The following is a 111,701-nucleotide window of genomic DNA, read 5'->3' as shown; positions in this document are numbered from 1 at the left end:
AGCCCTTGCAGGTTCCTTCATGGCTGCAACTATTCTGTCTGCTCTTGCTTCTAAAAATCCAAGAACCCAGACAAGTTTCCTGAAGACAAGAAAGGACAATGATCATCACAATGCTTCAACTAATGGTGAACAAGTTCACACACACACACACACACACACATGCACGCCCCCCAAGCATAATTGCTCTGTGGTTTTCTGTCTGCACCCTTTCCATGGTTATTACTTTACCTACCCCACTGATTATCGGCTATTTTAAGTTATTGAAGAAAAGGATGATGCCAAAGTACTGCAGAAATTATAAAAATGAGAGCAACGAGCATTCGAACCTTTTAAATCAGATAAATCATTCAAAGGGAGAAAACAGAGTCTCCTTCCAAAAGAGATAAATACACATGATAGATAACAGTCCTGAAGTTTTGGTTGAATTGTTAAATGGATGGTTTTACCAGCATTCAGATGATAAATTAATAAAACATGATCCTAAACCAATTTTTGTATACTAATAAAATATTTTCAACAGGAGGATCAGTAGCAGATAGGAACTTACCTAACTTTTAGCTTTAAAAAAAAAAATTGTGGTAATGGGGGATTGAACCCGACATGAATCAAGGATCAGTCGGAGATAAGAACCCTTGAATATCAGATGCAAATACTACGAAGAACGACATTATGACTCTGTATATACCCTATTCATCTGTCTCAGTTACTCAACTGATGTGCTAAGGAGCTCCTAATTTAATGAAACCAAAGGAGAAAGGAAAATGTTTCCCTTTCCCCCTTCTTGTATCCTTATTTTGGCACCAGACTCGAGTACATAGCCATGTTTATAGCTCCACCTTAACAGAATATTGAAGAAAAGTCAACCCATAAAGTTTTCACTTAACTTTCCTGGTTGGTGGTTCCAAAGCATGATATCGTTGCAACAACATCAAAGCTCGAGCAGTTCCCCCAACATCAAGTACCTCTTTTTAAATACCATGATGTGCTTCTCCCACTTCTGAACTTACAAGATGCTTTAGGAAGAGAATGAAGCACCAGAATTTAGAAAAATCAGACTATTTTTACAATGATATAAACCTGAGTGGTTAACTTGCTCAAGTAATGTGAGCATCATCACCGAACAGATCGAGCAGTACAAGAGATAGGCAAGCAACAGATAGATCACATGCATATCAGTTGGGTAAGGTGGCAGATCAATGATATTAAATTCACCTAAAGTGTTAAAGAAAATGCTCGAGGAATGGGTTGTTGAAGATGGAAAGTGGAAACAATATAATTTGTTTAATATAAGAGTGATGAGCACCACGAGGTTGACAAACATGTTATATGCGTTAAACGAAAACTTTGGCTTTTTAAACGAAAATACAATTATTTAAATAAGTAATTTGGATGTTAATCCTGCTACCGAGGAAAATCACCTTTTTTTTTTCTTCAGTAAAATGCAAATCGGACTCTAGATATAGAAACTAAATGCAACAAAGGAGCAATGGACCATATACTTCATAGTACCATCAGCAAGACTCTCCTAGTGTTTGCATCACGATAGAGAAATAACAAAACTCATGTTGCAAATGCAAATTTACAATTAAGCCAATAACAAGTAATATTTAAACTTTAGAATTAAGAGCTTCTAAGTGTCAGTTTCATATTTTTAGAGTATATGGAACAGCCTTCTCATATAGTATTCTAATAGCCCTTGCCATAACACTTCCGACTCTTCTATGCTAATTTCTATTTTTAACCGAGTTCAAAGATTCATTTCATCAGGACCATCATTCACTCAGATACAAAGCATTTACCTTGTTATCTGATTCTTCCTCTTGGTTCGTAGGAAATTAAAATCACTCATGATATACACAACTCAAGACATGTTTTCACATGTAAATGGGGAAAGAAATTTGACTCAAGAAAGCTACAGTAACTCTAATAAAACCGACCACCCCATGTCCGCAAACAATAAATTTAGATTAAATACTTACGCTAATAATCCCGTCCACACCTGCCTCCTCCCAAGCTTCGCGGCGTGCTGCTTGTTCTACACTCTCATCATTCTCCCATCCACCCTGATGACCAAAAAATCAATTCTTGAACCTTGTCAGAGAAAATTAATATACTTCCAAAATCAAACTCTTGAAGCAAATGGAACAGAAAGTTGCACCTTTGGGAAGATAAAATCATCTCGATTCGGTGAAGAAACCATGAGAACTTCCAGCCTATCTATCAAATTGCCACTGTGAGACTCTGTGTCTGTTTTTTGTCTATAAGGAATGCATCTGTTTCCACCACATGAAAGAAAAGTTCAGAAAAAGAAAAAGAAAATTAAATTTTGGACAATTATACCAGAGAAGACAATAGAAATCATATGTTCTTTAAAGCTTAGATTGACAATTCATACGGTATAGATCAACACCTTATAACATAGTCTGCCTGATGCACAACCAAAAAACAGCATCTCGCATGCTTGCCATAGTCAATGGATCAAGAATATCTATTAAATAATTGCAGCTACTTGGCACCGCTAGTTTAGATCAAAGACACCATTGAACTCCTACTCAGTCATCACGCGAACTTTTCCTACACCGATACGTAAGCTGCTTCTAGTTAGATATGATCATGGCTACAATTTCTGTCCAATAGAACCCAAGTATGAATCCATCCCACACATTTACTACGTCATGAGAAGATGTCATGTAACACTCAACCAGGATCGCAGCAAAGACCCCAGTATATAAAAAGAAAACAAGAGGTAATTGGCTATCGAATTATTGCTTCCTGTACTGTGGCTTATGCAATCTGATGTGCCACCTTTGCATGCCAACATGTCCGGTGATCGAATAGTTTAGCTTATTAAAATGGTCTTATTCCTAGCATCACCATTTACATCATATCCATCTGGTTATTTTAGGAATGCTGCTATACAAACATCAATATGGAGAGAAAAATATTTAATCTCTCCTGTTTTTCGGACATCAGCACAGTTTGGTCATAGGCATCAAATCCAAGCCAAGATATTCTGATAAAAATAAAATAAAAATCAAGTTTTTAGAGGAATCAGCCAAGGAAAAAGGCATAATACCCTGCGACAAGCCGATACCCATTTTCGTAACGCTGCTGATGGCGCCCCTTCCGAGCTACCAGAACCAACGACATACTTCGGCGACAAAAAAAGCTGTGAACTTTAGAGAAGACAAAGCAGCAAGCACATAGAAACAGATGAGAAGAGGCTAACAGATCAAAAATCCTAGTATAAATACGCGAGAGAAGCTCTGTTTCACCTGAGATATCAGCAACTCTCCAAACCCAGAAACAGAGCAACAGCCTCAGAACCTCCACCTCACAATCCGGAGCTCCATTCCCTCTTGGAAACCAACCAGACACACTCTTTACTCAAAAGGACCACACCTTTCTCCTTCCAAACAGCATTCCAAATAAAGAAGAGAACTGCGAGAGCAAGAGAGCAAAAGAGAGATGGATCGCCGAATCCGAAAATCTCAAGCAAACGCTAGAGAGATAGAAGACGAGCAGAAGAGGGCTTCTCCAAAGCCGACCACCATATGTCACTTCTGCCGCTTCCCGCCGAATTTAATGCTTCCCGGGTCAACGAAACCGCCCAAAGCTCCTCTTTTTTTCCGAATAAAAAACCGATCTTTGTATTATATTCCGACGCCCAAACCCTAAACCTAACAAAGCGAGCAACCCCCGAGGACTGGAGAAGATGGAAATGGAATCGAAGCCGAGAAGAGAAGACTTAGATTATATCACAACAACCCACAATTATGCAGTTGGGATCTTTCACAGAAGCCGTGGCTCCGTCGCCATTAAGAGAGAGAGAGAGAGAGAGAGATTTCGCGCGGGACCAATTCAACTCCCTCGGATCGAGGTTGGGGATCAACTATCACTCGCGAATTTTCTTTGTCCTTTCTTTTTTTATTTGTTCGGTTCAATCATGATAAGGCGGAGGGAGTTTCTAGACCATTATTTTATTCCTTGATCTCTGATTTTTCGGCTTATTTTATATGTTTATAAATATTTTGCACGTAGAACCCTAACTCACATTGTATTCATATATTAACTTCCAATGATCATTTTTACATATCAATCCCTGGAAACTATGTAAGGGATGCCCCATACGGCGACCCAGTTAATTTCCTAGAGTACTAGAGGAGTAGCTTGAGCAAGCTGCACTTCAGATCTATTGCAGTTACAACTGTATATGTTGCCTATGACATCGGGTTGGCCAGAAAAATTTAGATTTTTAGGAGGAGCGGTCAGAGCTCAGGTGCAAACTACTGAGATCATCCATTCAGATCATTTTAGAGAACTTGTGATAGCTCGAAAAAATTGAATCTCCACCTCAGCTCTTGTAGCATCTTTGAAGCCCTCACTTCCAAGTTTTTTTAGGGTGAACTTCGATGGATATATGATAGATAGTGGTAAGAGGGGCGGAGTGGGCTTTGTAACTCGTTGCTACTGGCAGTAACCTGATCTTCGACACCTCAGTTCTATGAGCTGAACTGAGGGCCAACTCGACTAGCTTTAGCTATAGTTGGCATGCCATGAGAGCTGACGTTATCCTGGTTGAGAGTGACTCTGCTACAGTAATTAGTTAGATACAAAGGCAGGCTAGAGAGGTAGGACCTCATGCTTTAGGATATGTGAAGTTTGGTGAGAGGATGCATTTTCTTTGCAGTGAGACATATCTATCGGGAGGTGAGCAGATCTGCGAATTAGGTGGCCTTTTCATGGCTGACCACTCCAATAGGGTGCTCTGGATCAATGTGATGTCTACTTTTAATGTTCTTCAGGACTTACTGCTTTCTGACTCTCTTAAATGTATTCATACCAGAATAGTGTAAAAAGAAAAAAAGAAAAAAAATAATATGTAAGGGATGCAATCCTTATACACTCATATACAAAGTTTTACATAATCACGAAAGAAGGCAAAAAAAATTATGTTCATGGTTGGGCAAAATGAAATGATCTATCTATCCTTTGTATTAGCCTTATTTTGAGATGATTTTTGATGATCAATGATTATTATTTTGCTTAGTAGTATATTTTCTTCTAATTTACTAATTTTTTTCAAGTATTTTTTCCTCTTCCCGTGCTATCTCATGTTACAAAAACCTATCATCTTTGATATCTTAAAAGTTATTAGTATTAAGACTTACATTCATGAGAATTTTAATAAATTTGTTTAATTTGTTTTACGTGGTGCATTAATTTTGGTTTAGATTCCTCTCTTGAGGATTTTATAAAAATGGCTTACCTTATTCTTATTTTCGCAAATTCAAGTCACTTCTATTTTTTTTCTAGTATAAGAGACCACTTCAAATATTGCTATTTGGAATGATTGTTTATTAATAAAGATCCAAAGATATGTAAGCTCTAAGCATATTTTTCTTAGATCTATGTAAATTTAGCTTAAGAACAAGCCCATTCAATTAAAAACAAGTCAAACTCAATGTGTTTTTTAAGATTTTGATTTTCTAAAGACTCTAGCTTAAACAAGTTAGATGAATTAAATTAATTAAAAATTCTTTTTGAGGAAGGAAAATAATTAGAAATCTAATCGTTAACTAAATTCAAGATAATTCTTCAAGGATAGAAGCTAATACCAGAATATTAATGTCTAAGCCAAACTCAAACTTGGCTCAAGCTTTAATATATCCCTTCAGCATAACAAGCCAAGTCAAATCTTCTTAAAGCTTATGTACCCAAAAAAAAAACAAAAAAAAAGCTTCTGGAAGCTTTGCACAGCCAAGTTTAACTCATTTGCAGCACCAAGTTTGGAAAGTTAGGAGATGATGCAAATATATAAAAAATGAAAGGCCGACATGCAAATGCAGCAGATTGGAGGGTTTCAGGTGCAAAAATCCCAATGGCAAGTTGAGTAATAATTTATTTATTTTTATATGGATGATAAATTTCTTCACGTCGGCCGTCCGCAGCGCTTGTCCACGTCGAAGTAGTTGCTGATATTCTCCTTCAGGGGGTAATTTTGCGATTCAGTAGGGGTATTTTAGGAATTCAATTGTTAACGGGTGGGCTCTACTGGGCCCCAGCCTTGTCAGTGGCACGTCCATTCGAATGAGCCGGGCTTCTGTACCACGCAACGTGGCTAGTGGCTACGTCTTGGGCCTGGGTGATGACCGGGGTGTCGAATGCCGTTGGATCGTTCTTGATCGTTCTGATCCAACGGATGAGATCCTTGTATGATGGATTTGTTTGTTTCGGCGACAGGAATGACAGTGATGAGATCATACCCAGATTTATATAGAAGCCATCAATAAGTTTAATGAGGAGACTATGCCCAAGTGTAACAATTCTAAGTCGTTTATAAATCTCTATATATGTATGTACAGAAAACAAATGATACTGTTACATTTATTGGTACTAGGAAATTGGCACATTTAATATATGTTTGTGAAAATTAATAAACGATTACAATTAAAATATATTTTATTGTTGCCTTTTATTTCAAGTTCTTAAATTTTAGTAGACTTATATATGATGACAAATGATTCATGATTTATCATAAACATTTTTTATTAAGTAAGGTACTAAGCTAAAGTTGCTTTCTTAAGTTGTTGAATTCTAGCTCAGGGTGAAATTGGACTATATTTGCGAGCCAGCAACAAAAAAAAAGTAAAAAAAAAAATTCTAGTTCAGATATGGGCTTAATAAAGCATTTTTAAGATGCAAACTAAATGCTTTTCAATGAATTTTTAGGGTTCATATGCATGCATGCGATAGAATACCTGATTGTTTTATCAAAATTTAATAGAGAAACCATGTTGCTAAATGATTTTGTTATAAGCCACTGCTCTAAATAATTATACAACTAGGACTATGAAAAACGCCGAACAAGTCTACATTAAAGTAGATTTGGTTGGTGAATTATTGTTACAAAGCCATGCAATAGTCTAGCTTTCTGCTCTATCAACTATTACATTGTATTTTTCACATTATTTACAAGTGAAGACTACCATCTTTGACAAACTACTCTATTACAATACTTGCTAGGCACCAAAAATCATTGCAGTGAACTAAAATGCAAGGATTCAAACATCAAAGGAGAGCTCCTTCTCACTTTAATGGCATAAACATCACTCTAACTAGCCTCAATTGATCAGCCAAAATAATACAATGTGCAACAAAAATTTGGAAAATTAAGCTAGCTAGTTCAAATGCTTAAATATCTGTAAAATCTAGTCAAGCTTAAGCTATTTGCATAGTTCAACTCTAAATACATGGCTAATCTAATGCATGTGCTCAACTTTTAAATTTTGAAAAAAAAAGGCTAGAGTTGACGTTGATGTTGTAAATATCATCATACTAATTAAGTAAGCTCAATTAAATAGAACAGTAATTTTTCCAATTAATCTAGCTTGGCTTGTAAACCTTGTTTGCCGGCACGGTAAGCTCTAACTCATGGATAAGCCATGTCGTGGAAGGGAGAAGTATATGAAAAAAGTTATCGCTTTTAATTATGCAAAGAGCCTAATAATATGTGAATTAAACCAAATCACTTGTCACCTTTGATATCCAAGCTCTAACACCATTCGACCAACCAAATCACCATTGTGGATGGCTTAGGTTTTATAAATTAGTTTTCTTGTTTTTTTGCATTATATTTTTCAAAATTATCAACACACAATACTGTTTTCGTAGATCTTTGGATGGCAGAAAAACGATATTATTACCTTTTTGTATCAACATCCTCAACATAATTGCTAAACATTTTTTTAGAGCTATTAAGTAAAAGGTCAATAGTATTAAATTATACTTAAAAGGTTATTTATGTATTAAAACTGTTAGCCCAAAATCTAAGGAGAAGGTGTCCATGCAAAAAGAGAATGTTTGAAGGGGATATATACAAATAGCGGTTTACAAAAGGCGACTACTTAACAAAAAAAATATTTGTAAGGATGTATATGCAAAAGATTTAAACTAAAAATTTATAAAATTTCATGACAACAATGCCCATATCTTATCCAAGAATACTATTAGTTGGCTTATCTCATCAACCGTGGAGGAAACGTGGACAGCCGCAAAACAGGGCCGCTTTTGTTGACATGGAAACGAGAATATTATATGCGTACATACACATCTTGCGACGAAGTCGTTCCATCCACATGCACCCATTAAATGGCATTTTTTCCTTTGGCTCCTTCACTTATTTAATTATTTTGAATCCGTCAACCGAGTCGCACGCCTTCTAACTTTACGTTGTTAATCGGTCCGTTCACGTAAACGGCCACAGATTCTCTGAAATCTCTGGTTTTGAGGAAAATTGCAAATCCCCCAGCAAGACTTTTAGTTCCAATAGTTATTAATTAGATCAGATCACGTCCACCGCTAAGCTGGTAGATCAATTCAATCATAAATCAACCCATAAATAATAAAAAAAAAATTATATAAGCATATTTGTGTATATTGGTTTATGGTTGGCGTGGACGATTATTAATTGAACCAGGTCATTCGCTCAACCGGTAGATCAATTCTATCATAGGTCAATACTCATGATAATGGATGGAAAAAAAAAAAGCACGATACATGCATATTTGTGTATATTGATTTATGGTTGACGTGGTCTACCAATGGAGTGATGGATTTGTTCTTTCACCAATCTTTTATTCAATAAAAATAATTTGACTAATTAATTAGTGATGATTACATGCATTTACTTATGGTAGACTAATTACCAAAGGCTTGATGATGGTGACAATTGAAACAATTTGAAGCTCACAAGAGGACCACTACTCTATATTGGTTTGGAGCTAAGTGATTGGAATTTTTTGATGGTCCCATGTGCGTGCCGGCGTGCTTGAAGATAATGTCACGGTGGTCTGTTAGAATCGTGGTAATTTTTGTCGTTTACGTACAACTTACCCTCATCAAAAAGATAAGTTAATCTTTTTTTTTTTAGTTAATTGGTCATGAGCTCACATGTTTTGAGGGATTATAGAGATGCTTTTTGTGAAAGGCAATGATACTATTTTACCAATCTTATTTTCCACTAATTCGATGACGATCGACCATTTCTCATGTATTGAACTCGTCACTGATTGTTAAAATTTCCAATTTTATGCGCTCATCGATGAGGATCCGCTGGAAAATGAGATGCATAAATGGAAAGTTTAGTGCTTGCCTAGGGATATCATATCCGCGATATATTTATTATAGTTAATTGCAGAAGGAGATAACTAGAAAAGGGTTAAGCAGAGAGAGGAAGTTTGCAATTTGGAACTTCTAGGGCAGTAGAATCCATCTAAATAGCAGTTTGTAGCATCCTATAAAGGTCATGCATCCATACGCTTGTAGCGTAACAAGACGAAGCTATACGACTAAATAGACAACTTACTAATATCATAATCAAAAGTGTAGCTCAATAATATAAAGCTGTATAATTACTTGTAACTTGGTGAATTAATAAAGGAAAAAGTTTCATTACACCAATCCACAACCGATATGTGGTGATTAGCAGATCAACACGGGAGGCTCGTTAAATGCGCCTTAGGTTTCCACCGACCAAAACTGTATTAAACATACACATGGATGTAAACTATCTAAAACTTTTTTTTTTTTTTTTTTTGAAAAATAATATCACTATGAATAGGCACACTCTATGCTTAGCTAATCAAGGGAGTAATACACCTAAACCTCTCTTTTTCCATAATCATACTTCCAATGTTGGATTATATTAGAAGACAGAAACATCATCATTAATCTATATAAAAGCCTGATCTTATCCACTAACTTCTTGTATTGCACTATTACCTTTGGATTGCGGCATAAGACCGTTTGCATGCAATCATATACAAGTCAAAGACTAATCAAATGAATCCAGACTTGTGAATTTTTCTTTGCACACGCTTGTAAAGTCTTTCAGGTAGTTTGCAGGGAGGTACAACCGGTGCTACTTTCTTTCTTTCTGATAAAGAATTCTATATGCATACTTTTAAAACCCCAAAAGCATACAAATGAGATTGGAAGCAACTACACCTGAAACGTCCAAAGCCTGCTCAAATAAATATATGGAAACGTCCTATCATAAATCCATTTTATCCTTTTAGGTCACATATTCTATAGCATCCGGATACTGTATAAATGATTTGAAACTTAAAGTTTGATCATTTGATGACACTATTGAAAAAGAACTATCTTTTCTCAATCGATCTCCTGAGATGGTATTATCCTTTGATCCTTAGTTTGTTGGTGCATAGCTTTATTGCGAACTTCGATCATTTGATGATATTGTTGAGATAAAAAAATGGATTCTCCACATGAAATCACCTTCTTCATTGCTCCCACCTCGAATTGTTTTTGCGATAAATACACAGAGAAAGAGTCAACATTTCATGATTCAATTTTCCTAGCATCCCATATCTTAATGTTTAGATTAACTTAGGCATCATCTATAGTCTCTTTCGGTGCTGACAATGCATCAAATGTAACATACATGCCTCCTCTGCTTCCTACAAGCTTCCTAAATGGGTAAGGAAGCATGCATTTCTTTTCCTCGCAACTTTAATTGCATATACACCAACTACCACAAGCCAATGCTCTCAAGGATAGGGACATGCAACAAGATAATAGCATCACTCAGTCACCATGCTGCTTCAAAGACATTGAGACGGCCCGATCTAGGAGGCCAATCCCATGCCAAGTTTCAATTGCAAAAAAATAGAATGAAGCTAAAACAACATTTAACTCTAGTAATATCGTCACAACTCAGGACTCCACCCAAAATAGCTAATCATAAGATATTATTTGGGTTCTTTAGTCCTATATAAATATTCACGATCTTTCACGCCTGCATGGGTTCTCACATACTACCTCTACTTAAGACCTCACGTTCTTATCAGACTAGGAGTTCGAACCCATATTATAATGTCTCCTAGTCCATATAAATTATGGGCTGAATTTGCTCAGATACCATTTGTCACAACTCAAAACCTAATCTAAAATGAATAATCGAAAAGTATTATTTAGATTCTTTAAGTTCAGGCGAATAATCGATATGGAACTAACACACATCCGTACGGATCGTTATAAATATCAATCTACCTAAACCCATCTATCCCTAAAACACCCCCTAATATACCCAAGAAAACCCTAGCCATATTATTCAACCAGGCGAGATTACCAATGCAACATGTGGTTACAAAAAGGCTAGCGTGATATTGGGATTTGGGGAGGTCCTCACAAGTCTACCTCGCACAGAAGGGGATCATGATGGGATTTCTTAGCGACTTGATGTTTGGCTGGTCCTGTGTCCTTATCCTTGCTGTTTACTTGGGTCAAGGCCCTTTGCCTTTATATATTACAGAGAAAGACAGAGCAGGCTCTTTCTTTTTAACTGCCCATGGACTCTTTTATCCTCTCCCATCTCATCTTGCGTCCCCCTGACGTGGAGGGGCACAAAAGTCCACAACAGTGCCTCTTCTTTCGATAGGCTCGTTATTAGGTGGATCAAATCCGCCGTGGATCTAGATGAAATTATTATTATTTTTTCCCTCTTTAAACAGCACGACCCAAGGAGTAAGGATGAGAAGGATACTTGGGTGAGAAGGTGCCACGTGGCACTCAGCCCGCTGGTTTGAGTTGGTGGTCCCGCTGCTGACGTCGATGACATGTACGTATCCGCGGAAGCAAATCCGACTAATCCCACACACAAAATCTACGCGAGGAAGCTATGGACAGCCTGCGGTATTTAGCCCAATCCAATTCCTCTCAGCCCATCAATAAAGTGGTGGGCCGGGACTAATCATTCTGCAAGACTAGATGGGCATCCGGCCCTACCTTATCTTTTCTATTTTGTTTGTTCCCCTGTTTCAAGAGCTTTTATGCGACTTATTAAACCATTGGTCAAGTTGTATTTTTCGTCATCACAATATGATAATGGTATGATATTATTAACTGTTTTTTTCCGGAATTGGAAGAAAAGGAGGATAAGAGATAACCGACCGTATGCATCCACAAAGTGCACGCACAGTTCCTAAGGGAACCATTTTTGTCCCAATGTTATTTTTGATGTGGAAAAGGCCACAAGAATACAAGGACTAGTTGAGCGATGAGCCTCATTGATGAATTTGAATCAAAAGAGAATTTCTTCAGTCTATCAGTAATCGAGCCAGATTCTTGTGCAGTCTTGATTCCCCGACTAACAAAGAGATCGAGCACAATTTTGCTTATTTATTTGCTTCAGTTTACTCCTAACACAACAAGATGAACTTGACGAGAATATATAACAGGATAAGCTACTCTTATATAGAAGTAAGATCCAACAGGATAAGCTACTCTTATCATGTTACAATGGTTAAACACCACCAACATTCCTTTACCAATGATATATGCATGCATAAAGGAATTGGAAGCCCCCAAAACTAGAAGTACCCACTGCTAATACCATTGAGAGCAAAGCTTTGTCACAAATCTCAAGTCAGAGATAATTCATAAAGGAATTGGAAGCCCCCAAAACTAGAAGAACCTCCTGCTAATACCACTGAGAGCAAAGCTGTGTCACAAATCTCAATTCAGAGAATTCATAAAGGAATTGGAAGCCTCCAAAACTTGAAGTACCTACTGCTAATACCATTGAGAGCAAAGCTTTGTCACAAATCTCAAGTCAGAGATAATTCCTTAAAAATGCATAAGCAAAGTTCTGGTGCCATTGAAATCCCTGCTTCAAAACAAACACCTCAGCATGGACATCCTCACTGCTCAACCATTAAGCAGACATGGACCCATGCAAAAGGCACCTGGTCAGTATATCTCCTTTAATTGAGCTCTATTTGCTTGTCAGGCTACAAGGCATCAATCTTTTGGCACAGAGAAAATAAGAATGCTATATATTCTACTGTCAATTTGTCAGCATTGGTACAGCACATTCTGCCAGAAACACAACGCTGTTTAACGATCAACAGCCCTTCAGTTCAAATGAGGTCCAGCATCAGCATACTAAAATATAAAACATATTCATCCATCAAGTATGCCTATAAAAGGAGGCAAATCAATATATGAATTATCCACTGCCCTATTCAATAAACAAAGGGTAGGCAGGTAGGCAGGCAACATGTAATGGTACAGGGGGGCAAGTTTTGAAGGGCCAAGTGTGACGAGGTAGGTTTGCGCAGATACCACATTGATAAAGCATCCATAGGTATTCATCAGAATGAATAAGTACATCACCAAATGTTTTATTAGATGAAGACTCACTTAAAATAGTGCATACTCAAATAGGACAACTTACATAACTCTCTGGAAACTTAAAGAGCTGACTCGTGAAAACATGACCGACCCATCTTTAAAACCCTAGTTAACAAATCATCCACAGAGTCCTAACAAGACTCAAATTAACTCTCTCTCTCTCTCTCTCTCTCTCTCAATGTTGTCGCCACTGACAGACGATAGCTACCCCCCCCCCTCTCTCTCTCTCTCTCTCTCTCTCTCTCTCATTCTACTCTTAGAAGCTTCCTTCCCCCCTTACCCCTCTCTCAATGCTCCGTCCATCGTCAATGATTCTGAGACGACGACCTTGCGACGATGATGCCAATTAGGTTGGCGTTCCACTCCCCCCCCCCCTCTTTTCAAGGTATAGAACCGGTCGCTGGCCAATACATTCGGTATCAGTTGTCTTTGATCCCTCTTCAACCACATACACCTACTCATTTGAACAAGTTCGTGATTGATAAATGCTTGGGCAAAAATAGTTTTTTCCAATCTAAAGCATGCTATACTAATCCAATCATCCTTGGCTTCTATAAATGATAAAAGACCAACATTTCCATCCACCTTTTACCTAAGATAAATTCAGGCAATTTCATTTGCCACAACATCTACATAAGTCATTAATAAGACTATCTTTACTACAGTATCAACAGTCTACTTAGTCTCATCAACATGGATCTCTAATAACTTTCAATATAAATCAATATAGGTAGAAATCAAAACTGAGTACTTTTGGTAGAAACAGCCGTGCTTAAACCATATACAGTCATTCTAACTAATATAATATTATGAAAGTCGCATAAAACTCAATAAGAAACAGGGCAATAAAACTGGAATGCAACCAACCAAAACTCTATTCTTTTCAATTCAGTAGTACCAATTAACGATATAATGTACTTTCCAGAACAGCAAAATCAAAAAAGTACATCATTAATACTGACTCAACATTCTTAAATCAAGAGAAAAAAGACACTCTGACACCTAAAAACTCATACAACCTCATTTTCCAAGTCGAACTTCCTTACAGTAAAACGCAAGTAAGAGGAAGCATATACCGCCCTCAGTCGCCCTTCCGCCGGAAGGAGCATCCTTCAGTGAGCCTTGCACGACCCCCAGTTGGCTGGCAAAGCACAGTTTGACAGTTCCCACAGACCACAACAGTCTGCGAGTGGCTAAACACAGTCGTACTGCAACACCCAAGACAATGATACAATTAAAATTGGTAAATAGATTAAAGAACCTTCAACAGGTAATGCCTTCAACACGAATTAATCCGAAAACCAACAAATATCCAAGGAAAAAGAAAAAGCTTACATGTTGAAGCATCCTTGGCACTTCACATCCTACAACAGGTGACAGATACCACAACATAAAAAGTAATGATCAGAATATTTGATGATTAATCAATCAATGTAGGAAACAAAAAAAGGAAAATCTGAAGAAAAAAAATACCATGAAGAAGGAGTTGGGGGACTGCACAAGACGCTTGAGCTTGTGCCTCCTCTTCTCGAGCTCCGCCGGGGGATTAAGCAGATCAATATCGTTCGGAAGAACCTGATTACCAGCAACAAAATCCAAAATCACATACAGAAACAAATAAAAGAGCACCAAATCAAAGTATTTAAACAAATAAATTCGATCCCTCTTCAAAAGATTAAAAAAGATAAAACTTTACAAACAAATAAATTCAGCAAATTAACCGACACCCAAACAGGAGTTCAGTTCCGTTCAAGACTTAAAACCAAGTTACAGATATCAAAAGGAAAAACTCAATGGATCACAAGACCCAAAAGTACAATCTTTACATTAAAAAAAAAAAATCAAATGTGGCGCAAAAATCAATCAAATCTCATCGGCATCGACCCCTAGAAGCCGTTATCATACCAAAATCACCAAACCTCGTGAGCGAATAGATCGAGAACAAGGGAAAAAGAAGGGTTGGAGAACTCACCATCGCGTCGAAACCCTAGCAACGCTTGGGAAACCTAAAAATGGCTTCGCGCGTCTCTCGCCTGGATCCCGGGCTCACCAGCGACGGCAGAGGGTGGCTCGTAAGATGGCCTTTTATAGTAGTGCTGGAGGAATATCAACCGTCTGATTGAAATTTGGAGGATTTCGCCGTTCGGGAGAAAAGGAAGGGTCCGGATAGGGCTGTTAATGAGCCGAGCTGCTCGGGCTCGGCTCGGTAAAAGCTCAGCTCGAGCTCGGCTTGGTAGTCAAACGAGCCCGAGCCCAATATAAGGCTTGTTTACACTCGAGCCCGAGCCCGAGCTCGAGCAGCTCACGAGCCCAAACAAGCTCTAGTCTTCCACTGAAAAAAATCTTATTTCAGCACCATAATTCATAAAAATCTAATCACATAGAGAAAAATAGCTTGTTATCGAGTCCGAGCCTGAGCTCGAGCCCGAGCCTGAGCTCGAGCCCGAGCTCGAGCTCGTTCTAGAGCTCGTAATTGAAACGAGCTTTACGAGCTCAAGTCCGAATCTTTGCTTTGCCAAGCAAGCCTGAGCTCAAGCCCAAAATAGTGCTCGTTATCGAGCCCGAGCCCGAGCCTAAACTTCTGTGAAACGAGCCGGGCTTGGCTCGTTGACAACCCTAGGTCCGGGCGGCTCACCGCTGGACATGTACGGCAGGACTAGTGTCCATCATCACATTGATCTAGAGGGCTTGGAGCTTGTGTGGTGATATACGGGTGATCAAGCCGAATTGTTGAATCAATCAGAACCGTTGGATTCATGTAGGGAAACTGATGGTTGAATTCATGTAGTTATTATTTAAGCTTAGTGATAAGTTAACTAGATGATAAAAATAAATAAAAAAAATCTTTTGATGCATGAATTTTTTGGTGATAGCCTCATCATCACAATTTAAAGGGTTATATGTGACCCATTACATTTGATCCTATCTTTACAAACAATTTGCTAAGACCCTTGGCTTGAAACAAAGATGTTATACAACTAGAAGCACTTAATATACATACATACGTACATACATACATACATACATACATCCATACATGCATACATAGATACATCCCTACATGCATACATATACATACATACATACATAGATATACATATACATATACACATATACATACATACACATATACATCTACACACACACACACACACACACATATATATATATATATATATATAGAGAGAGAGAGAGAGAGAGAGAGAGAGAGAGAGAGAGAGAGAGAGAGAGAGAGAGAGAGCGCGCGCACTACAATTACTCTATCCAAAATAGAGAAAATACACTGCACACGTCTAAGTTTAACCTTTTAACGTACATGGGGAAAAAAATGTACAAGGTATTGTGCCTTACGTTTAAATTCCACAAGAAGGCCATAAGCTGAGAAATACGACGAATAACCATAGATACGATAAAAAAGGGGCAAGATGCCTGAAGGAGATTCTCTTCTTTAGTCGGTTGAATATTTGTTTGTGATATCAAAAAATGATTTGAAGTTTAGCACAAAGAAGTGAAACCTATTTTTTTTTAAAGCAAACAAAGTGAAATGCACAATCATATCTATAATTAAATACAACATATTTTATCATATATAATTGTTGAAAAATTATGGCCAAACATGACACAAGAAGAATAAGTTCTATTCTTTTTGAGAAAAAGAATAGCATAATCACTTTCCACTTGTAAAATATAATTTGAAAGCCCAGGAATGTAACACTAGAGTAAACTAAGCTTTATTGTTTTATTTATTTTGTAAAAACCTTAAAGTTTTTGGTAACAAAGACTTATTGCTTTCAAAAGTGTGAAAATAAAAGCATGGGGCAGTAAAATTTTTGTGCAAATGCTATTTCAACATCAATTTCAATGTCATTTTTCACTAAGATGAAAAGATAAAATTACAAAACAAACAACAATACAAAATATGCTCCAAGTTATACATGAATTATTGTACTTACATTCAGTACCATCTAGAGTTGTGCAAGAAGCATGGCCATCAAACCTGCATCTACTGCACAGTAATAACATACCATTGCCATCTAATGTTTGAAAATTAGGCCATATTATGACCATAAAAACAAAGGATTAAGAGAAAATTCATCAAGCATGGCCAATTCATCTGGTGATGTAGGCACAAATCTTCACAATCTATTCTTTGGTTTGGGACCTTGGTTTCACCTAGATAATATTCCGGTTTTTCCTGATAATTTTGCTGGACTATCAACCCACTGGAAGTGATTGGAGGCTCCTTGGTCCTGCAAAAGAGGGGAAACAACAAAGAAAGATTGAATTGGAGGAAGAAGAAAAATCTTAAGCATGATAAGTTCATAAAGATCAAAGAAGACAGAGTGTAGCAAAAATTAATAGTTGAGTATACATGCATCACCTCAGGAACGAGCTTCTTCACATAGAGTAATCTAACAAGGCCACCTGAGAAATCTTTCAACATGCAAAGGAAACTAAACTACAGGAATTTTTAACTGGATTCATTAAAAAGAGACGTTAGGTTCTGCTCAATCCTTTTGTGAGGCTATCCAAGAGTTCTGCTCCTCAGCCACTTATCAAGGGTTGGTTGACTGTGCATTGTGAAACATGCACAAAACTTTGTTGACATGGCTAGACCATTAAACGACCATTGAGTCCAGAACCTAAGTGAGAACAAGGAGTGAAGGTATAAGCTATTTACAAATAATTTCACGTTCTGAGATCATGAAGCACCAATTTTTTTTTGACAAGCAAAAACTTTCATAAGCGAACATTGATATTTCCCTTACGAAGAGAAAGGAGTGAGAGAGCAAGCAAAAACACTATTTCTAGACATGAATCATTTGTTCTGACGAGAGATTAAACATGGATTAAGAAGTTAAACAGATAGCTTATCAAGTCTGCTTAAAAGATTTCTTGGGATTTGCAATGAGAAAATAATCGAACTTTCATACTTTTAATACTATTAATGATAAATTTGTGATTACAACTGCCAACCTGTAAAATAGACACAAAAGCAGATTTTATTACCTAAACTATCAACACACCAACTTACAACCCTATAGATCATTTCAACCTTGGAACCATTGGAAAAACGTTACTATGAAGCAAACATCCAAACTGATAGATTACCATGCTTTAAACCAATTTGAAGCAGCAATTTACCCTCCTGAAAGCAGCTATAGACTACAAACTGGGTGTGACTATCCACTCAGAAAAGTTTGACTTCCAAGAGGGGTTGTCTCGAGTTCGCCATGCGTTTCATGGTCCATGGTGGGCACAAGGATTTTTCACCTGTCTCTTCATGCGGCAATGTTGACGCACCACCCTTGGGGCCTTTGTGCCTCTAACCAAAAGTAACAAGTGAAGAGAATCTCTGCATTTGTTAGGTTAGGTTCAGACAAATACCAAGTCGCCGATTCAACCCTCTCACGGTCCTAAAAGCCACCTATATCGAATGATGGTATGCCTTTGGAGTTGTGATTAGGCAGAGGTTACCTTATCAACCCCTATCTCCAAGGCGATCTTGTCTTCTTTATTAGGGAGTACTTAACATATAATTTGAGCTCAAGGTGCAGCCTATGGTAGCCAGGTTGCATGTTCCTATATTCAGAAAGAGGACTTCATATTGATTGCATAAAATATTGGTGTTTTTCAACTTTTTAGAAGAGATGGATGAGTGAAGAATGGATGTAGGGGTTCAATCACAATTAGAACAAAAGGCTGGCCACATTATTTTTCCTGCCTTTTTTTTAAATGACCGCATCATTCTTCTAAGTCACTTGAAATGGATATAAGCTTCTTATCTTTGGATCATACCTGAATAAACATGAAAATACTGGTTAGAGCCAGTATTCCTGTCATCTTCACTGCACATGCATATCTATGTGACTATGTGCATAACAGAATAGAAACTGAGTGCCGGGAGGGAAAGAAGGGAAGGAAAGAGAGATGAGAGGGAGGCTGGAATGTTTTTGAGCATAGCTAGCAAATACTCTTGGCAAGGAGTAAGTTGGTTGCCCATTAATCTCCTCACATTATTCCACATGGGATGGCATCCCTCAATCTCGCAGAACATCTCTACACTAAAACCTCAGCACCAGCCTCTCGTACCCTTGAATGCTTCATTAGACAACATGGGCTAAAATCTGTGACAAGTGAAATATCATGAACCAGATAAGTCTGAAACTAGCTGAGGAAAAGAAGTTTCTAGATTCACTTGACAATCAACTATGACTTGATGAAAGCTCCATGACTAACTATTTTAAAGTCAATCAAAATGAGACCTTCTCTCTTCTTTCTTTTTCTTTTTTCTCTCCTTTATTTTGTTGGGTGAAGGCAGGAACTGAGGCCAGGTCTCTCGTACCAAAATGCTTTTACAAACCCTAACATTGGCACTTTGATCAAAATGAAACTGATTGTTAAAAATTCCCTCAAGGAAATCAATTTTATATACATAACCAACTAGGTTAGTGAACTTTCCAGCTTTTTTTTTCTTTTGAAGAGAAATTCTTTCCAGTCTTTAAATTGTCAAAGACCTGTAATCAGATAATAGATAAACTTCAAAAAATTCCTTGGTTTCTTTTCTTTCCTAGGTCTATCATAAAAGAAAATATATATTTTCTTTTCCTCATTGGGAGTTAGTATCATTAGAAAATGACTAAGATGACATGATCACTCCTCCATCTAATAACAAATGGTGCAAATAATATTATGCACAGAAAATCATATCAACTTAATGTCAACTTTGTATGAGAAGCATGAGGGAAAAAAAGGAAGTTTGGCCTCCGAAGAACTTCTGTTTGATAATCTGTAGGAGTAAGGGATAACGACCAAGGAGAAGTCTATGTACTTGTAGATTGTAACATATTAGTTAAGTGTACAAAATGAGGAAAAGAGCTTTGTTACTTTGCTATCTCAATCTAGATTAAGAAAAAAATGTGACAGGAAACAGTGATATATTCCTACGGTTGAGGACAAAAAGAAACGTATATCACGATACGATGTAACAGAAGGGCAGAAACAATAGGAAGAAAGTATTGAGGGCAAAAATAAGCTTGGCTGGAGCATAAACATCTACAAGGACAGCTTTCATGAGCTTAACTTTTGCAACCACTATACTAAGCAAAGAAGCATAAACATCCTTTTCCTCTCTTGAAAGGCATAAACACAATGACACAAGAAAATTAGTAATGTTAAAGCACTGATTGTAAGGGACTGCCGCCTCCAAATCAAATTAGAAAGGCCAAACAATTGGAGTAAGCACTCACCCAAAAGCCTAACTGCTTATATATATGCAATCTGACCAACCAGCATCAAGTAGAAGCTTACCTGTAAGGTAGTTGACCATAACTAGCAGCTCAGACACTCATTATTAATCAAGGTTTTAGGAAGCAGCTGCCGTATTCAAGAGATTGGAGTATCTTATAACACGTGCCATGTACGTGCACACATGCTTAATATTTTAGAAATATTAAAAAATAAACAAGTCTGGGAATAACAAATAAAAATACATGAAAGTTAAAAATATGTAGATATTCAGAAGATCTGAGAAAGTCAAGTAAGTTTATTACTTATTTAAGAGTCTAATTTTTTAGCATGAAATGTTAATCTGAAAAAAATAACAATGCCCCTTTATTAACAATGCTTGAATTTCAAGTATGATAATGCAACAAAGAAATCCACCAATTATCAAAAAGAACAATAAGAGAGAAGAAGAAGATTATGCAATCACATGCTGTCGAATCACCTAGCCCTAGGTAGTCTCAGGTGTTAACTGGGCTCAGGCAGCAAGCTGGACCCGTAACTAAAGTATTTATCAAGATTAATAAAATTGTTGGATTTTATATACAGCCATATATAGTTAATAACAACAAATCAAAGAACATCTTCTATTCTATAGTATAATGCCAACTCCTAATATGTCAGTGCATGAGGCATGTTTGACGGTCCATGTTTCCCTCCCCACTTTTCCCATCCCACATGTTTCCTCATTCTGCCTCTCCCTATCCCACATTCTGTTCGCATGCTTCCCCTTTTTTCATGTGGCTGTCAACTACAAGGCCAAAGATTCAAGTCCTTCATCTAGCATTTATTATTTATTAAATAATTTTTTTTATTAGAAAAATAAAGTAATATATGCATCGCACGAATCACATTTTAGTATTTATAAAGAATAAACTTCTCAACTAATTAATAGCTAAATGCCTGCTATGCACCAATCTAGGCACTCAAGTAGCTGCCAGCCTAAAGACTTGGAAAGCACGAGGCATCTAAGCAGCCGGGTTGTAACCCGACCACCTAAGCGGCTACTTGTGTCAACCTTGTGCCATCATCGGCATTTGGTCTAGGCAGCACGCACAAGCTTCTTGGATATATTAGGGCGCTTAGCAACATATTGTGCAGCCTGGCTGCATATAGGGACTGCAATAGCCCAACAGAGCGAGGTCACCAAACAGCACACACATATATGGATGCATATGCAGCAGCACATATTGCCTTTTTTTTGAAGTGATTGATTCAACCGATGCACTTTGTTGAATGCTCAAAACAACCTCAATGGCTCAATGTATTTAATTAATCATTGATTCAATAGATTGGAAGAATTTATGCTAGCCAAGCACTACCTTCTTTATCCGACAGGCGAAATATTTACAACCAGCATTGTCCCCATCCATCATTGTGAAAACTCTGCATCTTCCAGCACCGCAAGGGCATATCGGATATGAAGACTCGTCTGCACCATGCTGGTGATCTGGTTTCGCAGGGTTGTTGCAACCATGCTGCTGTTTGGGACTTGCCTTGTCGCACCAAAGGAAAAAGTCACACTTCCAGTGATTTAAAACAAGAATTTTGGTTAAAGCATAAGCCTGCTCATTCAAAAATATATATATATAAACAATAGTAGAAAGAAAAGACCACCAAAAATGCAGATTATAGTTGTAGTAGATAACCAAAATGAAACAAAGATACAACTACATATAACATGTAATGCTGAGAGTTCTTGAATGAATGCTCAACCAAAAAATAAATCCATCAGCAGATGGAACATTTTCTTCTTACCAACCTGTGCCGTAAAATACAAAATCTACATAAACTTAAAGGATCATCAAAATATAAGCAGTTGAACAATTCTAATGGACATATTACTGACAAATTACTGATTTTATCTAAAAAATGCACAAAGGTATAAAACAAAGAAGGTCAGGTCCTAGTTTCCCGGAGCTGAACTAAAAAATCTTTCATTTTAAAAAGTAAATTTCAAGTAAAATTCAAGTAAATAAGGCAAGAAATCCCAAAAGTGAATAAAAAATCCAATTTTTTACGCCTCTAATTCAACTCTAAACATATCAAAATACAGTATTTATCAAACGAGAAGCTAGATAAAAGAATCAAAAGAGTATAAAGAACGAGGGAATAGATCACCGATATCCCGGGGCAGCTGTAGAAATCCCTGTCGGGATTGGTCTCCATCCTAGGCGTCAGCACGATGCAAGGCCCCCGCCCACAGGGGCACTGCCTCTCCGGGTACCTCCGGCCGCCGGCCGGCCCTCCAGGGCAGGGCTTGGCTTCGCCCTCAGGGGCCAGTGCCCCTCTTGCTTGCAGCCAAAGCAGACATTTTTCTGGCAGAGGCCTGGGTCGGGGGTATTTTGGGGAGTTCCAAATACTTCCCTGAATGCCCCCGCCGCCGGCTGGGGAGCTGGATCCCACGAACCCACGCTCTCCTCCAAAACCATTTCTCTCGTTACATCAACGGCAATTTTGGTACCTCAAAAACACTGCAAATAAAAGAAAGACAGGAAAGAAGAGTTTTTTCAAGACTACTTGATGATTTCAATTGCTATTAACTTCTTTACAAAAAAAAGAAAATGGAGAAAGAGCAGAGAGAAAAGTTTCGCTCCTGGTGCCGGAAGTGGCCGAGAGCAAGTTGGAGGAAAAAAGGACATTTTTTTATGTTCAACAGTGTCGGATGTGGATATCTTCGCGCAATCCGTTTTGAAAAGGACCCGGTGACGGCACTGCCAATGCCGGGACTACTTCAAATGCTATAACTATTCAATATTTTTTTTCAGAAAAGTGCCAAATGAATGCAAATATTACTTATTAGTCTGCAATATTAAGTTAGAGGTAAGCCCGGGCATGCGGTGCGTCGGGCCAGAATAAACCGGGGAATTCTGGAAATCAATCCCTTGTTCTCTCTCTCTGTCCCTCTCTGGGAGTGCTGTAATGGCCGCGAAGACCTTCGCAGGCGTCCCTTGCTTGAGATTTTGCCCGGGAGATCGCCGACTTTCTAGATCCCAAATCGATGGTGGCTGGTGGAATCACAGGAAGAACATTTGCCCCCTGATATCTGCATCTTCTTCCTCGTCGGAGCCATCCATTCGAATAGCGGCGGAAAAGTTTCGTTCCGACTCCAAGGTGGCTTTTGGGTTTTTAGGGTTTTATGCTTTACCTGGCAAAAAAAAGAGAGAGCTTTTGCTTCTTTTTCGGTGTTTAGGTGTTTCTATCTCTTGGTTTCACTTTTCTCACGTTGCCTTTTTATTTTCTTTTTAACGTTGTCGGTGTTATCTCCAGTTATCAAGTTGGATGCTTTGGGTTTCTTTTAGCTTGGATTTGTAAATAATAATATGTTGTTCGTTTCTGTATCCGAAAAAATGAAGCAGTTCGTGGATTTCGACGGGAAATTCTGGAATTATTTGCTAGTTTTTCTTCTCAAGAATAAAGATTACCTTAAAATAGTTCTATTTGCACACCAAGTTATAGAGGAAGAGAGTAAAGGTCATGACGATAGAGAAAACCCAATTTTGCGAATATGAATGTTACTGTAGATGAACCAAAACATGAATTTCAAGGAGGAGATCATCAGTTTTTTAAACTTCAGGAGGATTATGGCTTTTTAATCAATGCTGTGACTGGAAAATTCTTTCAGGTTGAGACTTTATTGGACAGTGTGAAATGGGATGACAAAGGGCTGGCAGTGGCCATCGCCCAGAACGTGGACACTGGAGCCATTTTGATGCAAGGTTTTGCCAACAGGGAAGCCCTTGCAACAACCATTTCATCTCAGAAGGCCACTTTCTATAGCCGGTCGCGATCATCTTTGTGGACCAAGGGGGAGACTTCCATGAATTTCATCAATGTGCATGACATTTTTCTTGACTGTGATCGTGATTCCGTAAGATTCTTCCTGGATGAATTTGAGAGTCATTCTCTTGCCTTGTTTGAATTTTAACGGAACCGAGCTTGGGCTTCAATTAATCTCAGATAATATATCTCGGGAAGCCTGAAGGGCCAACTTGCCATACAGGGGCTGAAACGTGCTACTATTCATCTGTTTATGATCTTTTGGAAGGTCCAAAGGTTTGCAATCTTGACCTTGCATTTCACTTGGTTTCTTTTCTACTTTTCATGATTATTGTCAATTAGGAGTATTTCGAGAGCAGTGTGGTAGATTGCTCTATGATGGCGATGATGATGGCAGCAGTTGGTTTGTCTGATGCTTTTATGACAGCCCAATCATGATCGGCTGGCATCCACAAGTTTATACTCGCTCGAGGCTACAATTTCACAACGTAAGGATGACATAGAAGCAGAGCAAAATGGGAAGCCATCATGGACAAAGAAGCTACTGCTTGACAAAGAGTTACTTTGCTCCAAAATTCGGTATGGATTTCTGTCTGAACACTAGTCCTGCATCTTTTTCTAAATTTAAATGTTATATTCATTGAAATGCCATAAACTAGACTATGCATCTGGGTTGACAAATAGTTATGTGATAGACCCTGAGTTTGGGCTTGTTAGTTAGGCTGGTTGGCTGTACATGGCAAACCTATTGCATCGACAACCATCAGAGGGACCTCATTTCCACATCTGCTATCACAGGTTGCTTTGAGGAGTGAAAGCATCTCAAATTAACCATGATTTAGCTAGTTTAAATGTGCAATCAGCTTGTTTGTTGATAGGACAAAGTTGCTGTAGCATTTTTTTTTTGTAAAAGAAAACCTGTTGATAAAATGTGAATCATTTCCAATCAACGTGCATTTGATTTCTAGGTATAAAATTGACAATAGTGACCATATTAACTAGTAATTTCTTGTTAAACTTAGAAGCAAATAGCAATTCCTTGTGTGCTTAGGAAAATAGTTATTATACATCAAAGTATTTTGCATAGTACATGAACCACATGGGTGTGGAAGCAGCGAATCAGTGCTTTCAGGATTTCAGAAAGCAAGAGGGTTCTAGATGTAGCTGCATAAATATTAAGCATTTAGCTGCCTAATTGTTATTGGAGTTTAAAATACATAATATGCAGAAGTAAGATAATCTGATGATGAATGATAACATTTTTATGGGACTAGGTTATGTAGAGGACCAGGCAGTGCTTGGGAGGGGGTGGTCCTTTGGGGTGGTGGGGGGTGGGGTGTGCATTGGATTGGTTTTGGTGGCTGCAACTCTTGAGGCTGGAGAGTTAATTTTCTCTCTCAATATAGTTAGGGAGGAAAAAAATGGTAATCAACCAATGCGAAGTGGGAGCACTTGACAACATCTATATAATCCCATGGCTAGAAATCTAAGCCGAGGCTGCATCGAGCTGCTGAGTGCTAGTTCACATAACTTTGTTTACACATTTATTTGGCTTTTTACCTTTACAAATGTGAATCTGCATTTACATGTCTGCTTTTGAGAAACATGCCCTTCTCATAGTGCTAAAAGTTGGACACTCATTATGCTAGGTGGCTTATCTGTTAATATTAATCTCATCTGATTGGGCATTTGAACATGAGGACCAAACAGACCAAACTAGAGTTTCATTATAAATAAAAATACCATTCTACTCATACAAGTCATAATTTTCCTGAACTGTTTTTCCTAGAGGTAAGGAAGATATATGGCCCTACAGGATCAGATACAAAAAGGAAAAAACTGTTTCTCAACAGAAATAGTTGCTATCATATGCTGTATAATGCAAAAGGATAGTCCAAGCAAGCATCACTTTGGATACCTTTCTTTGGCTGGTGCTGTGTCTATCACTAGAAATTTCTACTCTTTTAAGAGAAACTTGCTGGAAGAATCACAAGTATTTTTGCTTTCCTCCTGTTGTTAAAATATTGTGACGTTACCAGTATCTCTCTGCTTCCTTGTGCATCTGTCATTACAGCAATATATACCCAAAATATTTGATAACGAATGATTATGATTGTCTCACGAGAGGACAAGCTATTGGAGATAGGTGCATTCTGATACTATTATTGGTAAATTGCAAGAGTATAGGCAGGACAAAAGGAGGTTAAGATAGTGTAGAAGAGGATGTGGAAAGATGTAAAAAGTAATCCAAGTTATACTTCATAGATGCAAAAGCTAGGATCAGAATTTGGGTGTTGCTAGAGAGATGCCTAAACATTGCTGCAGATTTCTAAAGGGTCAATGTTCTTTAGATATTTGATGAAAGCAGCATGCATACTGAAGAAATTTTGTGAAGTAATCTTGAGATTCAAGAGGATAAAAAAGATCTCCTGATTCACAAAGCTATTACGAGCAAAAAAGCATCGGGATTTGAAAAGTTTAAGAACCCTATGTGTAATAAAATAGAGAATGCTTGTCAAGCAATGGCTTGCGGTGATTAATCATGAATACCAAAGGTTTGTTTCAAGGGAGAAAGAAGGGTATTTATTAGTGAACTATGTTGAGAGAACTGAACTCCATAGGTGCGGATCACATTAGGCTGAAAGAGGGGTCATGTTTAGTTGGTAAAGTGGAAAATCTCTGGAAAGTTGATGACTTCAATCAAGATTCCACTGGAGAAGATTAATACTAGTTTAGCCTTCAAGGATGATGCAAGTGTGCACCAATTAATTTAGATAATAATTGAGCATATGCTATTGGCATGAAAGTATGCCACCTCAAAGTAGCTGAGGGCAAATTTTGAGTGAAAATAGGATTTGTGACTCAAAAATTGGCATTATAGTTATGGCCTATGTTACTGGAGTTTTGCGTCTGTGTCAAAGAATCCATGTTAAATATGTTGGAAATAGATAAACTTAATTGTGCATTGATCCAAGAGATGTTATTTAAGACATTTGTGTTTCCAAAAAAGACCTTTTATCTTACCTATGAAATTTACTTAGAATTTCTCTTCATGAGTAAAACCGAAGTGTCATTCTTAAATATGACTCTTAGTATTTTGTATAGAGGTTACTTGAAGGGTTGTAAAATCCTCTTTATAAAGGGGTTGTTACTTGAGTCATTTTGTATTGAAGAGAGTTGCAGAAATTTAATATAGAGTAAAGTCCTCTTCATTCCTTAGTAAAAATACTACAATATTCTTCTCCTCCATCCACCTCTTCAAAGTGGTATCAGAGCAAGATCATGGCTACCGGAGTGCTTTCCATTCCTCGTCTTACCAATACCAACTATGAAAATTGGAGTATCCAAATGAAGGCGTTGCTTGGATCTCAAGATATTTGGGACATAGTCGAAAGAGGCTATGTAGAAGCCGAAGATAGAGATATTCTTACGGCGCAACAACGAGAGACTTTGAAGAAAGACAAGAAGGCTCTCTACTTCATCTACCAAGGCCTAGATGAGGCCGCTTTTGAGAAGGTTGCTAGTGCTACCAATTCCAAGCAAGCATGGGAGATTTTACAAAATTCTTACAAAGGTGTAGAAAAGGTGAAGAAGGTTCGCCTCCAAAGCTTGAGAGGCGAGTTTGAAGCTTTGCAAATGAGGGAGTCCGAAGTTGTGTCGGACTATTTCACAAGGGTGTTGACCGTTGTGAACCAATTGAGGAACGGCGAGACACTTGATGATAATCGGGTTGTGGAAAAAATCCTACGATCCTTGGACCACAAATTTGATTATGTTGTGGCGGCCATTGAAGAGTCCAAAGACTTGGACACTATGACGGTGGATGAGCTTATGGGTTCACTTCAAGCCTATGAGCAAAGAATACTAAAGAGAAGACAAGAGCCATTGGAGCAAGTTCTACAAAGCAAGCTCTCCATCAATAACAAAAAGGAGTCAAGAGACGAAAGTAGCCAAAGAGGTCGTGGTCGTGGCCGAGGATGTGGTCATGGTAGAGGTCGAGGTGGATCTTATGGTCGTGGTAGAGGCCGTGGTGACCACAACAATATTGAGGAAGGCAACCAAAATCGTGGAGGAAAAGGACAAAGAGGTAGAGGCCGAAGGTATGACAAGGGTCAAGTTCAATGTTACAATTGCAACAAGTTTGGGCATTATTCTTTTGAGTGCTATTCTAATTAATCTAGTCAAGTTCATGAGAAAGCCAAATAGCCAATTATGTCAAAAAGGAAGATGATGGAGATGACGTGCTTCTACTAGCACGAAAAGGAGGAGATGCTATTAATCAAAATATGTGGTACTTGGACTCCGGTGCAAGTAACCACATGTTGGGGCACAAAGAAATTTTCATGGAGCTTGATGAATCGGTAAATGGCCATGTCTCATTTGGAGATGCTTCCAAGGTAAAGGTGAAGGGCATTGGTAAGATACTTATTCAACTCAAAGATGGAAGCCAACAGTTTATTTCCAATGTCTATTATGTGCCTGATATGAAAACCAATATTCTTAGTATTGGGCAACTCTTGGAGAGAGGATTTGATATGCAACTAAAGGAAGGAAGCTTCTATCTAAAGAAACAAAATAAATTGATTGCTCATGTTCCTATGTTAAATAAGCGCATGTTTGTATTAAACATAAATCATATTGTTGCTAAATGTCTAAGTGCATGTATGAAGGATGTATCTTGGCTTTGGCATTTGCGGTTCGGACATGTAAACTTCGGTGCTCTAAAGCTTCTTTCAAGTAAAAGAATGGTGAAAGGGCTGCCTTATATTGATGTCCCTAATAATATATGTGAGGGGTGTGTTCTTGGCAAACACTCCAGGAGGAGCTTTCCAAAGAAGTCTTACAACAAAGCAAAAACACCACTTCAACTTATCCACACCGACATTTGCGGACCAATCACTCCAAGCTCATTTGGAGGTCGTCGCTATTTTCTAACTTTTATTGATGATTTCAGCAGGAAAACATGGGTGTATCTCTTGAAGGAGAAGTCAGAAGCATTTCAAGCTTTCAAGGAGTTTAAAACTTTGGTGGAGAATCAAAGTGGCTATACCATCAAGGCGTTGCGGTCAGATCGGGGAGGAGAATTCACATCTAAGGAGTTTGAAGCTTTTTGCAAAACTCATGGCATTTGGAGACCCTTGACTGCTCCATACTCACCTCAACAAAATGGCGTCGCGGAAAGAAAAAATCGGACTATACTTGACATAGTCCGAAGCATGCTTAAAACAAAGGAGTTGTCGAAGGAGTTTTGGGGCGAGGCCATCAATTGTGCGGTCTACTTGCTTAATAGATGCCCCACAAAGAACTTGGAAGAAGTAACACCACAAGAAGCATGGAGTGGATACAAGCCTGATATCTCTCATTTGAAGGTGTTTGGGTGCATAGCTTATGCACATATTCCGGATCAAAGGAGAAGCAAGTTAGATGATAAAAGCTTACCATGCATCTTCATCGGGTACAATGCAAGATCCAAAGCTTATAAACTTTATGAACCAAAGGAGAAGAAAGTCATTGTAAGCCGAGATGTGGAGTTCCAAGAAGACGGCATTTGGAATTGGAGTACTAACATGATGATGATACAAGATGAAGAGCAGATCAAGGAGCAAATTAGAGAGCCAACACCACCTTCATCTCCTACTTCATCGGTTGAAGATGTTTCAACACCACTAAAGACAAGAAGCATTCAAGATTAATATGAGGTGACAACTCCCTTAAATCTTATTTGTCTTTTTGCTAATGAAGAAATAATTTCTTTTGAAGATGCTATCAAAGATAAGAAGTGGAGAAAAGTCATGAATGAAGAGATAGAAGCCATAGAAAAAAATGAGACATGGGAGCTTACTTCTCTACCAAGGGGGCTTGAACCAATTGGAGTAAAGTGGGTTTACAAAGTCAAAAGAAATCCACAAGGTGAAGTGGAGAAATACAAAGCACGACTTGTGGCTAAAGGCTACAAGCAAAAGGCCGGAATTGACTACGAGGAGGTTTTTGCTCCCGTTGCTCAAATGGAGACCATTCGCTTGGTGATTTCTTTGGCGGCTCAAAACAAATGGAAGATTTTTTCAACTTGATGTCAAATCAGCCTTTCTTAATGGCTATTTGAATGAAGAAGTGTACATTGAGCAACCCAAAGGTTATGTCAGAAGTGGACAAGAAGATAAAGTGTTGAAATTAAAAAAGGCGCTCTACGGTTTGAAGCAAGCACCTAAAGCTTGGAATTTAAGAATTGATGCTTATTTCAAGGCAAATGGGTTTGTTCAATGCCCCTATGAACAAGCTCTCTATATCAAAGAGGAGGATGGGAACAAATTACTTGTCTCATTGTATGTTGATGATCTTATCTTCACCGGTAATTCTATGCAATTGATCAAAGAATTCAAACAAGCAATGGCAAAGGAGTTCGAAATGACCGACATGGGATTTATGTCCTACTTTCTTGGTTTAGAAGTGAATCAATTAGAAGATGGGATTTTTCTTTCTCAAGAGCACTATGCAAATGAAGTGATTAAAAGGTTCAAGATGGAAGATTGCAATCCTATTAACATACCAGTGGATTGTGGTGTAAAATTGTCCAAGAATGATGAAGGCAAGGTGATTGATCCTACAATCTACAAAAGCTTGGTAGGGTGTTTGAGATACTTGACATGTACAAGACCGGACATATTATATGGCGTTGGTTTGGTGAGTCGGTTCATGGAGGAACCAAAATTATCTCATTGGAAGGCGGCAAAGAGGATCCGACGTTATGTTCAAGGTACTCTAAGCCTTGGCTTATTCTATTTTTATTCTAATAATTTTCAACTTGAAGGCTATTCTGATAGTGATTGGGGTGGAGACTTGGATGACCGAAAAAGTACTTCCGGATTTGTATTTTTTATGAATAATACGGCATTCTCATGGATGTCTAAGAAGCAAGCGATTGTTACTCTCTCAACTTGTGAAGCAGAATATGTTGCGGCATCTTCATGTGTTAGTCATGCAATATGGCTAAGGAGCTTGCTAAAAGAGATTAATATTGATCAAAATGAAGCTACACAAATTTACATTGATAGCAAGTCGGCAATTGCTTTAGGGAAGAATCCAATTTATCATCAAAGGAGCAAACATATAGATGTTCGTTTTCATTCAATCCGGGAGCATGTGAAGAACAAAGATGTGGAGCTTATTTATGTGAAGACTCATGATCAAGTTGCGGACATTTTTACTAAACCACTTGGAGTTGATCTCTTCAATAAATTCAAAGATTTGCTTGGTATGAAGGATGGAAGACAATTAAGTTTAAAGGGGGGTGTTGGAAATAGATAAACTTAATTGTGCATTGATCCAAGAGATGTTATTTAAGACATTTGTGTTTCCAAAAAAGACCTTTTATCTTACCTATGAAATTTACTTAGAATTCCTCTTCATGAGTAAAACCGAAGTGTCATTCTTAAATATGACTCTTAGTATTTTGTATAGAGGTTACTTGAAGGGTTGTAAAATCCTCTTTATAAAGGGGTTGTTACTTGAGTCATTTTGTATTGAAGAGAGTTGCAGAAGTTTAATATAGAGTAAAGTCCTCTTCATTCCTTTGTAAAAATACTACAATATTCTTCTCCTCCATCCACCTCTTCAAAATAGGTATTCACGAGCCAGATATGCATTAGAATTTAGAGTCTTAGTACTTACCAAAATTTTTTGGTTGCAACTTTTAGATATCGATGAAGACTGGCCTTTCTAATGATATGTTTCAACCCCCTATAATGACATTGGGATTAGATTTTTGTTTCTTTCGGAACTTTGCAAGGATTTAGGTACTAGAATAACTTTGCAAAATCTCATTTTTCTTGCATCATTACCTTTTTTTTTGACTTTGAATGAGCAGCAAGCTAGATATACAGCAGAAGGTTTGTTATTTAATTTTAGAGACTAGCTGAGATAGATGAAGGTTTTAGAGCAGTCAGGTGTTAAACCCAGATGAGATGGCAGCAGAGGCATAGGGATTTTGGAAAGGTTGGTTTGGTCTACTAGCTTTGCATTGTTTCCATGTTAGTTGATAAGAGACATTAAAGGATGCTAGTTGGTAAAAGACATTATAGGATATTTAGATAATCGCACCAATTACCATTGAATGAACATTATGAGCCATATTGCAAATTGATAGTAGAAATCGACAATCATTTCTGAGAGAGGATAGACTTTATGTCAGGAACATCAACATCATGCCCATTTCTTATTCAATTGATCAAAATATATAGATTGAAGAATATACGCAAACTTGGAGAAATCATCTGATGAATCCCACCTTGCATAGGGAGCCCTGATTTCATTCTTGGATGGAATGAGAAATAGGTTACAGTAGCTGCTTTAATTGAAAGTCTGCCCACAACAGGAATGAAAAGCAAAAGGGTGCCTGCACCAGTTAGATGGAACTAGATGGAATCAGCTTTGTTGATTATGGTCGTGGTGCACTAAACCTGGGTTACGGTGATTGTTCCCCAAGTTTGGCATGATGGGATAATTTGTTTTAACTTGATTTGTAAATGATTGATTTTGTTCCTTAGCTGCTTAAGTTATTAACACAATTTTTGAATTAAATCTAGCATTAGGACGTTTCCAGAATGTGTAGGTAACTACTCATGTTCATGAATGCCAGTGAAATGTTTACACGGCAAACAAAAGCTCTTTTGCATACCGCAATCTGCATGCAGTGGGATAATTTGCTTTAGCCGTATTCGTTTATGATTAGTTTTTGCTTTAGCTGCTTAAGTTAATAAACATAATTTGTGAATTAAGCATAGCATTATTATGTATCCAGATGGAGTTGGTAAACTGCTCATCTTCTTCCATATCTTTAAACATTCACATAGCAGGCAAAACATTCGTTGTTCTTTTGCACATTATCAATCCGCATGCTTACTGAGAGCCGGTTACATTTAATTCTCCCTATTGACCTTTTTTTCAGGGAAGAAGCAGGAGAACTTATCCAGACCCTTTTGGAGAATGAGGACAGTTCTCGTACGGCCTCGGAGATGGCAGATTTGCTTTACCATGCGATGGTGCTGCTCAAACTGAAGGATGTGAAAATGGAAGAGGTTCTTGGAGTCCTAAGAAAGAGATTTTCAGAGTCTGGAATTGAGGAAAAGAACCGCCGGAGGAGACCCGACAACCGATGCTGAACAATTGGATTGCCTGGTCCAATGAAACATATTGTACCCATGGGATCTATATGCTTTGACATGATTCTTCTGGCTGTTTTTTACTTTTAGCCTGATGTCATAGTTTTCTCAGTTGTGTGTTGGTGTTACATAAACTCTTCAGGTGACCAAGGGATGGCCCTATATCGGCATATAACATCATCGATTTCTACTTGAGCTGTTCTGGTATGTGGCAATGTTAATTCTGATGTACTGATAGGTTTTTTGCTTAACTTAAAGCATGATACTATGACTGAAACCATTGTGCCATCTTTCAGGAGAGGCTTAGTTCTTTTTGCTAGATACTGTCCAAACTTGAATGAGTCATAAGAAAGGTTGTGCCAATACAGTTGGCTTCATCTTCTCTGAGATCAAATAAAACAAAGTCTTTGTGGATCAGCTTTTAAGTTGGAGATTCGCATTTGTCAAATGCATCACCACCTTTAGCTACTTCACTAGTCTAATTTGTAGAGCAATATATGAACTAACTGGTCTAGTGTCATTAAAGTAGGTGTGCAGAGAATACCCACGAGGAAATAGGTCACAGCCATCAATGGAGGCGTAAACTAATTTACATGATAGCAACGGTAACATCGAAACGCCTAAGAATTACTTTTAAAAAGAAAAGTTCCTCAAAGTTTGAATAAAAAATGCATATTACGTACATTTTTAGTCAAAAAAATATATCAAGGCGTGTTGGATAAAAGCAACAAAAGATTTCGTTAAGAAGATGGCGTTGATGAAAAAACCAAGAAGAAATAAATGGTTTTGATGGGCTTGATAAACTTCAAATCAGATACACCATGAGCTTTTAAATTGACAAATAACATGGAGGTTATAAGTGAGAAAATGAAGTCAAATTTGAATACTTCTACCAAAAACTAGAAAGATGAGAAGGATTATTTGTTGACAAAAGCAAGGTCACATTTCCCTTCTCTGTTTTTTTTTTAAAAAAAAAGGTTCATCACGGTTCTCACATAAATGCACACCCTTTCGTGTCAGCAAAATTTGAGAAAAGAGATAGGTGAAAATTTAGAAGAAGTCAGACTCCCCTGTGCAGCTTTATTGTCCTTACCATTTGCATAGAAGACTAGAAATGATGGTGTTACCGATCCAAACCGAACAATACAAAGCATACCATACTATATTAATTCGATATTGGTACTCGATACATATGACGTATTGATACAGAGTACATCAAAAAAATTTCATATCATATCGTGCTGACACTATGCTAGTGTGACGTCGATATAGGGTCGGATATCGAGACGGTGAATCTTACTAGAAATAATTTCAATAATAGGTTAAGATTTTATACATCCAAAAAGCATGGATGGTAGGTTTGCATACTCACTAGTTAAGCCAATGGTCAATAGCACAAAAGACACCTATAATTCATGTATATGTCTCAACAGTTTTTCTCATAGTGTAGTTCAATCATCTCCAAATGTCAAACAACTTCGTCATACAGACAAATCTGGAGGAGACATTCTTATTGCAGCATAACAGCGTAGCATGCAAGCATTAAGAATGGAGCTCATGACTCCAGGTCACCATCACTTGCAATGTAGCTAAAGAATACAAAGCGATCCTCCCAAATGATGTAACAATAAATATATTGGCACATGAGCAAGCACAATGCGAAGGCTATAGCTTGGTTATAGCTCTACATTCTCTTCATCAAACAAGGCTACAACAAGCTTTCTTTTGTTAATAATAATAACAAAAAGAAAAGTTTACTGCTATTTAGCTCAAACTGGCATTTGGTCCTTCATTTGATTGTATTTCATGTTTTATTCCTGCCCATCGAAAGTTTAAATTTGTCTCTCGTGTCCAAGTAGATGTAACTATGGACAGAAACAAGTGTAAGCATGTGCAAAATACGGGTATAAGTGTGTGTCGCATTAAATACTCAATGCTAAAACTTTGAGGTTAGCAAATGGTCCCTCCTAGCTATCACGGCGAGCTAAATTGGAGGCATTTATAGCCTTACCAAACTTGATATGGGAAGGCCCTTGACGGTCTGAATATGATCTGTTTATTAAAGACGTCAAAAATTAATATTCACATCTAATCATGTTATTAAACATATAATTTAGTATGATCTATAATAAATTGAAATAAGTTAAATAGATCAAATGGTTAATGATTGCTGCCTTTAGTAAAAAAGCTTCGATCAGAAAATATTACATTCTAATTGTCTTTGCCTCTTGGATTATGTAAAAAAAAATAATTAAAAGAACAAAAAATATTTGGACAATTGCTTTTTCGGCCATAAAAAAGTTTGGATAGTTAAATATTTTTAAAATACTGTAACCATATTGGTGGTACAGTTTCTATCCATGTAAATTCATAGGATAGCATAATTTTTTTTCATCCTTAAAAAAAAAATTGAGGGATCTAGCTTCTTCCTCGCTTTTATCCTTTGCCATGCTCACTTTTATTCATTCAATTATCCAATGATCAATTGCTTGCGTCTTCCAAAAAGCAAATAAAATTATCGACTAGGTTGTATTTTTTACTGCGCATCATTCGAAAGAGTTTTTTTTTTTTTTTTGAATTGTTTCACCTATATAAAAACAAAAAACAACAACAACAAAAAAAGAAAAAAAAAATCCGTGTGCTTGCCGTCGGATGACACCTACCCCAACTAACCCACGAGGGACCGGACTGGTAGTAGGCCACGTGGCGTGCGGTCTACCGATCTATGTGCCAAACGGCTTCCTTCCCACGTGGTATCCCATCGACCCGTCCATCCGACCTAACCTCGATCATAAATACCCATCCCGTTCGACCTCAACGATGGAGCTCGCTCACCTGTCCTCCTTCTCCGACCTCCATAGCCAAACTACATAACTACTTCGAACTCGACCACCACCCCCAAGTTATCGAATCGAGTTGAGGCATGGCCAAGGTGGAGGAGATCCGGAGCTCGCAGAGGGCCGAGGGCCCAGCAACCATTCTGGCAATCGGCACCGCCACGCCGGCTAATGTCGTGTACCAGGCCGACTACCCCGACTACTACTTCCGCATCACCAAGAGCGAGCATCTCACCGACCTCAAGGAGAAGTTCAAGAGAATGTGTGAGTCTTTCATCACCATGTACTTGTTTGATTCCCTTTCTAACTTATTCTCTAGTACTTGCTGTTCTTTCTACTGTACTGAAGACATCATTATGTTAACAAGCTAAATGCGTTCAAGAGTTGTATTGCTTTGAACTCTCTCTCTCTCTCTGTGTGTGTGTGTGTGTGTGTGTGAAAAAAAGGGAGAAAGAAATGGGAGATATCTGTGTCACTGTAGTAAACTTGGTAGGTAGTGATCTCTTTCTCTTTCCCTTGTTCAATTTAATTTTCTCTCTTGTGAGAGAATTAGAACATGTCTTTGTCCTACTCTAAGAATAGAGCACATGAGATCCAGATATATATACATATGTACATAAGAAATTTTAGGATGGGGTATTACTTAGTTTCACATTCACCATCTTGCTTTGGAAACAGGCGACAAGTCCATGATCCGCAAACGCTACATGCACCTAAACGAAGAGATCCTGAAGGAGAACCCCAACGTGTGCGCCTACATGGCGCCCTCCCTCGACGCGAGGCAGGACATGGTGGTCGTCGAGGTCCCGAAGCTCGGAAAGGAAGCCGCCGTCAAGGCCATCAAAGAATGGGGCCAGCCAAAATCCAGGATCACCCACCTCGTCTTCTGCACCACCAGCGGCGTAGACATGCCCGGCGCCGACTACCAGCTCACCAAGCTCCTCGGCCTCCGCCCCTCCGTCAACCGCCTCATGATGTACCAGCAGGGCTGCTTCGCCGGCGGCACCGTCCTCCGCCTCGCCAAGGACCTCGCCGAGAACAACCGCGGCGCTCGGGTCCTCGTCGTCTGCTCCGAGATCACCGCCGTCACCTTCCGTGGTCCCTCGGAGTCCCACCTCGACAGCCTCGTCGGCCAGGCGCTCTTCGGGGACGGCGCCGCCGCCATCATCATCGGTGCCGACCCCGACCCCGCCATCGAACGCCCGCTGTTCCAGCTTGTCTCGGCCAGCCAGACCATCCTCCCGGACTCCGAGGGCGCCATCGACGGCCACCTGAGGGAAGTCGGGCTAACCTTCCATCTGCTCAAGGACGTGCCAGGCCTGATATCCAAGAACGTCGAGAAGAGCCTGGCGGAGGCATTTGCTCCACTAGGGATAAGCGACTGGAATTCGATATTCTGGATAGCGCATCCCGGCGGGCCGGCGATTCTGGACCAAGTGGAGGCCAAGTTGGGATTGGAAAAGGAGAAGATGAGGGCGACGAGGCATGTTCTAAGCGAGTACGGTAACATGTCGAGCGCCTGCGTGCTGTTTATACTGGATGAGATGAGGAGGAGGTCGGCGGAGGACGGGAAGGCGACGACCGGCGAGGGCTTGGAGTGGGGGGTGCTCTTCGGCTTCGGGCCGGGGCTCACGGTGGAGACTGTTGTCCTGCACAGCCTCCCCGTTTCAGCTCGTTGATGCCATGGATGGACTCGCTTGTATCGCTTAATTTGGTCTCTCTCTCTCTCTCTCTTTCTCTCACTGTACTGCTTGCTACTGGATGTTGTTAGGGACAGGTTAAGATTTCTTCTGGACTATGCTAAAGATCGAGAGGGCTCAATATATATTGTGATCGATCGTTATATGGATTTGCGTTTTTCATCGCTTGGAATAAGTGTATGCTCGCATGCAGTTACTACAAATCTTAGATATTTGTTGTATGTCATGGTCATGTAGACGTCAAGGGTCGAAAGCGGTGGAAGAGTACTGGAGGAAAATAAAAACAAGGAACGAACGAGAGAAAAAAGGAAGGTGGGTAGGGCCTCTTTATTGTGACGTGTTTCTTTTAGGTGAAGGAGAGCGCCACTTGTTTCTTTTATAGGTGCAATGGTGCACCACTTGCTCGTCTGAAAACCTCCGAAATTATGACAACTAGATTGAAATGTGAAACCATAAAACCAAATTGAAAAGTGAAAACAGATTGCACCCTCATTATGCTCCCAATTCCACCTAGATGGAAAGTAATTGGCAAGTGTGGACTTTCAAATTTATATTTTTTTTTGAGAAAAAAGAGCAATATTTTCTAGCACTATTCTATTTTAGGAACCAACCTTTTGGAAGTAGGGATTCATGTGATGTACATAGGGACCATCTGTCACCCACAAGCCCCTTGTATGCCATATTAATCTCCAATTATTTTTTTGGTAAATTGGATTTATTAAACCAGTCTAGAATGAATATATTTATGGGAATCAAAAAATAAAATAACTGACAATGTAGAAAGAATATCTATTACAACTATTCATAAAGTAGATCTAGTGTGATTGGCTACGTATGTTGCCATCCACACTAATCCCTGACTATCGGAAGGACTGATGCTTGTCACACAGAATGGAGCAGTACCTAAAAATTGTATTATACTAGATTCATTATTACATTATTTATTATGGTTATCGCCGGTTTGCATTTGACAACCTTCACAAGTCCTCGTTCTCTTGATTGGCTTCTATATTTAAGCTCTATAAAGGGGGCCTTTCTAGTGTCGGCCATTTTTGTGAAGTGTCACGGACTCACGGTGAGATATAGATTGAAAAGAAGTCTCTATGCATTCAGTGATTAAGTCAGAAAATTTAACAGCCTCCTCAAATTAGGTAATTAGTTGGAAAATCTAGTAAATAAACTTAATATATTTTTATGATCACTTCTTAGATATCCATTTTTGAATTGAATAAGAAAATTATATGGAGTAAATTAAGAAAAAAAAAACTAAACTTTTTATGAGCAATGGCTTCATATGTATCCACCACCGATTGAGTACATGATGTATGAGTAATGGCTTCATATGTATGCATTCAAATTGAGGCTATTCTGATATGCAGATATTTTATGCTTATTTGATTTTATTATTACAATATAGACATCTACGAAGTCTAATAAAAGGGGGATTTGCAATGACAATTATCAATATTTACTAGCCAATGTTATGTGAATCAATCAACAAAACAAGTTGTCTCGACAAAAATCAGTATTTGAAATCATACCATGGTTAACATGTCTATCACATGCCATAATGGAATCTTTCTTTTTGGAAAATCTAGCCAACTAACAATCGGATTTTGCACCGGACTTTATCCAATATTGGCCATTAATTTTCCTTCAAGCGATCAAGAGGATTGAGAAACCATCCTCCAAAGGTGCTTAATTTCACAAAACCGGTCTTTAGATGCCTTTACGTTGCAAGTATCGAATAAAAACCTTATGCCACCTATATATATTGGTTGGTTGGGCTACTTAAAGATATATTTACGTTTGATCTTCTAGCTTAGTCAAGTATTGAATTTTCTCATAACTCAAATACCCCACACGTACAAGAAATGTCATATCTGATGTTCTGATGCTATCAGTGATTTATAATTAGCAACCACATGGAGACCGACCTTGTAATTGGTAATAAATTTTCATGTTTGTGATTGATCGATAACCACGTCAATGCAAGAAATCGTACAGGTAACCACCACAGGCACCACACGAACTCGTACCAACCCCATGAAACAAAAGTGCTTCGAGAAATTAAAGGATCCTCTTCTTTGTTTCCTCCGCGGTTGGCATCCGGTCATCGTGGCTGGACTTACGATATCTTGAAGCCCTAAGAATATATATATATATATATATACATGAAGCGAGTTGCAGCGAAAGAAAGCTCCGACGGCTCTACACGAGAAGCTCACTACACATAGAAGCTCACACACTTTTTAAAGGGCACATGCCGGACTTCTGATGGGTTTGGATGGAAAAATCCTCGTTCGAGATGCAGTTACGTGTTCCTCATCCTGCACGTGAATGCATGGAATACGATGCCGTGCACGATTCCCGAGGCAACGTGGGGTTCATTCTTAATTATTTCTTATCCTCGAGCGGCAAAGAACCGGGGATGGCTACGGTCAGCAGTCAACGGACAGCAGCGTGTTTGACCCGTCGAGCTTAAATTCTACTGAGTGCGAGGGTTTAAACTGCAGCAGACCATGAACCATACGTATTTTAATTTAGTCGGGCTTCAGAAACCTATTTAAAAATTTTTCTTATGCCCCAACTTGATCCATGATAAGACCTAGTTTAAACATACGCACCGAAGTTTAGGCCATCTCAGGTATTGTCTTTGGTTGTTCCATGCAATGTTTTCTTGACCATGCAAAAGAACACATGCCCTGTCACCTTTTTGTCTATCCCTTGTCGAAGTTTCAAAAACATTACTAATCTCGCAAATGATTCAATTTAAACATATGTATGAGCCTAGGCTCAAGCACTGCTTGAAGTCGGGTTAACTTGTGTGGAGACATTGGAACTAGGGAACCTTGAATTTTGTGTTCCTGTTTTGAGTATTGTATTATTAATTACACCAATTTAATATGACCATTTATATATATTGTTTGCTTTCCATACATTTATATTTATTTATATGTATGCATGCTTTGATAGCTTAGCCAGTTTGGCTGGGTCAGGTCTGATGGATGTGTTTTTGGGCATAGGTTAGTGCGATGTAACATGTGTTCATGTCCAATGAGGCATGGATCTGGTGGAGCATGTCAAGTATGCATAAACTAGCAAAACTTGGGCATTTGTAGTGGGGGTTCACTGCAACTATGAACTAAGGAAAGCTCTTCTCGGAGCCACACAAAGTCTTGCTTGTCAAGGTGTCCACGTTCTCTCCTGAAGTTCTGCTCCAAGTTTGTGGCCCATGTCAATGGATTAGAATAGCTGCATTGTAACCCACCAGTGATTTGTGTCATTCTAATCAGCCGCACAATGATGCTAAGCTTGGATGTGAAGTGATGGTTAAAAGAAAAGAAAAAAAAGCAAAAGGGAAGAAGGACAAAAACCAAGTGAAGTCCCATCATGCATTAATTGGTACTGATGATGGTGCAGGAAGTTCATATGTTTGGCTTCTTCACATCGTGACAACTCGCTTTCTTGTCTCTGCAGAGGCTGTGGGTTATCCTAAATAAATTGATCCTCACTATTTTTCTAAAAAAAAGTTTCATATTTTTTCTCATGTTATTGTATCAAGGTGATATTCCGGTCACACCTCGTCTCGGGGTCAATCTCCGCATAAAGATCTCAAGATTTTCACTATATTTCTTGTAGTAATTTTACGAGGTTTTCTAAGTTGTTGACCTTGAACTTTTCATGTATATAAAATGAAGCATTTTTTCTTTTTTTTTTAATATTATGACAACTCCGCTTTCTTAATTATTTCCCAAGTAACTCATTAAATAATCAATGCTCTCCCCTCTTTCAGTTCGCATATGAGCTCAACTCTCCAATGATTCAAGCCATTAATGATTCATTGGTCGCAATGATTGGTACAATGATTTAGCTTTGGTGGACAACCACATGAAATTATTATTTTCAATATACAAAGTCCACACTTTCTGTACTTGAGATTGCATGTCGAAAGTATAAAACACTAATATTGCTATACTTGCTAATTTAAAATTGAAAAGAAGTGATTCTTCATAAAAGAAACGTCGTTGCCAACCAGAATTTCAAACTTCCTCCTAACAGATAAGAAGAGAAACTGAAACATCTCTTCATTAGGGAAACCAAATGGTCAAATATTCAAAAACACAAATACTTCTAATGGATAAGAAGAATAAAGAGTTATTTTCAAAATAAAATTCTAACAAGATTTTGCTATTTACAAAATAAATAATATATTCAAATTAATAAATTTATATGTGTTTCTATAATGCTATATGATAGGTAGAGAACCGTTAACCTATAGTTTGAATATATCTTATTAGGCTCGATGAACAAAAGGATTAAATCTTAATCTTGCTAATAGATTGTCTGAAAAATTATATTTACAACATACTTGAGTATTGGTGTTTAAAAGACTACACTTTTAAAGGTGATGCACTTTATCTTGTATTCATAATTACTTCTAAAACTTTACAGTTAAGCCCATAGAAAGCGACCCCGACTTCCACACTTGATAAGTACTTTTGTTCACTACAACACATATGTTTATAAGCTTGTTAAAGACTTAAAATCTATCCCACCAATTCATATGAAAGAAAAATTATATTACCTCATTGAAATGGAATTTGTTCTAAATTCTCAATTTTCAAATATTTAATTTACCTAGGAAATGTAACCACGTTACAAATCCAATCGGATAAAACTATGTTTAATTTTTTTTGAACTTTTGGCTTAAGATATTTAACTGATATCACTAGTAAGAGTAGATGACAACCATTGAAATTTTACTTATTGGTAATAATCTCATTGCTCTTGAGGTTTCTATATCTTCACTCCTGATATAGCTTTAATTAGTAAGAGGGTCAGCTTGCATCTCATCAATCTATAGATATTCTAATATAACTTTACCCTTTCTTACTATTTTTCTAATTTATCGTACTAAATATCATACAAATCACACGTATAAGAAGAAGTGAAATTATTATTATCGATAGTTCTTAAGAGATACATCGTATCCTTAGAATATCCTTTTCCAATAAATTCTCCATTTTCAAATAGGATTATTTTATTGGATTCAAAAATAATATGAAAACCATGATGACTTAACAAGAATATAGAAATAAGGCTCTTTCAAATTTCAGGAATATGATGCACATTTTTTAGAGTGAGAGTCATCTCCGATGAAAGTTGAAGATCAACTATACCATATCCAACAATTAAACTTGTAGTTGAATTTCAATATAAAGTTTTATCATCATTTTCAATAACTTTGTAGGATTTGAATACACTCCTACAACAAGTCACATGGCAAGTTGATATGGAATCAACCCACTGTGCACCATCTACATTAAACACGAAGGATTTTGAAATCATTGCTAAGTTGATTTTCTTCCACATTATTGGCTTCATATATTTTTTTTTTGGCTTTTGAGATACCTGCACTTTTTAGACACATGACCAATCTTTTCACAAATAAAACAAAGATCCTTCTTCTTTTGTTTTCTCTTCTTGAAATTATTATCTCTCTTGACAAATTGTTCCTTTTTTTATCATGCCTTTTTCTTACCCTTGTAAGTTATTTTAGAACTATTGGGCTAAATTGTGACTACTAAATTCACATCGTTGGTGCCAAAATTGGAATGACTGATTTGATTTTGTATTTCCTCCAATTATCTCAAGCATGTGTCTTTTCCTCTATTTGAATATGTTGAAGTAATTCTTTCTAAGTATGAAGATGACTTTTATGCTTCAACATTTTTTGGTAGTTTCTCCAATTTGGAGGTAATTTGCTAATAATGGTGGACACTTGAAAATTCTCGACCATTAGTTCTCTAATTATGGTGATGTCTTATTCTATACGGATTATTTCTTGAACTTGCTCCATAACAGGTTTCTTATCAACCATCATGAACTCAGTATACTTGTTAAATAAATGTCAAATAGGTTGTTAGATGCAGCACCCAAAATCATGCCTCTATAAATATAGTCATCCTCCAACAATTTGAGCTGCTTTGGCATGTAAGAACCATCTTCTAAACAACTTCTTTGACATGGTATTTAAAGCACTTGTAGCACCTTTTACATGATAGGAAAGAAATGGATTTTGAGAAGCCATCTCTTGAAATTGTACCCATTAAATCGATCCAGAACTTCAACTTCATGCGTACGAACTTTGATTGTCATAGAGGAAGCTATTGTAGAGAAAAATAATTATCTTTAAACTATTAGATACTTTATGTACCAAATTCAAGAAAAACCTGCAAAAATAGAAATAATTTACGCTATGCACATCACTTAAGGAACTTTTTTGAAGACATTTATTCCTCCACTATGCAAATGGTTTTGTGAAAATGATTGCTCCCAAAATACAAAGCCCACACTTTTTTTAATTTAGGCTGCACTCTAACAGTATAGAACACCAATACCCATACACTTGCTAATTTGTAAGAGGGAGGAAGAAAGTATGGTTGTAAGAAAGAAAAGCATGCTTGTAAACATGAAGAACATTATCCAAAATATCAAATTACATTGTAATTTAAAAAGAAATGACTCTTCATAAAAGAACGTAGTCGGTCAAAATTTTAAATTTTCTCCTAAGGCATAAGAAAAGGAAACAAAGTGTCTCTTTGTTAGTAAAACTAAATGATCAAAACTTCAAAAAAATAACTATCTTTAATGGATAAGAAAAATAAGGGGTTATTTCGAAAATAAAAATCTAATAACAACTCTCTTTTTTGTCTCTCAAAGTACTCAAATAACCAAAGCTCTACCTTTGTTTTGTTTTGATGGAAGTGCAACTGTCCGATCATCTCTTCCATTTCCCACATACAACTTATGTGAAATTGCAAAGCGCCCTGCCTGTCGATAAAATTTATTAGAAGCATAGCTTATCTTGTATCCCAAACAAGAAAAAAAAAACCCGTATACCTTATCACGAAATGAAAAATTAATTAACGATAAATAATTACGGTTTATAACGCTACAATTCACCAACTCGTTATAATTATTTCTCTAGGGAGGTTTCCCAACTAAGCAGTCGCACATCTGGTGGTACATTCAGTCCATAAACTCCCAACGCCCCCCTTTATATATATATATATATATATATATATATTACTAAAAACGGCTACTCATGTCATATAACTCACATCCTGCCAAATCATGGAAAAGTAAGAAATACAAAGAAGAAGGAACATCTGAAGCAGACGTCCAAAGAAAATTTCCGGAGTGTCGGGCGACAAAGGAGACGACCCAGTCTGCTGCCCTATTACCTCCCTAAACGTGTGTGCTGTCTGAAAGCCGCCCATCATCTGAGCCATCCTATGAGTCTCTCGGATAAAGGGATGACCATCACTAAACCTATCCGCCCTCCAGATCCAATCGATCACCATAGAGAAGTCTCCCCTGAGGTACATTCGCTCGGCACCAAGTACCAACCTCGTATATGATATATCCTCCCAGGCTGCCCGCAGCTCAACTCCGACTACTGTAAGCTCTGGCATGCGCCGTCCTTCTGCTGCTATCATCCTACCAAAATGGTCTCTGATCACAAAACCAACCATTTCAATCACACCATCCACGCCACCCTTTGAACCACACTTCCATTTGCGAGCTAGAGAAGGACTGTGTTTACACCATTTTATCTCATCCCCAACCTAACGGTCACAAAAGGCGCCAAGCAAGATACCGTGTTTCCCTCGGCCGCATAAAAAGCTTCCATCCAAACCCTCCATCCTCCGTATCCCAAGCCATCCCAGCCTCACACCATTTTAAAAGAAAAATAAATCCCCGGGTCGTCGTCAACGGTCGCGGGCGCCGTCGCGACTTCCTCCGGTCTCTCCCCTCTCTCTCGCCATAACTCCAAGAAGAACTGGAGAAGTCTAGGGTTAGGGTTTCTTCTTCGCTGGCGAAGATGGCCGTATCGAGAAACCCTGAGCTCGAGCTAGGATTTCGATCAATTTCCTCGATTCTCTTCGTCCTCCTCCTCCTCCTCATCCTCCTAGCTTCGTTCCCTCTCCCATCGGAGTCCTCGTGCCGGTCATGCGACCTCGCCATCGGCTCCTACTACATCCCCAAGGGGTCGCAGATGGACATCGAGAACATCTCCTCCCTCTTCGACGATAACCTTACCGACATGCGCGACTACAACCCCAGCATCAACAACACGGACTTCATCCCAGACGACTCCCGCATCAACGTCTCCTTCACCTGCGAATGCCTCGCAGACGGCGCCTTCCACGGCCATAACTTCTCCTACCAGACCCGCTTCGGCGATACCTACACCACCATCGCCTCCACCAACTATTCCAACCTCACCACCGAGGCCGCTCTCGAAGCCTTCAATTCCTACTCCCCAAATACGATTCCGGACAATGTTGACATCAATGTCGTGGTTAATTGTTCCTGCGGGGATGCGGATGTGTCGAGGGAGTATGGATTGTTCGTGACGTACCCGCTTCGGCCTGGGGAGAATCTGAGCTCGGTGGCGGCCGAGTGGGGGTTCTCGAAGCAGGAGGTTCTGCTGCAGAAGTATAATCAAGGTGTCAATTTTAGTGCGGGAGAGGGGATTGTCTTTATCCCAACGAAAGGTCAGGTTTTTATTGAATTTTGATGCTTTTTGTGCAGGAAAGATAGGATCTTTGGATTTTGGAACTTTTTTTGCAATCAGAATACTTACATTTCTTTGCTTCGTGCTACTAGTTTTAGATGATCCTTGAAGTAATCGGGTACCTGGCTGTTAGCTTCATTTTTGGGGAAGGGGAATTTTGATAAAAGATTGGATTGTTTGGCTAATTTGCCTGATCAGTTTCAATGTATATAGTTCATAAGGGGTACTTTCACTTGGTTGGCTATCTCAGAAGTGTGCATACTGGGAGGTGTGTAGGAATTTGAACTTTGGCATTTGGAGAAACAAATATATGGAGTGGCTACTGAGTTTTGGCATGGGATAGCTCACTTTGCCGGTTGCTGGAAGCAGTACTATTTAACCAAACAGTAGGAAGATCTTAGAAGGGAGGGGGAAGAGGTACATTTAGATGTCTTATGTAAAGAAAAGGACTCTGAAATGGTCATCCACCATTGGTCTATAATATGGAGCAATAGGACCTGTACAAATCAATTAGATATGTTAGACATTTAGGATGATTCATACATATCTCTGTGTTAGTTGCGAGAAGCTTGGATTGAAATGAGAGGAGGGGAAATGGGGTAACGGGTGAAAAAAAAGAAATACAAGGAATATGGTACTAGGAGCACCTTGCGTACCAATGGTGTGTTAGAGAGTTTAACTGAAAAATTAAATTGCACTATGCGCATGATATCTAACCTTATTGTTATGTTATGCTCGCAAGGAACTACATAGTAGTTGAATTTTTGATAAAGTGAATGAAAGTTGGTATAACAAGTTTCTTATGAAATACAAAATGATCAATATACAAGTTTTGTTCTTTTTTATTCAAAACAGGATTACATCATTGAAGGGTCCCCAAGCTACAAGCTGTAAAAATTAATTTTTCTTAGCAAATGTAGAATTGCATTACTGTTTGCTCTTGTCTCATATGCTTATATATCCTAGAATTGCAAATCCAAGTCAGCAACAAGTTCCTTAGTTGTTTCTGCTGATGATACCCATAACTGTGTAACCAGAGTAGATATTACGGAACTTTAACAAAGCAAGTGAAATAAAGCTGTGAAAATTCAAGTTTTCTGATTCTATCGAAATCACTTGAAGTTAATTGTAAATTCAGCATCCTCTGGTAGGTCAATGTTCTAAAATACGGTGCATAAGACTACATGTGTGGCTACAGATGTGTATGTGGTCCTTTCACCCCACTGCGTACCCTATATGCAGCTCCTATATGCGTTCGGGCCCCGTATGGGCTGAAAAGATGGTTCACTTAGCATCTTTTGGATATTAGTATTCTGCAGCTGTAAATACAAGACACTTATTATTGTGTCAGCATATATAGCTCTTTTGGCATTGTGTGACTGTCTATATCACTCTGATGTAGGCTCATACGAATAAGGCAAGTTCAAGCTAGTGGTTGGGTTGAATATGGGTTTCAAGTGGGCTTCATATGTGTATATTAGCAATATGCATATGTCAATTGCGCTATAGTTATTTTTAGTAAGAATTAAGTATGAAGCCGTAAGCACTAAATGCTAACTGTTATTGCTATTAACATTGCTATTATTTGTAAAAATACTGCTGTTATCATTGCATGCAATGCATTTATTTAGTTTCAAATATTTAAAATACTTATTGCATATGCACTGGCATTTGGCCTGCATAATGTATATGCGCTTTGTGTTCCCTTGACCGCTTGCATAATGCATATGCACTATGCAGCCCCTTGACTGCCTGCATAATGCATACAGCAGTTGTCTTTTGAAACCATGACCAATGATGTTAGGTATGTAGATTTTGATCTTTTCTCTTCAAGAAGTATGTTTTAGTTGATGATAGAAGATTATGGGAAGCGGAATACATGTGAATGTTAATGAAAACTTGTGCACTCTTTAATGTTGGACAGAGATACTTCTTTTTTATCTGAATCAGAGGGATTACAATTTAAAATGGTGGGTTCATTATGGAGAACAAATCCAGAAAAAATAGTTTATGGGTGGAGCAATTAATGTATTTCCATGGTGGAGGGGGAGAAGGGTCTTGAGCTTGTTTGGTTTTTTTCTTTTACTCTTCTTCGTTGTTTTTGGCATATTCTCCAAATGGATGTCTTTAAGTTGCTGGATGAAATCTCTATAATCAATTATTAACTACATATCTGTGCAATTCCTACAGATTTTCCTATCAAAAATAGTGATTCTATTTAAAGGATTCAGTCCCACAAGTCTGGATAAGATCCTTTAAATGACACTGAGAATCTTGTTCAAGGGGAAAAAGAATTTGATTTATTGCAAGTAGTTTGCAGGTCTGTCATACAACAAATGGTTTAAACATTGTGCTTCCTGGTAGCTTACAAATGGATAATGCCTGGCACAAAGAAGGTTAATGCTGATTTTACATGCAAATTTTATCTGGAGGTCTATAGTTGTTTTTCTGTACTCTTTCTTGCTTTGTTGGAAGTTCTTAGTAGATTCATTTTCTCTATTTTAACTTATGCTTTTGTCTTAGGAAAGTCCCTTAGACATTGCCTTTCAGGGCTCAAGTTTGAAACAGAGCTGTGTTTCAATTTTATAGGTTAGCCTTTTTCATCGGTACAAATTGGAATCAGTTTGCTTAAAATTTTTGTGTGCTCTTATTGCAGATCCAAGTGGAAGCTATCGCCCCCTTCCCCCTCCATCAAGGTAAACAAATGTTGTCTGTTTCTTAATGTTCTTGAATTTTATAAATTTCATCCTTAATTTTTCCTTTTCCCTAATGTCAGCATGCAATGCTCTTTTTCCTTTTTTTGCAGCAAAAGTAATCAAGACTTTCTTGATCGCTTGTATTGATGATACATGTCATTGTTGATTACAAGATTGAGAGGAAGAAATTCTTATGTTGATGCTCTGTAACTTGTGATGTGGAACTCATGACTTTTGGCATTGAATTCAACCAGGACTGTCAGCTGGAGCCATTGCCGGAATTTCTGTTGCTGCACTAGTTGCTGTTCTAGTATTTTCCATTTGTACATATTTTGGGGTGTATAGGAGAAAGAAGGGGAAGAAAGCTTTATTGCTTCCATCAACATATGAACATAATGCCATTCTACATGGACATGGTAGTTTGTCTAACTGATATTACCTTTTTCCCATGTTTTTTCTTTTCATCTCCAAGGTGGAACTGGAATCTGATGCTTTTGTGCAATATCCAAGGTTCTGAATGCTTATCTCATTAAGAATCTCAGGTGCATGTCTCCAGTTTTTATATTAGTTGCTTTAAAACAACAACTCTGGTTTGCTTATTTATCTAGATCCCAAGGCATATACTTGACCTGTAAAAGGGCATTTAATGTTAGGAAGAAGGTTAGGTCTTATTTTCAGTACTTTCTTGGCATAATTCTTGGTAGGCTGATATGCTTGTTATGCTGATAGACCAACAATGACTCGTATTGACTAGAGAGATGACTATCATTGAACTTGGGCTTAATTTGGCAACAAGTGGCAAATTGTGTTGTGCTTATGAGTTTTTTTGTATGACCTTGGATGCATTCTAATCTTTCTTGTCCGAATGCTGTCATAATATGTTCAATGAAGAGGTGATACATCACTTGAGCCCTCTGCCCTATATAGTTTGATATGCCTTGATGTGAAATAGTGGCATCCATGGAGCTTCTGATGTATCATAAGGCAAACAATGGAAGTAATCTTGACAGATTTGACTAAAAGTTTCTGCTTTCCTGTAATCATACAATATTTGCAGTTTTTTGCCAGTTTATTTGATAGACTAATTAATTGCCTACTCTTTAATCCATGGATAATGGAGTCTTTAAATTAGCCAATTTCTTTTTGACTATTTGTATGGGATCAGATTGATCTCAAGCACTTTCAGACGTGGTGAAGAAGTCAAAATGGAACTTGAGGTTCACTAGCTCATTTTGTGATAAGCGTGCATCTTTGGTCTCTGAGAGAGTTTGCTCCAAGAAATCTAGATGACGATGATTACTACTACTACTACTACTACTAGTGCTACTATTAATTTGAGCCAATAGATCATATGGTTTGTTGGACTGTGCCTGCTAAATGTCTGGCTCCTTTGCTGAGAAACTTCTGTAAGTTGGCTACTAAAGATTTGTTCCTTATGCAATATAGGTAGTGCAGATGCCTCAGATGTAACACCTCAAGAGGGCAGTGGTTCCCAGCTCCCAGGATTTGCCGTGGACAAATCAGTAGAGTTTTCTTATGAAGAGCTTGCTGGCGCTACTAATGATTTCAGCATGAGTAGTAAAATTGGTGAAGGTGGTTTTGGTGCTGTTTACTATGCCGAGCTGAGAGGAGAGGTTGGTTGCACCATCATTTTCATATTTATGTGCAGGGACTTAAGCTGTTTCCTTGTCCATGTGCAATTAGTTTTCCCCCCTTTTATGATTTGATATCTTCTTCTCCTTCAACTAAGAAATGGATACGACAAGATGTTGAAATTGCAAAGAAAAGCAGATAACTTTTATAAACTGATTATTTTTTCGAAGAACATAAAAAGTAGCTCCAAGATATAACTTTGAATTTTGGTTTTCTATTCTTGTCAAGCTCTAGCCAATTCTTCTCATTTTAAGTCTTCATCACTTAATCAACAATATCCACCAACCATCTGATACAAATTCTGCATTTTGGTGTTTGTTTATCTTTGTAGATATTGCTTTAGTGAATTTTTAACACCTTGACGATCAACATTATCATTGCCAATACTTTGGTGATAGCATGAACCATTTTCTGGGACATATTAAGATTCTGCTAAAGGCAATAGCCAGTGGACTTACTAATGTTAAGGTTGTGTTACCTATGAGTTCATTGTCATACTTGTCCTTCATTGTAATATGTTAATTAAAAGATTATGCCATGATATTTTGTTGGTCTGAATATTTTGAAAATATCATACATACATGCATGCACATACGCATTTAGAGAGAGAGAGAAAATGGAATGTTCTTGAGAGCATTTGGCTGCAACTCTTTGCGATGAAAACAATAATGGCCTGCTCAAAAAGAAAACCTATACTGTTGATCATGAACTACTACATCTATATTGGCTAGAATTCAAAGTCATGTATTTCTTATTCCTTTTACCCATGCATCAAATGGATAGAAAATGGGCAAGTTTATGGCGTGATACCAGGTTTTGATTCGATATATAGTTTAGAAGCATCCAAAACAGCTAAATATTGAGCTGTATAAGTTTCAAAATATTTAGATCAATATTAAACTTTGTAATTTATGTAGTCTATAATATACTTTTGCTTGCCTTATTGCTAGCATTTATTTTGTATTTTGGTGCCCCTTGATACAGAGGCAAGAGAGCACAGAAATAGATAATTTGTTGGTTTCTGGATATTTTACATCATAGATCATGATCTGGTCTAGATTTTCATTTTGGGAGGGCCATCATTGATTTTCATTAGGAAGCATTCAAGGCTAAATGCTCTCACTTGCAATTCCAGCTTAACACTGCATGTGCATGCATGCTAGGTTACATATTATTTCCTTAATTTATTTCATTTTAATTCTTTACTTTGAGCCTGGTAGATTTAAATGTTATACATTTTGTTGCTTGACCTCAACTTGCTTATGATTGATCCTATCAACTCTCTATCTGTTCATGTGGATTTTAGTATTTTTCATGTGCAATATAATGTGAATCTGTTCCTCACTATTCAGTTCAATGCTCCCTTATCTCTCTCTCTCTCTCTCTCTCTCTCTCTCTCTCTCTTTTTGTGAACATAATGCTTTAGTTGTTTTGTACTCATTTCTTGCAGAAAGCTGCAATCAAGAAGATGGATATGCAATCATCTAAAGAATTCTTTGCAGAACTGAACGTTCTGACCCATGTTCATCACTTCAATTTGGCAAGTTGACTACTCTTTTTAGCATGCTGTAACATATATCCTTTTCTTGGGAGAATGAACTAGACCAGCAAATGTCTATTTAACGATCATGGCCAAATGCATTTTCGTTTCATTTGTTAGCTCTCTCTTTGTCCACTCATTAAAAATATGATAGTCTGATATGATTATTAACTGACAAAAAATAATAAAATATTCTCTTCTCCTCTCTCTTCTAAGATATCGAGAGTAAGCTAGCATGCTGGCATCTCTCTCTCCCCCCTTCTCTCTCTCTCTCTCTCTCTCTTCTTTAAAACTCATTGTAAAAGAAATCTTTAATTGTGATATTAATTTCTAATGCAACTTGGAGTCACATTGTCCCCCTTAGCTTGCTTTTCTACAGTTCTTTCTCTCAGTTCTCATACAAAGAACTTTGGACTGCTTGCGACTGTTGATGAAACTATTATTACCTCATAGCAGCTTTTGCATCCATATGAAATTGTGAATTCCCTTGGATTCAGGTGTTTCAGCTTTAAAAGTAGCTGTAATTTGTACTTTAATACTCATTTTGTTTCTTATTTGCTTCTGCTTTGTTAATAAAAAAAAAAAATTGCATTCTGGTGGTCAAGCATATTGATACAGTGCATCGAATGAACTTACACACGAGGATTTTCTCTTCCCCTAATTGGCCAATTCTATGTTAATTTGACGTCTGTTTTTTCCCCCTCTTCATGTGATTCGGTTGCCTTATTGATATTTGGCCTCATTGTAGTAATATCATTCATTGCTTAGATACTGGCGAATTCTTTGTTAATTTGACATCTGTTTTTCCCCTCTTCATGTGATTCAGTTGCCTAATTGATATTTGGCCTCATTGTAGTAATATCATTTATTTTTTAAAAAATATTTTATAATTCTATCGCTTATGCTTAAATGCAGGTGCGTTTATTAGGCTATTGCATCAAGGACTCTTTATTTCTTGTTTATGAATATATTGAGAATGGCAATTTAAGCCAACATTTGCGTGGGTCAGGTAAATGCACCGGTGCACATTTCTAGCATCCTCAAACTGCAAACCGATTTATTTCTTATTAATCTATAAACTAAGTTTAACAGCTCCTACTGATGTATCCGCTTTCAGGCAGGAATCCACTGCCATGGTCTGCTAGAGTTCAGATTGCTCTTGATTCGGCAAGGGGTTTAGAGTATATTCATGAGCATACAGTTCCACAATATATACATCGTGATATCAAATCAGCAAACATTTTGATAGACAAGAATTTCCGTGGAAAGGTTGCCATTGTTCCTGTCACCTGGAAGGCTGAACATCCACATGCATTTTATAATATTTGTGTGCTTTTCATGCAGGTTGCAGATTTTGGGTTAACAAAACTTTCTGAATTTGGAATTTTGCCAGATCCTACTCGTGCTGTTGGAACATTTGGTTACATGCCTCCAGAGTGAGAATTTTATTCTGACATTTTTAATAATCAAATTGTTATTATGTGTCACAGTATGTGCTAATGTTCTTTTTGCTTTTCCATACCCCTGATTATTCTTAATCCCTTATATTTAAGTTGGTGAACGGACCTTGCATACCTTAGAAAAATGTGGGTACCAAATCCATGTGATTATTTAAACTATGGAACCCTTTTAAAAATGACTTTTTTTGGACTTGACAGCTGCTTCAGTTTGTCCTGAATTATCAGTAGTATCTAATAAAAAGGAACCTGCTGAAATGGAATAGACATATCTCATCATATTTCTTCACTTCTTCTTTGGCCTCCCTCCTTAAATTGGGGTTAATTGGTCTATTTTCCTTTATCCTCAAAACTATGGCAGATTTGGGTGGCAACAAAATAATGCTGCGACGGCATAGTTCTCAGTAACTTCCAAGTTGGTGGTGGTGACAAGATGACTCTTCTGCTCCTAGAGCAAAATTTCACTGCTTTTTCAATAAGAAGATTTTTGCATGAATATAGTGGAGCTGTTCTCCTCGCTTTCAATAGTATTATTTGCTACCTCTCATCCATTCCACTGTTCTCTATGAAATCTTGAATATTTTAGACTTTATATTGCTTACTGGATGCTTGGTGTTCCATATAGCTTTATTCCATTGTCCGGTCAATTGGTGTAAGCTATCCCAATGAGTCTGGGGTGGAAAACTACAGTTTAAAGATAGTTGCATATGTTTAAGTTTTCATCCATCCTCCCTGTTTGGTAAATTCTTGCCAGAAATTGTCATTACATTGTCTAGCTGTAATCAGCAAATACTTGTATATTACTTCTTATATTAGGAAACTTTACTGAGAACCATATTCTGGCACTGTATGTCCTTTTTTTGGGAATTTGAACATATAATTTGCAATTTTCTTGCAGGTATGCTCAGTTAGGTGATGTCTCTACAAAAGTGGATGTATATGCATTTGGTGTTGTCCTATATGAACTTATTTCAGCCAAAGAAGCTGTGGTGAAGGCAGGAGCGGCAACAGAATTTATGGGCTTAGTTGCTCTGGTCAGTATCTCTAATCGTGTTTCCTTGTAATATTATTACTAGCTTTTCTTCTGCTTGATGCTTCTCTCTTGTATGAAAGCTAAAATACTTGGCTTCCTCCAGTATTACTGGTTGGAGTATCGGCATTTCTAATGCTGAAAGCTATCTATCTGATTGTAGGATCAGATTTTTGTCATGGCACAGTCCATCTTTTTGCCTTCTTACCTCACAGTGGATCTCTGCTGACAAAACTGAACCTTATGGCACATGGAATGCTGGACTTTAGTTCATCACGCGAGAAATAAAATTTTTAAATGGAACTTAGTATGTCAACCTTTTTTTTTTCTGCTACAACCGATGACTAGTATATTAACTCTTTATCCTATCTTTTATCCGACAGTTTGAGGATGCTCTTAGCGAACCCGATCCGAGAGAGCATCTGCGAAAACTGGTTGATCCAAGGCTAGGTGACAACTACCCGATCGACTCGGTTTATAAGGTGCATACGTAGCTCACCGTAAAATGTTTAACCAAATTAATCTTAGCAATCATTTCCTTCTATAACTATTTTCTCTGTTTGTTTTCTTTTTTTTCAGATGGCCCAGCTTGCTAAGGCCTGCAGCCAGCTGGAGCCTCAACTGAGGCCAAGCATGCGATCCATTGTGGTTGCATTGATGATACTATCATCCTCTACCGAGGATTTGGACATTGATGCCTTATATGGAAACCCAGCTCTCGCCAATCTCATGTCAGGAAGGTAGGTTAGTTCATGCTTACCTTCTCTGCATGTCATGTTTGTGAAGGGTTGCAAGCTTTGTAAGTGGTGCATTCACCACAGCCTATTAGAGGAAATCTGGCCGCTAGCAGTTTGACCAAATGTATTAGTTTCACGATAACCACTGATTGTATCAATCTTTATTTAAATAATCCCATGTCATGAAATTGCATGGTGTTGGATGTATTCAATAAAACTTTCCATAAAAAAGAGAATTTACGGAAAAAATGATTTATCTCTGTGCTTCTGAAACATTTGATGAACAAGAGATACTGTGTCCAAATTCTCAATAATCAGTAAGCAGGCTCTTATGAAAAGTTTTGATGAATGAGGGTAGAATGCTGCAAAGACCACAGAATATTCCAGACTAGGGCTTATAGCCTAATTATTTATTCTCAACAAGATTTCAAGCTCTGCTTATAGGGGTTTGGCTGCATTCACCTTGAAATGGAGGCCTTGGGATGCTGCGTCGGCTTATAGCCACAATGTTGTTATCATATTTTTTTTCGATAATTCTTATAAAAATACTCTAAAAATGATTCTCACTTTAGTAATTACTATATAATGTTACAATCATAATCATTAACATATTATAATTCATAATACTAGATCATATTGTTATGATTCCAACTTATAATAAAAAAAGGAGACTTTGATCTTTCCTGGAGAAGACTGCTCATCAAAATTATGTTGTTTTCACTTCAGAAGTAGGAAGCAAGCTCCTCTCTATGTTAGATAGGATTGTGAGAGACTATGCTTGATGAAGCCCTGATCTGATGAAGCTTAGTTTAAAATTATTTTCAAGCCTGAATTTTAAAATCAAACTTAAATTATCTACTATTTGATCAAAATTTAATTCGAGCTTCATATCGAATAGAGCCAAAAACAAACCTAATCGATCAACTTGATGACCTCAAATTAGGGTGAGATTAATTTGAGCATAATCACGCACTTGCCTGATCGAGCTATGTTGGTTTAATGCTTCGATTGGAATCATATCTTGAGCAACTGGATCTGGACCCCATAAAGCATGCCCTAGCCCATATAATATTTGAGGATGGATAGGTCTATTTCTAGGCCCTTCTTAGGTTGGTCAATCGATCCTTTCAAGTTGTGACTGACACATGCGAATAAGCATCCAGGCGGCTCTGCAATCCAACCCAACAAACCAATGCCTGACCTTGTTTGAACATATGCATTCACACGCATGAGCTCTTTGCTCACCAAGGCGAATCCATAGTGCAATTGACGCTAGAATATATTTCCATGATATACGCCCTTTCTGTTCATTATTTGGGTCGACACAACCCACTTAAGAGCAAAATTTTGGAGCTATGGTGGATTGATAAATATATTTGTTCGCTGGTGATATGCAACTCCTCATAAAATACAGGACATTGAAACTTTGAGCTCTTTGATTTCCAATGGAACTGAAAAATCAATAGATATACATTTCGGGAGCACCATCATCCCAGATCAAAACAATACAAAAGAGATCCAAGCTTGCTCATCAAGTTTTTCCATCACACAAGACCAATCTCTTGCCTGCTGATTATCATAAACCCTTAGCAAAATCTTCATCCTGCAAGATCACAGCTCCTCTTTATGGAGGACCTTACTGAGTGCACTGCACTTGCTTGTCAGATAACGCAGAGGAAGCATAGCAACGGAAGGGTAGACCAAAGACAGGGTCTTACAATGTATCACGACGGGCAAAAGCACAGCATAATACCCAAAAATACAAAAAATCGAATCACATGCGACACCTCCCTGGATTTGCAATTCCTCAATTTGCATCTGAATATCATGTAATGAATTTCCCAAGAGTCATACAACAGGTAAACGTGGCGGCCGTGAAAGTGAAGACCAAGATCACTATAATCTCCAACCCCAAATATGGGGGGCTGTATTTTCAGCACACTCAACAATGGAAAACTGCACCTTTACCGGTGTTGGCCCAAGCCTCAATTATTCTTGCAATTTCTTGAGTAAGATGCCGACAGCCTGGAAGGCTGGAAGAAATCAAATGTTGATGATCCTATGGATCTTCTGGTAGCAGTTGGAGAATCAGATAGCAAGGGCTCATACACAGGGTTCCTATTTTTGGGCTGTGTTATGGACAATGAAGCAACATCCTTCTCCACAGACTTAAGCTGCGACTCGAGAGTTCCCATGGACAAGATTATTCCACGAGATCGCTCTGCCTGCTGAAGTATATTGATTGCACTCGATCTGTATGTATACCGGAAATACTTGATTGCTAGCACTGGGCCCATCCCTACTGCAACAATGAGCTGAAATAAAAGGCATTTGTCAAAAAGCTAGGAAAACTTAAACGGTACTTAAAAGGTAATAAAAAAAGAGGATATGAAGATACTCACAACCATGGTTATCCAGTAGGATGGCTGTTTACAAAGACGGAACATGATAGCATACATCCCAGCTGATGGTATGGTACTAACAATGCAATTGATAACATAGAAGGCTACAAAATTTCCCCATATGGCAAGATGTTGCAAAATTGTGAAGGAACTACACAAGTGAAAGACAAAGTTGTAAGATACGACACAATTTATGTGTGAAAACTAATAACACATATGGCAATAAAATCATGAATACTTCATCTCCAGCGTCACAACAAAAGCCTGCAACCAGATACAACCAGAGAGTGCAACCATTGATAACTCTTCCATCTCACATTTCTCACCAGCATATGCATGCACGCTAATGAAGAAAACGACGAGAGCCTGCAATCATAAGATTATTGCATCCCCAGAAATCAGTCCTTAGAGATAAAATGAACAGACGAACGACAGCTATTTGCGCTATCTACGCTATTTGCTATTGCTGTACTGCTATCAGATCCTGAAATACTTATTTGTAGCCATAAATAATACCAAGAACTTATGTGTCAACCATGAATTGGCACAGGGAACACTTCAAAACCTAAACTATATTGATAACATCAGCTTTTGAGATCATACCTCCAATAAATATTCAAAATAGGATACAATGTACCATACCAGAAAGTCAAATAATAAAGAAAGTGCATGTGTTTACATTAAGGATAGCAGAGAGCAAGGCATCAGAAAAATGTTTGAGAAATTTAGAAATGAGAAACCTATAACAAAAAAATGATGCAATAGAGGCTCAGAATACCACCCTCAAAAGGGAGTTAAATATGAAGTAGTTTTAGAGGGAAGAAACTGAATAATCCCTAGATGAAAGTTCTTAGGAAGGATTTGAGCTCATAAAAGAGAGCCTAATAGTGCCACAAAGGTTACAAGATAACAGGAAGAACATGCCGTCTACATGAAGAAAAAAAAATTCCTTACATTCATTCCCACTTCATTCCAATCATGGATATAAAGAAATATTATTGTAATTATATTCAGTAATATTTTCTGCCTCAGCTTAGGAAGCAGCAACATAAAGGCATTTATTAAGAACTACGATCTCCACGGTTTCCAACAAAGCAGGACTCAGGATGCAGAATCATACTAATCATGCATGGATTATGCAAAAAGATCTACACTCACATGATATAATGACCGTCCAAACCATCCAGCAAAAGTACTTGGGTTCAAGAGCCTGGTTTCAAGACAAACAAAGTTAGCCAATGATGGAACTGTTTATTCACTGATGCAACTTGCAGTCTAGTCTTATATGCAAACAATCTCAGCAGAAATAAAAGGGGAACCATCGTCCATTCTATGCCCAGTGTGATCCAGACAGCTGGCAAGCACCAGAAAGATCTATGCTTACCTTCCAGCTTGACAATAGAATAGAATCTGTGGATGTTGCATCACTGTTTTTTCAGTGAGATCCTTGTCAAGGACACTTGTTAAAACTGGTGTACTTGTGTAGAAGACATTATAAGCCATCAGGCTGACGGAATTGAATAAACTAGTTCCGGATACACCTGAAAATAAAGAAAAACTACAAAGGAATGGAAATTAGCATTAGAAACATGGAAGACTATATGTAACCTATTAGAAGAGTACTGAAGAAAATTGATCATCACACAGGTTCTGATATTAAATGGCACATAAAATATACTAAAAGGAAAGCAGCACATTTTCAAGTAGTAAGAATTTGGGAACAAAAATTAAGCTCACAAGCCATTGGACTCACAGTATTTGTATAAAACATATCACTAGTGACTTGTAAAAGGAATATTGAGATAGAAATGCTGTGCGGTTGTATGAATAACGCCCATGAACAAGTATCAACCTTTTAAGAAACCTGAACTCTGCAAAATCATGCCAACTAATTAGATAACTAATGAAACAATCTCATGTTGTATATCAAATGAACATTGAAACTTTGTTTTTTTTAAAAAAAAAAAGAAAACAAAGAAGAAAGGAAAACTTTTAACAATCTATTGAGAGTAAAGTTCAGTGAAACTAATAAAGATATCATAAGTTTCATGCACTTGGATATATAGAGACTTAAACCTTATGAGCTCCATATTGAGAAAAGTAAAGTTCAAATTCTACTGGTAGATGGCATGAGACAAGGAGCAAAACTATTTACTAATGAAATAGAAAAAAACATGATAAGATGAGGTGATGACAAGCACTTGGTCTTCTATATGATAATGTGTCATAAATTTAGCTTCACATTGACTCTGCAAAACACTTTGAAACATATCCATAAGCTCGAAGTTTCATCAACTTTTCAAAAGTATACCTAAAAATAGATTTATTCAACTACAATAAGTTACCTAACAAGAGCTTTCTGGCACGAGGCTGCTTGTCTCATTCAACCACAATCAAAGATCAAAAGTAATAGTTCGACAGAGTCCATAGCTTCTTGTCAATGAAAAAAAAAAATAGCTTCAAGTCATGCTAAGACCATTTTGGTAACAGAACCAAGATGCATGGTAAGAACAACACCAAGCCTATTGATCTTTAGACATTTAACTTAGCAGAGTGCATGGGGCACTTAGGTTATAATTGTATTTGTAGGACTTGATCTACTAAATTCTAACCATTTGTGGAACTTCTAATAAATTCTAACCATCTTTATGTTTCATTGGCCAGTAAAAGCTATAAACCAATGAAATTTATCTTCTTAGAAACCTCATCCTCCATTGTCTAGGGGCAAGGGACTAATTTTTCTCTCCCTAAAACAGTTTCCGCGTAACTAGTTATGTAAAGCTCTGTTTATAAAAGCAGGAAAGAGACAAACACTAAAAAAAATTCTGGTTAAGTTCATTCTCAAAACTGGCCTTACTAAGAATCACAATAAAGTGTTTCTGATATGACTGAGAATCATTTTTCTTAGTTCCTGATTTTATATGTTTGATTTAGATGTTTACCACATCTAGTATTACATCTAGCATTTGATTGGTGTCATGTGAGTCGAACTATTTCTTCTTAAACATTTTCATTACGCATTACTATTGCCAGGATGTTGTTCAGCAGAAATATGACAAGATTTCTACAGTATCAGAAAACATTTGCATGGATTTGTCCCTCTATATGAGAAAAAGGATACACATAGGCCAACCAAATAAAAATTCACCAAACAAAATCCTACAATTTGGTGGTGTTACCTAGATACTTGCCATGTCTGTTATTGTCCAGGTGTCTTCACGTGCCCTAAATTGACCTACAGTGACATTGACACTTCAACCATATATGACTTAACACAATTTAGTGGAATTAATTGTTCATGAATTTAATGCTACAATAGATAATCAAGATTTTACATCTTAAAAGAATGGACACATAAGTCAAATTATGATGCATAGGATATGGAAAAAAATGATTCTAATAAATTAGACTAGTTATCAAGTTATTAAAATTAAATAAACCAGAAGAAGTATCAAAGAATGATTCTATATATAAAACAAGATATGCCACATTAAAATCATACAAGAAGATCCTCTCTACTTTATTAGTGATCACATACTACTATAAAAAAAAAAAAAAAAGGCAACGAAGGCCATAACTTTCAAATCCACATACATGGGTCATGACCCAAGACCTTACCCAGAAGGGCAAGCCAAAAGTTATTATTTGGAACCCTTCGCCCTATTAAGTACTCAATATCTTCCCATGCATAATTGATGCGGACTTAACACATGCTCATATAGGTCCTCACACACTCCTCTAGTGTAAACCCTGGCATTCTCACCAAAGAAAGGGTCCTATCAAAATCACTAGCTCATTGTCGTCCTCAAAAAGGCTTGTGCTGCAGTGTCTCCTAGTACACGTGGGCCATAGCTGGATTCACTCTAATCCCGTTTTCTAACAACCTAAGATCACATCAAAAGGGCTAGCATGAAGTTATTATTTGGGGTTTCTGGCCCTTTACCAGAGATTTTTGCAGCGTAAAACTGATCTAGGACTAAACACACTGCTTGTACAGGTCCTCACAGCATGAGTGACTAAAATGTTGCTTGGATAACAAAACACCATCCAATATAGCAGGACAATGACTAATATATTGCACATGTTGGACATTGGATATCATATAATATGTTGAAACAAATGTTTGAGCATATTCATTTTGAAGAAATTGAGGAGCTACATATGGAGAAATTCGCTCAACAGGAATCCATATAGTAATAGATAGCATCACACGGTAAGAAGAAGAAGAAGAAGAAGAAGATCACAAATGGTATTTCCTTTAAACAAACACCACCCTTAACTCCATTAACAAATTTGATACTTCGACGGAACTAGAACCTCCTCCGGGAAAACTTTAAGCATATATAATCAATCAGACCACTGTTGTTAAGGTCGAGAATGAGTCATCAATCATAAAATGGGTTGGACTATATTGGAGCCTGGATCAGATAGCAGATCATAAGATTTTTCTGATTTCTTCAAAAATATTTAGAATATATAACAAATGCAAAAAAATGAAATATGACTAAAATAGAGTAATGAATGAAGAGCAAAAAACCATTAATACAAGAAGTCTAGTTTCCGCTAATAAAAACCTATTTTTAGCATGTCTAATGAAATAGACATTATGTTTCATTATTCAAGATATTTACAAGTTTCTATCAACTCAATAATCCTTTGGTTAGAATGTTTTTGGGAAAAAAAGATAATGATTTAACATATGGTAGTAAAAATGTAAAAAAATTGACTCTTATTTTTAACTCCATAAACTCCAGTAACAAGCTTGCTATTTTTACTACTCAAGGCTTATTAGTAATAAGTAAATTAAAAGTTCTATAATCAAATGAATTTATATGAAATGGAATCGCACCTGATATTACTATCTAACTAGCATAATCAACATGAATCTTATGATCTAAAGGACTACAAAACTCAAAAATACAGATTTAGACCCTATCTTCCTGGCTGATCCAGATCCAAAGATGAAATTTGGATTGTTTAAGGCCATTTTAATCCAGATCATTAGATGAGAATCATGAAACGTAAGATTCTAACAACACTGAACCTGCACTTAGAGTGGACAAAGATGAGTCTGACAATCTGACATATGCAAGCTTGTAGGCACACGTTGAACCTGCACCTAGAGTGGACAAGACTAGGTAGTACATAGATGACATAAAATGTTGAGTAAAGAAATAACAACATAGAAAACTATTGGTAGTTAGACTTGGCATTGCATAACAGATATTTTACATGGTTCAACTAGAAAACGAACAAAAACCATGATACTTGGACAAATAAAATGAATGACAAGAAAGAATTCACAAATAATGTAGAGAGACAAAAGTGTATAGAAATTACTTACTCCCAATGCTATAATCAGCTGCCCTTGCAGCTTGAAGCCCTTCCCTACCACTAATGCCCACACCAATGTGAGCCTGTTGTATCATCCTTACATCATTTCCACCATCACCAATTGCCAAAGTTCGGTAATCACATGATTTTAGTAGCTCAACAAGCTGCACTTATATAACTCTGAATCAAAACTTTTTATATTAAAGCAAGCACTAAAAAGCCATATGTCATTGTACAAGCCAATAGAAAGAATCAATGGAAGTCATGCTATAAGATATAGTAGAACTAATATTCAAACCAAGAATGGCATGATTCTTGATGCAAATGGACATTAGACATTGCATTTTGCAAGCATTATGATGATAATCTTAAGTGAAAATTCCTAAAAGTTTAATGAAAAAGAAATTTGAGTGAAAGTATCATAGAGCACCTATCAAACTAGAAGGGATTTCTTTAGCGAATTTCAGTCCATGTTTCTCTACATCTTCTGGTCGGTGTCCTCAAATCTTGTTTACATTTGGGCGCTTGCAACATTAAGATATATATCAAGGACTGTTAGAAAATTTTGGAGTATTATCACAAGTAAGATTCTATTCTAAGTTGAGTTAAGGGAGTCAAAGTGTCCTACATATTGTGTCTCGGTATGATTTCTGTATCATTCCTTATCAAACTTGATAGGACTCAAATTTTTCTCATGATAATTCAGATTGTTTTGTAAGTCATGGTTGGCTCCGACGCAAAACAGAATAGAAAGAAACAATATAAGAAAGAAAAGAAGAGAAAGTGATGCTTGAAGCCAATATTCATCAAACAATGTGATTCCATTAGTGGTTTGACTTAGGACCTCAGTGTGAAACCGATTTCTATGTAATTCAAGGTGACATCTTTCAACTTCATTCCAAATTCCAACCTATATTTCCCCAATTTTGTGGGACCAAAATTCTGATTATGGAAGAAAAATTAAGTCATTAAAGCAGAGATTTGCTTCTGACTTTTTATGGCTTACCAGCATCTTTGAGTGAGAAATCAAGCAAGGCACTCATATCATGAAATTGGGAGTGAGTAGTAGAAATTACCTGCTAAATTTAAAACTACTTTCTGAAATATGTTGCCAATGGAGAGTGCTTTTTGCTTCACCAATCACAAAATTGGAATCAGATTCCAATGTTGCCACCACATCAACAAAACGGTTGATCACTTGATCCCATGTAGAAGGTGGCGGATTCCTTATAGGGTTCATAATAGGATCGAGCCAGCTTGAGGTTGGTCAGGCCAGACTCCAAACTCAAGGCCCAAATTGGATTTGAGCAGTTGTGCAAAACTCAGTTTATCGATAAAAAATAACATATATAATACTGAAGGATATGGAAAACATCCTGGATCAATGATGGGTTGAATTGCTGACACCATCCATCTAAACAAGCACTTTAGGTCATTTGTCCTGACTCCTGAAAGTCCCTCTCTTACAAACAAAAATTATAGTAATAGTGGGAAAAGTTAGGTAGATACGTGACTAAATTAAAAGCACGGAGTTTTAAACATGTATAATAGGGAAAGCATTAGGATTAAGACTAGCAAGAAATCAAGTAAAGAATCTTCCAAGATGGTATGGACATGCATAATGTACATAAGAACAATCTGATGATGAGTTGAAGTACAAGAAGAGGCTGCTAACCATAGAAGATGTAAATAGAGGTACTGAGATTTGAGATGAGATAGACTCGATCCATCAATAGTAATTTATTTAGAAGAAGGATCGATATAGTTAACTCCATATGGATTTTATAGTTCATTAAACATGCAGTAAGAGAGGATAGACAAAGATATAATGCACAATCCCTCGTGCAGTTCATATCATGGATTTTAACATTTTTCATTTTAAATAGTTGTATAATTTCACTAATAGTTGCAAGGGCATATTAAGTGATTTAAGATGCTAGACATCTATTGGATAATTAATAAACGACACCTATTTGTTTAAATCTGGATCAGCCACAAAAGGGATTGAGAAGAGCAAGACCCAATCTAACAGTGACATGCAGAAGTGGTGATAACAGCATTGGATAAGATACATTGCACTATTGGGCATAAAATAAGCACGAATGCAATTAGCAAGAAGCCCCAAAACATTAGAATAATGAAAAATTTAGATGGAGGAAGAGAAGGCAAAAGCTACCCAAGTCCTTCGTCCATTTGTTTACTCATTATACAGGTTCACTACTAAATCTTGGCAATAATTGGTTTTTTCATAACTTGACTCACATGCCCCTGGCAGAATGGAAATCTAAATCACAAAGCTTAAGTTTATTTGGAGCAAATATAGTTGTTCAATTTTAAGTTGTACATTAAACTTTTTAAATGATTCAATGCACACATTAAATAGCAATCAACATAAAGGCTCAGGCATGATTTTAGGTCGGTCACATAATTAAAACTTCAAAGCAATGATCTTTCTATTGAAAACATGTCTAGACAGCATTATGAAGAAGTGAAAAAAAAATGATCCAAGTATTGAAAGAAAATTGCTAAAGTAGAAAAGCTCAAGCATGCCAGTGTGCATCCACAGACGACTGGGCATTGCTGATCTGTGCCAAGTGATGACACAGCACATGTAACCTGCTAAACACTAACTGGCATGGGCATGATAAGCAACATGATAAAATTGCTTTTCCAATAATGAGAATAGGAATCCGTGACTAGCAATCAAGGGATGAATGGATGATCCATTTCATACTTGACATTGAATACCATTTTCCATGAATATAACTACGATGGTCAACTAAATTTGATGAAGATACTATTATTTAGGGATAGACTACACTGTGATAACTTACAGAAAGTTCATGTGATCCATGGCAAGCAAGCATGTGAGGAAGCTTGACGACTTAGATGCCTAAGGTGATGTGCTAATAATGAGTTCTTTATGCCTAGACATTGCTAATGGGTTTTGCAATGCTGCACTATAAGATGGATTTCTGGTTCATCAACATTATTGTCAATTTCGCTAGTTGCTGATTCATTTCTTTAACATCCGTTTTTCTTTGAACCATCAAAGGTATCAAAAACCTAGTTTAGAACCAAGATTAACATCACCATAAACAGGTCAGCCTCACTTATCTTTTCTAAACCATGTCAATGTCCCAGATAAGCAGGATGATGAAGAAGCCACCAACAAATCAGAAAAACTCAAACTGGCCCACAGAAAAAAGAAAGAAAAGAAGAGAAAAGAAGAAAAACGGTACCTGTGCTTTCTGTGAAGGTGTCACACGGCAACAGATTGCTGTTCTTGAAAGTATTGCTAGTTCTGTGAAAGCCTCTCTATATTGCTTCAAAATGACTTCAAGGGCCCAACCATCTACAACAAATGCCAAGTCCTATTGTATATGACAAATGGGATTAGCAGCTATCCAAAAGAATGCGTTACCTAATACTTAAACAAGTATACATCATGTTAAGTTCTGGCTGACGAGTTTAAAGATAAGATTAAAGCAATTTTTCTCATTAAAAAATTGAAACAGGAAGCACATACAATGACAAAAGGATCCACCATATACTATTGCCAAAATAAAGCAGCTATAAATGACTTGCATATGAAACAGTTCGGCAACCAACATAATTATTTGACGAACGTCTTAGTGCATCTTAGTGCATCTTAACTGATGCCTACAATAATGACTGGTACATCAAAATTTATATGCACCTTAGATATTTTTTTGATAACCATGCAGCATGTTATATAAATTGACAATTAAATCCTTGAGTACTTCTCACACAATAAATCATCATGAAATCCAACAAGAGCTAGTGATGTGTATAAGCAGTAATCTGCTTTCTGATACATGACCAACTCATAATATTTTTCACATTCAGTGAAATGTATTTTGATTCATAAACTTGATCTCCTCAAAGTTGTTACGATAAAAAATAAAAGTATAGATTATTACGTTTCATGAACAAGCGAGCTGGGTTGCATCAGTCTTAAAGAATAAGAGAATGAACCAGAACAACACTCAGAGAAGAATGTATACGATGCTGAGAAGTACCTTGGGTTCAGAAGAAGTTATCCTCATTGTGAGTAGCACTCTCTCCAAGCTTCTGACCACTTCATCTTCAGTTTTGCCATTGATGAACAAAAGTTGTCCTTTAGGCTCTGACAACAAGGCCAAAAAATAATTACTGCCAAACAGTACTTGACAATCTCCATTTTGATAAACATATTAGTGCAAAATAAATTATCAGATTTGAGATGCCCAAGAACACAACTTTCAATGTTTATCCGCATAATTATGAGTTGAAAGTGCAACGTGCATCCACCAACATAAAAAAGACAAAAAACTGCGATCGAGTTAATCTAAATCAAAGGGAAAAAACCATGAAATAAAATAAGGACTGTAGCATGGTAAAAAAAAAGAAAGTACTGTAGCATCCTGATTTCTATACTTATTAATAGTTATGCAGGTCAACATATAAACGTTTGCTGTCATTATAAATATATGACCTCAAAATAACACTAAATACCAAAATATAGAGTAAGCATAGTATGCATGCTTAGCTCCAGCTAAAGTTGACAAAAACCACCTGAAGTGGACCAAAACATGCTAAAACTACCAAGCCTATAGCTAAATTTTTGGTTCAGTTTCTAAAACTGATCCATTTCTGACAGAACAAATCCATTTTAGACGAAACTTCAAACCTTGGTCTAATACCTTTGCTGGCCATTCAATCCAAAAAAAATTTGACACATCAATACTTTTTCTTTTTAAAGACCATATATTGATAAAAGAAGCCATCTTTTCCAAGGAATCAAATGCCAGCCTGACCATATTGTAGATGCTAGGAACCTATACCCAAGACCCTATCAAGATCATCACGGGTGAACCACCACACCAGCGTGAAGGTCCTGAATGCCCCTAAACCAGCCCGTAGGTAATCTACACCAGTTTTTCCCCCCTTTACTGGCCAAGGCCCTGTTGATATGGTCAAGCTGTCTAGTTACCATACCAACAAGTGAGTGATATGGCACCATACTGCAAGATTTCAATCCCTGATCTTTCAAATCTTATCGTCATTTTTACTTGATGTGCTCTCAAGAATTAAAATTACTTATCCATCTTGTTCGTTTTAGATGAATTTCCATCATTAAGTAAATAATTGTTTACATCCGTCATGATTTTGAAACTTTGATTTGCTTATAGGGAGCACAAATTTGGGCATTAGCTATCACATGTATTGGTAATTAATTGAAGATAGAGAAGATCTTAAGCAATTTCCACAAAATTCTGAATATTGGAATCCACAATTTAGAGGGAAAATATTTTTCACTTAACAATTTTAATTAAATGCTTCAATTTACAAATGTCTATAAAGCCATCACAAATGCTAAACCAAAGCTCTATGTCCTTTAGGGATCTATATTTCTACCACAAATGATCTGCTTAATATATAAAGTAAAAAGACTTCTAATCACTCCAAATTCCACCAAAATCGAGGCTTTAACTTTCCACTCTTCATTATACAAGAGGTTTTAGATCTCTGACATATTCCCTACAAAAAATGATGCAACTTTGCAATGATCACCTACATAGAAGTTACAATACCAACAATTGTGTCAATAAAATCACATGACATCAATTATACTAGTTTACTTTGATGGAAGTGATGTATCATCAATCAGGTGTCCACTTTGGCAATCCTGGTTTATTTCATAATTCATAACTCATGAACCTTTAAATCATCAGTTTACTGTGTGCCAACATTTCTGCTGTAGGCTTTCTCAAACTTGCATAGCATCGCTAGAGTTCCATATTGTTGATATTTTTTAAAAAATTGAATTTCATCGTAATGATCATTTGGAACACAGAAAACAATAGAAAAAGAAACAAAATGAAAAAAGATACTTGCCTCTGAATTAAAAAATCAAAGTCTACAATCAGATTTCACCTAGGATAGTATACCATGCACAGAGCATAAGAGGCCCTATCATTCAATCCGTTCGACAATAGACATTTTGAGAGAAGAAATAAAAGCATTAAAAAAAAAATTAACAGATGTCGTCACTCAAAAAAAAATTGTGAATTTAACTTCTAAAACATGATTCCTACAACAAGATTTAACTTTTAACTTTTTAGCAACATTTAACTTTTATAAATTTTTATTTTTTGAGAGGAGGCATTAAAATGTCAAATTTTAAATGATAAGAAGATTCTCGGCCCAATAGCCAAACTTCTTTAAATAATGACTTTGAATACAAATGATTCGAGTCAAAATAACATATCATATGCATCCTATATAGGTTTAATAACACTTAATAAATTTTAAAAACAATACAAGGAAATCCTGCCTCTTTGGTATCTTTAGATAATACTTTCCTACTTGCCACATATAGCCACAAATCTCCACCTCAAAAAGACTTAGGGTTCAGTTGACAACAACAATTGATTTTTCTAATGCTATGTCTAACAAAAATCTGACAAGGCACAACTTGTGAAGGGAGTTACTTGTCAAGTTGGATAAAGAAAGCCGGCTAGCAAGCTGATATCAAATTATCATGTAGGTTATTGCATATCTCAAGAGAGTATATATAACAGCAGGTAAGAGAAGATGCTTAAATCAGCCTTGTTTGACACCATGAACGTCAAATCTCAACCACAACATATACCTCTAAAAAGTATGCTGAAAGGTTACACTTAACATGGATGATAAAGGATGGATGCGAAAATTATAGATCACCTGAAGAAATAAAGTTGCATAGAAGTGCTATTTGGATGGCAGTATTTTGTTTATCACCAGTTAGCATCCAGAAGTTGATTCCTGATTTCCTCAGTGTTTCAATAGTTTCTGGTACACCATCCTATTTAAGAATCACAGTAGAATATTTAAAAAAGTTAGCACACAACCATTCTATAATGCATGTGACCATAAGAGACATTTTTACCACAAAATAAATGAGTATGAATATCTGACAAGTTCTTTTGATGAAAGAATAGTGTACCTGCAGACGATCCTCTATTGCAGTTACCCCAAGAATCTCAAGGTCATGCTCTAGTCTTTGGCAAACCTCAGCCAGCTTCCACTAAGAGGGCAGCAGTAGCAGCATTAGTTCCTTCCCTTCTAACTAACAGATACATTTTAGATTAATTTTTGACATCAACTTACCTCCCTGTCAAATAATGCAGTGCTAGCCTCTTTAAACAAATGAGACCACTCTTCATATTCATCATCTTTCAACTCACGCCACCCCAAACAGAGTGTGCGTAACCCAAGTTGAGCATATTGCTCTACCGCATCAACAGAAGTCCTTATTTGCTGTCCTGAAAAGTTATAGAATCACCACATACATGCTTTAATAATGTAACATTATATAGGGGAAAGCAAAACATAATGTTAGATGCTTAAAGTATATTTCAAATTGTCTTTTACTAAAATCACATAAGCTGCAGTTGCAAAGTTTTAGAATTTCTTATTACAATGTGAGAATCAAAAGCTCAAATTCATATAAAAATTGCAATAGTCCTTGCACAGAGTGTAAAGCTACTGCTATTCCTAAATAGCAGCTTAAAGCAGTCTTTTTGGTAAAAATTATTCCTGAGCCGGTCATAGATGATCAAGTGGCTTCACCTGGCTAACCAGCACTATTTCAAAGTGGAAAAGATTTTTGCCAACCCTTCAATCAGTAATATCTCTGTTTCTCTATCTACATCCTACCCACCTCTTCAGCCCTTCTGCAGGTCCCATCACCCCTCCACCCGTCAAAGCCACCCTCCCAAACACAGGATCTTGTTGGACGTCCATTGCTTGCCATGCTTGTACTAGGATTCTGTTCCTAGTTTATCCTTGTGTCTTGTTCCAATTCTAGTTGGAATAGTTTGTCTTTTAGTGCTAGATTAAGTTAGGTGGAGCCTTAGACTCAATATACAAAAGCTTGTACTTTAGTAGAAGTGAGAGATGCTATCTTCCAGTGGGAGAGAGAGAGTGTGGTCTTATAAAGAGGGGGAGAGAGTGACATAACGAGTTGGAGGGAAATTCTTTTGATAAGGTGAAGTATCTTTGGGAGTGAGAGCAAAACAAACTATTCTAGCCTTTATTTTCTTTTAAATAAATTTATTTTTCTCTCTCAAATTTTTCTTCCAACGATTCTTCCATATTATTTTTTTGTGCTTCTCTTGGATCCTAGGCCAACATGATAGATCTACACTGAGTAGTATGCCATTCTACATGGTATCAGAGCGAGATTGAAGTGTGGTCAATTGGTTTGGGGCTTCGATTAGATATAATCAGAGCACAACTTTTGGAGCGGCAGCTTGATTGTTGGTGGTTTAAGGTGATTATTCAGCATGGTTCAAGAGCTTCCGGTAATTCATTGTGTGCATCGACTTTATTGTGATTCACATCATGATGGTTGACTTCAACAACATCAACATGGCTGCTTTTGCTACCACCACTTGTCTCCTTAAGTTGAACAACAAATTATCCAAGGTGCAAGTCTATGATCAAAGCATATCTGATGGGACAAGATTTGTGGAACATCTTAAAAGAGTCAAAAGGATGCCAACAGATACCTTTGATAATGAGATTACAAAAAAAAAGTGGAGTCTCAAATCTAAGAAGGTGATGTGAATTATCAAAGCTATGGTGGATAGAGAAAATTACCTCCATATCTAAAGATATAAAAGAGCCAAAAAAAGTGTGGGATATTCTTGTGGCTGTTTACTCAAGACTAGCATGTGAGAAAGCATGGGATATTCTAGTGGCTGTTCACTTAAGATCTAGCAAGATGAGAAATCAAGATGTTCTCAAACAAAAGTTGCCCAAAGAGTGGGTTTTGGTTTTAGGCTTCCTCGACAACCCAAAAGAAGAGCAGAACTGGTTTAAAAATAAAGATTTGAAGCATGATGAGCTTAATCAGGTAGAGACTGGATCAAATTTAGAAGACTCAGAACATGATAAAGTTGATCAACTCAAGGATCAACCAAGTACAAAAAAAAAAATTTGGAACATGACGAGCCTGACTAAGTGGTTGCTGTATCAAGTTCATAAAAGATCATGATTGAAGAACCAGTTGGTTTTGAAATTGCCCAAGAAGAGTCAAAGGATGCTATAGTTGATCCGATCATAAAGATCTGCATTAAGGAGTCAAATCATGCAGAAGAGTCTTATGCTAAGCTATCCCAAATATGAATGTTTCTTTTGGAGAACTAGTCATAAGGATAAAGAGTTGACTAGTTTTGAAATAGTTTCAGAGATCAAGCACCAAGATATGCTTGGTGTGGATGATTAATATTGAGCCTTAGTATTCAACAAGGTTTTTGGTGCATCAGTTAATTTTAAAGCTACTGTAGAGTTCGAATAGTTAGAAAACTCTATGCATGATGATTTGATTTCATGCATTGGAGCCAGTTGTATGCAGATACATGGTGCTACTGAACTAGAGGCATGTGAATATGGCCAAAGTTTTACTGCTGATTTTACTTATTTGCAAGTAATGATGGATGCTATATGAACAGTAATTACAACTGGCAACTTGATATTCAACGGTATAAGCAAGATGCTTAATGGAATCTCGGAATTGTGATCATGGAGTCAATACTAAGGGGAAATGTTAGAGGACACTGCCGATTTCGATATATGCATCGAAGAGGACAAGGCAGTAAAGTTATTATTATTCGAGCCAATAAAGGAGCTCCAATATTCAACTGTTGGGTCGACAAGTCATTGCATGTTACAATTACTATGGTAATACTAGCAATGGCTACTGTGGCGTTTCACGACACCGATAAATCCAACGTTGTCGGAATGGATTTCGCAATGAGGGGAAGCATCGGAAGAGTTGAAGGGAATTCTTTTAGGTAAGGCAAGGCGTCTTTGAGAGTGGAAGCAAAATTTATTGTTTTGGTCTTTATTTTCTTTTGAATAAATTTATTTTTCACTCCCAAATTTTTCTTTCAGCAATTCTTCCTTGTTATTTTTTTATGCTTGTCTTGGATCCTAGGCCAATATAGTAGATCTACACTGCGCAGTGTACTGTTCTACAGATCTCATGCCTAATGGGGAGACACTCCACTTTCATGTGTTCTCAAACTGCTTCCAAATCAGTTCATGCTTTCCTGGTGTCACCACCCTTAGGCCTAGTGACTAGGCAATTTAAATCACACGCACCGTGGTACTGGATGTCTCATATATAGGGTTAGGAAGGATGAAGGGGTGGAAGTTCAAGTTTTAGTGTTGGCACTTGGCAGTAATTTGGTACCATTCAGACAGGTAAACGGGATTGATACAGGTGTGGGGCAGGTTCTCACTTTAACAAGTAAAATTACTGATATTAATCATTTCAGTCCATATTGACCGCAGTGGTACCATATTGTTCCGATTCAAAACCGGCATCTAGTACCAGCATTTTAAAACTCGGATGGTGGGGTCCACTTGCTGTTTGTAAAAGAAAGTTCACGAAGTCCAAAGGCAAAGATCCCCTATAAACAATTACTAAAATAACATCATGCTAAAGGGATCTGTTTGACACTACACTGTCAGACTTTCATATGTCAAAGGATGCTAATATGCTCAACAAATTTGTGGAAGTTTAGGCTATAGGTAAAGGTATTGGCTCAGCAGTTTGATTAAGGACATCCAAGGTCTTCAGCCAATTTATACGTTGAGATTTCAAGATGGGTATGGGCATAGGATATCGTTATCTAGTAAGATCTCAACATTTAGCAAATTTTCAAACATAATTAAACAATGAAATCAATTTGTAACTTACCAGCATAAGCACAAGGGAAAATTGCTTCATCTGCACCTTTGGACAGGAGGAGAATCTTTTCATTTTGACAATCCCTGACGACCACTGACATTCTTTTCCGGTCAGAAGTGAACTCTAAAATATCTAATATCTCGTATTGGATAACCGAGCCATTGAAATTGACTTCTGCAGATATATCAAGATAACAACAAAACTGAGTCAAAATTGCAAGTACTTGTCCAACAGTTACAACAGATTATTAACTAATAGGAATTCCTTAAGGGCTCGTTTGGTTCGTGGGAAAAGGAAGAGAAAAAGTGTGGTCAATGGGAAAGTAATGAGATGCCTCTTGTTTGGTTGGAGTTTTCAAATGAGAGAGATGAAAAAGTTGTATTTTCATAGGAATATGATTCTCACATTTTATAGAAAAATCTTTCCCATGATAAACATGGGAAAATTACTTTCCCGTGAGCCGGAAATCACTCCATTTTTATTTTTTTCCAAAAAAATCCTTCAACATTAAAGAGGTATTAAAGACCTAATTTTTATTAAAGGTATAATAGAAATTATACATAACTTTTCCAGGAAAGTGGATGGTCAACCAATTATAAGCACTTTGAAAATCTGTCACTTTCCCATTATCAACCAAACATGCCAAAAGTACTTTCCCAGGCATCCTCTTCCCAGAAATCTGCTTTCCAGAAATTATATTCCTAGGAGGAAAAATGCTTCCCGCGAACCAAACAAGCCCTAGGTAAAAGGAAAAGGCAGAATGATTAAGATAGCGGCATCATGCTGACGTATCCTCTGCAGCATTTTCAAATTTTGGACTGGTCATGCACCAATTGCATGACAGTTTGGCCATTTTATAACAGAGAGTAAAGGAGGTAACTGGTTGCCAGCACATGGAGGCCAATACTCATCCATAATATGCATGATGTTATGATCAGTCCATAATCGTGAATAGAGCGACAGTTGCACCATGATGCTGCTACAAAATCTGCATTAAACATCTCCTACATGGGAACATCTTACCAAGAGTATTGCCATTTTTGCTAATAAGAACCATATGCAAGCAAGCAGCAGCATTGACAAGAGCATCCTCATCCTGAGATTGCGCTTTATACATGATTGCTCCACTGTTGCTGAAAATCAAAATAGAGAGCAAACTAAAATGAATTTTAGTGAAAAATAAAAACCAAAGCCAAGACATTGCCAACATATTGAAGTGCAAAAATAAAAGATCACCTTCTAACAGGGATAACTGTGTTGCAAATTGTCATGATTGTAAGAAATCTAATAACATCAGGAACGTTTTTGGCAACAGCATTCAGCAGTTCAGCATCTGGTGGTAGATGCCAAAATCAGTACAATTATACAAAATTGATGTTCCAGTCAAGCCATTGGATTAGATAAACATAATAAATAACATCTAAAGGTAAAAGGCAAATTACTGCAAATCAGTTGTGGAGAATCTATATTCTATGATATAACCAATGTAAAGGAAAAATGAGCAAAATAATAGGCAACATATTTTTGGCCAGGTTAATTAACAGCCGCACAATGCAAGACATATGAAGCAGAAAAGTCAAGAAAAAAAAAAAAAAGATAGTCTCCAGCAGTTCTGAATTTAGCAACTCACTAGGGAGGGGAAAAATCTAAAAGCTTTTGTTGTCTATTTGTGGTCTGCAACCTTAGTTGAAAGACTGCAATAGTGTGACAGTCCCTAATAGGAGATAACATAGTTCCTCTATAGTGTGTCAGCATATGTTCCTAGTTAAGGCACCAACTGAAGTAGCATCAAAGAAGATGACAGCGAAAAAAGAAAAAGAAAAGGAAAACAAATTAATTAGAGGAAAAAGAAAATAACCTTTCAAAGCATCTCCATTTTCATTTCCATAGAAAATGCCACCGATACAGCATCTTCTAAAGATCATTCTATTTTCCGTAAGAGTCCCAGTTTTATCAGTCAAAATATACTCAACTTGTCCCAAATCCTCACTGATTGCTGTGCTGAAAGAAACAATACTTCTGGAACTCAAAAAAATGAAAGATATAGTACGGACATCGATCAGTATAGATATGAAACATGGTTGGCTTACTTTGCTGCATGAGAAGGGGTATCAGTATCGTGATCATACATTTCCTCATCCCAGTCAATAAACTTTGCATATAAACTCTTCACAAGATCAAGAGAAACCTGTAATGCATACAAATCTCTTAGATATGTTAGATATGAAACAAAACCAAATATAGAACTAAGCTAGAATACCTCCTGGAGGATTAAGAACCCTCTACTATTTATGCAAAATCATGGATACAATATCTAAGTTGGAAATCCACAACATTAACAAATATCGATTGTTTTAATATATCCTACTTATGCATAAAATGATCACAAAAGAACACTTTTAGCAGCAAGATACCATGTTTTCATTTGATTTACCATTTTGAAGCATCCACATCAATTGAACTTTGTCATGTATTACTAGATATCTAAATCATGATCAACCATCTGTTTTATTAATTTTTATAGTCTGCAACATATTTTGGCATACAAATTCTACCAGTCCCTTTAATATTGTTGGCTACACATATAGTTAAGAAACTTCCAACTTCCAAGACACACATATTATGTATTTGTTTTAGGTACTTTAAAATATTCTTATCATGTTCAACAGTGTGGATCCTCACCTTACAAGATCCATCATTTATTTTACCCTGATATGACTGAATTTGAGCTGCAATCTTACCAATAATTTTCCAGCTTAATTCCCCCCCCCCCCCACCAGCAAATCCCTCTCACTGCATGTGCCTGTCTGCGCGCATATGCGCATGCCTACATGCATGAGCGGGCAGACACATTTATATGTGTATGTGCATGTGCATATTGAAGTTAAGAAGGGAAAATTGCATACATAAGATAAAAGAAATAAGCAGTTGGAGGCATTATTTCCTAATTTTTAGAGAAAACAACACTAAGGGTATATTTGGATGCCCATAAAAATCATGAAATTTTAGAATATTTTATTTTTTTATGATTCCCAAAACCATGCGTGCTATTTGGTACCTAAAATTCAGGATTTAAGAAACCTTGACTTACCAAAGTTCATGGTTTTTGAAAATTTGGCTTGGAGTAGAATTTTGGAAAATCTTGTTTTTTAATATTTCAAGAAAAATGGGCCACAAGATTTTTTCACGTCCTGCATGCATGTCTATATCCCTCTCCTCTCGTATTAATCTCCCACTTCCCTTCCCTTCCCCACTCTCTTGTGACAGAGGTCTGATCTCCCACATCAGATCAAGAGTAAAATATTACAAAAAGCAGCCACACTCTCTCTCTATGTGTGCGCGCACGTGCACGAACCTATTGCTTGATGGTGAAAGATGAACGGTAGATATAAAGAAGGGATAGTGAAGCTTCATTACAAAGTGCCTCACAGTAATGAGAATACAAGTGTCATAGCTCATGCCTGGTCGCAGGAGTTATTAAACAGGGGCATCCCTCGGCCACCCCAGACTTGGGAAAAAAAGCATGTCATCTTTTCTAATATTGTAGTGGTTCTATAAATGTTTCATTTGAATTTAATAGAGATTCATTCCATCAAAGAGCGATTTTATTTTTTTCATGTTGATATCTATTCAAGAAGCAGTCTCTATATATTGAGCTTGTATATTGTATATGCATATGAATTGGAAAACTATGGTTGTGGCTGTAGATTCTAATATATGATTGAAAACATGCGCATATCTCAATAGGTGACTCAGATGGTCATATGATTATATTTTTATTATTTTTCTCTCTTTAGTGATCATCCTATTTGTACAGCAAAGTTGTCTTGAATTTGTATTATAAATATTCATAGGAGCAAAAAAGTGATTCTTTACGCCACAAATTTGGAACCAAACAGTGGTGCACTTTGTTTTGGGTCTATCTACTAAAGTAGTGTAGCATGGATTTCTTTTACAGTACAATAAAGCAGAAACTTGTATGATTTGAAAGGTATTATTTAAATGGATTAGTATTCTCGCTTTCTATTCAAATAGATCTGTGGTGATTGGATGGAACACTGATCTCCTTCCTTGGATAGTATCTAATAGAAATATGTAAGTGCATGTACACTTTGTGTAGTACAATTTTCTCCTCTTATATATGATCAATCCATATAATTAATCTGATTGTTAGGATTTATGAGGATTATGGTTAAATAAAATGCACATCCTAGTCAAAAGCAAGGTACGCCGTATCGATCGTACCAACGTACCGGTGGGCGCCGGTACCGTACCGGTTTGGCTGATTCGGGCTAAAAGCCAAAAAAAATTTGAAGCCGGTACGGACCGGTTGGTTCGAGCCGATACCGGCCGGTACGGATTGCGAATGGTCGGAACCGAAAAATGTAGTTGTATCGTACCGGTTCTATCCGGTACCAGTACGTACCGATGACACCAAATAGTAATATATATATATATATATATATATATATATATATATATATATATATATATATATATATATATATATTAATTGTGGTTATTGTTCTCATGTAGCCTATTATGGATGAAATTGAGATCGAAGAATATAAAAGATTAAAAGGATGAGTAATTACAGTATACTGGCTGCATGCTGTTATTATGATGGTTATATGAAGAAGATACCACGTCATATCTCATCTTTAAGAGGTGGCATGTATGTTCAGGAAATATTAATGCAAGGTCATGAATGACGATGCCAGGAAGTTTGCCAAATGGATCTTAAGATATTTATTAAACTTCGTGAAATTGTTTGTCATAGGGATCTTCTGAAAAACACATCCAATGTGAAGGTTGAGGAGCAATTGATGGTATTTACAAAGTATTGCTATGGACTAGGCAACCATAATCTGCAAGAGTGTTTCCAACATAGTGGGGAAACCATTGGTCATTTTAATAATGCAATGAATGCAATATTCAAACTGTCTTTCATGTACATCCAACTTCCATTGCCAAATGATCACTTGGATATCCTTGTGAAACCAAAATCTGATCCCCTCAATGTACATAGAATTTTAAATATAAAATTTATTTAAATATTTTCTTCATAATACCTATTTCTAAAATGTAACTTTCTTTTCTATTCAAGGACTGTCTTGTGCAATTGATGGTACACATATACCTGTACGGACGTATCTATTCCTATGGAAAAGCATGTTCCTTATCGCAGTAGAAAAACTTTTCTTTCACAAAACATGATGACAGCATGCTCTTTCGACTTACTTTTTCTTTATGTGCTAGCTGGGTGGGAAGGATTGGCACATGATTCACTGGTCCTCCAGTGAGCTTTACAGAAGGGTTTTAGTGTACCTTGAGGTAATCATAATTAATCAATTTTAGAAACATACTCTTTTCAACTTTAGTTAAATTATTGACTTTATATCTCCTGTCTAGGTAAGTATAATTCTTGTCGATGCTGGTTATGCACACACACCTAACTTTGTGCACCATACAGAGGTGCAAGGTTTTAGCTAACAGACTTTGCTAAAGGCAGTCAAGGACCACTAGGTCCCAAGGAGCTCTTTAATCTTAGGCATTCAAGCCTTAGGTATGCAAATGAATGAATCTTTGGAGTCCTGAGGAAGCATTTCCCAATATTGAATGTTGCAAGGTCATATACTTATCAATCACAAGCTAAACTTGTAGTAGCAGCTTGCACTTTGCACAACATCATTATGATTGAAAACCAAAGAAAAGACAAATTGTATGAACTATTTGAAAAGGACATTGAAGCTCAGATAACAGTGCAAAGACCATGAGTTTAAATAGGCATACAAAATGCACAAAGGGTACAATGTAGAATATTGGGGAATAATTATCATAAAGCCTGGAATTTATACTTTATTTTAGTTAACAATTTTGAAAATGTATTTCAATATTTGGCTCTTGTGTTTAATGTTGATGCCTCTTTAATTTTATTTTCTTTTTCAATAAGAATATCATGAAGAATAATTCTTTCCTTTTTTCTGTAAGGATGGCCTCTATCCCAAGATAATAAGCATGCTGGATGGACTACAGCATGTGACCAATTTTTATTAGAAAAATTATATGAAAACATGGCATTTAGGTAAAAAAGACAGACTCAGTTTATCTCACGGAAACATAGAGAGTTATTTGACTTCCATTTAATGAAAAAATGTAATCACAGTTATTCTTTAGACTAAGTATAAACACCATTTAAGACATAACATACCATTCTGAAAGCAATTCGAAAAATAGTGGTTTTGGATGGGATGATGTTGCAGATGTTGCTACTGCTGATGAAGTCACACGAGATTTGTACATTGAGGTGACTTTCAGTACTTGAATCCATTTATAATTGATTTACCATTTTTAATCAATTCACATGATTAGCTACTAAATGAAAAACTTATCTATCTTACTATACAGGTCCATCTAGAATCTAAGAATTTCAAGAATAAATGCTTTTCACCTTTTGAATTATGTGAAAAATTATTTGAAGGTAAGTATCTGCTTATATTTTTCAAGCATAATTGATTAATTGGTTCATAAAAGTAAATAAATTTTTGTAGGCAAAAATGCTAAAGAGTTTGGAAACAATATCCACTATTTGTCATAAGCCATTAGTACATGAATCAATCAATCCTACGATGAATGCAAGCAAGATATGCCATCTAGGTACCAAACCCCGCACCAGTGCCACTCTGTCACTGTGTCGGTATGCTCGGTATAGGAGCCGGTTCGGTGTACCGAGTGTCGGTACGCCCCTCGTACCATGTACCGGTACCAAACTGATATGGTATAGTATGCCCTATACCATCCGATTCGGTACAGTATGGCATACCATGAATGCAAGAATTATCAATGATCATAATCACAATGATTCTAATCTTGAAGACAAATCGCACAAAGAAGCCCTCATGACTCATTAGCAAAAATCTTAGTAGTTGACCATTTAGACTTTATATAGACCACATTTACTTGGGTAGCTTATTTCAGTATAACTTTATATAGCATAATTTAACATGTGCTCTTGGCTATTTAATATCCAAATAAGCAGTAAACCAGAGACAGCATGGTAGTCACATTGAATCCACCAGATAGGGGAAGTCACATGCAAACGGTCGTGCACTTTAAAGACAGCCCATTTCAGTATAACTTTTGTTCAAGAACTAAAAAGCCTACTAACTTCCAATTCAAAAGTTTCAAGAGTTTCAACATTAAAACATCATATCATACCTTTATAGATATTGGAATCATGATCGAACATAAAAGCTCAAACCGCAGAGGGATGACCAATAGTTCATACCAAGGTCCTTCATCAGGATATTTTACATACCATTGCTACATCAGGCAAGAAACAAAATAGTCAGTAAGTACTAAACATGTCAGAAATAACACAATGACAGAACTCTGGACCATATGATGTTCATAGATAATGAAATTTATTTTGATCTTCGTATTATAAATAAACAATAATTCCAGCTTAACTATGTTAAAGAAGCACTTTCAAGGAATTCAATATCAAAAAAATAGTCAAAAGTTTATAGAATATGACTGCTAATTTAACATCCAAAGGAGACTATTAAAACTATGATCTTTTCACTGTTTATGTAGGACCAGACACTGGAGCTTCCTGAGACAGGTAGAACAATAAAAAACACCTCTGTTAAGCAGCATAAGACAAGCTTTGACTCAATCAACAATAGATGACCTGAGGAAAAAATGATCTTAAATTCTTAAGTGTCTTACACATCCTTTTCAACTCAAGAGAAGCTTCATTTAGGTTAGTAAGAATTTGTATCATTTCTTAACCACATCTTCTCCAAGTCAATTTTGTGCATCTATGTGAACTTGTCATGGAGGCATCCAGAATTGCTATCACGGAATTCTTATATCTTCTATGATGCTACTTGAGAACACACAAATTATGGGAATGAAGAACTCATAAGAAATCGGAAGTCAAATTATGAGGATTTCTTCCATGGTAGGTTTATTGGTATTTGAGCACCTCGAGGGTTTACCCAAACCAATCATGAGCCTTGTCCTCGTGTTCAAGGCCCAAAAACTATACAAGCAGATGACTCGTGCAGTAGAAGCAGTATGGATCATTGGATCATTTTTATTGGAATTGATAAGCTGGGATCAGATAAAATTTTGAGATTTGAGGAGTAGTGTTGACAAACCATGCCGAACCGGCTAGTTCGAGGCATACAAAACCGAACCGGTCGGCTATCGGCACGGTTCAATATACCGGTTCGGTTTATTAAAGCACCCTCGCCCCAGCCCCTACGTGTTCGTTTCTCTCCTTCACCCATCCCCCATTTCGAAACCCTAATGGTCTCCATCTTCGGCCAGCTCGACGAACTGACGACGACGAGGTCCCCCGAGTAAGTCTCCCTCTCTCTCCCCCCCTCTCTCTCTCTCAACCTCTCTCCCTCCCTCTCACTCTCCCTCTCTCTCCCCCCGTCAACAACAACGATGGCCTCTCCCTCTCCCTCTCCCTCTCCCTCTCTCGGCCTATTCCCTCTCCTCTCTCTCCCTCCCTTCCTCTCCCTCTCTCTCTCTTTTCATCTATCTCCTCCCTCCCCCCTCCCTCACTAGCTCTCTCTATTTCGGTATGCCCCAGAACAACATGATATGGACCCGTACCATGCCTAAATTGTCGCTAGCCAATACACCCTCCGGTACTAGTTTAACAAACCTTGCTGAGGAGGCTCCATCAAGGAGAGGTACAGTAGTTCATTTTGAGTATTGTAAGAAAAGGAGAGAAAGAATTGAGGTAACATGGATGAAGATTGTGAGAAAGGATACAAAGAATATGGGAATAACATCAAAAGTGGCACTAAATAGGAATTCTTAGTGAGTGAGAATCTATAAAGCCAACACGAATAGTCGAGAAAAAAGTTGGATGATTATGCTTACAATTATGCTAATGTGGATTATCATATGACATAGAGGCAAAACTAAAATTAACATCAAGTCTTAGTAACTATTGATGAACTGAGTTGAGTAATACTCACAAAAAAAGAGGAAAAGAAACAAGTGGGGAAACACACATAGCAGCCACTTGAGTTTACTACGATATATCCTATGGATCATCTAATAGCATATTATACATCATGTGCAATACAAAAAATGCGAATGTAAATCATTAGAAGAATAAATTCTCATATTTGGCTCTAAAGTGTATCTCATCAATAAAATCATGGCTTTGTTAGGGCATCAATTATGACGAGACTAACACCTATATTAGTGCTAAACCAGATGAAGAATAACATACACGCTATTACCTTCCAAGTAGCATATGTAGCAACCTCAAGTGTTTATTAAGTATATCACTGAACTACATTTATACGTCCAATAGTTCACTTGGCAGCTACACTTGGTTATTATAAGTATCTATTTTCAATTATTATAGCAACTACTTCATATTTATGGAATTCACAAAATAGCTAGCAGCACTTGTTGTCAAACACACTCCAACCCAAGGTTCGCGGTACCGATCGTACCGACGTACCGGTCGGCTCCGGTAACGGTACGGTACCGGTGCCGAACCGAGCCGAACCGATACCGTACCAGTGCCTGGTTTCGACCCCCTCTGGCCAGTGCTGTGGCACTTTGAAAGTGCCACAACGCTGGCACTAATTTTCAGCAGCGAACCGGCTCGGTTCGGCACCGGTTCGAGCTCATACCGGTGCGAACCGCTCGGTTCGCACCGGTTCGAACATGTACCGGTGCGAACCAAGCCGGTTCGCACCGGTACGAAGCTACAACCGAACGGTTCCGACCCATATTGGGTCGGAACCGTTTTATACCCCTGTACCGGACCGGTGCCAGTCGGTACCGGTCCGGTACGGGCTGAACCGACCGGTACAGGTCGGTTCAGCAGACCATGCTCCAACCTAAGGTTTGTTGTACCGGACATACCATACCGAACCGGTATGCAGTCACACATCGTACCGACCCTCAGTAGGCCTCGTCATCTCGTACTGTACTGCATGCTGACATTGTAATAGGATGGTACCCATATGGGTTGCAGTAACGAGACGGTGAATGTTGCCTCAGCCCAAGGTTCGCCGTACCGGTACCGAACCCCGTACCGGTGCCGCACTAGTATAGGCGTACCAAGTGTCGGTACGGTACGGTATGTGGTACGCCAGACGTACCGACATTGGTGTACCGATACCGGTACCAATCGGTACGGATACGGTACGCTCGGTACCGACCGGTACCAATCGGTACAGCGAACCTTGCCTCAGCCACTCACCTAGGTGCTTAGGTGAGGCAAGGCAACCCTGGAGCACCTTAATTATCTCCAAGCAAGGCAAGTGTAATGAGGTGACACCTAAGAAAGTGTACGGGTCAAAGTAAGAAACCTGTATGACTTAGAGACCTTTGAGGCAGGCATGTTTTAGTACTCCAAGTGCGGCATCACAATGTTTTGTTAACACATTAGTATTATTGCAACAATCATAAAATTGTTGCATGGCTATCTCCAATTTATTTATAACCTATATAAGTAGGGTATAAGTTCGTTGCCCAAAATGATAAAGGCTGGATTACCTATCTATCAAATAGATGACTATATGAATCAACATTTTTCATTCGGACATTTTTCATTAAATATGCTCGGCATCATAGAGATATAGGCATATAGCCATCTTTCTGGATGAATTTTTCAAATATCTATTGTACTTTTTTATTTTTGAGTGCCAATCCATGAATGTCAGCATGTAGCAGATCAAACTCAATCCAAATACAGAAATCATGCAGCTTTCTGACAGAGAGCAACAAAAGAGCATCATCGACCTGCTTTTTTTTTTGGTGTACCGGCATCTCACTACATCAGCCGTGAGTACGCCCAGAATAATCACAAAGCAAAACACGCTCTAGTGCCACCGGCACTCGCTCCAAACCCCCCCCCCCCCCCATTAGGACGGCCCCTCATAGACCTGCTTTATCAGCCAGAAACATACTCATACTTGCAGTTGTTTTGTAATCCTATTGTACCTTTAGATAAAAGATCAACTTAGAGATACATGACAGATTTATTTTCAAAAAACATAATAAAAATAGCAAAAAAGCACTAAATAGTGAAGTAATGCCATACTGTGGTAAGTACGTGCAAGAAGAAAATAAATCATGACACCATGTGAATCAAGTAGTATCTGTGTTCATGGTCAATTTGGACAATCCAATTTATCTGCCATACAAGATAATCGCAGCAGAAAATACCTTACGAGCTTCAGTATCCTTCCAAATGTTCCCCGAAAACCCTAGAACAATAACAACTACAATTTGGAACAAGAATATTGCTCCAGTCAACTTATCAATCATCGCATCTACAGCTGTAAGCTTTGGCTCTGGTACACCCCTGCTCATTCCCAACTTTGTTTCATTGCCTGGATACATCATGATACAAAATTACAAATAATTAGCTATTTGTTGTTAATACACTCTCCATGAAATTTCTATCAACAACCATTTTAATCACTTAAAACACACGAGTATTATAGCAATATTTTAAAATTTTAAATGAAAATTACTATTTGTTGGCCTTCCCTATCAGAGCTTGAGGAATTCAATTTGACTTATATCTTTCTGGTGTTGAGATCTTTACCGTTTAAGAAGTCTAACTTAAGGAAGGAAAATTATCTAACAGTAGAGATGTAGTTGCTCCTTCTGCAATTTCCGTGGCATTTTGGATGAGGAATCAAGTAAATGTGGTATTGATTTTGAATTTACTATTCTATAGTCGACTCTACATAGCTAGTAGCTTATAAATATGGATAGCACTGATTTTCTTTACTGCTTATGTAGAAGGGACCCCCATAAAAAAGGGAAAAAGAAATATGACATTTGCTATTTTATTTTGGATTGCTGATCAAATTTCATATTAACCCTATATGATTCACCAAGCATTACAATATTATTTTTTTAGCAAATATTTTGCAGTTTTGTACTCTTTACTCATTATTTCTTTCTATGGACCTCACAGCAGGGATATGATATGAAGAAAAGGAGAATTACTCAAAGTCCTGAGAGCTCGGGCAGAAAAAGTTCAAATGAGATTATTCAGAATTTCGTAGAGATGATACACCCATTGAAGTACATAAAACATTGCATATAGAGGAGATGCTAGAAAATTTCATAATGTCTCTCCAATAAGTTCTAGCTATCTGACTAGGAGTGGAATATTGTTCTGAAGTTGGTTATGCATCCTATAAGAAAGAAGCAATGGATGCATCATGTATCTTTGACAAACAGCCTATCAACAGAGAAAACTAAGTGTCAACTCTTTGGATGTTCCATGTTAGCTTCTGACCATAAAAGGAGCTCAAAATAGTCAGCCATGTGCTCATCAGACCCTTGTTTATTTGCATAAAGTTAGGTACACATCATCCTCAAGAATGAAAGAACCATGAGACTACTTGTCATTATAGGTCTGATACGATCAACCGAATTATCCTCACCAAGATTATACTTGACTTAATTTGCAGAAAATTGCCTACCCAAAACAGATCTACACAACCTACAATTCAACATATCCATGCAATATATCCCTGAATGAAAATAAGAGCATCTTCAGGACAATCCAATTATTCTATTTCAGCAATCAAGTTCATTTTTTCCCAACAATCATGACTTCTAACATATATTGGTAACAATGATAAACAAGAATATGTCAAAGACAATTTAGCAGCATGGATACATATCAAGGAAAATAAATATATGAAATGACATACCCCATAACTAGATCCAAGACACCCACAAGCAAGGTACGCGGTACCGACTGTACCGACGTACCGGTGGGCATCGGTACCGGTACGGTGCCGATGGGGCTAAAAGCCAAAAAAAAAATTGGAGCCGGTACGGACTGGTATCATTGTTACCAATATATGAAATGACATACCCCATAACTAGATCCAAGACACCCACAACTCCACAAGACTGCTGAAAAAGTAATGCTAGATATACATTTAACAAAACAAGAATCCCAGAACTATGAGTGGAAATGAAACCATATACATGCAATGTGCACCACAAGCAAACCCTTTAGCAGTGAAGCATTAATAGCAGAAATCAGAGATGCAGAGAGTAAGTGTAGTCTAGAAAAGTTTTTCATCTAGATTTACGTTTAAGTCCAGTTTTCCTGTTTAAAATTACATCACGAGTATTAAACATTGTGCATCAACTTCAAACGTTACAAAAATAAACTGTCACATGAGCTTATGTACAATGACCAGAATAATTTTCACCCTTGAATGCCAGTACAATACGTTTGAGAGTGTGCTGTCATACTTCAATAATCAAAATTCAAAATCCCATAACATCTGAATGAAAAATTTATATGGTAACAGCAAAAATAATTCCATAATTCTGCCTGAAATACTGGATAGTATGAATCGTAACATGCATACAAACATACAAGCATACAAACATACACAAACAGATACATACATACATGCATCCATGCATACATACAAAAATACACATGTACATACATATATACATATATACATACATATATTATGAGTAGAGCTAATATGTGGGCATCCACACAACAGCCCTAACAAGGTCGGTCTTGACCAGATGACTGGGGACCCAACACCGATGATTCAAGCCGTTGGATGTGATCTACTATCTTTGAATAGCTCACTGTCAAAAAATCATATGAACTGATTCTTAGATTATGCATCCAATGGTCAAAAAAACATACATTATTTCATGTTATTTAAACTGTCCTTTTTTACCACTGGATGCATAGGATTGGGATATCCAAATCATATGATTTTTGGACAATGAGTAGTTCAAAAATAGTAAATCACATCCAATAGCTCGGGTTACCAAAACTAAGCCCCCAGTCATCCAACCAGGTCCCCAAGTATTAGCTCTACTTTGAACCTTTCGATTTTTTGTTTCAAACAATATGTGCCTATTGTTTGTGCGCGTTTATTAAACTGGTATGTAGAAAATAAGGAACCTGATAAAACCAATTTATATATGTGTATAGAAAATAAGGAACTAGATAGAACAAACTTGCCTGTATAAACCGCTACTCCGCATGCCCATTCTGTATTCCTTAAATAGCATGACTGCAGAAGTGTGTTATTGATGGTCAAAGGGCACAAATCATTATCAATAAATGGAGGAAACAGCCGCATATTTCCATCAAATCTTCTAATGTCTTTATCAGGGTTGGGGCACTCAATGACACCCTGTTTATTTGAATATGCAAAGATTAACAAGGAAGAGCGATAGAAAAGTTCCTCATAAAGAATACCTAGGAATTCATCCATGCAGAAGAGTTGGATAAGGTACCTTGATTTTGTGCAACTGTTCAGGTGCTAGCCCAATGCAAGCTGATGGAATAACTCTCGTCTTTAAATCAGTTTCCCCATCTAGAGCAGCCGTCTGCAAACAAAATAGGAGAAGTCATAATATAACAATGAGTATTCTTTATCCTACTAATTTACATATGTGTTTATGTATGTTGTTGAGAAAATAAATATGCATTTAGTAATCAAAATCAAGTATTTCAATCATCTTTGTATCATAATAATAAGTTGCAAGAGGTTTTCAATAAATCTTAAAAGTGCCATATGTTTCTAATTATCCTTAGAGGTTATCATATATATAAAGATGAACTACGCTCCTTTTGAGGAGAGAGAGTATCAACTCTCGAGTCCAAAATCAACAATGGGACATCCAAATTAAAGATCTACATCATTGATCATGATATGCATCAATAAAAATGTCTCAAAATCAAAAATCATGTGTTTTGGTGGCTTCTAACCTATGCATCAAGTGAGCACAAAAATAAATAGTTTTTATAATACTACTTTGTTAAAATACATGAAAACGCATTTAAACGAAGAACCTACCTTACTGATCATGCATGTTAAAACATATATAGATTGAAAATCAATGGATTTTAATGCTTGGATTATAGAAAAACATGGTCTCCAAACATTTAAATGGCATATTTGCACATCTGATTGGTACATAGGTTAGAAACCATCAAAACATGTGATTTTTGATTTCTAGGCATTTTTCGCAGTATAGATCACAATCGACGGTGTGGATCCTCAATCTAGATGCCCCATTATACTCTCTCCTCTCAAAAGGAGCAAAGTCCATCTCATATGTAGAGGGATGGACTATGCTCCTCTTGAGAGGAGGGGATATCTACTCCTCTTCGATTCAAAATCAATAATTTATACCGTCGATCATGATCTATACTACTAAAAATGCCTATAAAATAAAATTGCATGTTTTGATAGTCTCTAATCTATACATCAAGCAGACAAATAGACGGTTTCCATCATGCTTATAATGTTAAATACATGATGAAGTACATCAATTAAGAATCCATCTTATTGATCATAATTTACACATGTAAACATATATAAATTGAAAACAATAGATGTTAATGCTTGGATCATAACAAAACATGACTAGGCATCATTTTAATCATCCATTTTTTGTGGCTACTTGATGCATATGTTAAAAAACACCAAAACACATGACTTAGGTTAAAGCATTTTTAGTGGTATGGATCATGATCAATGATGTAGACCTCTGATTTGGGTGCCTAATTACCATCAATTTTCGATCTAAGAAGAATAGATACACTCTCCTCTCGAGAGAAGCAAAGTCCATCTCATATAATATAGTGTAAGGCCTAGTCCACTTGAGTGGCCTTACGTTGTTTGGGCCAGCCTCACACGTGCTGTGGAGAAGAAGATTCCTATTGGGAGTCTTCTTCCCTCACGCCAAATTCAAGCAAAGCCTTAGGATTTCATCTATTTAAAGAACCCCAACCAGCCAACCCTAATTCTTCCCCATCACCAGAGATTGTTGCAGCCTATCGCATCTTCCTTCCTCTTCTTCTCTCGGAAGACTGCCGACCAGGCTCACTATGGCTACCGGAAACGGCAGCCAAGCCCTCACTAGAACCCTAGATAAGGACCTTGATCTTTTCCCTTCACTCCCTCACACATAAGCCCCACCACCGGCCGAGGTTTCACTGAAAATAGCCAAGCAAAGAGACACTCTGTTTGACTCCTATTTTCAGATCTAAAAATCAATCATGTTCCTTCTTTCTCAATCTTCCCTGTGCCGGCATTCTCGCCGGATATCTTGCCCGGTCTCCCATGTCGGCACATGACCATTGTCGGAGCCTAACCACCGGCAATCATTGGGTGCGAGCCAAAACCCCTGTTTTCTTGTTTTTCTTTTTATTTTTCCATCATCGGCTGTCATGTTGCCACTACCGTTGGCCTTGTCGTCGGTCCTTCGACTATCGACCACCACCTCGGCCACCTGACCGCGCTCCTCCTCTTTTTCTTCTTTCTTCTCCTCTTCTTTTCTTTATCTTCTCTCCCATTTATTGCCCTCTCTCTCTCTCTCTTCCTAGACTATCTCTCTCTAGTCAACAGGTGACCCTATAGGGCCCCTCTCTTGCAACCCATGTTGCTCTCATTAGGGGGTCTTGATCCTTGGCCATCGAGTAATGAACCAGCCTCCACCCTTATCCTTATTAGATCCCACTAGATTTGGACATCTTCAATCGCTGTGAGGCACCTATACTATAGTCTGACCTTTGATCGGATGAAATTAGCTTGACCGGATCAATTAGGTTGTTGGGCCCTCCCGCCTGGCTAGCCTTATCTTCCTCCATCCTTGTTGGGCATGAAGTTGTATCCCCAGTAGTATCTCAAATTTTTAACTTAGCTTCCAAGATGATAATAAAATTAATTGAATTTTAATGACATTAAATAGGTGAGGCCAACCTATCTAACTGAAGTGGAATTTTGAAGTGAGAAGAGGTAAGTAATCTAACACTTCAAAGTGCATTTTCTAAATGATTTTTGAAAAATTACAATTAGTTTATTAAATCTGGTTATGATCTCTATTTCATGTTTGATTAAATGGATCAAACATGTTATTATTACCATCATAATTGTTTTAAAACATGTTATGTATTTTGATATTCTTATAAAATGAATTTTGGAAATTTGACTGGATAATTTGTTTTATATATATTCTCAGCATGACTATGATCTGGCCCCACCGATGAGGATTATTCGTTGGCCCTGTCAACTTGTAATCTGAAAAACTAATTTCAACACCGAGCCGCCAATGATTAGAACAGTGGTATCTATCATCTGTTATCAGACCTATGCCACTACATTACGTGGCCATAGCCTAATATTGAGTCTAGTATCAGTTTATGAAAAATAAATTTTGAAAGAAAATATGTGTATTATTCAAGATCTAATTTCTTCCCAGTACGTGCATTATTCGCACCGATACACGACCGTACCGATCGGTTCCTTCTCCTCTGGGGCCGGAATTGTTTTCCATGCTTGAACCGGACTGGTCCGGTACCATGTATGCATGTGTATATCTGCATATATACAAATACACACACACAAACACGATGCCTTCTACATTAAGAAACCTTTATTGCATACTAGAGTCCTACAAGTGCAATGAACATGCAAGAAATCCTTTAAGAAGAGAGTCTACTCGGGCATAAAACAAGGAATCTAATCTCTTTGCCACACCCACATCATAAAAATTAAAAGAAAAACATAGAAGAGAAAGAATATTTATTTTTTTTTTAAGGTGTTTTTCCCTTCATGTCATGATGTTTTCTTTCAGCAGTGTGCAAAGGCAGGTGTGCAAGAAATAAATATGGACTATGAACTGCCGTTTTCACCAAACAAAAGAAATAAATATGGACTATATTTCTTTTCCTTAACCACTTTACATGTGGGGCCCCCAACAAAGTGGGAGACTTCAGGCTCTGTGGCCAGCCACATGAGGCCAGCATCAGAACCTTTCCCATTATATATTGGTGGACAGGAATTTCTTTTTCAACTTGCAATAAAATTAGATGACACCAAATCTTAGTAATGTCCTAGCAGAAAACTAACATTTGTTCAACTTCAGTAACCAGAAAACAAAACCCAGACATCAGATGGCAAATAACATCTCATTTTCTACTAAGCATCTCCTTGAGTGCAAGGTTTCTTTCTTCTTTTAACATTACAATGTAAGACATTAATGCTCGAAGGACTTCAACCATCTAAAACCAGCTTGTTGTCTGAATTTCTGCAGAATCCCTTTGCGTAAATTTTTTTTAAACAGAACCTTCCATACTCCAATTGTAAAGGACTCCTAGCATCAAAATCTGCAGTCTATCTAGGTTTCCACACATCCACCTTGAATGAAATTATAAATTATAGTGATTTCACTTCAAGCCCCTTACATAAGTTCGTCCTATTTTATTCAACTAAAGAAAAATAAAAGAAAGAAATTTATATCAAAACTTTTTCAACTGTTGTTACAACATACCTCAACATAGCAGATGCCTTGTGGTTCAGAAGTTCCAATCAAAACCAGATCGCATGGTACTTCATCATTCTCTCGCAGCCACACTATATTACCAATACGAATGTCTTGTGCTTGAATCTAAACTTAGAAAAATGAGGAATATAAGTTATAGAGAGGCATTTAGTAACAATTCAACTATTGCATAGTTTAATGCTAAAAGAAACTTTAAACTTATTCTCCACTAAGTATTTATACAGAAGTCATACTTAACGAAATTTCTAATTTGAATAGATCGTAACAAGCCACACCCAAGTAACTCTTGAACAGTTGTGCAAGAGAACAATATGAAGCCCGTCCTAGAAAACAATGTCCAAAACTAAAGAAGAAAGAACAAAGTTGACAGCTTAAAATCATGCTATTATATTCAGCAATTGAATGAAAAAATAAATAAATACATTGTCAACAGAATGAAATGTTAACTAAGATAATAACCCCGCCACTTCACATCATGCACAAAGTCAGCCATATTAATAAAAGCATAGACTCCCCTCAAAAACTCATTGTTATACATATATTCAAAGTCTAAATAAACTCTTATATTGAAAAGTGGTAATAAATAACTAGATATCATGTCATATGCCATAAAAGGTGAAGTCAGTTAGAAAACACATAATTTTTATGAATGGTAATTTTCCAGCTTGTACGAGGTGTCGAAGTCTCATAAGTAGGTACCTGTGATTGTAGACATGTCCATCCCCAGTGCAAGCAATCAACTATATAGAAGTGTACATATCCAAAATTTTTATATGTCTACCAATTATATGATGTGGTTGACTTGCTAAAGTAGGGTTTCTCCAATGATCAGAACCTATTTTAGATTTTCAGTATATGTAGTTTTGCACAGCTTCATTCATGTGCTTTTCTTTATAAATTTCAATCAATCTACTAAATTAGAAAATTTCCCTATTTGGAACTTTGATTTGTTTAACATCCTTGTCACTTATCTAAAGAAATTTCATGACAAAAGACTGCGGAGTAATTGAGTATTCCCTAATTGATTTTGATGAGCACAAAGCATTTTGAGTATATCTTATGTTGTACTAATGAATTCAATCTAGTGTTTCAGGCAAATATGTGTGAATTTCTATTTAGTGCCTCGAGCTTTGTTCAAAGTAATTTGGCTAAGTGTTGGACTCAATTTGAACCAAAGTCTGCATCACGAGTCGACTCCGGAACTTTGCGAGTCGACTCCGGGTGGTTTGATGTTTCTGGCACAAGCTCGAGTCGACTCCAAAAGGTTGCGAATGGAACCACTTAAATAGCCAAAGTGAACAGTAGTAGACAGCAAGAGAGCTATTCCATCTAAGCATTAAAGCATTTCAACCACCAAGAGTTTCCATTGAGTAAATCCAAGAAAAAGAAGGAAGAAGTGCATTCAACTCAAACCGAAAAGTGCTTCCTTCGCATTCAAGGCTCTACTACTGTCCTCCATCATTCGGCACATTCAAGAAGAGACTCAAAAATCGAGAAGCCCCCACTTCCTCATCTATAATCTGTTTGAGGGCTTCTAACTCAACTCTGTTTATATTGTCTCACACTTGCTTTTTAGAAGCTTTCTTTGAGAACTTTTAAACTCTTATTTTATATACTTGATTCAATCAGGGGATTGAATCAAAGGTTGTAAGGTTTGTTGGTGAGCCAATAATAAAACCAACAGTGTAAGGTTGTGGTTGGTGAACCGGAAAAAACCAACTGGGTTTGATTGTGAACCCGGAAAAACAATCGGGTGGTTCTAGTCGGTGAGCCTGTCAAAACCGACTGAGTTCGTTGTGACCTCGTGAAAACAACAAGTTGGGTTGTGAGCTTGTAAAACAACCGGCTGTAATCCTAGGAATTATAGTGAACTCCCAAGTGCGGCTTGGGGAGTGGACGTAGGAGCAAGAGTTGGCTCCGAACCACTATAAATCTTTCTGTGTTTGTATTGGACCTTGTCTCTTTCACTCTCTTCACTCATTGCATCTAGTGATCTAACTAATTCACTTGCAATATATTTAGTTAATCACTCACCTTATTTTTAATTGAGCAATAATTAATTAAAACCCAATTCACCCCCCCCCCCCTCTTGGGTCGTCTCCTTGGGCAACAAAGACAAACATAAATTCATAGCATATCTTTCCACTAATGCAAAGTGGCTTTCATGGGATTTTTAAGAAATGACTCAAATGCTGCTCTATCAACTTTTCAAACTTTGTCTTTCATATTGTTAGGCAGAAAAGTTGGCTTTAACTAATACAAAATAACCATTTCCAACATTATGAAACAACATACAGTACCATGTCAACTGGCTGGTCTGAGTTTCTTAACCAATAACACCAATATTCGAAGTAGAAAGCATGGCATGCCAAACTAAAACAACCATGTTATACAATTCTTATTAAGAGAAGTCTTACTTGCAAAATAATAAGAAAACATGTGGATTCTGTACATTTTTAAGCAATCCTGTGTCCTTTAATCTACTTAATGTATTGCATGTCGTCACAAAATCAATTAGGTCACATAAATCTGGTGCATATATAAGATAGATAAGAAAAGTGGGGACCATAGCAAGAAAAACACCACCACAAGATTTGAATGAATCCTTTGTTCGTTAAGAAGAACAAACGTAAAAATCATGGCCATTTAACAAGTAAACTGATTTGATGTTTTGGGAGTGCTACCAAAAGTTCACGATCATTAATGAAACCATTAACAAGAAAGAGTGAAAAAGAACCGTACATGTTTTCGAATGCCCTCCTTTACAACCCAAACTTCTTTCTCATTTGCTTGCTTGTCAGAAAGATATCTGTTGTAGTCATCCCAGGCCTCTTTCGTTGCAGAGACCGCAAATATAAAGATAAGCGGACCCCATGTACTTGCTGGGTTTACAGGAGTAATAAGTGACCACAGTTGAAGGCATGCAATCAGCAAAAAGTACTGATTCATGAAACGGCTGAAAAACAAAAAAAATAAAAGATAGTGAGGTCCCAAGAATATGCTGAAAGACATTTACTGTAAAGCCTGCTGTGATATTGAACACACTAAAAGCCTGATCACTTCCACCATGCACATGAGATACTATATCAATATCATACCAGGAGAGATTCATATAAATCTATCAATATTGAGAATAAATATGTCATAATGAGAAAAAGATCCATGTCAAGAAGAATGCCAAGTTTTTGTTAAGATATCTTCAAAATAAACTAACTTCGCATTGAAAAAAAAAAGTTACATGATTAAATAGCATCACAGGGTTCAAATTAAATTCGAGCTTGAGTACTAACTTAAAGCTCGACTCAATTAAATTCCAGTCGAGCAGTTCAAATTGCTTGGTATTTCATAATTTGACTTCTCTAACCTTGGGCCATTGATGAGGGGCAGGACTTTGAGATGGGAGGCCTAACAAGTGCACCAAACTCAGGACTAAGATTTCAGTTAAACAATGAAGTCCCTTTTTAAAATTATTGTTACTATGATCATAAAAATAACAATCTGTTATTTAGCATCATAGAAGAAGGCACATGTTTAAGATATCCTCCAGCAAATGGCTAGGTGGACTGCCACGAGCTCTACTACATCAGTAGAAGAGAATCTTCCTTCATCAATTGTTGGTAACTCCTTTCTCCAAGATATACTTTTTAAACCCTCTTGGGGACCCTTAGTGCAGCCCCTAGAATCGATCCCTTTTTAAGGTGCATGCAACCTATGTCTGCGCAGTTCAGTTGAAAGCAAAAGCCTCTGAAAGGACTAGAGCACATGCAACTTCAATCATATTAACTAATGGCTAAAGTATTTTATGTTATGCAGGATTATCATCAGAAAATTTAGTGCTTCCCACATCATTACAAGAATCTTTCTTTTATCATTCTCCTGGAAGGTCAGATTTTTTTTCGGTTGACTACTTGTGTACGTAAGGAAGAAAAAATTAGTCTAAACTCTAAATGCAGTGTTTCACTTAGCAAAAGCACAATTTGTACGCTTATGATAATGCATAAGCACGTGATTTCTCTTAAATTCAACTTCCCCCTTCGAAGTCATGTTAAAATATGCTATGAGAAAGCTCTAGTCAGATAGTGGAAATCATCACCATTCTATAGTCTTGAGATAATGTCGAGAAAGAATAGCCAACATGGTGGTATTGAACATATTGATACTCATCACTATAAGCTACAACATGAAGATATAGGTTTTGGAGTACGTCTTGATGCATCTTCACACCAAGAAGTCAGCAAATCACACAATAGACTAAAGAAAGGGAGGTGACAAGAATAGACAGGGACCAAAGGGTAGTAGGCACAAACATAAGTAAACAATCAAGCACTGAAAGAAAGCACGTTTGCAGGTTGCAACTTTATGTGTATGCTCATACATGCATGCATATAGGTCAATTTAATAAGTAAATAAATAAAATGCTGTAAGTAGCAAATATAATGAAAACCATGCATCAAACTCATGATAATCACAATTGCTAACAATGAAGATTGATGCTTTCCATCTTAACAGTCATTAATGATGTCTAGATAAAGGTGACATATGTTAGCATACCAAAGATATAAGTAGTTTTGTTTGCTAAAAATTCTTTTAGTAACTCATAGAATGACAGCAACATTAAAAAAAAAAAAAAAGGGAAAAGAAACTCTTAATACTTTTTGAGAGAGACATTAAAACAATGTTAGTTACTTTTTAAAAATCAGATGCTAATTCCAAAATTACCTTACATTATGAACTTGGCCTCACGTCCACTAAGATATGCACAAACCGCCAATCACATTGCTCCAAGTTGCCTAACTATCTAATGTGGTTCATGATATGTAAAGTATACTGACAAGGCAAGAGATGTTCAGGTATACAACACCATGACCAAGACCAAGCTGAGAATACTGAATGGGATCTTTAAAGCAACGACCGATGTTCACATCTATGAAGAAGCATAACAGAGAAGAGCAAATATGCTTCTTTTGATGTGACAACCACCAACTAGAGGGTTTGCAAAAACTCAAATGGATGACAAGAACATAGACGACTCCAAGGATTTGGATGAAACCAGATGCTACACACGAAGGAAAGTACCTTTAAGATGTAAGAGGTAGTGAAAATGATCCTCTTCATCACAAACTAATATAGAGAAATACTACCTTGAGACACAAAATATAATAATCATACTACACATAGCATTCAACTTGGCACTTAGGTATTTTCTTGCAAATTTTGAACTCCATAGTCATAGTATGGTTAAAAGTCAACATGCGCAGAATTACTATTATACTTAAGCATGATGTTGTAACTATGACCATATCCATAACCATGGTCGTCAAGACTTGTCTCCGACTATTTGCATTTGGCTTCTATGAATCCTCATTTGTCTATCATTTCTATTAAGGGCTAACTGTATTTTTATTGCAAGCTTTTCATTTTACCTCTAACAATTTCCAACATGTTGCCTTAGGTCCTCCCTTCCTCTTTTGGGATATTTTCACAGCATCGCTTCCTATTAGAGCCTCCTTAGATCTTCATAGCACATGCCCATATCATCAAATTCAACCCTACTACTTCATCTTTAATATACCAACTCCCCGCTCTATCCTTTCTAGTTTCACCACACAGCCACCCCAACATTCTCCTCTATGTTGCATTCATCATGTTTGCTAGGATCCTCTTCATTAACCAACATTCTAAGCCACAGAGCATAGAAGGCCTTGCAGTCATTTTATGAAAATCTTCATGAAGTTGCCAAGAAACGCATCAATAACATATTACCTAAAATTGCCTCTAATTTCATCCACAAAACTCCTAATATAGATGTTTTTATCCATCTCACCAGTTTTCTATATTAGATCAACCTAATCGTGGGATCTCCTATCCATCAGTTTTGGTTAAGCACTTGATTATCATATTTCATCTTCAAGTTCACTGGGATTGCACTTCATTTAGTCTATCTTTCATTCTTCTAATCTTGGGGCATCCTCTTAGGCCTCCTCCATACTTCCTTAGTAGTTAATCTTGTAATCTCCAAATCAATCAACATAATATCACCTACAAATCCAATTTAATGTTGATGGCAGATACAACTATCAAGATGCTAAGAATATTTAACTCAATTTATAGTTGCAAGTAAATACATTATCAAACCAGTAAAATATCTTGATTGTTGTACTACGGACCTAGGTTCAAATCTCACCTCCATAAGATTTGGGGCAAGGCTCGCCAAATCAGTACCAGAGGTCATACCAAACAGTGACTAATTCGGTATAGTACCGATACTTACCGTACAGACCCAAGGTGTATCAGAACTAAGGGGAGGGAGAGGGAGAGAGGAGAGAGGAGAGAGGAAGAAGGAGAGGGAGGAGAAAAGAGAGGAAGGAGAAAGAGGGCGGTGAAGCCACTGGGGTCGTCATCATCTTCGAGGGAGTGAAAGAAAGGAGAAAGAGAGAGGAGGGTGAAGCCGCCAACAAGATCATTGTCATCTTTGAGAGAGAGAGAGAGAGGAGAAAGAGTGAACTATCAGGGTCATCATTGCTGGAAGAGAGAGAGGAGAGAATGCGAGAGGGAGAGAGAGAGGGCAACTCATGTACCTATGATCATTGTTAGAGGCAACGGTGGCGCAAGGGGGAGGGGGGTCGAAAGCCTAAACTAAACGTGAGAGCGAGAGAGAGTGTGTGATTGGAGGATGAGGCAACTCAAGATTGTAACTAACGGGGTACAAATGCAGCGTACAGCTCGAACTACCCAGAACCGAGCAAAACCAGGCAGTTCTAGGGGTGCAAATAGGTCGGGTCTTGAGTGACCCCGACTCGATCTGGTTTCTTGTTCGGATCCTAATTTTGGACCCAGATCCGACCCAATTGAAGACCGAGTTGGGTCGGGTCGGATCTACGGCTATAATTTTTGATCCAACGGATTATTCAGGTCGGATCGGGTCCATATATAACCTAGACCCGACCCAAAAAATTCAGGTCCGGGTCGGGCCTGGGTTTGGGTTCGAGTCGGGTCCGAACTTGCTGTTTTAATTTATGAATGAAGAGAAGGTGACATGACATTCCGCCACCTGTCATATGACAAGAGAGAGTCGATCTGGTAATTTAATTTATGAACAGCATATGCCATGTACCAGATGATGGGTCAAACTTGCATAGCCGTCCCATTATTATTAAGAGACTTGCTTTAATTTATGAATGAAGGCAAAGTGACATGACATTCCTCCTCACTCTGGACCTGCTTTAATTTATGAACAGCCTATGCCATGTACCATATGATGGGTCCGGACTTGCATAGCCGTCCCATCATCATTAAGGGCAATATGACATTCCGCCACCTGTCATATGACGATCAGTTGTTGCCCTAGGGAGTGGGGAGGCGTGATCTAGGGCTCGGGATAAGTACTGTTGTACCCATAAAAAAACACATTGGCATTCTTTGAGCTGTGAGACAATTCAAATTCCTTCTCGAATACTAAGTCAAATGAAATTTGGGCATAGTTCTCTGCAGAGAGAGTTCCAAGGACCAGCTTCTGATCATTGAATTCCACAAAGATCGGCACATTTCACAAAGATCCAAATTCATGAGCACAAGATTCACATCAATCGTAATGCTTAAGAGAAGGGCGGAAAGAAGAAGAATTGTATTGAAGTGATTTCCGCGAAATGATCAAAACGAGCGACATGACATTCCCCCATCCTTTTCTGCTTTTCTTTTTTTTTACCTTTTTTTTAATAAAAAATATTTTTATCTTGGTTTTTATGGGTAGACTGTAAGCCTGCAGGCTGCGGGCCTAAATGGGTAATTCGGATTTGGGTCGGGTCGAATCGAGTTGCTGGGTAAGTGATCCAAAATTGACTCAAAAAAAAAACAGGTCGGATCAGGCCGGGTCGGGTTCGGGTCGGGTCAAGATTCGGTAAACCCAGACCCAACCCGAAAAATAGGATAGATCCAATTTTAGGACCCGAGCCGGCCCTACGGGTCCTCCAATTCGGGTCGGGTCTAAGCGGGTCGCGTCACTGGTCAACCTAATCCATTTACAGCCTTAGGCGGTTCTACTCGATTCGGATAAGGTTGGTTCAAGGCATGTTCCAAACTAAACCTGCATCTCAACACAATTTCCACCTGGAATAGGTCCCTATGCCCAGAATTAGGTGGTTCAAGATGAGGCAACCAATTGGTTTGGGAGGTTAGGAGTATTGGAGAAGGCCTATCTCCCCTCATGTAGCCCATTGCTTGTGGCCTCTTCTACCCTGAAAGGAAAAAGGTGAAAGGATTGTGACACTAGAATATCCTTGATTCTTAAATTCATTCCCAATAATTCAATGAGAATACTTCTCCTACATTATTGCACAATTTTCAATAGTTGTTGATCATGATGAACCGCTTTATCAGTGCTTTGACATACAAATCACTTGTTCTAGACTACAATGTCAACTTGCATAGAGATCGCTGATTAAGAGACTTGCCACATTATAACATTATGTGTTGGGGTTGATTTAAAAAATAAAAAAATGGATACAAGCCAATATACGAGGGGGGAAATTAACTTATTGATATTGAAAGAGGCCATAGTCCAGTAAGACTACAATATGGTCATGATGTTGATCAATAAAGAAAGTACAAGATATGCAATGGAAGCTGTAAAAAAGAGCATGATAAAGATCGCATTATCACATTAGAGGAAGCTTAAAAGGTGCACACAAAAAATAAATAGACAAGAAATCAAAGAGTTATCGCACGCCCAGTGACCACGTACAACTAAGACCAGTGAAGGTTATCATCTAAAGAGAAATTTATTTTTTTTTCGAAGGGTCAAAAAGAGTAAGCGAGTGAGGGAGTGAGTGAATAATAAAGATGAATGAGAGCAGCTCAAAGTTTTTGTTTCAAAGAGTCCAAAAAATAAGAGCACACAAACTAATAAATTCATGTTGAAACTTTTGATGATAGATTTAATGAGCTAGTGTTAACATTTGAGATAGCTACTCCTACTAGGAAACAACAAGGAAAGCCAGGTGCCAGCTTTCACCCAAAGCAAAAGGTGTATGCACAAAGAAAAGGATTAATCAAATAAGAGTTCAAAATCTCATAAAGTCAGAATGTTTGATATCAATAATGCTTAATCTGAAATTGATAACACATACAAAAGAAAGTCTACAATATTATATTTTCTACTAGAATATATAGATACCACAATTATTACAAGTCTAACATAAATCAACACTTTATAGTTGAACTACAATTCAATAAACAAAGCAAACCTGAATTGCTCCCATAGATTCTTCGGGAGAAAGTTCAACAACGTATACTTTCTATTAGATATCCTGTTGTCACAATAAGAATCCTGGGATGAATCATCGTTGATGTAGACAAAGCGTTTCATCATCGATTGAGAAGCATTCCTCTCAATAATCACACATATCCGCCTTAAACAAATAAACATCGGCATAAGAATAGTTTCATACTTCATAAATTTGCTCAAAATAATGATTCTTTAGAGCGTTCCACAATTCAATAACCCATTTCATGTAATTTCTTTCCCTCACAATAACTTTTAATTTGAAAAATATCAGAATTTTAATAAATTAACACGAATCATGATAATTTGTGATTTAAATCATTCCACGATTTAATTCCCCATCTTATGCTGCCCTTGGCACCTGATGAGTTCAATCTCCAACGTTCTTACGTAAAAAATAAACAAATAACGATACAATTTAAGGAATTGAGCTTCAAGAATGTGATCCCCACATCACAAATGACGCTGTCGGTAATAGGGAGGGGATGTTTTCGCCAATCCCACCGGCGACAAAGAAAGGGTGAAGCTACTCACCAGGCGGCGGCCGGAGACGATCTCCTCGCCGGATGAGAGGTCTCCGGAGAACGAACCCTCGCCGATCCGCGGAGGGGAGAGTGGGGCCGAGGGTTCCGTGAGAAGGGGACCGAGAGAGAGGGGAGGGGGGGGCCGAGGGTCGTCAGGTAAAATGGGATTGAATAAATTTGGGCCCTTGCGGACTGAAAAATATGGTAAGACATAAGAAGGAGCTATTATTAAGTTTGATTTAAAGTCGACATATCATGTATGACGATACGAGCAGTAGACTGAAACTTAATTTGGAAGACGCCGGCGGGACCTGCCATTGATTAAATAGGATGTAAGAAATCGATGGATTCTCTATAAACCCCTTCTTTGGCCAAAAATTAAGTTTTGAGTCCAACAAATTTATAACTCATATCCAACCCGCAGACCTACAAATATTAGGAAATGTAAGAGATAAGATCATTCTTAAATGTTTATATTTTAATTCTGCATTCCATTGGTTGATTGATCACTATCTAAAACAAAAAAAGATAAAATTATATTTAATTGCATAATCAGAATATAATTTGGTTTCAGATTTAGTGATTTTCAAGTCTAATGTTCTCAGTAATTTTAGTCTATGTGATGGACGAGTGGTTAGATTTTTTCAAAAGGGAAATTTAACCAAATTTACATCTAGCACCCTATATGATGTGTTTGTTTTTTTGATGAAGCTAGCACCCTATATGATGTCAACATTATAGAAAGATAAAATTATATTTAATTGCATAATCAGAACATATTTTGGTTTCAGATTTAGTGATTTTAAAGTCTGATGTTCTAAATAATTTTAGTATATATGATGGACAAGCGTGATATCATTTAGAGAAATTGCTCAAAATTTTTATTATTTATTTCATTTTATAAATAAATTTAAAACTTTATATATATATATATATGTGTGTGTGTGTGTGTGTGTGTATGTATAAATTTTCTGAAGAAACATGGTAGGGTTTTTTTTTTTCTTGAATTGCTGCCGCCACCTATTATTGATTGCAGAAAAGTCAAACTTAACCATATTTACATCTACACCCTATATGATGTCAACATTATAAAAGTACGACCACGCCAAGCCCGATTCCAGCTTGGGCTTTCCTTGATGTGGATTAGGATTAAGCCTAACATGCTAAAATTCTAGGCTAGAGGCCCATGGTTTTTTATAGTTGGGCCCCCACGCCACTCGGGCTGGCCGGGTCCTTTAACATCCCTTAGCAACTAAACCAACTGATCCTCTCATCCATCGCCTCTTGCTACTAGGCGCCAAAAAGCATAGTTCCCTTTTTTACTTGGATTTCTTATATGGTATAGGAGAGACAAGGAATATGTTTCTATAGTTTTGGCTTTGCCTTTGAATATTTCTTGCTATGACTACAATAAAAAGCTTTGATCCATGGGTGAATTTTTTAGCCTTTTTTTTAATTGATGAATTTTCTTAGTAAGTTAAAATATTTCATTTCAACCTGAGATTTTTTTTTTTGGTGGGGTGGGAGGGCGTAAAAAGTTGTGCGGAAGATAAACGAAATTTACGTAACACAACCAAATTTGCCGGCGGCACCTGAAAAAGCCGACTCTAGTCAAATAATTGAGCAAAGTATGAACAAACTCTGAAGGAAGAAGATCATCTTGATCATGAGCAGCCCTATTTATAAGCAAATTATGGAGATAAACAGTCCCACTGGAGTTCCCTCTTGGATAGCCAATCAGCAGCCCTATTTTTTCATGAAATACATGAGCAGCCACTTATGCTGGGAACAACTGTTTTCAAGCCAAGATATCCTTAAACAAAAGGAGTTCAACCCTAGATTGATTGTTTGATGAAACTCTTTGTTCTGAATCAATGTACAGATGGATGGATTTCGATTCGTTCTTTATAGGATGTTTTCAAGCCAAGATATCCCACCTTCACAGGAAATCACATGATTTTGTAATGCATGCTTACATGAGCAAAGTTGCTAGTTTAATTGGTAAAGTCTCTACAGGGAATATAATGAAATATTGCAACCACTCTAAGGTCCCCTAAGAAATGAAGCATCGAATGGAGCCGCTATGGATAAGTTATGGGTGTAATGAAGGAAACATACAATGATGTACAAAGTAACAAATTCTAATTTCTCATTAGCATCAAATAACCCACATTAAGGATATAATCTATGCAGCTGAGTAGATTTTCCCTCAGAGCAAGAAAAATGTTGCAGACCTGCGGATTAGCATGAGATCTGATTCATTGTAAGAAAACTATGAGGACCCATCAGGCGTGTATTTAGTCTCACATCGGTTGTTCGCTGGGTAGATCATGAGTACTTATACAGGATCAAGAAACCTAAATAATACCTTTCGGCTAACCATGTTGGGTGAGGTACTGGGTTGTTACAAATGGTATCAGAGCGGACCAAGCCCATAACCTATATGGACTGGGGACACTGCAGCATGGATCCATTGGAGCTGACCACGAGCCGATCACGGTATTTCTGTTGGAAAAATTAATGGTGTATGCGGCCTGAGACGCTTTTCTCGGGAGCGTGGGCACCTGCTGGCACTCGCTGGGACATCCACAAAATAATCGCGGGCTGGCCACGTCCGCATTTCGCGGACACGTGTTAGCACCTACTGGCCGCGAAATATTCGCGGGCTGGCCGCGAAATGTTTGTAGGTTGGCTACGTCCGTGTTCCGCGGATGCGTGCCAGCACCCGCTGGCTGCGAAATGTTCGCGGGCTGGCCGCGTCCGCATTCTGCAGATGCATGTCAGCACCCGCTGGCCGTGAAATGATCGCGGACGCGTCCGCAAAAATACCAAAAGGCCTCTGCTTTCTTTTATTGGGCCAACGCCTGAATTCTATAAATACCTCTCATTTTCCTCCTTTCTGGACATGGAAAAAAATAGAGAAAAATACTGAAAAAATTCTGAAGAAAATTTCTTCCCTCTCTTAGCCACTTCTGATTTTTATTTTTTCACTTTTATTCAGCATATTTTATTTTATTCTTTTTATTTCGTTCTTTGTTGGATCTGCAAGTCCGATCGAGTTCATTTTGGTTTTTTCCAAGACGTACCAAAGAAGAACCTTTTCGGTCGTCGTATCTCTAAGAAAAATTGTCGGGAGAACTGTACGTGGGGGGCAAACACTTCTTGGGACAGTATCTACGCACTTCGACCTGCCTTCAATCAGGTTATTTCCTCTCACTTTTATTTCAAATTTAATATTAGTAGATCTATAGTATTTGCAATTTTATGATTTAAATTTATTAAATGAATAGATTTATTTTGTGCTAGAATAGATTTTTTTTGTGCTAAAATAGATATATTTTGATACCGAATAATATATATATTATTCCTTTTAAGATTTTCTATTAATTATAATTATAGATTTATTTGCTCATTTAGGTGATATATTGCTAACAATTTGTGCTTAGATTTAAATGGATTTGAACTCTTAGCCTGACGAGGATGTCAAGGCTTGAACGGAGAAGTATGTGAGGACTCATGCGGGCATGTATTTAGTCCTACATTGGTTATTCGTTGGGTAGATTATGGGTATTTATACAGGATCAAGTAACCCAAATAATACCTTCCGGCTAGCCATTTTGGGTAAGTTCCTAGGTTGTTACAAAATCGATTAAAAGGCACAATAAGGGGGAAAAAAAAGAGATTTATCTCTTCCTAAGAAAGAACTTTTCTTGCAGAAATTTTAAAATAGGATTTCCATAGTTGTTAAAGAAATTTTCTGCAACTTGGTGCTGGTTAGCATTCATGTCTTGTGATGCCTTCATTAACAAATAGTCTTATGTCACTAAGCCAATCATCCTTCTTTGTTCTGTAAAGATTTTGTGCAAGCATACCAGCCCAAGAGCAATGGACACCATGAGAACTCCATGGTTAAATGTGATTAGAACATCAAAAAGATAAAAATGGAAATCCTTCATAAGTGATTCAGTGATTGTTGCTTGTTGGTCTTTGAGAAATCCAGTACTAGACTCCAAAAGCATCAAGGCTTTGGCTCCCCTTAATACTAGTCTATCAGCTTACACCCTGGAGAAAAGTAATGACATGTCTACAATGTTCTTTTGACTATATATAATGTTCCTATCATCCTCATCCTACGGCAGTGGTAAATCTTGTTATAATATATCTGTTTAATATTGTTAAAAGATGGAGATTGAGTTATAAATTGTAGAGAGAGTTAGATCGGATTGGATCATGGTTTGGATCACATATAGCAAGTGTTTTTTTATTTTTTAGCAATTTAAAATATAAAAGAAATGTGAAAAGTGAAATACGAACCCACAGGGAAGTGGATGAATATAGAATAAAATGAATGCATACCCGTATAGTATTTCTAATGAAATAAGCATTCTGTTTGGTGATTCGAGATACTTATATACTATCCATTAATTTAATTATCCTTTTATGTAGAATATTTCAAAATAAACAAGGATAAAACTGTAACATATGGCTATAAAAACACAAAAGATAGTATCTTATTTTAACTTGAACTCCAATAAAAGAACTTGCTAATTGTATTATTTGAGATTATTAGCGATGAGTAATTTACGAACCAGATAGTTGAAGAAATTTTGAAAAATAGACTTGCACACAATTTAGTATGCAACCGGTACAATCAAATTGGGTCCTGTGATTCAAAGGAATGTAAAGTCTATCATCTAGATCTGAATCTTGTGATCTTAAAATGATCCTGAATTAAGGGGGATCCGGATTATTTAGGACCGTTTTGATCCAGATCGTAAGATCCAGACTGTAAATTATAAGATTTTAACAATAATATATGTGCTTAATGGCTCTATACAGTACCATTTTCTTATGTTTCAGGGAAAAAAATTGATTCACCAATTCATTAGCCAGAGTCATCAAATGATGAAGTACTATTTGGTTAAATGACAAGGACCTCTCTCTTCACTCATGATCCAATATGGCTTCCATTTCTGAAAATATTCTGACCATGGAAATGTGATGCAGATCTCTCTCACATGGTTTAGTGAGCATCTGGAGATCTACCTCTAGGTTATGATGGCATATAAAGAATTGAGTTGTGGCTTCGCCCTCTCGATCATGATCAAGAAGCTTCGAGGTATATACATACATTACTTGGTCGAATCGAGAACCGGCTGAATCGAAATGATTAGTTGGCGCTTTCAAGAAAATAAAAGGATCATTAGATTCTTAATGAATCAATGAGATATAATCAGGGGGTGGAAGAGTTGTATTTGACTAGATCTCGCAGCGTCTAATTTCGATCCTCACCTTGCTCATCGAATCCAGATCACATTTTTAAAAAAATGATGGAGAACCGGTCGCGGTCGACGACTTTCAAATGCTGCAGCCTCCATGTGCATGGCATGGAGTCCCAGCTGCACATTAACCCTAGGCTCATGTGCCTTTCCTTGGAGAAAGATTTGGACTAAAGCTGCAAACTAGTTTATGAATTCCATCATGTGCTCCTTTTGCTTGGACCCCATTCCCTAGTCTAAGGATTCCATATTACTCCACCATGGATCAATTAAATCCATCCCTTGTTCCCTAATGATCATGTAGGGTTCACCACAAGTTGGTGTTTTATATAAATATGTATACTTATATATATTGCGGACCGCTGATTCTTGGATCTGATGACTTAGATCAATGCATTTAGTCTGAAAATAATGGATAAGACTAGTGCTCGACTCCTTATTAATGCAAGTCGGAAGAGTTGCGGTGTAGCTAGGGATCGGAGACGAGGTCAAGCTTAGCGGCACCTAATGAGGTTGTCCTTAATATAATCAACAAAGCAATTGTTTTCCACTAAGAGATCCATGTGGTTAACATCAATCCTAATGCATCCCTTCAGGAAGCACCTGTGGTGGTTTATCTTCCAAATGCTCTGTGGTCCCTGGGACAGGATGTTGCAAGAGGTTGATCATCCATGCAGCAGCTAAGTGGTGGTCCTGCAGTGACATCCAAGCTGCAGCTTTTATCTTAAGTTGGGTTGTTGAACTTATCAACCTCTTAGTTGGAGGTGACGCAAAAGGTGCATCTGAAATAAAGATCACATGAAGTTTTGCTAGGGCCTACTTGGCAACTATTGATTGATAACCATATTGTTTTGCTAGCCTTTGCTTGGTGGTAGTAAAAAAAATCGCATAGAGGTTCTTTGTTGTGTTAAATCTCGATTCCGCTGTCCATTCACTCTCAAAAATCGCATGAATGTTTCATGGTTAGATGGTGTTTGTGTGAGAACCCCATATATTTTTCCACAACCACTGTTATATCGAGCGAGAGCTTGCAACCCAAATAATACCTTCTAACTAGCTTTCTTGGGACGTTAAGTAGGATATGCTAATCATGCTATAAATATATACCTTCTGCTGCAGCGTTTAAACATGTTGTCCCAAAGGAATGGAGCCCAATTAGAAGGAAATGTTGACGTTCATTAAAATAATGGCATTTACATTGAGAAATGCATTGGGGCACCAATTAGCATTTCTTCAATTAAAAATCATATAGTCTTTGCTTGTCTGCATCATTTGGCCTTATCATACCTAAACAATGACCTAGCAATGATGGTTTGTGGTGTCTAAAATATATGGAGTAATATGTTACCCTTATTCATAAACATCCGATCCTTCGCACATGCCTCGCAAAAGTGAAAATAACTTCATATAGGATTAAAGGAGATTGCCCTTTGCATTCCTTGTGAGTTTCTAAGAACCTTGCTAGGGCTCATTTACCCAAATCAATGGGCTTGGCTCACAAGGTTTTATTGGTCATGGTGTCTTTTATAATAAATACATTCATTAGGGGTAGCTCAAGTCTCCCTTTTCATAGGGTCATGAGGCTTGTGGGTTGTGGCTGCTATTAGGGACAAGTTTGGGGAAGGATCCTATCTGTAAAACTTCACACTAAGAAGCAGTCCTTTTACTTCTTCCTTCCACTTGTCTTGCGGCCTTTGCCGGCGCCTAGGCAACAAGTACAGCCTGCTTCGAACTATTTGATGTGTGTATCTGTACTAATGAAAGGAATGTATTGCCTGCTTACTTTCATTAAAAGAAGCTAAGCAAATTGCAAATACCAACATATTTCTCGAGTGCCATAAAGATTTAGACTTACCAAGAAAAGATTAATTTGTGGTGACCTCACTATTTGCTTGCAGCTGCATGAGGAGAGAAAAGGCATGATAGATTTGGTCTAAGGATCGATGTCGAGATGGCCAAGGAATCAGAGCATTTTCAGAAAAAGCTATTTTAATTAGTAAATCTTTTAAACTAATGGCTATGAATGCTTAAACTAATGTGACATATTTTAAGATGCAGTCTTTCAGTATCGAGATATAATTGAGATGAGCTTGAAATTAGAGGTGATTTAGATCAAGTCATGATAGATTAAATTAACAGCAGACCAAGTGAATAAAGCTTATAATGGCAATAAAAAAAAATCATCCATTATTTAAATAATAATAATGCAGGTAGATATGATGATTATATTAATAAAATTATTGTGGATAATACTTTTATATTTTAAAACGATGATAATTTTATATAGTGGTTGTCCCTTACAGTTAACAATCATGATGAATTTATGATGGCTCATATTGAAACCATCCTAAAACTTGTATAACAGGATCTGTAATGTTCTAATGCTTTGCTATGTAAACTTTCAAGTAGAATTTTCTTTTTTTAATGTTTAGTCACATCAACATTTCATGTTTGATGCAGTCCAAATTTGATGCCCAATTACAGCATGACATATGGTTCATAGGGAGACCTATGTCAACCTAGCTCAAACTCCTGGGTGGATCAAGATAATGTAAGCTAGAGGTAGCTCTCCTCTCGACTTGAGACTAAGCCTAATGGGACTATCACTCCTCTATAAAAACAGTGCCAGGGATCTAGCCAGGCATGCATGGCTCATTTTATATACAATATTTCACTATTATACTCTTCCGGCCTTTTCGTACTCATCTGTTCCCTCGAAGTTCTGTTTGACTTAAGCATCGGAGAGTCTCCAGTCGGATCAGTCTTAGCGACCTTCAATCTTTTTGCTTCTTCTTGCGTACAAATTGGAGTTCTTCTTCTGAAAATAAAACCATCAACAATCCACAGATCGTCATCAGCTTCGGATCGAGTTTTGGCAGCAACAACATACATGAACAAAGTATATTTTTGTTGTTTGGCATATGTGAATGCATGCCTGGTACTGTGTTGTGTGTACATGAGAGAGAGAGAGAGAGAAAGAGAGGAGGAGGAGGAGGTGGGGTGGGAGTGGGGGTGATTTCATTTGACTTTGTGCATTAATCTGCTTTGGCATTGGCAAATACTCTCTCCCTTGTTTTTCTCCTCTTCTCCTGCCCTTTTCATGGATACCCTGTCCCCGTAAAGGACACTCTCTTACCAATTATTTTATTCTTAAAACTTGAAGCAACAAATCCAGCAGATCCCGGTTTTTTTGATTTAATCAATGGCCGAACATTTGTTTGTCTTTTATATTCACATTTTTTTTAAAGAAATCTTACCGACGAACATATTTTAATACAGAAGAATTAAATACCACCCATTGACTTCTATCTGATTAGTTGGCCTATCCTTTGCCCATAAGGCCTATGGACTTGCATTAGCTTTAATATCTGATGTGATGAAGCTTAGCTCATTGATGTATATATTCACAAAAAATTGATTACACAAAGTATACAGCTAATGTAAAGCTAAGAATCATTAAGATAGCTTTCTTCAGTAAAATTCAACAAGTTTAGTAATAAGAACAACATGAAGTGCTACATGAAATGCATTTGGCAAAGGAGGCCTTTTTTTTTTGGCAGAGCCTGTTAAGCTCTGTCATGCTGTTTTCAGATGATGTTATGCATTGCTATCGATGTTGAAGTTCCAAAACCAGTTCACTGATAATATGCTATTGATGAGTGAATTATGAGAAGATGAGCTAAGATTCACTATAAATGACAGAACTCCTGTCTTCAATCCTTTCATCATACTTCCTGGCATTTAGTTTTCATTCTCTTGACCCACTCATGTACACGAAAAGATGCATCACCTATTGATTGGATAATGTTGATCATGTTAAAAAAGACAAGGATTTTGAAAGCTCCCAAACTTGTCTTATATTGTAAATAGTATTGGAATTTAGGATACAGAGATAGCATTACCTCCAACGAGTCTTGTCTGCGTAATGTTGCAGTTTGACAAACTTAGAATGAAAGTAAACACGACATTCCGTCAATCGTAAGTTATTTGAGATCAAGTAGACATTCTACCGAGTGTAAATCATTAGACATTTTATAAATGTTCAGCGACAGAGACCACTAAAAGCAAGAAAAGTTCAAAACTCACCAATAATATAAACAA

The 111,701-nt window shown here is 37.4% G+C and overlaps 7 protein-coding genes across 11 annotated transcripts in view; 3 read left to right on the top strand and 4 right to left on the bottom strand.

The window, feature by feature from the left end:
• LOC103712374 (nudix hydrolase 12, mitochondrial-like) overlaps nucleotides 1-3,892 on the bottom strand; it is a 4,644-nt gene extending 752 nt beyond the window's left edge. The window contains exons 1-5 of one of the 2 annotated variants that reach the window (XM_008798880.4): nucleotides 3,276-3,892; nucleotides 3,077-3,169; nucleotides 2,159-2,273; nucleotides 1,980-2,063; nucleotides 1-79 (exon numbers count right to left, since the gene is read on the bottom strand). The exon at nucleotides 1-79 is cut by the window's left edge and continues 71 nt beyond it. In XM_008798880.4, the coding sequence (XP_008797102.2) occupies nucleotides 1-79; nucleotides 1,980-2,063; nucleotides 2,159-2,273; nucleotides 3,077-3,150 (352 nt within the window). In that variant the 5' untranslated portion in view covers nucleotides 3,151-3,169; nucleotides 3,276-3,892. Of the gene's footprint in view, nucleotides 80-1,979; nucleotides 2,064-2,158; nucleotides 2,274-3,076; nucleotides 3,177-3,275 lie in introns of both variants that reach the window. The other variant, XM_008798879.4, reaches the window with a different exon arrangement.
• A 10,169-nt stretch (nucleotides 3,893-14,061) lies between these two features.
• Nucleotides 14,062-15,321, bottom strand: LOC103712375 (40S ribosomal protein S27-2). The gene is made up of 4 exons (XM_008798881.4): nucleotides 15,188-15,321; nucleotides 14,689-14,790; nucleotides 14,551-14,579; nucleotides 14,062-14,423 (listed from the first exon to the last, which is right to left on the bottom strand). Exons 1-4 carry the CDS (start codon nucleotides 15,188-15,190, stop codon nucleotides 14,297-14,299), a joined length of 261 nt encoding a protein of 86 aa, XP_008797103.1. The 5' UTR covers nucleotides 15,191-15,321; the 3' UTR covers nucleotides 14,062-14,296.
• A 1,738-nt stretch (nucleotides 15,322-17,059) lies between these two features.
• Nucleotides 17,060-23,146, bottom strand: LOC103712377. Of its 2 annotated transcripts, none has more exons than XM_039133463.1 (3): nucleotides 22,621-23,146; nucleotides 21,822-22,064; nucleotides 17,060-17,465 (listed from the first exon to the last, which is right to left on the bottom strand). In XM_039133463.1, exons 1-3 carry the CDS (start codon nucleotides 22,666-22,668, stop codon nucleotides 17,385-17,387), a joined length of 372 nt encoding a protein of 123 aa, XP_038989391.1. In that variant the 5' UTR covers nucleotides 22,669-23,146; the 3' UTR covers nucleotides 17,060-17,384. The 2 variants fall into 2 exon arrangements, with proteins under 2 accessions (XP_038989391.1, XP_008797104.1); XM_008798882.4 differs by having other exon boundaries at nucleotides 21,822-21,995; nucleotides 22,621-23,144.
• A 126-nt stretch (nucleotides 23,147-23,272) lies between these two features.
• LOC103712378 (histidine biosynthesis bifunctional protein hisIE, chloroplastic) lies at nucleotides 23,273-33,644 on the top strand. Its single transcript, XM_008798883.3, has 5 exons — nucleotides 23,273-23,613; nucleotides 24,125-24,370; nucleotides 24,460-24,555; nucleotides 24,707-24,858; nucleotides 33,224-33,644. The coding sequence occupies exons 1-5, from the start codon at nucleotides 23,422-23,424 to the stop codon at nucleotides 33,435-33,437; spliced, it is 900 nt and encodes a 299-aa protein (XP_008797105.2). The 5' UTR covers nucleotides 23,273-23,421; the 3' UTR covers nucleotides 33,438-33,644.
• A 2,615-nt stretch (nucleotides 33,645-36,259) lies between these two features.
• LOC103712379 (chalcone synthase 1) lies at nucleotides 36,260-38,149 on the top strand. The gene is made up of 2 exons (XM_008798885.4): nucleotides 36,260-36,538; nucleotides 36,953-38,149. Exons 1-2 carry the CDS (start codon nucleotides 36,361-36,363, stop codon nucleotides 37,951-37,953), a joined length of 1,179 nt encoding a protein of 392 aa, XP_008797107.1. The 5' UTR covers nucleotides 36,260-36,360; the 3' UTR covers nucleotides 37,954-38,149.
• A 7,548-nt stretch (nucleotides 38,150-45,697) lies between these two features.
• Nucleotides 45,698-55,923, top strand: LOC103712380 (chitin elicitor receptor kinase 1). Of its 3 annotated transcripts, XM_039133461.1 has the most exons (12): nucleotides 45,703-46,541; nucleotides 49,218-49,257; nucleotides 49,368-49,372; nucleotides 49,512-49,673; nucleotides 50,704-50,891; nucleotides 52,361-52,450; nucleotides 53,366-53,459; nucleotides 53,568-53,719; nucleotides 53,795-53,886; nucleotides 54,806-54,941; nucleotides 55,321-55,419; nucleotides 55,517-55,923. In XM_039133461.1, the coding sequence occupies exons 1-12, from the start codon at nucleotides 45,866-45,868 to the stop codon at nucleotides 55,679-55,681; spliced, it is 1,899 nt and encodes a 632-aa protein (XP_038989389.1). In that variant the 5' UTR covers nucleotides 45,703-45,865; the 3' UTR covers nucleotides 55,682-55,923. The 3 variants fall into 3 exon arrangements, 2 of the variants coding, with proteins under 2 accessions (XP_038989390.1, XP_038989389.1); XR_005514766.1 differs by lacking the exons at nucleotides 55,321-55,419; nucleotides 55,517-55,923 and adding an exon at nucleotides 54,269-54,434 and having other exon boundaries at nucleotides 45,698-46,541; nucleotides 54,806-54,916; XM_039133462.1 differs by lacking the exons at nucleotides 55,321-55,419; nucleotides 55,517-55,923 and adding an exon at nucleotides 55,101-55,295 and having other exon boundaries at nucleotides 45,699-46,541.
• Nucleotides 55,924-57,080: 1,157 nt separating this feature from the next.
• LOC103712408 (phospholipid-transporting ATPase 2) lies at nucleotides 57,081-102,549 on the bottom strand. Its single transcript, XM_039133460.1, has 25 exons — nucleotides 102,332-102,549; nucleotides 101,760-101,924; nucleotides 95,260-95,473; nucleotides 92,506-92,622; nucleotides 88,462-88,554; nucleotides 88,184-88,358; nucleotides 85,375-85,541; nucleotides 81,376-81,480; nucleotides 76,248-76,345; nucleotides 76,016-76,158; nucleotides 75,394-75,490; nucleotides 75,181-75,290; nucleotides 74,167-74,331; nucleotides 70,566-70,720; nucleotides 70,402-70,482; nucleotides 70,140-70,260; nucleotides 67,454-67,560; nucleotides 66,653-66,784; nucleotides 63,421-63,574; nucleotides 59,830-59,947; nucleotides 59,461-59,634; nucleotides 59,235-59,286; nucleotides 58,315-58,442; nucleotides 58,077-58,227; nucleotides 57,081-57,989 (listed from the first exon to the last, which is right to left on the bottom strand). The coding sequence occupies exons 1-25, from the start codon at nucleotides 102,532-102,534 to the stop codon at nucleotides 57,660-57,662; spliced, it is 3,555 nt and encodes a 1,184-aa protein (XP_038989388.1). The 5' UTR covers nucleotides 102,535-102,549; the 3' UTR covers nucleotides 57,081-57,659.
• Between the last annotated feature and the right edge of the window lie 9,152 nt (nucleotides 102,550-111,701).

The sequence above is a fragment of the Phoenix dactylifera genome, chromosome 14, assembly GCF_009389715.1.
Source record: "Phoenix dactylifera cultivar Barhee BC4 chromosome 14, palm_55x_up_171113_PBpolish2nd_filt_p, whole genome shotgun sequence".
In the NCBI taxonomy this organism is placed as follows: domain Eukaryota; kingdom Viridiplantae; phylum Streptophyta; class Magnoliopsida; order Arecales; family Arecaceae; genus Phoenix; species Phoenix dactylifera.
The sequence above is the reverse complement of the archived record's forward strand: the minus strand, read 5'-3'. Positions and strand labels throughout refer to the sequence as shown.

What these genes read in the sequence shown, in the direction of transcription:
- LOC103712375 (XM_008798881.4), bottom strand. An exon ending in CCCCCAACTCCTTCTTCATG is followed by an intron (nt 14,580 to 14,688) that starts GTATTTTTTTTC and finishes CACCTGTTGTAG; the next exon opens with GATGTGAAGTGCCAAGGATG. An exon ending in TGCCAAGGATGCTTCAACAT is followed by an intron (nt 14,424 to 14,550) that starts GTAAGCTTTTTC and finishes TGGGTGTTGCAG; the next exon opens with TACGACTGTGTTTAGCCACT.
- LOC103712377 (XM_039133463.1), bottom strand. Translation starts at nt 22,668, where the DNA reads ATGGAGACCAATCCCGACAGGGATTTCTACAGCTGCCCCGGGATATCG. An exon ending in ACAGCTGCCCCGGGATATCG is followed by an intron (nt 22,065 to 22,620) that starts GTGATCTATTCC and finishes TTGAATGAGCAG; the next exon opens with GCTTATGCTTTAACCAAAAT. An exon ending in TCGCCTGTCGGATAAAGAAG is followed by an intron (nt 17,466 to 21,821) that starts GTAGTGCTTGGC and finishes CCTCTTTTGCAG; the next exon opens with GACCAAGGAGCCTCCAATCA.
- LOC103712378 (XM_008798883.3), top strand. Translation starts at nt 23,422, where the DNA reads ATGGCCGCGAAGACCTTCGCAGGCGTCCCTTGCTTGAGATTTTGCCCG. An exon ending in TTGACTGTGATCGTGATTCC is followed by an intron (nt 24,371 to 24,459) that starts GTAAGATTCTTC and finishes AATTAATCTCAG; the next exon opens with ATAATATATCTCGGGAAGCC. An exon ending in TTACTTTGCTCCAAAATTCG is followed by an intron (nt 24,859 to 33,223) that starts GTATGGATTTCT and finishes CCTTTTTTTCAG; the next exon opens with GGAAGAAGCAGGAGAACTTA.
- LOC103712379 (XM_008798885.4), top strand. Translation starts at nt 36,361, where the DNA reads ATGGCCAAGGTGGAGGAGATCCGGAGCTCGCAGAGGGCCGAGGGCCCA. An exon ending in GGAGAAGTTCAAGAGAATGT is followed by an intron (nt 36,539 to 36,952) that starts GTGAGTCTTTCA and finishes CTTTGGAAACAG; the next exon opens with GCGACAAGTCCATGATCCGC.
- LOC103712380 (XM_039133461.1), top strand. Translation starts at nt 45,866, where the DNA reads ATGGCCGTATCGAGAAACCCTGAGCTCGAGCTAGGATTTCGATCAATT. An exon ending in CCAACATTTGCGTGGGTCAG is followed by an intron (nt 53,460 to 53,567) that starts GTAAATGCACCG and finishes ATCCGCTTTCAG; the next exon opens with GCAGGAATCCACTGCCATGG. An exon ending in TTATGGGCTTAGTTGCTCTG is followed by an intron (nt 54,942 to 55,320) that starts GTCAGTATCTCT and finishes TTTATCCGACAG; the next exon opens with TTTGAGGATGCTCTTAGCGA.
- LOC103712408 (XM_039133460.1), bottom strand. Translation starts at nt 102,534, where the DNA reads ATGTCTTACCATATTTTTCAGTCCGCAAGGGCCCAAATTTATTCAATC. An exon ending in ACAGTTATCCCTGTTAGAAG is followed by an intron (nt 75,291 to 75,393) that starts GTGATCTTTTAT and finishes TTTGATTTTCAG; the next exon opens with CAACAGTGGAGCAATCATGT. An exon ending in GTTGTGACGCTGGAGATGAA is followed by an intron (nt 58,228 to 58,314) that starts GTATTCATGATT and finishes TCACTTGTGTAG; the next exon opens with TTCCTTCACAATTTTGCAAC.